The 120,555-nt window shown below is 43.1% G+C and overlaps 9 protein-coding genes, 2 non-coding genes and 5 pseudogenes across 11 annotated transcripts; 9 read left to right on the top strand and 7 right to left on the bottom strand.

Moving 5' to 3' along the window:
* Nucleotides 1–3,115: 3,115 nt before the first annotated feature.
* On the bottom strand, nucleotides 3,116–5,531 carry LOC149115198 (uncharacterized; annotated as a pseudogene).
* Trnat-ggu (transfer RNA threonine (anticodon GGU)) lies at nucleotides 4,295–4,367 on the top strand. The gene has a single exon. It is a non-coding gene; the product is annotated as a tRNA-Thr (tRNA).
* Nucleotides 5,532–7,433: 1,902 nt separating the features above from the next.
* On the bottom strand, nucleotides 7,434–8,965 carry LOC149115197 (uncharacterized; annotated as a pseudogene).
* Nucleotides 8,966–23,394: 14,429 nt separating this feature from the next.
* Nucleotides 23,395–25,196, top strand: LOC149115196 (uncharacterized). The gene has a single exon (XM_089284753.1). The coding sequence runs from the start codon at nucleotides 24,014–24,016 to the stop codon at nucleotides 24,386–24,388; it is 375 nt and encodes a 124-aa protein (XP_089140879.1). The 5' UTR covers nucleotides 23,395–24,013; the 3' UTR covers nucleotides 24,389–25,196.
* A 3,676-nt stretch (nucleotides 25,197–28,872) lies between these two features.
* Nucleotides 28,873–29,831, bottom strand: LOC149115195 (uncharacterized). The gene is made up of 2 exons (XM_089284756.1): nucleotides 29,511–29,831; nucleotides 28,873–29,254 (listed from the first exon to the last, which is right to left on the bottom strand). The coding sequence occupies exons 1-2, from the start codon at nucleotides 29,696–29,698 to the stop codon at nucleotides 28,873–28,875; spliced, it is 570 nt and encodes a 189-aa protein (XP_089140882.1). The 5' UTR covers nucleotides 29,699–29,831.
* A 4,110-nt stretch (nucleotides 29,832–33,941) lies between these two features.
* LOC149115194 (uncharacterized) lies at nucleotides 33,942–35,231 on the top strand. The gene has a single exon (XM_089284733.1). The coding sequence runs from the start codon at nucleotides 33,942–33,944 to the stop codon at nucleotides 34,767–34,769; it is 828 nt and encodes a 275-aa protein (XP_089140859.1). The 3' UTR covers nucleotides 34,770–35,231.
* Nucleotides 35,232–48,189: 12,958 nt separating this feature from the next.
* Nucleotides 48,190–48,847, bottom strand: LOC149115193 (uncharacterized). The gene has a single exon (XM_089284746.1). It carries the CDS (start codon nucleotides 48,841–48,843, stop codon nucleotides 48,190–48,192), a length of 654 nt encoding a protein of 217 aa, XP_089140872.1. The 5' UTR covers nucleotides 48,844–48,847.
* Nucleotides 48,848–49,432: 585 nt separating this feature from the next.
* LOC149115192 (uncharacterized protein F54H12.2-like) lies at nucleotides 49,433–51,403 on the bottom strand (annotated as a pseudogene).
* A 1,970-nt stretch (nucleotides 51,404–53,373) lies between these two features.
* LOC149115191 (uncharacterized) lies at nucleotides 53,374–55,718 on the bottom strand. Its single transcript, XM_089285654.1, has 2 exons — nucleotides 54,984–55,718; nucleotides 53,374–54,345 (listed from the first exon to the last, which is right to left on the bottom strand). The coding sequence occupies exons 1-2, from the start codon at nucleotides 55,563–55,565 to the stop codon at nucleotides 53,374–53,376; spliced, it is 1,554 nt and encodes a 517-aa protein (XP_089141780.1). The 5' UTR covers nucleotides 55,566–55,718.
* Nucleotides 55,719–60,184: 4,466 nt separating this feature from the next.
* Trnah-gug (transfer RNA histidin (anticodon GUG)) lies at nucleotides 60,185–60,256 on the top strand. The gene has a single exon. It is a non-coding gene; the product is annotated as a tRNA-His (tRNA).
* A 1,642-nt stretch (nucleotides 60,257–61,898) lies between these two features.
* LOC149115190 (uncharacterized) lies at nucleotides 61,899–62,868 on the top strand. Its single transcript, XM_089284743.1, has one exon. It carries the CDS (start codon nucleotides 61,911–61,913, stop codon nucleotides 62,634–62,636), a length of 726 nt encoding a protein of 241 aa, XP_089140869.1. The 5' UTR covers nucleotides 61,899–61,910; the 3' UTR covers nucleotides 62,637–62,868.
* Nucleotides 62,869–64,037: 1,169 nt separating this feature from the next.
* On the top strand, nucleotides 64,038–65,710 carry LOC149115189 (uncharacterized protein F54H12.2-like; annotated as a pseudogene).
* Nucleotides 65,711–68,490: 2,780 nt separating this feature from the next.
* On the top strand, nucleotides 68,491–69,671 carry LOC149115188 (uncharacterized). Its single transcript, XM_089284751.1, has one exon. The coding sequence runs from the start codon at nucleotides 68,880–68,882 to the stop codon at nucleotides 69,375–69,377; it is 498 nt and encodes a 165-aa protein (XP_089140877.1). The 5' UTR covers nucleotides 68,491–68,879; the 3' UTR covers nucleotides 69,378–69,671.
* Nucleotides 69,672–71,760: 2,089 nt separating this feature from the next.
* On the bottom strand, nucleotides 71,761–72,872 carry LOC149115187 (uncharacterized; annotated as a pseudogene).
* Nucleotides 72,873–86,746: 13,874 nt separating this feature from the next.
* On the top strand, nucleotides 86,747–88,200 carry LOC149115186 (protein CFDP2-like). Its single transcript, XM_089284732.1, has one exon. The coding sequence runs from the start codon at nucleotides 86,883–86,885 to the stop codon at nucleotides 87,816–87,818; it is 936 nt and encodes a 311-aa protein (XP_089140858.1). The 5' UTR covers nucleotides 86,747–86,882; the 3' UTR covers nucleotides 87,819–88,200.
* Nucleotides 88,201–112,188: 23,988 nt separating this feature from the next.
* LOC149115185 (uncharacterized) lies at nucleotides 112,189–115,542 on the top strand. Its single transcript, XM_089284741.1, has 5 exons — nucleotides 112,189–112,604; nucleotides 113,355–113,603; nucleotides 114,102–114,453; nucleotides 114,719–114,925; nucleotides 115,278–115,542. The coding sequence occupies exons 2-5, from the start codon at nucleotides 113,559–113,561 to the stop codon at nucleotides 115,430–115,432; spliced, it is 759 nt and encodes a 252-aa protein (XP_089140867.1). The 5' UTR covers nucleotides 112,189–112,604; nucleotides 113,355–113,558; the 3' UTR covers nucleotides 115,433–115,542.
* Nucleotides 115,543–120,555: the final 5,013 nt, after the last annotated feature.

Raw genomic sequence — 120,555 nt, 5'->3', positions numbered from 1 at the left:
ATTCACATGCTTTGTGGAAAGGAAATTGATAGCCCAACACACCAAACTGGAAAAGTGCTGCTCTTTACTTTTAGAATATCAAGAAACCTTTAAAGTGTATATGACACAAAATTTTTTTGGCTCTTTTCCTTCACTTACATGTGTAACAATAAAATATTGATTTAAAAATTTATTTTTTTTACTTGCATTTTAGTGACCAAAACACACTCCATTTTCCCTTCAAAATTGTCCCAGAGACTGGGGTGAGAAATTTTGCGTGTGACATCAGCTGGTTTGATCAAAGTTCCGCATCTTTTCTTACATACGTGATTTTAGTCAATTTGTTGCATGGCAGCTTCGAGTTTGTGTGCGATTTCTTCTCAGTTTTAAGCCTATTTAGTTAAATTTGTGAAATAGCTAGCGACTCAGAAACGAATGAATCCTTATGTGTTGCTGGAAGCTTGGATGAAAGCGAAGATTTGGACGAGGATTGGAGGGTTAGAGAGAGCAAAATATGACCATATTGCGAAGAGCCGCTCACCAACATTCCACATGAGGAAGATAGTGATCACGAAGAAAGAGACCTCGATGGTTTGACACCAGTTGTTTTTGAGGCAAGATACAAAGGAACCGTGCTTGTGGATACTTGGTATGTGAAATTATTTGAGCTATCGCTGGTTTCTTCACTTACTCGGAAGGTTGTTTACATAAACTCTGCCACTGTTTACTTTTATTTAGGTGTAGCTGTGGTCACTGCAACACTGTCACATTAGTTGGCTCACTCGAGTACCGTTGTTGCCGGGAATTAACTAGTTCGTCCGCAAAGATGCTTTTTGATGGTTCAATCGAGTACATAACATGTATCACCCAACATGAGGACTATGGTGCAATTACAAACCGAGCCGTTCTCACTCAAGTGGCCCCCTTGTTGAGGAAAAAGGAAGGAGGCAGCTATCGCCGCTGCAGTGGAGTGTCAGAAAACGAGTAAGACATAGGAATATTTAAATTTGACGTAACATTTCTTGAGCTATAATGCTAAACACGTTTTCCTATATCTCGATGGCTGAGGAAACCTGCATGCTGTTTTTCCCCAATTCCTATTTATTTTCTTTGTGGTCAGCACTTCCAAATCCAGCTATTTTTTTTTTGTACTTTATGCAATCTTACTGTCAAAGCTCTTTATTTTTGACACAACCTATAAAGCATCTAGGAACGTTTTGCTGAGTTTATAGGGTCGGGGAGCAGTCACTGGGTACGAACAATTTTCTGGGATTCCCAATAAATATTTCAAAATGTTTCATCTACTTTAGGTTCCTTAGATCTGTTGGATACAGATGGACCACATGATGGCTTTGTGGGTACATTGGCTGGGGCAACACCAGGCCACTTCCAGCCTGTGTTTATCACAGTATCAGAACAAAATACCACTCAAATCAGTCAAGAGGATATGCCAGTTTTACGGATAGAGAGTGACCACTACCCAAAACAATTGAATTATTCACACGTCTGAGTGTCCTTACAATTCTTGCAGCAACAGAAACATTTATATATTCACTCTCCATTTGTTTTAGATTTGAATAAAACAGTAATTTTTTCTCAAATTAAAGCTAAGCTCTAGCTGTTTTGTTCAGTGATAATAGTTTTTGAAACTGCAATACAGAGACGAAAGCTGAGGCTCTACCCTGTCTACCCTGTATTTGGTAACTTGAAAATAAAAATGAAACTCTACTATCAAATGGCTATCAAGAGTACTATCTCCCCATGGAGACCAGTACAAGTTTGCAGTGAATAGATATACTTTGACTCTGTCAGCAAACAATGAAAATTGAGGTTATTTTGCCCAGACTAGTAAATTTTTTGCATTTAGTTTTGTGCAAACGCACTGGTTTTTTACATATTGAACAATTGTAGGGCCTTCTTTTGCCTTGGCTACTGGTGCTTGGGGTACTCTCACTTGGCACGCTTGCAGGCTGTAATGTGGACTGCTCTGCTTCTGTGGAACAAACAAACTCAATTCACTTTATGGACTTAACCTCTTACCTGTACATGTACTTCACAAAATGTAAAATCTTATGATGGGAATTTTTAGTACTAAAGAAATGTGCCAGTAGATAGATACAACTATACATCAAAATGAATTTTGATACTGTAGTAGTAGATGTGCAGCTGAGAAATTCTTAAATACTGAGTAAATTACAAGTGTTTTAGTATACATGACAGCCAGAGAGAGAAAAACAATATAATGCAAAATTAGTGCAAACTATTATTCTGCTATTACAAGATTTGCAGATGTGGGCTCGCTTACATTGGGTACCTTGGGAGCGGGCTTTTCGCTGGTAAAGATTGCATCCTTCCTGGCCTGCGGGCGAGTACCACCTGGTGTATTTCCCAGAGAGGTTTTGATTACCGACAGAGGTCCTGGTGCCATATCCGGTCGATTTTTGTAGTGAATTCTCCTCCATCTGGTCTTGTGCAAGAAATGTACAGTCCTTGACCAAATGGTCAAAGGACTTACAACACGAGCATTGGCGGGGGTGAGGGCATAAGGCAGAGGCATCTAACGCGGTTGCGTATGGCGTGGTATCAATGGCATCAAGACTTGCGCTGTTTCCGAGTTGAAATTGTTTGGCGTACGCCATGCTGGAGTGAATGTCAAACATACACCAATGACCAGCAAAATTTACAATTGGCAAATTGAATCTGTTCACGATGAGGCAAGCTCAGTATAACGTGATGGTTCTGCGGCCATTACCACCTTTTCATATGCGTTCCACGCTTGTAACCAGGTGTCAAACGAGTCGATTTGGCGTTTTCGAGGCCCCTTGATTACGTAAGTTACACAGTTTATATCGCTCTGGGGAGGAGGTATGCTTCCGTTGTTGGGCAAATTTGCGAACGGGCTAAGGGTGGATAATAGATCAGAGAAATCAATGTACTCACACTTAGTGACCGCCTGCAAAAGCTTCTCGGACATGCTTCTTGTTAGTGCTGTTGCGGTATTCGCAGCTGGAGCTGGGGAGAAGGTCGTGATCAGTGTCTGTTGAGAGGGTTGTTGGTTTGTTTTGCTGGCCTGTTCAACGAGAACCGGAGGAGGCTGAGGCAGAGGTGATTGGACTTGCTTTTTTAAATTGTTGTGCTACGCTTGAAGGGTCTCCATTTGTGAAGAAAGGTTGCGAATGGCCTCCAAAAGAACCGACGTTGACACCTCATCTGACGTTGGAGATTCCTGAATCTCCGTTCCATCACTGGGGCCCGTACAGTTCTTTCCTGGTGTACTGAACTGGTGACTGGATTTTCGGGTCTTGCACCCTGGACATTTGCCTTTTCTAGAAGACATAGCGTCAAAGAAAAACTCAGAATACTCGGAGAAAACGCACAAATACAATGTCAGTAAAAACTCAAGGCATATTGATCGTCGGGATCAAAGTTCACAGTAACACGTGTCCGTAACTCGAGACAATAATCAAGTTGACATCACCTCATTTACATTAACATAATTTAACTAGTTAAATATTACATACATGACGTACTGACTGAGCTAAAAGGAAAAGAAAGCGCTGACTTTTCAACGTCTAAGTGAAAGATGGTGGAGTGTTTTGTGATGGATTTTAAAAGCAATCTGTATGTTAAAACAGCAGTGATTGCTCTCCCGGGATTTTAAAAGGCCTTTTGAGTAGCTTTCTTGACAGCTACTCAAAAGGCTGTTCACAACACTATGAAATATGCACCTTACTTAAGATGGAGTCATGGAGAGAAATCAAATTGTTTGGGTGAAACGAATATCTGTGCTTTGAGACTGATAATAGTAGAACATGATCCAGTGGATTTCATTTTCACATGGCCTTTCTTGTTATAGAAATACTAAATCAAAGACAGCTAATGAAATATGCATAAATTAGTGACAGATGGCCATGTTTGGATGGAGTCACCATAACTTGAAGGGTATGAAATATTTTGACCTAAGTTTTTGCCATAATCATTTACACACCAAACGCAATATTTGTGCAAAGTCTGAGCGAAATCGGTGATTTGGAGCTAGCCAGTTTGTTACCTGCAAAATTTTATTAGGTCTAACATTCAATGACAAGGCATAACTCTTATATTCTAATTGTCTCTTTAATTGAACTTTAATTCTTCCACTTTCTTGTGGCAGTCATGATAACATGTTGACAGTATTGTTAACATCTGCTGGGACATTTACCACAGTTCCTTTTGATGTGAAGTTTATATGAAATAATTCATATATGAACTATATATCATTTCACTCCTCACGGGAAGATATGAACTCAACTAATTGACCTCGCTCCCAATGTGTGGCTTCATAGCTCAGTTGGTAGAGCATCGCACCGGTATTGCGGAGGTCACGGGTTCGAATCCCGTTGAAGCCCTGATTTTTTTTCAGGCTTCTTTCCAATTGCTTAAATTGGAAAATTAACTGCGATGATCATTCTTCACTTTCATCTTCAACCGCAGTTCATGTATGAATTATTTCATATAAACTTCACATCATTTCACTCCTCACAGGAAGATATGAACTCAACTAATTGACCTCGCTCCCATTGAAGCCCTGATTTTTTTCAGGCTTCTTCTTTCCAATTGCTTAAATTGGAAAATTAACTGCGATGATCATTCTTCACTTTCACTTACAGTTCCTTTCATTTTGAACTGATTTCCTCTGGGAGCTTGCAGAAGCTTTTGAAAAGCCAACCGAGGTGCCAATATTCTGCACCCTAACTCATTCAAATAAAAAAGTCTGGTTTAGCTGGAAAGGACATTCCATTCTTAGCTGCGCTGAGGGTGGTATGATCCACTCAATACCATCAACACTTGTTTTAGTTAGTAAATATTTTCCTGCAGCAGGTTGGGAAAGCCTAAGTTTTTCAGTAGTGACAACACTGTGTTTATACCACAACTGGTTACAACAAGAGCAACTGTACTCTGGACCTCTAGAGACATCAGCATGAAATTTTCTGATTTCATCAGTAATGGTTGAGTTATATACATTTTTCTCTTTCTGATATTGACGCTGGTTTGCTAGTCTCTCTTTTCTATGGTCTGCAGCTTCATTTGCAATTTTTTCTTTCTGATATTAACATTGGTTTACTGATTCATTTGCAATTTTTTCATTCTGATATTGACATTGGTTTAACAGTCTCTCTTCCCTACATTCTGCTGATTCGTTTGTAATTTTCTGTCTTTGATACTGAGAATGGGTTGCCAGCCTCTTTTTTCTTGATTCAGAAGATCATTTGCATGTTTCTTTTTCCTGTTCAGACACTGCTGGGCTAGCCTCTTTTCCTTAGATTCCTCACTTTCATTTACCCTTCTTCTTTTCTCATATTCATGTCTTACAATCAATCGTTTTTTCTTTTTCTCCTTGTGTTACAGTTAAAGACTTTCACTGTCTTTTTAAACTCATGGCTATGCGAAGCATAGAAACGTGTTTGTTGCGGGGACTCCGATATGCAAATGTGTCACTTGCTCACTCACTCAGGTGTAGACACTGTTCATAATTAGTCGGTCCGAACGAGAGCTCCCGAGTCCAACGCCATGTTGGAATAGTAACCGAGTCCGACGCCATATTGGAATAGTAACCGGGCCCGCCGCCATATTGGAATAGTAACCGTGCAGTCAGTGCAAGACTACTACTCAATGCGTGCATTGTGCCAGCCCGAATATTGATGATTTTGTAGCTTTTACACGATCATTAATATTAGGTGTTTCGCTAGATTGAAGTGGAGTTGACTTCGAATGTTTGAATTAGTACTATGGCCAACTTGAAGGCTGAATTTCATGAGCATTTGAGTCGTCCAGGCGTTCAAAATGACCAGGAGATGTGCATTTGTTTGCTGGAAAGTGACCTGAGAATGATTAAATCTCATGCTGATGTGGTAAGCTTTGATGAGAATGTGTCTTATTCCTCAACCTTAATGAATTTATATGAGCGAAACGAACGTTTAATGAACTAAACAGCTGTTGAATAAAGGACAGACATCAGCACCATTGTATAATATTGTAATTTCATTTTTATAATTTAGTAACATCTAAACCTGAGACCAGCCAAAATATTGTTTTAACTCTACGACATTGTGTCAGCCTTGCAGAAGTGACGTATTATCGTTTTACTTTTCAAGTTTGGCTGATTAGATCTCCTGTGAGATCTAACGTTCAATCAAGCTGGACCTTCGTTCACAGCTTTGCAGTTTAAACACTTAAGTTTTTCATGTTGAGTTGTCCATGTTCAACCGGGATCAAGTTAAGTTTAGATTAAAGTTGTGTTCTCTATAGTTGTCTTGATTATTTTAGTACATTGATCTGAACTCTAAGTGGGATCTGAAATGCACAAAAACTTGGAAAGAAATTCCCAAATACTTGATTTTGATAAGCTTAAATGATTTTTACCCTGTCTTTTGTTTACTCTTTTGCTTCCTGATTGAAAAGATAACAAAGGGAAAGAAACGCCCTGTGAGCTTGTCCCCAGTTAGTAGTTGATACTAAATACATGGACACTTCAATAAAGCTGTTATTATTATTGTTGGAACACATTTATGGGTCGACAGATTTTTCAGATCAACACTGAAAATGCTTGCAAATGAGTCTACTTATTTTGATGTATTTTACGTGCAATATATATAGAGATAAGCGGTTCCACATTGGAAAAGAAGTGTCGTCTCATAAGAAACCTTACCTATAGCCTTGAATGAAATGCAATAAAAAACTTTTGTGAACTTGTATGACTTGAATACATGCACATTTTTCCAGCAGGCAGATCAACATCAAGATCTGGGTGTGAAGGAAAGGTAGGGGGGAAGGGAGGGGAGAGTACTCTATGATTTGTTGGGCAGGAGTGTCCTCTGTGACCCAAGAACCTTAGCCTTTACTACTCCATGTTCTGCTGCAATTTTGTCACCCTAGCTATTCTGGACGTATGTCTTTTTAACTCTCTAAACGAAAGGCGAAGAAACAAAACTACAACAATTAAGTCTGGGGTAAAAGGGAAAGGGCTCGGAAGTGATCCCTTCCATTTAATAGAAATTTTTCCAACTGGAAAAGGTAAATGTACAAGAAATATAACAGCAACAAATAATTAGGGGGGAAGGGGGGGAGCGAAGCTACGCTGTGCACAAGCACATGGCGAATGAAGTGCATAGAGCACATGTCAGAGAAAACTAGTACCAGTCCTCTCTCCCTTCCTCCAGAGTTAAATACAAATAAATGTAATTATTTTAGACTTAACTCTCTAAACAAAAGGCAAAGAAACAAAACTACAACAATAAAGTCTGGGGTAAAAGGGAAGGGCTCGGAAGTGATCCCTTCAATTTAATAGAAATTTTCCTAAGGGAGGAACGACCTAACCCCAGACGAATAACAGAGGAAGGAAGAAAATCTAAACAAACAAAGCCAGCTGACTAACTGCTTGCATTCTGTCTTAAACTGGGATGTGAATATAAGATCTATACGCATCTGACTGCCAGTCTCCTTAAACGTTTAATAAGTTCTGCTGGGATTTGAACTTGAACGGCCAGAGTGGCCCCGCCTGATCGAAAACTATGTCCGCTAAATTTAGATGGATTCAAGTTCATGGTGGTTGTCAATAATTTAAGTAGGGAGTTAAACTTTCCATATGTCAGAGGGACCAGACCTCCTTTGGTTGAAGCTGGAATGACAAAGGCTGGGCCTGATAAGGACGCTGGTACTAAGCTGAAAGCATGCTTGAGAGTTGTATAAAAGCAGAGTGGGTGCTGGGCAATGCGTGGTAAAGGAATAGTCAAAATGCGCTGGCTAAATTGGATTGTTTTTGACCATCTGTTGATAATGATGGTCCAGTCCGTAAAGAAGAGGATGTCCCCTCAATGCAGATGTTTTGATGGGTTGAAATGTGTTAATCCTCTGCATAGCAAGTTAGCTTTACGGAGGAGGCCAAAGAAAGCTACCAGACAGACTGCCCAAAATGTTGCATGCAAAGGATCATCTAAGTTTAAGTGATTCTTGAAGGCTAACAGGATCTGAGGCGTAATTGGTTTCTTTTGGGATACTGATAAACTTTTTATGCGTTTAATTCCCCGAAGTATAGTTGCCAGCTGAAAATTGTTTTTGGTTGGGTCCACAAGTCCGTGCTCAAGATGTAGGATGCGAACTGCATTCAAATAAGCTGGGATGGAGGATGCTGAAAGTGATCTTGTGAGGAAGGCTGCGTAGCGGTTAAGGGTTGATACTGATGCCGGGATAGGCTGGCAACCATAGTATACACAAAAGGAGAGGTATGAGTGCATTTGACTCAGATAGGTGGACTTGGTAGTAGGAGCATATGCTTGACGCCGGAAACTGATGACTTCGCGGTCAAGTTGCTGCTGATCCTTTGTATCTAAGGAGTGCAAGAGACAATGATGACATGTGACATTCTAAATCATATGATGCAGGGGATTCAGAGAGCCATGCCTGGAACGTTGACCAGTAGTGTACATTGTCAAGGGTGAAACACTATCTGCTAGGGTTTTGGTTGTTCCTGGAATGTGTTTGACTAACAGGCTGAAATTGTAATCCTCCTTAAGCCAAAACAGAGAACAAAGCCAGTCCATCATTACTGGGCAACAGGTTGAACCTTTGTTTAAGATAGCCACAGCCACCTGGCTGTCCGACTTGTTGACCACTTGATAACCTGACCAAAAGGGTGCCCAATGATGTGCTGCCAAAACGATTGTGAATGTTTCCTTGGAATTGATGTGCAGAGAGCTGGGTAGTCTAATGCCCAGTTAACATACATCCAGTCAATTTCCCATATGCATCCCCCACCAGACAGGGAATCATCTGTAGGCACTGCTGTAGGAAGTTCTGGGGTTGCTGAGGGGAAAAATGTTTTACTGTTGTGTGCAGGCAAGGGGGAGGTCCACCACAGGAGGTCAGCTCTAGCACATAAGTTTAAATAAACACGGAGATACGGGCATTTAACAGCATTTGCCAAGGTGATAAGACGCCTGAGAAACATGTGGCCCCCTCAAACAACATGTGCTGCCCAATTGAGCTTGCCAATGAGTCGTTGGAGGTGAAGCTTGGAGCATTTACGTTTTGAACTGGTTTCCTTGAGGATGAATAACAACTCAGATACACAATCTTCTGAGAGGCGGAGTTCACACTTAACAGTGTCAATTTCAACTCCCAGAAAAACCAGACATTGGGCTGGGAAGACAACTTTTGTCCAGTTGACAGTGAAGCCAAGAGACCCTAGTAAGTTTAGTAGAATGTCAAAAGCTGCTTTGCACTGAAGCTGAGTCGGTTCAATGATGAGGAAGTCATCCAGGTACGCCAACAAATTATACCCTCTTCAGGCCATCATTTGACAGACTGATTGTGTGAGGCGAAAAATCATTGGTGAGGCCCTGGCTCCAAAAGGGAGTCACTTATCATAGAGGTAGGTAGAATGTTTAGAGTCCTTGAAACACCAAGACATCCCTGTAAGTTGCCAGCTGTATGGGGGAGTACCAACACTTCTGTAAGCATGTTTTAAGTCAACTTTTGCCAACCAGCAACCTGGTTGACAGAGGTTTGCTGCATCATCAACAGTAACATACTTGTAATGTTCTAAATCCATGTATGAGTTAGCATTTGCCATTAAGGGTCGGCTGCAATCCATGATCATCCATAGTTCATTTGAGTCCTTTGTAGGTACGGCCCCAAGTACATTAACGATTATGGGCATGTGGGACTTGTCTGCTACAGAAAAATGGTCTTCTTGAAGACCCATAACCAGTTCCACTTCAATTTGATCTTTAGCTCCAGGTCGTAGAGCAGATTTATTGTTGGGTGTAAAGGCATGTGAGACCGTTGAATCAGGAGGGAGTAGCTGAAATCCATTTTTAACACCATCTAGAATAAATTCCATGTCGGGATAATTTGATAGTTCTGCTGCCCAGGTCCCAAAAATTAAGTCTGTGGAGACCTTGGCTGCTTGGGGCTGCTGCATAGATTCCAAAAAGGCACCTGCTTTAATAGGTAAACTTCCCCCACACTCTGTGGGATAGCATGTCATTAAGGCAGGATTGGTCCCTTCATGTAACAATGTGGTCGAGATATCTCCAGCTAGTTCTGCCGTTAGAGTACAATTAGGAGAGATCTCTGCAGTTGAGTGTGGGTTCAGTATTGGGGGTCTTGAGCAGTAGCAGACTGGTGTTGCCATTGTGGGTGGGTTCCCATACATTGTGGTTTGATGCAAACATGATCATATCTACAGGAGGAGCCAAAGAGGCAACCTTCACGCCGTTGGAATTCAAAGCAAACATGCTTCCCTGTTGCTAGGTTTATGACTGGACAGGACGCTTTGCGAAGAGGTGGACGTGTGGATGTGGGAGTCGATGGATCTGGTCTGTGAAGCGTTTGATGGGATATGAATTGGCTGTCAGACCCCCATTTAAAGCTTATGGCAAATTGCATTTTGCAGTGCAAATCATCATACTACATCACTTTTGGCAAAGGGTAACACTTCGCTAGTTCAGAAATTTTTGAACTGTACACAATATAATCGAGAATTTCCTGGCTGGACGAAAGAAGCCCATCTTTCATGAGAGTATGCATCATACGGAAGTTAGCCGCTGACCACTGTGGGAATGAAATTTTGTCAAGGGATAGCTTCTTTTCCTGAGAGGATTTTAACACAATTCTAGCATCACCAGAGGTTCCAAGCACGGTCTCCTTATCCTCCTGCAGAACTATGGGGAGGGAACTAATGAAATCAGGTATAAGTAAAGGACGTTTACCTCTTGAAGTAGTGGGCTTTAACAGCTGTTGAGCTGGATCCTGCTCCTCTTCAGTTAAACCCAGTAAAACTGGATCTCCCAAAGAGTCCATGAGAGATTTAAGCTCCGATTGAACGGTAGGATCTTGCTGAAGGCTTTTTAAGGTTGGTTTTGCGATAGGATTATCATCAGGCGTTGTTGTGATCGTTGTCGCCATCTCGGGGGCACTGGGCTGCGCTTAATCTTGCTGTAGCTTCAACAGCTCGAGTTTGGTACGAGTGAGGTCCAATTCTAGCTTAAGTTCTGGTTTCAAAGATCTTCTCTCGCTCTCTCTTGCTCTACAGTGGACTGCTCTGCTTTAAATTTTGTCGGAGAGAGGTCTTTGATCATGGACTCAACTGACTCAGTTCACTTTCAACTGCTTCGCTCATCTGTTGTGGTGTTGATTCTGCCATTAAGCCGTTGATGTCGAAATCTTTCAGTTTAAGCAGAGGTTTTGTTGTCCTGCTGCTCTTTCTAGAAGCCATAGTGTAAACATTGAGATACGTACTGTAAAGAAGAATTCTGGATAGAAACTTGCATTGAAGGAAGCTACGCTGTGCACAGGCACATGGCGAATGAAGTGCATAGAGCGCATGTCAGAGAAAACTAGTACCAGTCCTCTCTCCCTTCCTCCAGAGTTAAATACAAATAAATGTAATTATTTTAGTCGTAATATGTGTGCAAAAGAAGCCAACGAAAAACCTACACTTTGTGAGTCAAGTGCCACCTTGCATGGTACAAACCCGGCTTGTTTTGACAGCATTTAATAATACACCAGTAATTGGAAGTTCACCATTATGTTTCATGTGTGTGCCACAGTTTTTTGAAATCCAGCAGTTGTGTTGAAAAACCGTGTGATGAAGTGCTATCAAGCAAACAAGCTTCCTTTGATTAATTGAGAACTTCCATCAATGCCAACTTAACATCACGCATGTTATCAGGTGTCACTGTTCTCTTTTGAGGATGCTCAACCTCTGAACTGTCACTTACTTACACAAAGGGTGGAATTTCTGCACTGCATTTGCTGCCAGCACATTGAAAAACTGAGCTGCAGTAATTACAGCAGTCATGAGGCAGATACAGATGCAGTGGTTGGATAGAATTGTCTAGTGATTGAAAAGCAGCAACCCTGAAGCAGCCTGAAGAATGCGTAGACTCCTTCACCTCCTTTTCACAATGTGCAAGTTGTTGTCCATGATAGAAAGCCACAACATATGATTGTAATCTGTCCCTTCCAACTCTTCTTGCTTCTTGTAGCTGGTCACGAATAGTCTTTGCTAGACCCCAGTTTACAACATATCGTATATCTGGGAGGTTAGGGCACTTGTTGGAATTACAATGCACTTGATTCCATTTCCTTAATAAATGCAACCAATCTTTCTTTGCAAGCTGACCATGAATTGGAGTGGTAGACACCAATCAAACAAGTTTCTTTGCTCTTAGTGCCACAGTAAACAGCATCTCCAAGCTTCATCATCAATGACTTGAGCACTTGTGCAAGGTTTTGCAGAAAATTATAGTTTTGGACATAGTTTCCCATTTTCCAAAACCAAATTTATAAGCCACTGCAGCTGATCAAACATCTCATTCTTTTTAACATTCTTGACAAAAAAATGCAAGTTGGGCCTAAAAAAGACCCACCACGTTTCTAGGGTTACCATGGGCTATTTCTGGGAGGAATATGAAAGATTTTGATTTTTCATCATGTGCCAGATATTTGCAATATGGCTCGGTCTTAGTGCACATTCCGTCTCAAGAACTTACATGCTGAAATGTTTGTCAAATTAAATGCCACATAGATAGGATATCACTTCATCCTAACAAACAAATTGGGTTCATACAGCGTGAGCATGATTCAATGAAATTCACAAATTTCTGGGCTTTCTGACGAAAAAGGGCGAAGTTTTGTTCACCTCGAAAGTCTGAAGAAAATTCAGTGAATTTTCCCACTGCCCATTGTTTTAGTTGATGCGAATTTTTGAGCAGTACTTCATGTCTACTGATAATTTGGCCCGATTTTGCGAGCGAAAATTCGCTCTTCTCCAATTTTCCTTTGAACTTTCTAGCAAAAATTCACTCTTCATTAAGTTTCCTATCGATTCCCAGTAGTAAGATGAATTAAGCCAGAGCAAAACAAGAACATGTGCGATAAAAACCTTAATGTCATCGTAAGTGATAGCAATATCTCAAAGCCTTTTCTCACAAACTTACCTTGCTTATGTCCAGAGAAAGCTGAGATCACTTTGTTTATTAGTCTTAAAGTTTGCAAGCTCAAATGGTCTGTTTGCCAACCTGTTTTCATTGAACAAGAAATGCTACTTGTGGTAGTACAATGAACCCAGGCTCTGTGCGATTTGCGATATTACTGTCGAAGGTTCAAAGCTATTACTGAACTATCCAGGCCAGTCTTTTACAGCAGGAGTACGGTATAAGCTTAAATAACAGCATCTCATTTTGGCTCAGTTTGCGTAAGAATCCTTTGGCTCATGGCAGCCGTGTCTCTCCCTTTTGCATTTACCTTCTGAACACTTTTCCTTCCCTAATCCCATTTCTTTGCACTTCCAACATGCTCAAGTGCAGTCGCATGTCTCCATCTCTTATTCAACGAGTGTGAAATAAAGAGGGATTGTCGTGAATGATATTCTATCCATCATGGCAGGCAGACAAGAACATGGCTAACGTGATAACAGCTGAGGGGACTGGGCAGGTGGTGCGGCCATATGGAGACCTTGCACTAGATAAACAACATGTCTGCTTGTCCATCGATCACTGAATTTGATGTCACTTTGGATGAATTTTTGAGGCGAAGTAGGCCTTCAAAAAGACCTTATTAAGAATTTTACTTTCATCCGAGTTTACCCAGACTAGCAGTTTGACTTTTGTACCTGCCTTGCCGGCAAAGTGATGTGGCAAAGATTAAGTTAGCGAGTTCATGTCATTGAAAACGATCAAAAGATTCAATTTCTCTATGTTCTTTGCCATGAAAGACGGATTAACACATAAACAACAGGGAATTTTTTAGAGGAATAAAGCATCTGCGATTGTACACAAGAGAATGGTACATTGATGGCTCAGTAATGCCCAGCACACTACACTGCAATATTTCTCATACTGCAAGCAGAATTATCCCTCTGGTAAGGAATTTTCGTTCTGTTGTTGAAAATGCCACAAATTTTCATCCTTTGTTTTAAAAAAATAACGCTCAAGACATTGCAAGAAAGACGCTCGAATTGTCTTCGAAAGTTCGCAGAGACAGAACGAAATTCACGCATTTCGGTCTAATTACTTTTGCACAATACTGTACATTGAATAAGCTGCAGGCAAAACAGTCCTTATACTGGTCCATGATCACAACATGTACTTTAACTATAAACACATATGGACAACAAAGAAGCCAACACAAGTAGCAACAATTTTTAGCTGTAATTTGGCCTGAAGATTAAAGTTTTACACTTAATCAGAATTGCAGGAATTACAGTATTTCTTACTTTAAAGTAGCAAGGAATAATAATAACAATAACAATACATACATACATATATACAGTTCAGTCGTTCAAATTGCCTGATGAGTGTGGTCCTTGTACCATACGAAACAGTTCTGTAGCAATAAAACGATGATTACTCGTGAGACCTGAACCTCTGAAGTTACATACATACATACAGTTCAGTCGTTAAAATTGCCTGATGAGTGTGGTCCTTGTACCATACGAAACAGTTCTGTAGCAATAAAACGATGATCACTCGTGAGACCTGAACTTCTCTGAAGTTACATACATACATACATACATACATACATACAAACTTTATTGATGCTCCCTAAGTGGGTTTTTCAGCTCAATACAATTACAATTAAAAATTTAAATTTAAATTTAAATTAATTAAGAATATAAGTACACTAATATTATAATTTCAATAAATATATCAAGAATATTTCAAATATATATATCTAAAAAGAAAAAAATTAACCTAATAAAACATTTCCAAAATGATGCCTAAAATTCTTGGGGCATTTTAAGGACTTAATATTATTATTCAAAGAATTCCAGAGTTTGGCTCCTCTGAAAGCAAAAGAGTGCTGCCCTGTTGACAGGCAACATAAGGGTATGTCCAAGGCACCAGACAATCGAGTTTGTCTATTATGGAGTTGGGAACTTAGTTTGAACATATCAGCAAGGTAGTCTGGAACGAGTTTTTTAATACATCAATGCACCATAGTTACATCGTTTAGAGTAAGTTTCTCTCTAATAGGAAGCCATTTCAGTGATCGCAGCCCATCTGAAATATGGTCATACTTTCTTAGCCTCAGAATAATTTGTCCAGCAAAATTTTGGACTTATTGTAACTTGCCAATGTTGCTGTTGCTGGTATTACTCCAAACAGTTGAACAATAGTGAAGTTTACTAAAAACAAAGGAATTTATTACTAACAAAAGCGTTTTCCTATCCAGGAGATGCTTAATTCTGTTAATTTGTTTCAGTTTAAGAAGACAATTCAAAGCAGTCTTAGTGATATGTTTGTTGTAACTGAGGCATGTGTTGAGAAGAACACCTAAGTCTTTAACAACAGGCACACATGTTAATTATTTGTCAAACAGTGTTATACTGAATGATGACAGTTCTGCAAAAGTTGTGGTACTCTGACAGCTAGAACTTTAGTTTCGTCCGGATTGATCAAGAGGGAGTTTTTACAGCACCACTGAGATATTCTCATAAGATCTTCATTCAAGGCAGAGATATACGTGGTTAATTCAACAGGTGAGAAGGACAAATACAGTTTGCAGTCATCAATATAGGAGACAGATAGACAACGTTTAGGAACAGAAAGGAGGCCGTTAATGTAGATTGTAAACAGAACTGGACCTAAAATAGAACCTTGCGGAACTCCGAAATCGAGTGGGAGTACTTTAGAAACTGCATCACCAATTCGAACGCACTGTTGTCGGTCAGAAGGGTAACTCCGGAACCAATTTAACGCACCCTGAAAAAAGTTGAGACTTTGTAGCTTGGATAACAAGATATTGTGTTGAATACTGTCAAATGCTTTAGACATATCAAATGAGACCATGATCGAGACTTCTTGTTATCCATAGCCTGGAGTAACTGATCTGCAACGTACAACAGAGCTGTTTCTGTCGAGCGAAAATTTCTGTTTCCCCTCTGATGTACTGCCAATTTATTGTTTCTAATTAGATACTCTATAAGTTGCCCATGTACCAGCCTTTCAGTAATTTTTGAAACTATTGGCAGTAATGAAATAGGGCAGTAATTGTTAGGGACATCTGGGTTACCGCATTTAAGAAAACAATAATTATAGCAACAATGATAAAAATAAGTACTGACAAAGATAACATAATCATATTGATAAAGCTGGTTCAAATGGAGATACCATCATCCTGCATTGTTATGGTAATACAAGGCAGCATGGAAATTTGTATGTCACCTTTCTTACTAAAAGACCGTAGGATGGACAGCTTTCCAAGTGCTTCTCGCAATGCAGTAGCACCCTCCTTTCCTTGCTTTTTATTCCTGCAAACATTCATGTAGATCATGTATCAAAATATACAAGCGAAAGAAATATATTTGCTATTGATGGAAAAATAAGGCACATTGGATGTAAACGTCACATTACAAAATTGTGACCGTGTGTGAGAAAATGTACCTTAACACTTATCTGTTTAACGGGCAAAAAAGTTACGCATCCGTTAGTCATCCATTAGAAAGTTTTCTTGAAAAAGTTTGAGGCGTTAGCCCAACTGTTAGATGTTAGCACCAGGTTGTTAGAATGGAGAGTGCAACCGTTAGCAAGAGACATGTATCTGTTAGCATCAGACCATTACACGGGACAGCATAACTGTTAGCAAAAACTCTGTATCCATCAGCACAGCTAGCGAGGCCATTAGGATCCGTCAGAATAAACTAGCATTCGTTAAATGGGTAACAATTCTGTTAGAATGACATGACACGTGTTTTGAAAGAGAATGTGGTAGCCTAACACAGTGTGAAGCGAGAGCAGCTCTTGGCCTTCCATCTAGTTCAAAACAATTGTGAGAGATGGCTATCTTTTGACGAGAAGTTTGGCGATTATTGTTTTTTGATGCCCTGATGATTGATAAATACAACTCAAATGAAATTCAATAAACCCTTCATACTATAATGATTCTTACACGATCCAAAACCAAACACGTTTGCCGCTTTTGAGAACAAAAACAACATGTAAAATCATAACAACGATCATGATTATATGAACTGTTTTATTATCTCAGCAAAGTCCGGTTGTTTCCAGAGCTTGTAATTTGTTACTGTAATTCATGAACAAACGAAAGTTAAAAATACCTTACAAATGCCATAAACGGGCATAAACAGACGCGGAGAAAACTCGGCCAAAATGGCCATCCCGTTCGAAACGAGCAGATCTGTTTATAGTCTGTTACAGATCTGCTGGCACATCTGTAGCAGATCTGGAGACAATCTACAGATTATCTGCAGATCATCTGCAGAATGTCTGCAGAGTGTCTGCAGCAATGATCTGCAATAAGTCTGCAAATTTGCAGACGCTCTGCAGACGAAATCAGCATATTATGTTAAACAAAAAGCCCACAAAATGCACCAATCAAACAACGTTTATTTAAAAGATAGACAGAGGAGGTCAGTCTGTTATTCATCGAAAGTAAACAATTAATGTTGACAGATAAGCAAATAATGCTAACAGGAATTTAAAGTACTTTCTTAGCGTGACATTTTCCACGCATTCCAAATGAGTAAAAAAACCTTGGGTAGCAACCACTCCTTTCAAAAATCTAGGCTTCACGTAGCCTGCGAGCAACAAGGGAGCTTTCTCACAGGCTAGACTTCACTCGCTTTTTTTGGTTCACTTGGCAGGTCATTTACAGAAACGAGATCAAGTAAACTGGATACTGAGTGAGATTCATTTCTTTCTCATCTGCGCTTGGCACCTGCTTGACATGAAGGCAGTTTAAAGGAACGAAAGAGGTAAGTAGAGTGCCTGAATAATGCACAACAGCGATTGCTTATTGTGTTTCTGTTCGCCTTATGTATATATTTTTTCATTTGCTTCATAGCTTACTTAGATATATCAACAGATATAAAAAAATATTCGTTCATTAGATACTCGGTTCATGGTGCAGCATTCTACTGTGGCCTAAAGTCTATTCCAGCACACCAGGGCCAAGTGAAGACTGTAATTAAGAGAGGTCACCACCAAGAGTTTACGGAACACTGACGGAAACTTGACTCACACTGTTATCGCATACTGAGTAAGTACGCTTACACATTTGTAACAAGTTTAGATAATACATTGTATTCTAGCAGGTAGCAATAAAAGTAAAACCTGAAGCCAACTTGGCATAGTTTTACAGACCAGTCAAAAGATTATTCACAATATGCGAACAATGATTAAATGTTACTTTTAGGGTGACCTTTTGATAAGGTCGGTTTCTAAGTCACTGCAGTGAGTAAATCCAGGTTTTTCAAGACATACAGTATTCTCAATAAATGAGTTTACGACCAAGCATTGTAGATTTCATGTGTTCAACAGCACACATCCAAATACTTGGAATAAACATAATACACCCGCAAATGACTTGATTCACACACTGCTCTAAACATAAACTAAACATGAGATTAATCCATGCTGTGAGAAATTACTAACACATTACTCTTTGTAAATATTTTTAGTGATTGGACAAAATGTTTCATTCTCTTCACTCAACTAATACTTGTTTGTTTACATTGTTCGATTGCGTTATCAAAAAAAATGTTTTTTTTCCGTTTAACAACTTCTTCCATTTGCTTCAATAAGCCCTTTTTCTCACTATGTTTTCTTCATTTCTTAAGTCCAAAATACAATGAGTATGTCACATGGCAATTTGAGCACTGCAAGTTACTGAGTGAAGAATTATCTTGACATCTGTTTTTTTGTTAGCACCAAAATGGAAAAAAACTACTGAGGGAGTTTTATCAATGATTTAAGCATTTAGTTTCACATCAGTGTAATATCAATTTTGCCCATTTCACGCCAAAGGAAGAAATAAATAACTTGAATACATGTTGTTACTATTATACTGATACTGAGAGAAAAACTGTCAGCTGTTTTCATTTCGTAGAGATGGTCACAGTCACAAAAATACATGTACCTTAGTAGAACTTTCCATTCTTATTTAGTTACAGCTCATCTGTAGTTTTTTCTTTTGGCTGTTCCAACTTTGTTAAAATGCGGTTCATCTGGGACATGGAAAACTCCACTTCGTTGAGAATGGCAAACCTTCCAACATACACTATAAAAAATAAAAATATATTTGTAATCTACATGTATGTATTACTTTTAAAAGTAGTCAGTTTATTATTATCGCAATTATAGCAATATGATTACAAAAGTCTGACACATCATCTCTGATCATGTGTGTTTGTGTGCGTATGTTGCTACAGGTTGCTGCCTGATGCCCTTACCCTTTAAAGTCTTCAACACATCTTGATTCTGAGCCTTGCTAAGCACACCCGCTTTGCTTGTCTGTGTTTGGGAGCCATGGGCAAGACTTGTTGCCAGAGTCCCCTCACTGAAGAAGGCTTCAATTAACAGCAAGTATAATTTCTTGGGGTCTTTATCGCATTGACTGTGAATGGAGTGAAGTTTAGCTGAGGATATGTAGCTTCCAGGTCCTGGCACAAGCTCTTGTTTCCCAGGACCTGCAACGTGGTATTTTTTACTCTCATCTTGATTACCAGACGGCAAGTTCTCGACCTAAACATTAACTTAAATCAAACAGAACTGCTTAATACTAGCCTGTGCGTATATAGCGAGTTTGATTGTACTACTAATACTACTAGACAGTTTGATCGTAATACGAAATTGGTTATTAAATCGATTGTTGAACCTACTGAGTTGGAGTTAGTTTCCGCTGCCTTGTCAGGGTGAAAAGTCTACAAAAGAGTTGAATGGTTTTAGGTACAGAATAAAAGCCAAAAATTGCCAACCTTCTTGTGTAAGTTGACTACATAACTAAAGTGCCACTCAGTCCTACTCCAGTTTGTTTTCAGAAATTTTATATTTTGTACATAAATATCTATAGAAAGCAACAGATAAAAGCTCACAGGCTTCATAAGGTCTCATTTACCTCTCTTTTGCACGCCAAAAATAATTTATTCTAGTGAAGAAATTGCATGGCTGGATTGTCTGTTCGCTTCAAAAACTACCCATTTAAATGATCCAAGCCTCCTGAACTGTTCTTTAGATGTTACTATTAACTACAGCTACATATGTGCAATGTGCATGTAAATCTGCTCAAACAGTAAAAATTATCTGTAAATCACGTCACCGTTACTCCGAACTTAGTTAATTTGATTTTGGGACGAATGCTGTGAATAAAATTGTTTCTCGATTTGCTCTTCACCTCCAATAATTACCCTGTTTTTTGAACAATCATCAGAGTTTAGTTAAACTGGAATGTTACATTATAAGAGGTCTTAAAACAGTTGAAAAACCACCAACCTCCAGTCTTAATAATTTTCCCTGGGTAGGGAGTTTTTTTACCGGTTTTCCTTCCTTTCTTTCCCTCCTCCCAGTCAACCATGGCTCTAAGCCCTCAAAGATTTGTCCGGCATAATGTACTTGCGAAGCTCTTGCGACGCTTTATAAATCTTCTTCCATCCAAAGAATCATAGCGAAAGCCATCTTTTTATGTCAAAACGTAATTTCTTACAGACTGCCTTGTTTCCACGCAAAATTGGAATATGACACTTCAACTGAAAGGAATATCAGTGTTAGCAACATCTCCTACTCTTATTGGACGTTTCAAGTGTCACAGGTGTCGGGTATCAGCCAGGAGAATCTGTCATATTCGCAGCGGCCGATGAGATTTCACTTGTGGTTTTTTCTCTTTGTCAAGAAGAGCAAATACAGGTAAAGATAATTTGTACATTTATTTCATTTTCTTCATGGCTGTGATATACTTACATGTTGGTAAATGTAAAGAATCCGATCCTACCGATGTGTTGGCTGACGCATCAGTTGACTGTCAGCCGACAGTCGGCTGACACGTCGGCCACTTTTTAACCTTGTAACGTACAAACTGCATCGGTGCCGTGTCGGTGACTCATTTGAGCCTTTTTGAATTATTGCAAGGCTAAACGTACCTTTTCCAAACTGAACTGACATGCCTTCGATGGAAAACTTTCACTATGATATGAAAATAAGAAGTTTACTTTTGACTGCCATCTTGTTTTTCGTGCTCTTAGAACCCCGTTCCCATTACGACAACTGTTATTAGAACCCAGTTCTCACTTCGGCAAACACGTTAGCCGACTGTCGGGCAACGCGTCGGCTGACTGTCGAGCGACGCATCGGCGGAGACTATCTTTATTTATTAAGCTAAACTTTATTGACTTCGTCATTGACTTTTTCAAACTTGGTGGCTCCTAAAGGAGCCATTTTTTTGTTGTTGACAGAGCCCTCTAGGAATAGAAGGCATCCTCCAACGCCAGTGGTAACAGCTTCTTCGCAGCGCGAAGTCGTTTCACCAACGGCAACAGATCACCCAGCTGCCTTCGACACTCCTGCTCGATCCTTTTCACTGAAAGTTTCGGGTCTCCCAGCCTCTCCAAGGTGCTTTCGTACGTCACTTCGTTGACAATTCGCAGCTCCGCTATGCCGAGGAAGTCTCTGATCGTGCTGCGTGCTGTGCGTGCGAGTCTGTAAGCGTTGTTTAGGCTACATTTCTTCTCGTTCAGAGTCGAGAGCACCGCCGCGTATTGTCGATGGATTTCCGCAAGGTCGTTCCGGTTGACCTTCGCAGCAGCTTCACGATTAGTTCCAGTTGATGGCTCTGAGGAGTTCTGCAAAGTTCGTAGCTGCTGCTCCAGGGCCTTAATACGGTCATCTCTTTCTTTCAACTGCTCTTTGTAGGCGGCGATACGCTGTTCATTCTGCCGGACGAAGTCTGCCATCTCGTCAGCGTCCTGTTGAGCCTGAGCTACCTGCTCCTCCCTCTCTTGGCAACTGTCTTCAAGCTCGTCGAATTGGGCCTTCAGATCTTGGTAGGCCTTGCCAAGTTGTTGATTTTTCTGCTGCAGCTGTCGACAAGTGGATCTGTAGTTAGGCTCAGCTTCTGGAGATCCTGGGGCTGCGGCTACCTGCGGCTGCTCCTGGTACCCTGTATGAATACATACCCAGCTACTTGGATGAGTTCACCTGGTTCTGGAACTTCGGGAAAGACCGAGCATTTGAGCAGTTGCTAGAAGACATCGCTGAACAGTATCCACTGCAGTAAAATTGCAATTAAAAACGGCTCCTTTAGGAGCCACCACATATTAAAAAGTCAATCATCAATAAAGAGTATAAACTTCTGAATGAACAAAAAATAAACATGTCGGCCGACTTGCTAATAAACTCCCTTTGGTAACCGACCCTTGACAAAACATCGAGAAGACCTCGGTACTAGTGTTTCATTTTAAAAATGGCGGCTATTTAGCTATCACATTTTCGTCCTTTCTTATGAAGTTGTTCTTGCTTCCAACTGAAAGAGATAACAAAATAATAGTTAAAAAGGGAAAATATTTCGACCGTGTCGGTAGTGTGTCGGCCGACGCATCAACAATTTGCTGACCAACGTGTCGGTAGTGTGTCGGTGATGTGTTGGTGATGTGTCGACTAACGTGTCGATGATTTGTCGGCCGATGTATCGGTGGGATCGTATTCTTTACCTTTACCTACATGTTTGTATCCCCAAATTGAGGCATCACATTTCTTGTCACTAATAACATGCCACTTAGTCATCCGGTTATGCAAATCAGGGTTTGCATTACTGACTCATTCTTGTAAGATAATGATGGTGTGAAACGTGATGTATTTCACCACTGCCATTTCCGGGGTGTAGTAGACGTCAAGATTTTAAGAACGTCTCCTCATGTTTTGAAACTGTTGTAGGTAAGAAAAATAGTCATAGTAAAGAAATTTAACCATCTTATTCCACTTCTCATGATTCATTCACGTGTTGACTTCAACTTTCATATCGTTCTTCTATCAACAGTGATATGTCGATCTATGAAATGTTTTTCCCTGAATGTTTTCAACAGGAAATTTAACACCAATACACCCTGCACTGCTCTTAAATTTTATTGAAAGAATGTGTCAGGTATATGTGGCTAATTCCTATATAATAAGGATAAATTAAGGTCGAAAGTGTATTTATCATTTAATTTAAGTGTTCAATTGACATAACATTTGATTTACTAACACGTCGTACGTAAGTGGCGGACCATTTATGCTTCTTATTTATGCATTTTCAATTTTCAACTATCTTTTTATCTGTAGAATTGAACTATTTTATCAATCTCAAAATGAACTAGTAATAACTGATCCAACTAAGGTTTATACCAAAGTCACAATACAATGAATGGTTTATCAATCCGGTTTTTGGACTTCAACGTGTTGTAGATCATCTGCAGACGCTGCAGATAATCTGCAGATCTGTTGTTAATCTGTTTTTCGTCTGCAGTCTTAAAATCACAAAGAGTATTCAAGCTTAACGTCTGCAGCAGATCCGCTGCAGATCTGCTCGTTTCATGCAGGATGCAATGAATAATGATGTTCTGCAAAGTAAACACACATCACGTGTCAAGAACTTATGCTCGTGTGTAAAGGACTTCATTCATAGGTATAATTTTTTAATAAAGTGCTACAAACTACGAGATGGGATCCCACGTGATCAATAACCTTCTTCTGTTCCCTTTAATCGCAATTTGTTATCATCAAAAATTAAGAGGTCTTCAAACTGAAGTAGAATAATTATTTGGTTTCAATTCACAAAAGTACGGGTTCAAAAATTTGCATAAAGTTGTTTAAATCTTCCAAGATGTGAGAAATGACCATATTCTGGCAAAAAGTTTGATGAATATTTTGATAGACTGTTGTCTGACTCTATCAGAAGAAACCAATTTTAAAGTGCCCCTAATCCCAAATTTTTTCTACTGCTTTTCAAAAAGAATACATAACTTGGTGAAGATTAAAAAAAAAATTAAGGTAATCGATCAAATCCTCGCATATCTATGAAGGTTGAAACTTGCAATCTTCTGGTTCACGGCCGCGTGAAAGGAGATCTGGGCCTAATGTAGCTGTGATGTCAGCGGGGGAAGCCAAGTTCTTAGTGTTTAAGACGATCGTGCGATCAGCTGGGTTTCATCTGAAAATTCCGACCTTAAATCTCCTTATTGTGACTTGCAGTCACCGAAATCATTTATATGCATTAAGAAATGGCATCTGACAATATAGATTCCGATTATTCGGTCAAGTCCGAGGACTCTGATGTCTGTTCTCTCCCAGAGTATGAACTGGAAGAGGAAGATGGTGATTTGGAAGTTACGTCAAATAAAAGTGAAGAAAGTCTGGACAGCTGTGACCTGGCTGATACGGATGAACCGATAGCAGATGAGGAATGGTTGAAAGAGTATGAAAAGGAGCAAAAGGAGAACGAAAAACTGGAGCGAATGTCGGAGAAAAGACTCAATGGGACAACACGAGTGGATTCCTGGTATGTCGCTATAAAATCAGACGTTTGTTGCACAGTAAGCCGAATTAAATTTTTATGCCGAATCTCTCCTTTCCAAAGGTGTTCTTGTGGAAACTGATCGACAGCTACTACAGAACTTAAGCGAGTGCTATTGTTGTAAAGAACTAGAAGGGTGCAAAGAGGCCTTAAACAGCGATCTCGTTCAACGAGACATACAAGCTGATTTGACACTCCAATGCATAACTGCACATCCTGGCTTCAAACCTGTGTGTCTTGAAAAGTGGAGTCTTCACGTGGCAGCTGACCGATTTCGAACGAAATCGAGAGAAAGATACAGAGAAACCGGTTTGGAAGAACGGTAAGTTTCGCTTTAATTTATCCACTTGTTTTGAAACTCGTTCGTGAACCTTCTGAGGCAGGAGGGCCACAGTTGTGCAAGAATGTGTCTTAGTGGCTTGGGAATCGATAAAACTTTACAGAGATACAGGATATTACATAGCCGCGCAGAGATACGAAAATTCCCTTTGAGTGTTGAAGAATATTTATTAGATAACCACCAATAAAAAGTCAACCCAGTTCACTTTCGCTGCAAAAGGCACCAGTTATTATGTAACCATAGCAATGGTGATCTTGTTCACCTGTGGAGGTATGCTTTTTCCACGAAAGCTCACCCGGTATTTCATTGGTTTTTATATAATAAAACCAATAATTGCCATGAAATTGCTGAAACCACTCTAGCAGATCCCGGGCTTTTTCATAATTTACAAAGCTAAGTTCACCGATTGAGGGATGTACCGATATATATATTTTTGGCAAAATACATGCATTTTGCTTATTTCCTTTACGTCTTGTTCCCAGTTACCTCTGTAACATTGCATCCAGGGAATTCTGTCGCCTGGTCTATGGTTTTCTTGGCAAAAAAAGAATTCCTCTTCCAGCATGTGCATATACGAAGATCAGGAAAGAATTTCCAACTTCTTAGGAAGAAAAATTCACTGGCTTTGACCTTGATGAAGAGAATTAGGATGCTGTGTCTTTGATGAACCACTCCCTGTTTTGTTTTCTTTTTTTTTTGCATTCTTCCCTCCAATTATACTTTATGCTACTCTAATAGTATATTTTCTTGAATGTTGTATTTATTTAATTATTTACATTCAAAACACTAAACACTTTTTGTGGCATTTAGCCTTATTGTTGTACTTTAAATATGAAAAACTTCAAAGCAAATAACACACAAAGTTTGAAAAGTCAATAACAAATGCAACATACAAGTATTTTTTGTCTTTTTCTGCTAGCATTAGACCCTTTTTTTGTCTTTTTGTGGACGAAGCCTTGTTCCTGCAGGCCTTTCTGCAGGTATGCCTGAAGCTGCAGTCCTGTCTGCATTTGACCTTTTTTTGGGCCTTCTTGAGGGTGCAGTGCTGTCTGCATTTGACTTGGCAGGCCTTCTTGGTGCTGTCTTGTTAGTGGTGCTTGCAGTTGCTTGAGACACTGAGACAGAAATAAATAAACCAACAGAAGTATATTGCAAAATGTCATGTCATTTGGCATTCGGGTGCATGAGCTACATGTGATATAGTAGCAAAGAAAAATAATTTTACACAGTGTCTACCTTTCAAAATTGTTTGACTCTTGTCTCAGCAAAACTAATAACAGTGTAAAAATGTGTAATTCACATTGTTAAAAGGAAAGATGAGCATGCAACAAGTACCAGGAGTTGTGGGAGGGACATCAGCAACAACCAGACTTTTTCTCTTTTCCCTTTTTTAATAGCCCCTCCTCTAGGTTGTTTTTCCAACATCATGTTCATAGGAGCCAGGGTCATTCTTCTAAGCCTCCTGGCAGCATCGTCTAAATCGTCTTTACTGGTCTTCAGATAAGTCTGAAAAATTTCTTCCACATAATCTACAAAAAAGTAAGTCACCAAGCATATTACCAACATGAATCATCAAGTAGACAACAATCACTGTCAACAAATTACATGTACATGTTTACATGTAACATGTGCAATGGAAAAAGCTAGTTCATCAGGATAAAAAATATCATCTGGACAAAAATGACACACATAACTGCACTAACTAGAAGAGATGGTATATAGAAATATTGCTTACCAAAATTCTGTACAATTCTTGCATTGTGCACAGTGGCTTCCCTATTTTTGAACTTGGGGTAAGACACCTTTACCTGCTCCACACCATCTCTCTTTTTAACCTCTCTTTGGAGGTTAAAATTGAAGTGCACTATAGGCAGGATATGCCTAAGAAGGCAAAATATGGAAATGTTAGCAGAGTTTAGGACTGCAGTGGCTTTTTCTTTTTACCAACACCATATCTACATGTGTAGATATCAAGTCGTAAGCAAAATGATGATGAATACCTGCAGTACATCCCAACATAGGAATAGGCTATCATCTTCAGGGCGAACTGGTTTAAAAGTGAGTGAAATCCCTCAAGACAGCTTGTCTGTGCAAATGGAGAGGCCTGTTTAATTCCTTTCACTAGACTATTGTTGGTCAGAGCAGAGCAAAGCTTCTCATATACAATAGAACCTGAGAAAAAGATATAAATAAGGTGCGAATAAAATTATTAATAAATAAATAAGCTGTACATGTACATTTTGTGACATATCACTGGTAAGTAAAGTAAAGTACAATCCTTTATTTAAAACACAACTATCATTTAAGCACTACATGCTTGAGGGGTCGTGTATTACATTTGAGACAAATTTTGGGACCATGTGCCCCTGGTAAAAAGATGAAAACTTAAACCACTCTTACCAACACTAAGCCACTTTCTTGGACTTATTATTCCATGGGCACATTTGTTGAAGAGAGCATCAGGCAGTGAGGAATGCTTATTTACAATATGGCTCAGGAATGCCTTAAATTTTGCATAGATAACCAGTCCATTGCCACTATGTGTAGATGCCGCACTCCAGTATAGGTGATTTTCACAAGGCTTGATCCAATCACATAGTGCCTCACAGCCTTTTTCTTTCGAAATTTTGCTCAACACTTTCCTGATTTCTAACAAAAAAAGCAACAAAATATAAAGAACTGACCAAGTAACATATTTTATTACCTCAATAAGACCAAGAGCATAAAACATACTGGATGAACTGAATATACAAAAAAAGGCAAATAGTGAGCCACCTGCCAGCAAATGGGAATGCTTCTTAGCACAATTATATACATGATATGTATGTACAGGCATACTTTTGTTAAGTACATAATTATCTATCTGTATATACATATATATAACTGACAATGTGAAAGACATTCCCAATTATGTCAATTTCTAAAACCCTGTGCAAGTAATCAATAGATTAATAATTTATTTCTGACTCAACCTGAACCTAGCTCTTACTTTTCTTCAAGTGCCAAATGTTGAAGTAATGTGTTATTTCAGTTAACACCTTCTTCATGTGTGACACAATGCTAACATGGCGGTCTGAGATAAAACATTTTATAATTATGCCATAAGCAAGGAGGAAGTTGATGCATTCCTTGAACGCCATAAACTCCATTGCAGGACTACTTCCTGCCTGGTTTCTCTGCAATATTGAAAGTAGGTAAATAAATAATAACGTTTAGCACTGGCAATGACCTACATGTGCAAAAACAAGTAGTCAACTGGTTCAAATTGTCATTTTTATAGCAATCTAATATATTGCTTCTTAGTCAATTTGTAATTCTTACTATGGGTTTTAAAATAGCAACTAAATAAAGCAAAGTAAGTCCCGTTAGTATAACAAATAAGTAACCTTTTATATGAAAGTACATGTTAGCGAAATTGAGAACTGTAGGCATTAATCAGGATTCTGGATAAATTTTTAGGGCTAATAAAGAAGACTGAGGGAAGGCTGACAATGAACTGAGACAGGTCAATAGACATGGACTCTCTCTGAAGGGTTTTTGATCTAAGACACCTCTCTCATCTGAAAGAAAGCATTAAAATTGCAAAAATGTATTGTACCTGTATAAGAACAAAGTGTATGATCATGGGGATAGTGCAGCAGAACGTGGTATATGCACCAAACTTTGCATTATGCCCCATGCTATCATGTCTGCCATCACCAGCAATGGAGACTCCTTCTTGGACAGCTTTCACTTTGGCTAGCCACTTGGCTTGATAGCTTTCCCAGTACATCAATATTGTTGGAAACAATTTGCTCTATAACAAAAATACAAAAATAATCATATAAAGGAATGTGTAGTTCCAGAAAATATCTATACCTCTCCCTACCCCCCTGCAAATTCCAGTTAAAAGTCATACATTTCTTTAAATTTTTTGGTCTCATAGAACCCCCACCCCCACCCCCCAGGAAATTCCAATCCTTTCTGTGGGAGGGAGTATGGATATTTTCTAGAACCACACAATGCAATATTAGAACAACAGGCAACACTTGTAGGTGCAGCGATTAGCAGAGTACTCAGCCATTAGTAGCAATTAGCTATGGTCAGTGGTTGCTGAGAGGATAGTGGACCCAGAGTTTACCAGAGGTTGCACAGCTGCACTTTGTTACATGCCTGCTTATTTCCCCCCTTGTGTAGGTACTTGTAGTTGTTTGATTAGCTTCAACTGGTTTCAGTGTAATATCTGTCTATCTAATATGTTCAGCACTAACCCGTTGGTATTTGAAGAATGTGTTAAGTGAAACACAGCAAAGGCCCATATGCTTGAAGACTTGGAACACTTTTGTAGCAGAACTTCCAGCCAGAAGAACAGCCATACAAAGGAGGAAATTTCCAGCCAGTATCTGTGAATTTGGCATTGAAGGCTGACTATGCCAGGTGTTCACCTGTTTAGTGCATTTGGGGTTGGAACAGCTGGTGGTAATGACAGCCTCTGTTCCAACTTGCTTGGCCTCCAGCTCTGGATTTTCTGTCTTGCAGACATGACAGAATTGAAACAGAAGCAACAATTGGCTGAGAAACACAATGTGTTTAGGTTCTGTCCTCAAATTTGTACCAGCAACTGATAACCTGTAGACAAAACAGACATGATCATGCAGGTATATATCATTGATACTACAAATGTGAAAATTGCACAGTGGGTATAAAACAATGTAAAATAAATAAAAATAAATTGACCCCCAATAGTTAATGCAATGTAAGTTTTTCACGTACTATAAAGCTAAGTTAAGCTTATTTCTGAAAGAGTAGATTAGTAGGTACAGTGCTCAGTTTCAAAAATTGTTTTTTTTTGAAGACACATAGTTCTGAGTATCCTAGTGCTCACCTATTACTGTTTTCAATTTCTTCCTCTGTCTCCGTCTCTGTTTCGGTTGTAGTACCTGTTTCGTCTTCATACTCTGTGCCATTGTCACCTTCACCTGTCTCTTCACCTTCATCTAACTCAGCACACTCCTCATGGTCACTGTGTGGCCCATCTGAATCTTCACTCAAAATGGTTTCTTCGGCAACCATTTGCTGCTCAATGACTTTTTTCTGATTGAATCAAAAGTATGCACATTATTATTTCCAATTAGCTCTTATCGTTTCCAATGAAAAAATGCCGTCTAAATTTTACCTGAATACACACCTTGAGTTTCAGTCTTTCTCAGATTCTTTCTTCTCTCCTTCAATTTGCACTGCAGTGACTTAACCTGATTTCTCAGCTTCCTGTTGTCTCCTTTCAAGGCAAGACAGCTTGCACAACTGGAATCATTCAAGTCTTCTGGGTTCTCGGTCCGTACATCATTATAAACTTCTTGCATCTCCTCAGTTACATCTTCTGGCATCTCCTCCGTGCTCGCTTCCTCTCCCATATGCTCAGAAGGTTTTGCGCTACTTTCTATCGACGACGTACTAGGCGATGCTTCTGTTAGAGCATCTCGTAGAACCTTTAACCCATTGACGCCTGAATGAAATTGCCCGCGACCCACCCCTAATTCCCTGGCGTTTTTTGGAATATTTCTGAGCGAGCGAAAACACAAAAATAAACCATATGCGCAGTAACCACAGACACAGGATCAGGTTTCAAGACATCGTTTATTTAAAGTTGAATAAATGAAGGGTCAAAATATTAAAAAATATTAGCAAACAGAATTCAACCTGTGTAAAACTGATGAGAAAACAAGAAATTGTATTATTTCTTTACCGCGCGACAAAATGTCCCACAGAAGCTGAGAAAATTGACTTTGCGAAAAGGAGTCAATTATTGACTTTGGAGGACAAAAACGAAACCAAATACAACAGAATTGAATTTCTTGTACTATAACGGCTAATTGAGAAAACAGCGAAAAATAAAAGCAAAGAACTCATGTAAAAATCAATCTGAAAACAAGAAATCAAGTAATTTCTTTGCCGCACGACAAAAATATTACGGCCCTGCGAAAGAAAGATGAAAGTTGTAAATCAAAAAGACGACAAAAACAAGCGAATTATTTTGAGATCAGTTGTATTTCAACTGTGTTAAATCAGTGGCCATTTAGTTGTTTTCTCAGCGATGCTGTAGTAGCTGAATAAGACTCCAAAAAATATTTGAACGAAGTGAATAAACTAAATAAACAAAGTGCCTCGAGGTTGCCGTAAATTAAATATGCAGAAATCCAGCGTGCAAAAACCTAAAATTCCCAAATACAGGGAACCAAATGAAAGAGATGTGAAAGGAAGTTCAATAACAATAAATTTTCATTCACGCTGAGACGAAGAAACCTATTTAAAAGCAAAAAATTGTTCAAAATTTCGCAGACGTGCTTCGCTAGTAGTCTACGACGCTTATAGGGGCGGTAACCAATCAGGAGGCGATGCATATCATTAAAAAAGGCTCTCGACCAATCAGAGGGCAGTATTTTTGATTTGCATAAACAAGATGGCGTCCAGGGGGGTCAAACATGGCGCCCATGCCCAAATAAGGGCAACATGTCCAAATAAGGAGAAATATGAAATCGAGGTTGTGACGCGCATGTCCAAATAAGGCGATAGCCAATCCATGAGATCGAGGCTGTCACGTGCATGAAATAGAGGTTTGGATGGGAATAAAAGGGTTTGCGTGAGTGTCGAGTGAGTATTGTTGTTTTGAGCTAGGCGACTAGAAGATGTCTTCAGAGGAGAGCGAGACGAAGGTGAATAGTGTTTCTGAGGAGGAGAAGATAGAAGAACTTGCCGCGAGGGTGATGGATGCTGTTCATGACGGTATTCTTGGAAAGATAATGAAATGCGCCGTTTCTCACGCTATGGATGTCCTCCTGAAGAAAGAGGTGACGAAGCTGGCGGATGAGGTGATGAGGTTCCGAAGAATGCTGTCTGAGAAGATGCTTGCTGACCAGTCAGTCTCGTTTAAAGACCCTGTGTGTTTGGAGAAGTTGCCGGATGGATTTGAGGACGGATGGGAAGCGTGGAAGAGCAGTTGGGAGAACCGAGACGAGTTGGCGTACCGAGCATTTGTCAAACAAATTGTAAAAACACCAGAATCAGAGGAGTGAAAAAACATTTTTATTCATGCCTGTAACACTAATAAAGATCCTTTAACGAGAGAATGTACATGGTTTGTTGCGTGATTTTTTCATCGTCTCTATAGGGAATAAAAAAGAAAAAAATTTAATGCCCCGACCAGGAATCGAACCTGGGTCTTTGACGCCACAACTCAACGTCTTAACCATTAGACCATCGAAGCGCTTACCTCTTTAGGACTTGGTTTTGGGGTTGTCATCGGGAGGCAGTCCGAAATTCACGGCTTTGCAATGAGGGCAGAGTCTTTCGGAGGGTTTCAACCGCTCAGTGTGGAGGGCTTTACAGGTTCCGTGAAAGAATTGGTCGCAACAGGGTATCAGGAAGTAGTCTCTGATACTGTGTTTGAAAGTGTATCCTTCCTTGCACCATAGACATTGAGGGTTAGGAAATCGAGACATGGAGTCTGAAAATAGAACAAAAACAACTTTTTATTGGTCATTCCACTTATTACAGGGTGGGACGTGTGCACGGTCCTATTGACCGGCGCCCTCTTTTTCTTTGGGATATCAATCAATAAACGATTATTATAGTACTTTCAACCATTGTGACCAAGTAACGATGCGAGCCATGATCGACGCGGAGGACAAATTACCCAACGTGTAAATAGTGTGAAATAAAAATCAGAGTGTGTTTTTACAAAAAACTGTGTCTGTCTTTTTCTTAGTTTGGGGCCTGTCCATTGATCAGTATGGCTTCGGCGACTCCTCGTGGGTATTCGTCGATCCATTGAAAGAACTTGCAGGTACGCTTGGGACACTTGAGATAGAGCCTGTCTGGGTTGGACTGGGAGTGGGAGGTGGCTAAGACCAGGGACTTGCTGCATAGACATCGGAAACGAGCCGGGTCGATGTTCCTGTAGCAGGGGTGGGTCTGTTCTTCGACGCGTCTCAGGTAAGTGCCCACCTCTTTGACGCCACAGGTCACATAACACTTGGTGTAGAATCTGGAAGAGGGGCATCGGTAATATTCCCAGGTACCACCGTCTGGGGTTCGCACGCTTCCGTATGTCAGGGGTACCATGCAACGTGGGCAGATGGAATCTTGTGGTTTCAGTTGGTTCAGGAACTGATCGGGGTCGAATTCCTCCAACACTTGGACTTCGGTGAATTCTCCTCGGTCGTCCACTTCAGGTGATACTTCTACGAGGTCGTCTTTCTTGAATTTGTCGAATCCCATGGCTTCCGGGACTTGCATGGTTCGAGGAGGTGATTCACTGATCACGGTCATGCATCCGCCTTGAATGGCAGGTAGCTTTGAGTCTGTGAAGATAGAGAACGAGTTAGTATCCCAACAAGGTGTTTTCACGTCGCATGGTTTCTAGGATGTGGGTGGTTTTTCGCACGTTCTTGGGGGTCGGTCTTTGCCTTCGCTTGTCATGGTTACTTTTCATTTGGCTTTTGACTTCTTGGCGTTGGATCGAAAAGGCGCTCCAGGGTCGCGAGAAGCCTTTGAGAGGGACGGTGGTCCAACTGACCGAGTCCGGGGTGATTTCTTTGAAGAGGACGCGTTCGTTGAAACGGAGTCTGGCACGAGGTTTTTTGAATAACCATCTATCTAAAGTGGATTGTAGTTGTTTACCTCCTACTTCTCTTTCCACTCTCTTGGGTAAGAGCAGTTCCAGTTTCTTTTTGGACAATTTTTTCTTTTTCCTGATGGGTTCGACGTGTGAATCCATGACGACTTCTGCTGAAAAGTGACTCGTGATGGAATGCGTTGTTCGACTTTATGGACGTTTTTGACGACCAATCAGTGACGTGTGGTGTGATGGGATCATGTGACGGTCTTCGTTCCGATTGGCGGGATCTGAAGTGGGCACGTGATCCGGGAAAGTACGGAGTGAAAGTGGATCCACGGCGCGGGTATAAAAGGAGCCCGTTGGACGCAGCGAATCATTCTCGACTTGCTGTTGACACGGTGATGACCTGTAGGATTTTGGATGAGAGAGACGTGCAAGAGATCCTTGAAGATCTTAGACAACAGTTGAATCGAGCTTCTGACGTTTTGGATACAATCGAAAAAGAAGGCGAAAGACCGTTACACGCGAGGATAATTGAATTGGAGTTGCGTCTTGTCTCTCCTTTGTACTATAGGCTCCAGAGGCACTTGATTGACTGGGGTGTGCGTAGTTGCTATCCTCATTTGTCGGGCTTGGAGATCACGAAGCGAGCGGATCGAGAAGGAAAGAAGTTTAATGAGTTTGTCTGAGGGTGTCAAGATGACTTACTATAGCAACTTGAACCAGATTCGGGACCTCGTGGAACAGATCATGGATCTGAAGGTACACACTTTAAGAGATCTCGACGCCATTCCAGATGCCAAGGTGGACCTGTACATTTTTGACAATCTCTTCGAACCGTCAGGTCGAGTACCCGATAGTCTGTGGTCTTTTCAGCTCTTGATGAGACGTCGTCCTGACTGGGGTGGTACGATTTTGGAGATGATGAAGAATAACAAACACGTGTTTTTGTTTTTCGGTGAGTGGTGTCGCGTGATGTACCGAAGTGGTAGCGGTCAATTCAAATTCATTCATTGTAGTGATCCCACCCTGGACGCCGAGCGGGCCTGTTTGATCGCCACGGATAACCTCACGTACATGATGACCGATGCCATCCGTGATCTGTTTGAACCCTTGCGTTTCTCTCGTGACCTATCACGACGGGTGTTGGAGGCAGACGAGAGTCCCATGGTGAAGTCGTTACTGACTTTCAGCAAGGGAGATTACAAGGAAACGTGTCTGAAGTTGGAAGAGTTGATCTACGATATCATGCATCAACGTGATGTGTGGAAGGATCGGTTTTTCTTTCGTGCCATGGACACTGATCGGGAGGACCTGTGTGGTGAGTGTAAAGAGAGTATGCGACAAGCATTCTATGCGAAGGGGGACGAGCAGGAAGCCCTGAAGTGGAGACCCGGTAAAGGGGAATGTTGTTGGAGAAATTGTAAATATTATGCCATGGATACCTACGAGGAAGACTGTGATGATGAGTATGGACGAGATCTTAAGAACATGGAACATGTTGATTACTTTACAGATTCAGACTAAGTCTTTTCTTCGCCTTCTTTTTCGTGTTATCCAATCAGAGTCGATTTTTCGTAAGAACCAATCAGGCACGACGTTTTTGTACATATAAGAAAGTGTGAATAAAGAATTGGGTTCAAATCATTATGTCTCATGCTTTGAGTTGGTTGATCTCGAGAATGTGTACGACCATAGCCGATCGATGGTGTTGGACGACCTTGTGTTCCAAGTGCACTAGTGTCTACGAGCGATACGGTCAGGGTGAACCCATCCCCGACCATTTCAGCGATTCGCCCTTGGAGGTGTTTGACTATACCGACGTCGAACCCAACGTGATGCGTTTTGTCGTTTATATCTTGTGGTTGAAACGGCAACCCGATTCATTTAAGAAGTATCTCGAGGTACGGGAGCAACGTTTCGAGTTGTGGAGACAGTGCGTGTACAAACTTTATCGACTATGAAGAAAGGTCAAAAGAAGAAGCAAAAGCCGCTTTCGACCGGAAGGTTACTGGGACGGTATCGGGATCCTTCCAGACCTGGTAGTCTGGGCGGTCTGACGCGATTCGCCCAGGCCAATAAGATCTCGGTACGACGCGCTCGCGAGGTCCTGCAACGGGATTTGGGGTACACGTTGCACAAACCCAGACGTCGTCGTTTTCCCACGGTCCCGGTGGTGGTGTTCGGCATCGACGAGCAGTGGATGGCCGACCTGATCGAGGTGATCAATATTTCAAGGTACAATCGAGGGTATCGTTACCTCTTGACGGTAGTGGACGTGTTTTCCAAGCACGCCTGGGTCCAGCCCTTGAAGAGCAAGACGGGTAAAGCGGTGACGGAAGCCATGGCAAAGATCCTGAAAGGAGGTAGAAAACCCATCAATCTCCAGACGGACGACGGGAAGGAATTCTACAACAAGACGTTTCAGGATTTGATGAAGCAGAAAGGCATTCATCATTTTTCGACGCGCGGGGATACGAAATCCAGTGTAGTGGAACGGTTCAATCGGACCCTGAAAGAATGTTTGTACCAGTACTTCACCGTGAAGAATACAATGACGTATGTGCCCGTGTTACAAGATCTGGTCCGAGGGTACAATCGATCGTATCATCGCAGTATCAAGATGGCTCCCGATCAAGTGACTTTAGCCAATAGTGAGGACGTGTGGGAGACTCTTTACGAAAAAAAGAAAAAAGGGAAATTGAAGAAACCGCAACTCAAAGTCGGGGATTGTGTGAGACTGAACAAGAAGTTCCGTCAATTCAAGAAAGGGTATTTACCCGGTTGGACCGAAGAGGTGTTTGTGATACGCCGAGTGCGTCCTGGGAAGGTCACCACGTACAAGGTGGAAGAATGGGACGGCACAGCGGTCAAGGGCACGTTTTACGCGCAAGATTTGCAAAAGGTGGATGTGAAAGACGACGATCTGTTCCGCATCGACAAGATCGTCAAACGAAAAGGGGATAAAGTCTTGGTGTGTTGGAAAGGTTGGCCAGTCAAGTACGACAGTTGGGTGGATAAAAAAGGCTTGTACGTGACCCAAAAGCCCAAGACGAAAAAATGAAAGACTTTTACGTGCAGTTGATGAGCAATGCCAGCACGAGCAAGTTCACGGACAACAAGGCCCACAGTTTCAAGAACCGTCTGCCGTATCCGCTCCTGTTTGAATCCGACAAGGAATGGAAAGTGGGATTGGCGAGCGTGTCTTACCCGATTCCTCCGTCACGACCGCATCAAGTACCAGTCCCTCAAGCGCACGACTTTGACGACGACGACTACGTGTTCGGTATGGATTGGACCATTGAAACGTTCAGGTTGCTAGACGACGGGATTACGTGGCGTCCTTATCGATACCCCGTGACATTTTACGTCAGCGGAAAGGAACTGAACCGTGACCGACAAAGTGACGAGTGGCAGATCTCTCATGCAATACCTCATCAATCGTTTTCACGAACGCCTGTATCATTACATGGATCATGAGGGTGAAAGTCTACGAGCACCGAACGGGAAAAAATACTACCCCGTGTTCCGATGGGAGGGGAACGATTTGATTATCGACAACACCGACACATTCCTCGACGAGTCCGGAGACAGAAAACGTCCCAGAGTGTATTTTGGTACTAAACTGGTCAAGAAGTTGGGTTTGATTCGCGAGGAATCGTATTACTCCGTTCACTTGAACGTGAATATGATCAAGGTCTTTCCCAACGACAAAGTCCCGTCTGATTTCAAGAAAGACTGGACCAACCATGACAGCAATCGATCTCGTGAATTTTGGAATTTGGACAGCCACGGGACGTTACAGCTCAGTCCCTATTGCAACTGGCGCTTCAGTTACTTGGACGAGGAATACGAGTAGTAAAGCACGCTTATAGGGGCCGTAACCAATCAGGAGGCGATGCATATCATTAAAAAATGCTCTCGACCAATCAGCGTGCAGTATTTTAAATTTGCATAAACAAGATGGCGCCTTTGGTATGATGCCGTGACGTCACACAGTTCGCGCATGCGCATAGAATACGAGAAACAGGAAGTGAGTTTTTAACAATTGATTTTTATTGATTTTTACAGGAAGTTACATGGGTGTGTATCCGTATGGAAATGACATGAAAGTGTTCGTGTCTACGACGCGTTTGTCGAAGACGAGTCCGTAGAGTTTGGTGCGTGTGATGACTGAGATGTTTGGTGGCCGGGTTTCTGTAGAAGAAGTTGGGGTTGACGACAGGGATGTTGCGTCATTCACCGTCCTCGAGAGGTTCGAGTTCGTCGAGGAGATTTTGTTTCATGACGTCGTAATTGAGTTGTTGGGCTCCTCGTACATTGAGGGAGAAGCCTCGGACTTTGCAACATACTTTGCCTTGGTGGGTTTTGTACCCGTAATTCTTGGGTCCTGCTGAGGTGAAATCGATGATGTAATCACCGTCGTCCAATTCGTTAGTCATCTCTCCGAGGTAATCGCCTAGCGGGACATCAGCTTGACCTGGTTTGTGCGAGTAGATGACGGAATCTGTGTCAAAGTAGAGAACTTGTTGTTTTAATTGTTCCAGGTAGCTGTATAATTTGAGTCTAGCCCAGCAGGTGGTGAAAGCGGCGACGAAGATGTTGATTCGTCCGTTATCGGGTTGATTGTCTTTGAGTTCGGTGTGGACAACTTCTAGGGCTTCATCGTTGGCGATTCTGACTTGTTTTATGTCGTTGAGGGGATTGGAAACGAGTGCGAAGAGTTGGGCTGCGGTGTAGACGACTTCGGTAGTGGGTTTGTGTAGGTTTTCGCCAAACTTGCCCCAGAAGGAGTTGAGCATGAGTTTGGCGGTGGCTTTGCGTCCTGGATTTTTCTGGATCCTGACTGGATCGAGAGCGATGCCTTCTTTCTGTCGGTATTGTTGCACGTACCGTGCCTTGTCTTGGGGTGTGAGACACCAGTTAGGGTAGCCAGCGGATTCCTGTTTAATTTTTAGCCAGGTGTTCACGTAATTGGCAAAGAGTCCCTTTTGCCGTTGTTCGGGTGGGAAATGGTGGACTTCGTGTATCTTGTTGAGCGTGTATCCCATGGCAACGGCTTTCTCGATTTCGGGTGTGCACCAGGTCCCTCGTAGCGTGCGTTGCTCGGCCGTGTGAGGGCATCGATGTGATTTCTCTAAGAGGGGTTTTGACATTTCGTGTTCCACGCACGAGCGGCAGAGTGTGAAAGTGAGTTTACCTCTGTACCTAAAAGGTAGAACGGGATGGTATAGTTCGTGAGGAGTAGTGATGGATGTCTTGGTCGTCGGGGTTGACGATGACTTGAGGGTGTCCTACGGGGTATTCGCCTTCCTTGTTGACCCAGGGGTAGAGCGACGTCACGTCGATGTACTTGATTTTCTCTCCTTGAGCCCCGTCAGTCACGTGATGCAGTTTGGCTGCGTTCGTGCGCCCTCCGAAGAAAGCGTCTCTGGGCTCGAGCGGTTTGACGATTTCGAACGTGTCTAGGAACTGACGTAGATCAGGGTCGGTTTTGACCTCCATGTACCAGTCGCATTCCCACTTGATGCAGAGCTGATAGCCTTGACAACTGAGAAGGTCGTGTTTGCGTAGCGTGGACTCGTAGACTTCCTGCAGGGTGCGATCGGTGTGACAGATGGGATATCGGTCTCGATGGGTCGGGAAACAGCGAGTACATCCGTGCCATAGACATCCGTGGAATTCGTAGACGGTTCGAGTGGTCGGATCGTATCCGTCCACGAGCTGATTGGCTAGTCGTACTTCGCCGCCGTTTCATACCGTGAGGATACGATCACCTTGACCCGTGCGTTGCAACGAGTGTTCTTGCCAGGCTAGCCATTTCAGGGCTTCGAAGGACTGATTGGATCGTGCACCGTGCCATCCTCGCGGTGGTCTGGAGGCGATGGTGTTGATCGGGACGAGTTTCTTGCGCCAGAATCGGTTGCAGGCGGAGGCGATGGTGACGCATTTCTCCATGGGATCAAAGTCGGCTTTTTGTTTGAATTCTTGTCTGAACTTTTGACAGCCCACTTTGAGGAGTTTGACGTCCGACTCGCAGTAGGCTTCCATTTCTTGTCGTAGTACGAAATGGTAGTCATTGTCGACTTTCTCTTGGTACCACTGTTCGAACTCGGCTTTCTTTTTGGCGGACATGCCGTCTGGATCGTACATGTCTCTCGGTGGCATGGGTCCTTCGTACGCTTGGTTTTCTAGGGTGTTGAATTTGTGCGGGAAGAATCCTTTGCACAGTTCTTGGATTCCGAAGGTGGCGGGAAAGTTGGCTAGCGGGAACGGTAGAAAGCACAGGGAATCTTTGAAAGTCAGTCTGTCTGATTTTAGTGACAGAATCTTGGTGCCTACGGTGATTGGGTCCTTGACTTCTCGATGGTTGGCATAACAGTGTTGTAAGATGAACATCCCGTCGTAGCCTTTGAAATTGTGAAAGAGGACGATGACGTTCCTTTCGTCTCCGTCCACGTCAACGGCAAGGGATTCGAGTTGGTCGAACATGTCTGCGGTGCAGTTGGGTCCGTAGAAGGAGTAGCATATCTCATTTTCGTCGTCCTCCATGCAGAGTAGAATGGGTGTCTGATTCCCTTCGGCGTCGGTGATGGCTTCGAAGTCGCAGTACACTTGAAGGGGCGGATCTATGTCTACATAGACGTCCGTGATTGGATCGTCTGGATCGGGTTCTTCGAAGGGTCGACCGTTGACTTTGTCACGGGGGACGCGTTTCTTTTTGGGCTCATCTTCGTCTTCTGGGAGGCGTTGTATGTAACAACGGTGCGTCTCCAGATAGACTTGTTTTTCGCAGATGCGGCATTCGCCCCATCCGCATTTGTGATCGGGTGAAATACGGTCACCTCCTCGCCTGTTCCTATCTTTTAGTTCGTAGACGTGGCAACACTTCTCACACTTTTTGTAAGTGTCGCATATGGATGGGATGTTCAAGCTACGTCGTTGCAAGTGGTCGTTGTAGCATTGCTCACCGAAGAATTGTCTGTGACACAATCGACAGATCGAGGTGGGTTTGGGAAACGTGCCGCGGGCTAGGGGTCGTTTTTTCTCGATGAAATCGGGACAGTCTTTTCGTTTGCAGGCGGGGCACCATTGACCGAGGCAGGGATGATTTTTAAAGTCGTCGTGATCGTACCCTCAATTGCATTCGTCGCAGAAGTAGGATTTGCCTATGAATCCCTTAAACGAATTGCATCCGTCGTAGTGACTGTCTTCTTTGACGAGACGAATGATCTTATCCGAGGGTTCGGGTCCCGCGTAGATGATCATGTGGGGTGGGTCAATGGACATGACTTTAATCTGGTAGCCAGGTAAAGCGGCCTGAAACTTTTGCAGTTCGGGAATGCCGCAAGGTCCTTCGGGAACGTTGGCTCTACGGTGGAGGTCTTTGGCCAATCGCTCTTGGACGGGTCGTCCCTGTTTGAGATTGTGGTAATCTTGGTCACGCGAATTCTCGTTCGCGTCTACCCAGGCTTTCATGGTGACTATGGCTCGGGCGCAGCAGAGATTGTCTTTGTTTTGGATGGTCACGCGCGACCGTTTGACAATGTTCCGAACGGCGGCGCAACTCGGCCTGTATCGTTTTCCGTTCCCGCTGCCGCGACCCGGGGTACGTATGAAAGTGGTTTCCATGGTAAACGTGTCGTCGGTGGTGAATTCTTCGTTGGAGTTCAGTTTGACCGCGAGAGACTGGAGATAAGTGGCTAGTCTTTCACTCCCTTCTTCGAATTCGCGCACGGTGAAGGTGGTGGACTGAAAGGCGTGCGTGAAGGCATTGGACTGCATGGTGAAATGGACCGTGGAGTCGGGTGTTAGGGTAGGATCCTGAGCGATTTGTTGCTCGATGGATCGTTGAAGGGCACGAGTCAATTCTTGACCTAGATTGTCCCTGGTAGTCAAGTCTCTATTTTGTTTGAGCGTGGCTTCGAATCGTTGTTTGTTGAGGACGTTTCGCCAGTTACGTCGTGCACCTATGGGTCTCAATTCGAATTCTAGGGGCGGTCTTGCACCACCTCCTGTTTGGATCATCACTGGGTCGAGAGCTGGATCAAAGATCCATTCATCGTCGTCATCGAAGGGGAAGGCTTCGTCGTGGGTCCGTCTGTTCTGTGAAGACATGAATGAGACAAAATTTTTACCAACATCACTTTTTTTATTTTTACGGTAACCAATTATGATACATGAGCATATGAGTGTCTAACTTCGATTTTTTATTAGATACATGATTTAATGCGTTTCTAAGGCTAGCTCCTAAATAGACTCTCTTTTTCTCTTGATAAATGTTGACGTAATGACCATAGTAAGTCACGTGATAAGGGCTATGCCCGTACAACACTCTACAAACACTTAGATGACATTTCCTCTTGCGTATTTCTATGTGCCCGTAACCCCATTGTCGTTTCAGTTCGCCATAATCTAAGATTATTCTGAGAAGTAGACTCAGTTGTTTATTGTTCCTTCGATCGCGTATGCACTGCCAGGTTGCTAAGTCAATCACGTAACACTTTAGTTCTTCTGGTAGCTTATCCCAGTGACTCTGTAATAAAAAATTGGTTACTTATAATTCGTAATGGCCCGCGTGTTGTATTTGATAAAAGGTAGGATAGCACCAAGTCTTTCCTATGGGGACGCGTCTCTTGGCCCCCTTTATATCGTAACCTAAATACGTTTCTTTAGGTTTGTCGTAAATGTCAATGTAACAGCCTATTATTTTAGTATCTCTGAATCTGTCTTCTTTTTTCTTTTTTATGCAACATCCCGCATCACATAGAACACGGACAATCTTAATGTGTCCTAGACCCCATTGTTCTTTCAGTTTGCCGTATTGTACTATTTCCTTGAGAACACGTAACTTTTTGTTTCTTCTACGCTCGAGTAGTATTTGATTCCTGGTTAGGCGCATGATGTAATCTTGTAGTTCTGGAGGAAGCATATCCCAGCGACTCTACAATTGTAAAAGTCTTTTAACATCCACGATTCTGTAATAGGCATGATTAAGTCCGTACCCCAGAAATACTTCGTATTTGTGTTGTGTTGCGTTGTGTTCGTGTGTGTAGAATCCGTACACGACCATGTGCTTATTTTTCATTCCTGGAACTTTCCCTTTGGGACAATGCTTTAGCAGACGTCTCTAGCTTGACTTTGATTGGACCTAGCCCCCAGGCTGCGCGTACATTTGCGAAGGCATGTATCTCGTTGCGCAGGGCTTTCCACATTTCACGTTTGCGTATATCTAATAGATACTGGACATCTCTGAGGTGAACGATGTATGCCTGTATTTCAGGAGGTAGCCAATCCCAGTAACTCTATGAAAAATAAGGTGATGAACAAGGCGTGACAAGGATGAATTAGGTGATGACGAGTCTCAGTTATCTAGGGAAGCTACGATCGTACTTAGATAACAAGGCGTGTGACAGATCTGGCAGTACAACTTTTCTTTGATCACTCCCTTGTTCACCAACTGATAGTCGAGTGCTTGCACGTAGCAATCGTAATGCGTGTAGTAACGACAGCACTTGGTACGAGCGCAGGTTTCGGTTCTAAGGATAACTTTATCACATAGGGTGCACGTTATATCCATTTTTAGATACTCACTGCTTCTTCTTCTTGTTGATCCATGTGTTGGTTCATCTCTTCGTCAGTGATCTCAGCCATGATTCAGCGCTCAATACAAGTGAAGACACTCAGAGTGCCGTGAACGGGTCGGTCCGCTCGTTTTATAGTAACGGTAGGATAGTGTCCAGTCTACGACCGGGGGGCGTGGTTGGGGGGATACCCCGCTATCCCCTGGGTCTACTCAGACCACGTGACATCTACTTGATATGTGATAGGTGGATGACTTGTTTAAAAAAGCGTGGTCAACGCATTTCAGTTTTTGGTCATGTCGGTTGAACCTAGACGCAGTCGTCGACTTCGAGGTCTGGCACCCGAAGAAGCGCTTATTCAACAAGTTTGCTTCATTTGTCAGAGAGATATCGACATCGGTTCCTTGACGCAATGTCAGTGCACTCCATGCTGCCATGTCTTCATGCACCGACGTTGCTACCATGAGATGAGAAGACAAGTGCGAACCTGCGGCAACTGCAGACGCGTGATCGACGATAATCCGCCTGAGATCGTGCTGGAAACCGATGAGGAACTCGAGGATGATGATATCGATCCGTTCGTGTTACCGTCAGGTGCGAATGGTTTAGTTAGATTTAGGCAAGAGTTGACTCGATATCGTGTTCAGGATAGACCTAGACGCTGTCATCACGAGGGGTCGTATATGTGGGATGAATTGCCGTATGGCGTCGACCCAGACATTTGGCAACGTTATTATGACATGTTGGAAAATTTCGTGACTCTGTTTACGAATGAAATCATGCACGTGCACGGATGCGTGTGTATCCCTGTAGAACCGACACGAGAGATCAGGAATGTTTTGTACCGTCTATTCATATTCAACACTCCTTACTCCACGTTTAACTTGATTCGAATTCTAAGGTTCAGACTCTTCTTTAGACGCGTGGAAGGACTAAGGAATATTGTGATTCAACATCTCTGCGTATTACCCTTTCCTGGAGGACCATCGCTTTACAACGAGGACGGACTATGGAACTGACACTGTTTTTTTCTTTTTTATAGTGTATGCACAACGTCAAAGAATTCGTGAGGACCTTTTGCATTTCAGAGACACGGGAAGACCCTTTGAGACGCACAATTCATTGACGCGTTTGTGGAATCACTTGCGTTATCCCATTCCTGTCACGGTGTGGTTCCATTACTATCGCGAGTTGGAGAACTTTGTGTTGAACTCAGAGGGGCGAAGCTCCCTGTACATTCACGGCACCGTGTTCATGCCATTCAACACGATTGCGTTCGATCACATACGCATGGAAGTGTATCGCATGTTTTATTTCAACACCCCTTATAGAGTGTACAATTTCATACCCAGACTTAGGTTTAGATTGTTATTCATATCTTCGACCGCGTACGTTGACCAAATAAGTGTCGAACGACTGTTTGTGACCCCCCATGTCTCTGATAGTCTGTACCACGATGGTATGACGTGCGAGTCTTGAAAAACAACAACAACAAAGAGTGTAACTTTTCTTTAATGACAACAACAAAGAGTGTAACCTACAATTAAAGGTTACAATTTCAAACGTTTCTTGGCTTCCATGATTTTCTTAACAACGCGTTCTGTCATGGTTTTACGTCCGGGTAATTTGTCAATGGCTTTGATCATCTTGGTGTCTGCTTTCCATTTGTCCTGTAAGTTCTTGGCCCTGGAATAGTCAATGTCGTGTTGTTTGGCCAGTTTGTCAAGACGATTGATCCCGGGGTCTCCTCGTGCTAGACGTTTCTTCAGTTTGGTACCAGGTCCCATGTACTGATAACCGGGCCAATGAAACTCGATCCCAGTCTTGCCCAACCATTTTTGGATGTCGATCCCGTACCCTCGTTGACGGCGTCGTGTTCTTCTCATAGGGGGTGTTTTTTTCTTAATCCGAGTCATATCTCAGTCTTCGTCTTATCGGGGCGTCCCAATCTTCCCACCCTTCTCGTAACTTTTCGGCCTCTGTCTTCTTGGCCTTCTTGTACTTCTTTGCCTTGCCTTTTGGACTGTAACCACCGTCGTCGTCTTCAATACCGAGCGAACTCAGTAACTGCTTTCTTCCTGCAGAAAGGGCTGCTTTTTTCACACTCCCTTTTAAACTCTTGGTTGGTCTCTTGATGGGTTTGGATTGAATGGTAGGTTTGGGCGTTTTCAGCTCCTTTTTAAGACCTGACGTGTCAAGGGGTTCTTGTTTGATGATCACGGGGGGTGTTTGTTCTTTGTTGGCTCCCTTGAGGATCTGTTTCAACAGATTTTCGACGGGGGTGTCTACCATGCCTTCGGGTTGTGCCGTTCCTTGGTACGAGATGGGACCGCTTTTACCCGTCCGTATACGTTTCACCAGTTTACTTTCTTCGGAGGCGATGGGTTTGGCCATCTTGACGGCCATGCTGTCAGGAATACGCTTGTCTTTCAAGATGATATGTTGTTCGGCTGCCAAACGACCCGCTTTGTCCAACAAGGCATTCTCTGTAATCTGACCCTTGTAATAATCTTGCAATCGATTGAAATCTTGAACGGGTACCATCATGACTTCGTTCATACCTTCTGACTCAGGGACGTATCAGGAAACTCGGACAATTCTCTCAAGGCCATCTCGTAACAGTCTTGCCAGTACCGTATGGATTCGTCTTTCTTTTCCAACTCGAGTTTGAGACTTTGAACGGTTTGCTTGCCTTTACCGCACTCACTACATAACTCGATGCATCCACCGGGCAGTGTGGTATCTCGTTTCGTTTGACAGGTTTGGCAAAAGTCATCGAATTTTAAAGCCATGTACTCTTGATACAGGGCGTGGTACTTTCTCCCCCAGTACTCGGACGAGTCTTTCCATCGGGCTTCGCGTCGATTGGCATCTTGCAACAGCTGCACGAGCTTAGGAATGGTCTCGTCTTCTCTCGGTGGAAAATTGGGTACGAGGTCGATCCCTTCCAAAGGGTAACCGTCTTCACTATGTCCTTTCACCGTACACAACATGCTTTGAAACAACCGCGTAACCCGCTCCAGAACCCCGCACCGTTTTGACTCAAGAGACGCTCTCTTCGACGCTTAAGGGAGTTTTTGCGTCTACCCACTTCGCGCAAAACCTTTTTGTCTTTTCAGTTTACCATAAGTCGTGGCATCGATGGGTATCCTCTTTTTCAGCAAATTGAAAACCATCTCGCTGATGGCGTTGATCTGATCTTTGTCTGCGTATTGCAACATTCGTTGACGTTTTTTTCGATTGGCTTCTTTCAGGATGTCCGTCAAGAAACGGCGTTGTCGTCGTAACCGCTCCATCGTCGACTTATGCACAGGAGTTGATTGATGTACTCCTTTTATCGCTTTCCTCGACGCCTGAATGCCGTTTGAAAGGGTATCCTGCGTAAGACTCTTTCGATCTTTCCCCTGTTCTTACGGATATGTCTGTCCATTAAACCGAAGGGTCTAGCCAGAGTACCCACACCCGCGGCTCTCAGCATACTCGCCAAATCACCCCCTTTCTGTCTCCTTCTTCGTCTCCTCCTTCGGGCTGTCATGGTGGCGAGTGAGGTGTACGTCGGATAGTCTCGTACTTTTATCGTCTTCGCGTAGCGGCTTCGAGTGCTTTCTTGGCACCGTAACCAGCCGCTCCTGACGCGGCACCCAATGCCACCGCTTTACCTCCTGCTATCAGAGCTGGTATGAGAGCTGCTAAGGGAAAAATACCACCCTTCTGTCTCTTACGCATCATCTTCCTCTTCTTACCCATCATCATATTCTTACCCATCATCATCTTCTTACTCTTCCTTTTCAGCGTTCTTTTACGTCCTACGTACATGATGTTATGAGGTACAAGCGTCTATCACGTGTCACTTTTATAGCGGTACGTGATGAAATCGTGTGTCGTAGTCTAGAACGTATCGGTCGAACGTGGGAGGTGTAAAATCCGTCACCACGTCGTCCAACGTTTGCATCTTGGTCAAAAACCCATCCAATTCATCCACTCCGACCATCGTGTAGTTTCTCAGTTCTGTCAGCGTCTTTTCGTAGGTCGTGTAGGCGAACTTGGACATGTCCATCTTGAACGAATACTTCTTGAAATCGTTCCACCCTTTCAGTAAGGTGGCAAAAGCCGTCAATCCCATCGCTGCGTACCCGTCTTTCCACACGGATCCTAAGACGATACTCGCGGCTACACACAGTAAGGACAGTCCGTTGAGAATGGCGTTACACAATTTGTGATGATCAAACATCTGTCTTCTACACCACCAATACTTGTGATAGAACGCATACAATCCGTCCAAACGTTTCAGCGAGTCCAACTCCACCACGGTGGTGAAAGGTTCATCCAATAGACAGACCGAAGTGCGTATACTTTTTTTCATCGTCGAGGTCGTCGTTTTTTCTTACGTCTCAACAGACTTCGTACCCCTCGACTCGCAGCTGCACTGGCCGCACCAAGGGCAGCGGCCCTTCCAACTCGGATTCCTGTTCTCGCTGCGCGTTTACCCAATGCTTTAGCCAATGCCAAGGCAGCACCTTTACTGACCGGTGCTAACGTGGAAAGGGCACTTGTAATAGCACCACCCCACTGCTTTCTCCTTTTATTTCTACCTCTTCTCATGGTTGTTCTCTCAGTTACGTACACTGGTCGAATTGCGTGTCACGGTAGGACGTTGTCCGTTTTTATAGGTGGTCGTGATCGTGTTGGTGGTCGCGATACCCGCAATGCGACGACCTGCGGCCGTTTGTTGTTGTTGCTGCAAAATCTCTTCCAGTTGTTGCTGCATCTCTGCTTGGTTGAGAGTACGGTCTCCTCGCCTTCTTCTCCTACCCCCTCAAGAAGGTGTGGAGTCGTCACCGCTACTACTTGCACCACCACCTCCACCTCCGCCTCCACCTCCTCCGCCTCTGCCTCTGCCTCTACCTCTGCCTCTGCCTCTTCCACCACCGCTCCCACTTGCACTACTTCTGCGGCTCCCAGCATCACTGGAAGACGTCGGCGTGTTTTGACGCGGTACACGTCTAGGTCGTTTCCCTCCTCGGGTAGCTCTTGCCAATGGTGTGGCATCTGTTATTCGTGTTGAACCAACACCCACTGTGACGTTGGAGCACGAGTGCCCTGTGACAGCGCTACCTACACCCACGGGGACGTTGGTCTGTGACGCGCCCGCAGTGCCTACTCCAACTCGCGAGACATTGGGCAGGGGTGGTGTCGCCAGTTCCGATCGTTGTGAAGTGGGAACTGGAGTACTCGTTCGAAATTGAGACCCCAAAGGTGAATAATCGTCCAGAGCCGAGAGGTTGAACTCGTCACTGTCGATAGAGCTCATCTCTCCTTTCTCTTGCTATCTTCTTCTCAGCGTGACCACTCGACCTCGCTCCTCAACATGATGTAAACTGATGGCATCGTACGAATCCCTCGTCTTTTAACACTCGGCTAATGACGCGTTGATCGTCCTGACTGGCTGGATGAAGATCCAATAGCATGTAACCGTAAGGTCGAACCGTGACCTTTCGAAACGTGTCCAACACCTCCTGCCATTGCGTGGGAAACGATTGCAGAAGTAAATTTCGTATCCCCAACTGATCGCGAGGGTTCTTGAAGGCCGCGATGTAATGCGCGTTTCGGGAAATGGTCTTGGCGAATTTTCCGTTGGGGAATAGATCCTGACACAAGTAAATCACTGTGATGTTCCTATGATGCGAATGTTTGGTAAAGAGATCCAACACGCGCTTGTCGTTGCCACCCTCGTCCATCAGATCGTCCAGGACCAACACACCCCCTCCAGGAAACCATAGAGGTAACTGGTCGCTGTCGGGGATGCCTTCGTGAAACTTGACCCCGCCCTTCTTGAGCTTTTGGAAACCCTTTTGCCACGAGCCGTAGCAGTAATGAATACTCTTGGGTGGTTCTCGGAACAAGTCTCCGTTCTCCAAGAGCAGTTTGGTGGTGAACACCGTCTTGCCGCAGCCGGACGGACCCGCTATCAACAAACTCGATGGCGTGTGAAATTGAAACGCTTTGCGTCGTTCCATGATCTATAAAAATGGTCTAGTGTCTCGATACGCAAGGTGTTTTATCTGAACGCTTTTATTTTCAAACAGCTTACTTAAACAAATGATGCACTCCTCTAAAGGAACCACACGTGTCCTGGTGACACTGGGTTTTACAAATCTTGCGCCAGGTCAACTCGTCCACGATCAAACGTTTCAACATCTGTCCTACTTTACGATCGTTCTCTACAAACTCGTTTTTCTTAAAACGACTCAAGAAAGAGTTCATGTCACGACCTTCGGCTCGGTCGATCAGGAACATCAAGGCGTAGTCGCCGCAACTCTGACTGAACAGGGACTGTAAACTCTTGCCGTTGTAAATATGGTACTTGAAATGACGGTCCAACCACGCTTGTAGAGGTTGTACGGTTCCGTACGCATCCAACGGTAGGGCGTAACTGTCCAGTATCTCGCACTTGTCCTTGTCGGCCCACAAAGCGATCCAATGCATGCCCGGTTTGTCATGAGGGTCCGTGTTCACGATGTAAGCGGTCGGTCCTTCTTGAGGCAATGTCCTGGGAAGACGATCGCAAGGGACCGTCCCATAAAATACACAGTGTAGAGACGGATTCGTTCGTGCCAAATGATCCAATTGTAAATTATTCAAGGCTACTTTCTCCATTTTTCTTCTCTCATTGGTACACGTCGTAGGTGACCACTCAGTTCTCGTTGACTTCCAGCAAGTTCTCGAATTCGGCGTATAACAAGACGGTCAGGTTTTCTCCAGGGTTAGCTCCAAAATTGATCATCACATGCAGCTCGCCTGACTGCTTGGGGTTCAACACCGGACTGTCCAAACATCCGTTGGCTGTGTTGTCAAATACAAACAGGTTGCTTCTCTTGCCGTGACCCCAGTCCACTTTTCGGACCATGTTTCCTTTTCCACGACACAACGCTCCCGAGGCTTGGAGGAATCTGTAGTAGCCTCTCTGATCTTTTTCGTCCCCATCGTGATCGAGCTCCAAGGTCTCGTAGGGGTATTCACCTCTCACCAATTGTTTGATGGAGGAGATATTGAATCTTCCAAAATTGAACGGACTCTCTGTGATGGTTCCATTGAAGGCAGCTTGTTTCAACATCACTACTACTAACCGATTAGGTAACTGATTGTGGAAAGGATTGTTGCACTCGAAATGACGATCGTCGCTGGGATGAGAGTAGGTACGAATTTCTCCTCTCACCGTGGGGTAAGTGACCACTCTTCCACTTTTCATGCTAGACATGACTTCTCGGTACACCGAGGGAGTCACTCTCACTTGAGACAAGAATAATCTCACATTCACGTCGGGTTCTGTCAGTCTCAGAGAAGTGGCACCGCCCCATCGGATGGTCCACAGAGCAGGGTCATTGAAGTACATGTCTATCTGGATCTGCACGCCAGGTACCATTAACTTGCTGAGATGAAACACTTCCAGGTAAGGTTTGAACCTCAGAGTCACTCTCTTTCCACCTATGAACTGGACTCGCGCATCGACCAAGTTCTTGAGATCTTGTGGCAGCGCTTTGTAATCATTGTGAGCTGGATTTAGCTTATTGGCAGTCAATTGATCTGCATCTCCGTCGTCGGGTACGCCAAGACAATTGTACCACCCATTGGGTGCCAGGATCGTTTCACCGTCGTCTCGGTCGTAGTTCAACAGCGCTTCTAGGTAGGCTTTGTAGTGGTAAGTATCAGTCTGAGGGCTTATGAGAGTCCCATTCAATCTCACGTTGATCTGTTTGAAGAGGGTGTTGGCAATATTGTTGGCGAGTCCCACGACATCCGCAGCCAGAAGATTCAAAGCGTCACTTTTCTTGACGCCCCATTCCACTTCAAAGAAACTCTCGTTCAAGTCGATAAAGTCTTCCTGAGGGTCGACTTGAAACGTCACAGGGTTGATGCCCGTATTGAACGGATTGATTCTCACCACACGGCGAGACGCCATGCTCAGATCCGTGGGAGGGACACTGAACATGTTCAGGCGAGGGTTACGAACCCCCGCCGACCTGGCATGAGCCACCATGTCCGTCATCGTCGTCGTCTACGTCGTTTCCTTCTCAGTGCGGACTGTACCCAACGATAGTTTGGAAGTTTTGAGCGTGCGCGGAGGATCGAACCACCTTTATACGTACGTACCCCTCCAGGGATACGTCTCACGCGCCTCGAGTAGATGGGAATCATATTCCAAAGAGGTCTTTTCTCACTCTTTTGGACAACGCACGTTGGATCTCTTGCGTCGCTTTACGTTTCACGGCTCTGGTCGCTCCTCTCTTGACCCCTGCGAGTCCTCCTCTCCAATTGGGCTTTCTTCCTTTGCCACCCGCATTTAAACCTTTCACACCCTCCATGGCAGCCTCGCTCAAAACGTCTCTTAGAATGGTAGGACCTCGTTTCTTGACGTCTTTCCAGATGGGTCCGAATCCGTCTCCAGATTGCTTGATTTTATCGGGCTGAAATCGTACTAGTGCTCCACCGATCATGATTTCTTGAAGTGTAACGTCACGATCGTATTGCCGCTACCAAACTTCACAAGATTACCAGTTGTCTCAGCCACTTGCACCTCTATAATGTCGAGTACGTCTTTGCGCACAGGAATATATTGAATGTGGTAAGGTTCGAAATACTGAGTACCTGCACCTTTTCGAATCAAGTTGACCTCTCTCAGTAAATCCGTGACTTGATTCCCCACCACGCTACTGCCTCCCACGTCGGAGTACACAAACAGGGAACGCGAAGTGCTCCCCACCACGGCTTCGAAAGCCTTGTTCAGGTTCAGAAAACGCCAATTGCAATAGATGCTGAGTTTCAAAAATTTGTCTCCCGATGATTCTGTTTCGACCACCCAAAAAGCAGGTAATCCGTCCGAGTTGTGTAAGTCCCCGACGACACCAATGTCAGGAATTTCATCTTTGAAGAATTCGATCTGCAAGTTAGGTCCCAGTTTGTACGTACTTCCATTAACGAGCCATCCCATTTTAATAGCCAGGACGACATTGAATTGTAATGCAGGCATGTCTGTGATGGGTCGTAAGGTATCCGAATTGTGTGTGACCAATTCATCGCCTTCCCACTTGAAGTCTACGTAGGTTCTTTTACCATCAGACGTGACATATTTGGCACCTAATTTGGGTCCAGCGTCCGCGAAGATGCGTTGTCTCTGGAAATAGGCAATCATGGATTTCATGAATCCAACTCCATCCACGTTTTGGAACACCGCTTTGAGATCCTCCGTATCGAATTGGGTGGCTCCCAGATTATGTCCGCTACCGAAGAGGCGTTGCCACACGTAAGAGGCCAAGGTGACTTTTTTATCGTCAGGATCGGTCGGAGACAAGGAAAAAAGCGTCACTTGAGCATCCGGCAAGGTGATGCTACTCATCCCCACTTTCCATCCTAGTCCCTCCATGCGTATGGGATTAGGTAACCTGATCTTGAAATTGTTCGACGTGTTTTTAGGAAACTCTCCCTTACTGCTGTGACTGGGTAAGCTGACGTAAAAGCTCATCCTTTCTTGAAATGCAACGTGATCGTGGTCACGCCCGACGCAAAGTCAACCAGTTGTCCGTCGTCCTCAGATACTTGCACCTCAACAATGTCAAAGATGGACGATCGCACCGGTAGATATAGGATGTGTCTCGGTTGAAAGTCGACGACGTTCTGATCGTAATGAACTTGTTTCAACAGATCAGTGACTTGATTTCCTGTCACCATGCTCTGTCCCACATTCGAATACACGAATAAAGAACGACGGTTCCGACAGAACGCCTCTTCGTAACTACGATCCAGGTTCGTGAACACCCAATTGATGAAACAACTCAAATGTAACGCTCTCGAGTCGATCTTGTAAAAAATCTCGTCCCCATTATTCTGGGCCACGATCAAGTCGGTGGCATTGGGTACGACCTCAGTGGGAAATTCTTTTCTCAAGTTGGGTCCCATTACGTAACCCGGTTGTCCGTTTTGCAACGTTCCCAGCTTGATCCATTTCATCTTCTTGGCCAATTCCATGCCGATGGACATCTGTGGATACCTAGCATTACCATTGATCTTGAGAGTGGTGCACGTTCTCGAGTTGTCGATGACGCATTCTCCATTCTCGGCACGCCGCATGACCGTGTACAGCATTTCGGTAGGATCATTGGCATTGTTCTTTTTCTTGAACATTTGCAGACCGTGCACCGTTTGATCCCTCAAACCCATCATGTATCGATCTCGTATAATGTTCATGAACTCTGTACCGGTACTAGGTGTGAAGTCCAAATCATCTTCTTTAATCTGGATCGTTTCTTCTGTGTAGAGGTTGTGTCGAGGATTTAACAGCACCAACCACCAGAATTGAAACAATATTATCTTTATAGTCCATCTTACGCACCGCAGGCGGAAACGAGAGGTCGCTGACACCCACTTTCCATCCCGGTTCTCTCAACTGCAACGGGTTCGGCAGACGGTTCTTGAAACTGTTGGCCTTGTTGTCCTGAAACTCATCCGTGCTTGCATTGCTCATCAACTGCACGTAAATTTCCGTGGGAGACTCAACCATCCTTAAAGTGTAATGTCACCGAGGTCACACCCGATGCAAAATCCACCAGTTTTCCATCGTTCTCGGCCAATTGCACCTCCAAGATATCCATCACGTTGCTTCGCACGGGTTTATATTGTATGTGAGTGGGTTCGAAGTTGACCTTTTCAGGGTCGTGAGGGACTTCTCTCAAGAGATCCGTCACACGATTCCCCGTGATGGTGCCGCGTCCTACATTCGAATACAAGTACATGGGCGAACGAATACTATGACTGACTTGGACGTCACCCCCATAGTGCTCATCGTAGAGCTCGTCCAGATAGTCAATGCGCCAATTGCAATAGGGACTGAGCTGTAAGGACCCGTCGTTCGTGATGTTCCAAAAATTCGTGGATTGCACGTTGAGTTGATCCTTCCAATCGAGTTTGAAAGGGGGCACCACATCGTCCTTGAAGAGTTTAATCACGTGATGACCCAATCTGTAATCGGCTAGTCCAGGCTTTTCCACCCACTTGAGTTTCTTGACCAATTCAGGACCAAACCATATTTTCGGACGCAATAGTGCCGTGTTACCAGGAGTTTCTTCGAGGAAGGTATCCGTATTGTCGATGATCAAAGAGCTCCCTTCCCAACGAAACACTGCGTAGTACTTCTTCCCGTCGTGAGTGCGTAGAGTTTCTTTTTCATTTTCCATGAAGTGCGTCAGACGGTCTTGGTAACGACTCACCAAGTATTGCATGAGCGATTTACCACTCGTGACTTTGACTCGGTCATTGTGCAGATCTTCACCCCAGACGGTAAAGGTGTTACAGTATTGATTAGGATACCATTTACCATCGGAACTCAGTGTTTGTGATTCCATACTCCATTTAAATTCCAAAAGTTTGTCGTCGTCTTCGAAGAGGTGGGGTCGGTGAGGCAGCTGTGGGAAACGTCGAGTGGGTGGAGGCGGATAAGAAACACTACTCATACCCACTTTCCACTCCTTGTCGGACTCAAACAGGAGCGGGTTCGGCAGACGGTTCTTGAAACTGTTGGCCTTGTTGTCCGGAAAGTCGCTCGTGCTAGCATTGCTCATCAACTGCACGTAAAAGTCTCTCATTGTTTCTTAGTCTTGTGCTTTTGGGTCACGTACAAGCCTTTTTTATCCACCCAACTGTCGTACTTGACTGGCCAACCTTTCCAGCGCACCAAGACTTTATCCCCTTTTCGTTTGACGATCTTCTCGATGCGGAACAGATCGTCGTCTTTCACGTTCACCTTTTGCAAATCCTGCGCGTAAAACGTGCCCTCGACCGTCGTGCCGTCCCATTCTTCCACTTTGTACGTGGTGACCTTCCCAGGACGCACCCTACGTATCACAAACACCTCCTCGGTCCAACCGGGTAAATACCCTTTCTTGAACTGACGGAACTTCTTGTTCAATCTCACACGATCCCCGACGTTGAGTGGGGGTCGCCTCGATGTTTTACCTTTTTTCTTTCCGTAAAGAGTCTCCCAGACGTCATCGCTATTGGCTAAATTCACTTGATCGGGAGACATCTTGATACTGCGATGATACGATCGATTGTACCCTCGGACTAGATCTTGTAACACGGGTACAAACTTCAACGTATTCTTCACAGTGAAGTAACGGTACAAACGTTCTTTCAGGGTCCGATTGAACCGTTCCACCACGCTGGCTTTCGTATCACCCCGAGTCGAAAAATGATGAATGCCTTTCTGCTTCATCAAATCCTGAAACGTCTTGTTGTAGAATTCCTTCCCGTCGTCCGTCTGAAGATTGAGGGGTTTTCTATCTCCTTTCATGATCTTAGCCATACCCTCCGTCACCGCTTTACCCGTCTTGCTCTTCAAGGGCTGGACCCAGGCGTGCTTTGAAAACACGTCCACGACCGTCAAGAGATAACGGTACCCTCGATTGTACCTGGCAATGTTGCTCACCTCGATCAGGTCTGCCGTCCACTGCTCGTCGATGCCGAACACCACTACAGGGGCCGTGGGAAACCGACGCCGTCGTGGTTTGTGCAACGTGTACCCCAAATCACGTTGCAGGACCTCTCTTGCACGGGGTACAGAGATCTTATTGGCCTTAGCGAATCGCGTCAGACCGCCCAGACTACCGGGTCTGGAAGGATCCCGATACCGTCCCAGTAACGTTCCGGTCGAAAGCGGCTTTTGCTTCTTCTTTTGACCTTTCTTCATAGTCGATAAAGTTTGTACACGCACCGTCTCCACAACTCGAAACGTTGCTCACGTACCTCGAGATACTTCTTAAATGAATCGGGTTGCCGTTTCAACCACAAGATATAAACGACAAAACGCATCACGTTGGGTTCGACGTCAGTATAGTCAAACACCTCCAAGGGCGAATCGCTTAAATCGTAAGGGATAGGTTCACTCTGCCCGTATCTTGCATAGACACTAGTGCACTTGTAACACAAGGTCGTCCAACACCATCGATCGGCTAGGGTCGTGCACATTCTCGAGATGAACCAACTCAAAGCATGAGACATGATGATTTTAAATCCAATTTTTATTCAAACTTTCTTATATAGGTACAAAAATGTCGTGCCTGATTGGTTCTTACGAAAAAATCGACTCTGATTGGATAACACGAAAAAGAAGGCAAAAATATCTAGTCTGAATCTGTAAAGTAATCAACGTGTTCCTTGATCTTAAGATCTCGTCCGTACTCATTATCACAGTCTTCCTTGTAGGTATCCATGGCATAATATCTACAATTTTTCCAACAACATTCCCCTTTACCGGGTCTCCACTTCAGGGCTTCAACCTCGTTCCCCTTCACATAGAATGCTTGTCGCATACTCTCCTTACACTCACCACACAGGTCATCCTCATCCGCTTCAATGGCACTAAAGAAAAACCGATCCTTCCACAGATTACGCTGATGCATGAGATCGTAGATCAACTCTTCCAACTTCAGACACGTTTCCCTGTAATCTCCCTTTCTGAAAGTCAGTAACTCTGTCACCCTTGGGCTCTCGTCGGACTCCAACACCCGTCGTGATAGGTCACGCGCGAACCGCAAGGGTTCGAACAGATCGCGGATGGCCTCACTCATCCTGAACGTAAGGTGATTCGTGGCGATCAAACAGGCACGCTCTGCGTCCAGGACGGGATCGCGACAAGGAACGAATTTGAATTGACCGCTACCACTTCTGTACATCACGCGACACCACTCACCACAGAACAAAAACACGTGTTCGTTCTTCTTCATCATCTCCAAAATCGTACCACCCCAGTCAGGACGACGTCTCATCAAGAGCTCAAAAGACCACAGACTATCGGGTATTTGACCTAACGGTTCGAAGAGATTGTCAAAAATGTACAGGTCCACTCTTACATCCTGAATGGCATCGAGATCTCTTAACGTGTGTACCTTCTGATCCACGACCTGCTCCACGAGATCACAAATTTGGTTCGAGTTGCTATAGTAATTCATCTTGACACCCTCAGACAAACTCGTTAAACTTCTTTCCTTCTCGATCCGCTCGCTTCGTGATCTCCAAGCCCGACAAATGAGGATAGCAATCACGCACACCCCAGTCAATCAAGTGCCTCTGGAGCCTATAGTACAAAGGAGAGACAAGACGTATCTCCAAATCAATTATCCTAGCGTGTAAAGGATATTTTTTGCCTTCTGTTTCGACTGAATCCACCACGCCGTAAGCTCGATTCAGCTGTTCTCTCAGATCTTCAAGTATCTCTTGCAAGTCTCTCTCATCCAAAATCCTAGGAGTCATCACCGCGAATGATTTCACTGCGTTGTGCGTGCTCCTTTTATACCCCTGCGCGTCACATCCACATTCACTCAGTACGCGTACTTTCACGGATCACGCGCTCATTTTTTAAACCAATCTAAATGAAGATAATCACATGATACGACTCTGATTGGATAACCAAAATTGCCTATAAAGTCGAACCGCGTATTCCGTCACGAGTCACTCTTCAGCAGAAGTCGTCATGGATTCACACGCAGAACCCGTCAAGAAAAAGAAAAAAATGTCCAAAAAGAAACTGGAACTTCACTTACCCAAGAGAGTGGAAAGAGAAGGTAAACTACAATCCACTTTAGATAGATGGTTATTTAAAAAACATCGTGCCAGACTCCGTTTCAAAGAACGCGTCCTACTCAAAGAGATCACCCCTGACTCGGTCAGTTGGACCACCGTCCCTCTCAAAGGCTTCTCGGAACCCATGAGTGCCTTTTCCATCCAACGCCAAGAAGTCAAACGCGAAATGAAAAGTAACCACGCCCTGCGAAGGCAAAGACTGACTCCAAAAAACGTGCGAAAAACCAGACACGTCCTAGAAACCATGCGACGTGAAAACACCTTGATGGGATACTAACTCTATATTTCATCATATAGACCATGAAAAGCTACCCGCAATTCAAGGCGGATGCCTGACCGTGATCAGTGAATCACCTCCTCGAACCGTGCAAGTCCTGGAACCCCTTGGACTCGATAGGTTCAAGAAAGACAACCTCATAGAACTACCGTCTGAAGTGGATCACCGAGGAGAATCAACCGAAGTCCAAGTGTTGGAGGAATTCAACCCCGATCAGTTCCTGAACCAAATGAATCCCCAAGTTCCCATCTGCCCACGTTGTATGGTACCCATGAAATACGGGTGTGTGAAAACCAAAGAAGGGGGTACCTGGTTTGAGTATTACCGATGTCCCTCTGAACGATTCTACACCAAGTGTTATGTGACCTGTGGTGTTAATGAAGGTGTGAGCGCGTACCTGAAACGCGTCGACGAACAGACCCACCCATGCTACAGGAACATCGACCCAGCCCGTTTCCGATGTCTATGCAACAAGTCACTGGTCTTAGCCACCTCCCACTCCCAGTCCAACCCAGACAGGCTCTATCTCAAGTGTCCCAAGCGTAACTGCAAGTTCTTTCAATGGATCAACGAATACCCACGCGGGATAGCCCAAGAGATACTGATTCATGGACAGAACCCAAACTAAGAATGGCAGGGTAGCGCAGTGGAAGCGCGTTGGGCTCATAACCCAGAGGTCCGAGGATCGAAACCTCGCCCCGCCCATTTTTCACACAGACACAGTTTTTTAAAAAACACTCCGTTTTTTATTTTTTCTACACATTAGGTAACCTATCATTTGCATCTATCATAGATCTCATTGTCACTTGATTACATTGGTTAAACGTGCTGTAATAAAAGTTAATGACATTGACATAGCGTTTCGCAGTCTTCTTTTGTCTTTGAGTCCACTTGGACTGAAACGGTTCAAAACCGTAGCACAACATCATTCGGTGAAACGTGATCCTGTCTACAGGCGGCTTCACTGTCTGGTTCCAAACAAGGTTCTTACGAATAGCCCTGATGGCATTAAACAAAGTTCTGCCAAACACTTTCTCCGCAACGCGATATTGACGTCTGCTACGTGTCCAATTCTCACGCTGTTCGTCCGCGAAGAACAGGATCTGGTGCAACATCACCTCGAGCTGGCTCGAGTTATTAAAACGGATAAACCACCGACAGCCCGACAACAAATCTCGGATCGGGAAATCCATCGCTTCGTAAAAGCGGGTCCATGCCTCGTCCATCATATAGATAGCCTCATCGTAGGTCACGTCAGGTTTTCTCGGCACGTGGTTTTGCAGACCAATCTCTCTAAGGGCCATAGCGACGCTCAAAACTCAGAGTGAAGAGCGGACGAGGTCGATCCGCTTTATGAAGTCACATACCAACCAATCACATCTCAAGTAGATGTCACGTGGTCTGAGTAGACCCAGGGGATAGGGGGTATCCCCCCAACCACGCCCCCCGGTCGTAGACTGGACACTATCCTACCGTTACTATAAAACGATCGGACCATTCACTCAAAGTCATTCAACTTGTATGGGAGCCCATTATAGAAGACTCTGGACCGTCACGTTGCTGTGGCTTCTCAACATCCCAAGTGAGTAATGGAAGCGTTAGAGCGTTGTAATTACGAGTTAAACACCTTGAGAAATTGAGTGAGTGAGTGGATGAAGGATGAAGAAGAGACCCCTTTGTACAGGGACCTAGAAAACCTTTTAGGTTTCATCGGGGTGGCTCTGGACGCGGTCGATCTTTTATTCCTCGAAGAGAGGATGGCGGTCGCCGACGAGGACGACATAAATGATCTAGTGATTCATGTAGACTGGGTACGAAACGTCTACCAACAATTATTATGAAAATATTTTTTCAGACATGGAACACGACCATTGCTACGTATGCAAACAAAAAAGGCCATGCTGCCGCAAACCAATCCTCGAATTGGGTAGAAATGGGACCCACGACAAATCAATACACCCCGTCAAGGGACAGTTGAGAGAAGCCTGGGGACTAGGGTGCGTATGGAAAACCTGTTGCGGTGCCATCAATGGCATGTACATCAACATGGAAACTAACCGTTACGAACCCGTCTTCCTGGGAAACCACTATGCTGAGGCCCTGTCACGTGTCAATCATGTTAAATCGTTCTTGTAAATAAAGGGCACAGGTCACTAGGATCTTGTACACGTCCCACTATGTAAAATCAAGTCGTGTCCAATAAAAAAAAAATGTTGTTGTTCCATTTTTCAGACTCATGTCATTCGCTAACCCAAAGTGTCTATGGTGTAAGGAAGGATTCACACCTAATCACAGTATCAACGACTACTTTGTGAGCATTTGTTGTGACCAATTCTATCACGGAACCTGTAGATCACGCCACTCGCCAACACACTGCCCTCATTGCAAAACCTTGAATTTCGGCGAACCTCACGATGACACTCCCAAAACCAAATCCTAAAGAGGTAAGCGCTTCGATGGTCTAATGGTTAAGACGTTGAGTTGTGGCCTCAAAGACCCAGGTTCGATTCCTGGTCGGGGCATTAAAAAATTTTTTATTTTTTCCATAGAGACCCCTGGCCTGTAAAATCAAATTAGATGAACCACACCCAGGCGAAGATGTCATGCTCCTCTTCCTAGCCCAACATTTTCCCCACCCGTGGTACCTGAGAAAAGACCTCTCCGACATATGGTCCTTCGGTCGCGTGTTCGAATCCTCCACAGGCCTTCACGGAGAATTTATCACCCCCCAGACCATGATGTTATCCCTTGTGCACCTGGGAACCCATGACGTGCAAGCCCTAGACATGATGAAAAATATCACGCAACAAACCATGTATATTCTCTCGTTAAATGATCTTTATTAAAAAATGTTTTTTCACTCTGTGGGTTGTCGTGGTGAAATTTCATTCACGAATGCTTTGTACGCCAACTCTTCTCTATCGACACCATCGCCCTTCCACTCCTTCCATCCTGCCAAAAATCCATCCGGCAACTTCTCCAAACACACAGGGTCTTTAAACGATCTTGACGTGTCCGCAAGCATCTTATCAGACAGGGTTCTTCGGAACCTCATCACCTCATCCGCCAGCTTCGTCACTTCTTTCTTCAGGATGACATCCATGGCGTCAGAAACGGCGTTACTCATTATCCTTCCAAGAATACCCTCATGAACGGTATTCAACACTCTCTCTGCAAAGTCTTTGTCGAGCGGCAACACCTCTTCAGCAACACTCTCCACCTTCGCTTTGATATCCTTTGATGGCAGGCTCATTTTTCTTGTCGATCCACAAAAACAATACTCACTCGATACTCAATGCAAACCCCCTTTTTATAACCCCTATGCGAACCTCGATTTCAGGCATTGGCTAGCGCCCTATTTGGACATACACGTGACAAACCTCGATTTCATGTTAAAAAACCTTCTACGCGCATGCGCGAACTGTGTGACGTCACGGCATCATACCAAAGGCGCCATCTTGTTTATGCAAATTTAAAATACTGCACGCTGATTGGTCGAGAGCATTTTTTAATGATATGCATCGCCTCCTGATTGGTTACGGCCCCTATAAGCGTGCTTTACTACTAATACGCCAAGACCTACAATCGTGGAGTTGTCGTTCATCCGGACCTCCCTCCGCCTCGGAGTCCCATGTACCTGTATTCGAATGTGGGTCGTAGCACCATCACGGGGAATCGAGTCACGGATCTCTTGAGAGAAGTCCCCCACGACTCGCTCAAGACGACGTACGAACCGACTCAGATTCAATATAAACCCGTGCGCAGCAACGTTTTGGATATAGTGGAGGTGCAATTGGCCGAGAACGACGGACGATTGGTGGACTTTACCTCGGGCGTGACGTCGGTGACATTACACTTCAAGTATGAATGAGTCTGTTGACGACTTTTACGTGCAACTGATGAGCAATGCCAGCACGAGCGAGTTCCCGGACAACAAGGCCCACAGTTTCAAGAACCGTCTGCCGAACCCGTTGCAGTTGAGAGTCGGGATGGAAAGTGGGTATCAGTGACCTCTCGTTTCCGTCCGCGACGCGTAAGATGGACTTGAAAGATTCTCTTCTGTTTGAAATCTGGTGGATCGACATGGTGAACGCCTCCATAAACCTATACAGCCGGGTCTCTTCAGCGACGCGAGAAAGCGATTTGGAATTCACGCCGAGGACCGGTACCAAGTTGATGAACGCGATACGAGATCGATACCTGCATAGGTTGAGATCTAGAACGGATGCCGACGTGACGATGTACAAGAAAAAGAGCAAACCCGACGATCCCACCGAATTGCTGTACACGGTCATGCATCGGGCCGAGCATGGAGAATGCGTCCTGGACAATTCGAGAACGTGCCTCAGCCTCCTGATCAACGGTAAACGCGTCTACCTGCAAATGAACATCGGCATCGAATTGGCCAAGAAGATGAAATGGGTGAAGATGGGAAGATTACAGAACGGACAACCGGGTTACGTCTTGGGACCCCACCTGAGGAAAGAATTTCCCAAGGAAGTCGTACTCACGGCCACGGACTTGGTCATAGGACAGAATGACGGGGACGAACTCTTTTACAAGATCGACCCGGACACCTTACATTTGAGTTGTTTCATCAATTGGGTGTTCATGGACCTGGATCGCAGTTACGAGGAAGCGTTCGGTCACGAGCGTCGTTCCTTGTTCGTGTATTCGAATGTGGGACAGAGTATGGTGACGGGGAATCAAGTCACGGACATGTTGAAACAAGTGCGTTACGATCCGGACGTGATCGACCTTCAACCGAGACACATCCTATATCTACCGGTGCGCACGACCTTTTTGGACATTGTCGAGACGCAGGTATCTGAGAACGACGGACGACTGGTGGACTTTGCGTCGGGCGTGACCACGATCACGTTGCATTTCAAGAAAGGATGAGTAATTTTTACGTCAGCTTACCCAGTCACAGTGGTAAGAGCGAGTTCCCGGACAACAAGGCGAACCATTTCAAGATCAGGTTACCACGTCCCCTACGCCTGAATGGAGAAGGAGGTTGGAAAGTGGGAATGAGTAGCATCGCCATGCCGGATGCGCACGTGACGTTGCCTTCTTTCACCGCTTCTGAGGATAAAACCGTCTTGTCCTCCTTCGCATGGAGACGCGTAGAATCGAGTAGTTATTACAAGTTTGGAGAAGCTTACTTCGACACGGATGACCTCAAAGAGGTATTTTACAACGTGGACGGTGTCGGATTCATGAAATCCATGATCTCCTTTTTCACGCGACAACGCGTCTTCAAGTACTACGGACCCAAATTGGGATCCAAATATGTCACGAATGATGGGAAGAGAACCTACGTCAAGTTCAAGTGGGAAGGTGATGAACTGGTCACGGACAATGAAAACACCTATCGTCCGGTCATACATTTCCCCACGTTCCACGTCAATGTTGAACTGGCTTTAAAAATGGGATGGCTCAAAAAGAACAGCAGTGGTTACGAACTGGGACCTAATTTGCAGTTGGAACTTTTTGACGATGTCGTTCCGGACATTAGCGTCGTCGGGGACGTCCATGACAAGGATGGATCACCTGTCTTTTGGGGTGTCATCACAGATACAGGAGGAAATGGAGATTTTTTAAAACTCAGCATCTATTGCAATTGGCATTTTCTGAACCTGAACAAAGCGTTCGAGGTGGTGGTGGGAAGCAGTTCGCGTTCCTTGTTCGTCTACTCTGACGTGTGTAGAAGTGGCGTGGTGGGAAATCAAGTCACGGATGTACTGAGAGAGGTCAACTTGATTAGAACAGGTGCGGGTGTTCAGTATTTCGAGCCTTACCACATTCAATATATTCCCGTGCGCAAAGACGTCATTGACATAATAGAGGTGCAAGTGGCTGAGACAACTGGAGAACTGGTGAGATTTGGACCTGGCAATACGATCGTGACGTTACACTTTAAGAAAGAATGATCGGTGGAACGTTGGTACGATTTCATCCCGATAAAATGAGGCAATCCGGAGACGGATTCGGCATGGCTTGGAGAGGTGTCAAGAAACAAGGTCCCGGCATTCTCCGAGACTTTATCACCGAGGCGGCCACGGAAGGTCTGAAAGGTTTAAATTCGGGCGGCAAGGGAGGAAAGCCCAATTGGAGAGGAGGTCTCGCCGGGGTCAAGAGAGGAGCGACACGAGCCGTGAAACGTAAAGCGACGCAAGAGATCAAACGGGCGTTGGCGAAAAAAGTGAGAAAAGATCTCTTTGGAGTATGAATCCCATTTACTCGAGGCACGTGAGACTTGTCCCGATACGACGAACGTATAAAGGCGGATCGATCTTCTCGTCCCGATCAAAACGCCCGAACTATCGTTGGGTGCAGTCGGCCCTGAGAAGGAGACGAAGATGACGACGTAGACGATGACGGACCTCGTGGCTCATGCCCGTTCGGCGGGGGTTCGTAACCCTCATCTGAATATGTTCAGTACCCCTCCCACGGATGTCAGCATGTCGTCTCGACGGTTGGTGAGCATCAACCCGTTCAATACAGGGATCAACCCCGTGACCTTCCAAGTCGATCCGCAAGAAGACTTTATCGACTTGAACGAGAGTTTCTTCGAAGTGGAATTGACCGTCAAGAAAAGTGACGCGACGAATCTGTTGACAGCGGATGTCATGGGACTCGCCAACAATCTGGCCCACACCCTCTTCAAACAGATCAATGTGAGATTGAATGGGACTCTCATCAGCCCCCAGACGGATACTTACCACCTCAAAGCTTACATCGAGACCCTGTTGAACCACGACTGAGACGACGGTGAATCGATCCTAACACCCAGCGGATGGTACAACTGTCTCGGTGTACCCGACGACGGAGATGCCGATGAATTGACAGCCAACGCGATGGATTTTACTACTCCTCACGCTGAATATACTGCTTTAACCCAAGATCTCAAGAATTTGGTCCAGGGACGATCCCAGTTTCTGGACGGAGAAGCCGTGACTTTGAGGTTCAAACCTTTCCTGGAAGTGTTTCATCTCAGCAAATTACTCTTACCTGGCGTGCAGATCCAGATCGACATGTACTTTAATGCCCCAGCCCTGTGGACCATCCGATGGCATGGTACTGATACTCTGAGACTGACTGAAGCCGACGTGAAAGTGAGATTGTTCCTGTCTCAAGTGAGAGTGACTCCCTCGGTGTACCGAGAGATCATGACCAGCCTGAAAGGAGGAAGAGTGGCCACTTACCCCACGGTGAGAGGTGAAATTCGCACTTACTCGCATCCCAACGACAATCGTCATTTCGAGTGCAGCAATCCTTTCCACAGTAAGCTACCTAATCGGTTAGTGGTGTTGTTGATGAAACAAACTGCCTTCAACGGAACTGTGACGATCAATCCGTTCAATTTCGGAAAATTCAATCTGGCTTCCGTCAAACAATTGGTGAGAGGTGAAGAATACCCCTACGAGACCTTGGAGCTCGATCACGATGGGGACAGTAAAGATCAGAGAGGTTACTACAGATTCCTCCAAGCCTCAGGAGCGTTGTGCAGGGGAAAAGGAAACATGGTCCGGAAAGTGGATTGGGGGGACGGCAAGAGATGCAACATGTTTGTATTTGACAACACGGCCAATGGATGTTTGGACAGTCCAGTGTTGAACCCCGAACAAGAAGGTGAACTGCGTCTGGTGATCGATTTCGGAGCCAATCCTGGACAAAACCTGACTATCTTGTTGTACGGCGAATTCGAGAATTTGCTGGAGATCAACGAGAACCGAGTCGTCATCTACGACGTGTACCAATGAGAAGAAAAAAAATGGAGAAAGTAGCCTTGAATAATATACAATTGGATCATTTGGCCCGGACGAATCCGTCCCTACGCTGTGTCTTTTACGGCACGGTCCCTTGCGATCGGCTTCCCAGGACAGTCCCTCAAGAAGGACCGACCGCTTACATCGTGAACACGGACCCTCACGACAAACCGGGCGTGCATTGGATCGCTTTGTGGGCCGACAAGAACAAATGCGAGATCCTGGACAGTTACGGTCTACCGTTGGACGCATACGGAACCGCTGAACCGATCCAAGAATGGTTGGATCGTCATTTCAAGTACCAGATTCACAACGGCAAGAGTCTGCAGTCCCTGTTCAGCCAGAGTTGCGGCGGTTACGCCCTGATGTTCCTGATTGACCGAGCCGAAGGTCGGGACATGAACGAGTTCTTGAATCGTTTTAAGAAAAACGAGTTTGTGGAGAACGATCGTAAAGTAGGGCACATGGTAGAACGTCTGATCGTGGACGAGTTGGCCTGGCGCAAGATTTGTAAAACCCCGTGTCACCAGGACACGAGCGGTTCCTCCCGAGGAGTGCGTCATTTGTTATAAAGTAAGCTGTTCGAAATAAAAGAGGTTCATTTTTGAAAAAGAGGTTGTGTGGTAGTCATGGCTCTTCAGTTTCAAGGACATAGACATTTGGACGACGTGATACCCAGGTTAGAAAAACGCTATGGAAAAGCGGGTGGAAAGACGCCTCAACCCAGTGAGGCTCATTTCAAGAAAAACCAACCGCCAAAACGACAACTCAATCTGAAAATACTTCAACCCGCCAGAAGACAAGTGTCTTTTCAACCGCCGTCCGTCCTGGACACCGGTGCATTACCGGCGACGGTGACCACGCGTAGGAAACGCAAGAGAGCCGCCCCTGCCATGCCGAAGCTTTCCGAGAAGGAAGATAGGAAAAGAAGAATGAAAAAGAGGCATTGGTACGAAGACAAGTTCGGAGATTTGAGAAAATTCGCCAAGAAAAAACCTCGAAAAAAGAGATCGGCGCCTGCCAAGAAAAAAGGACGTCCCAAGAGAGCCGCTGCCAAGAGGGCCATGGCCAAGATCAGGAGTCGGGCCAAGAAAAAACCCATCTGTTTCAATCGTAAGGTCACCCTATTGGGTCTGTTGAAACGCATCCCTGCCGTCAAGACCCCATTGGCCAAGTTGTTCGGATAAAAACGGAACGTCTCGAGACCCTGGACCATTTCATGATCATGGAACGACGCAAAGCGTTTCAATTTCACACGCCGTCGAGTTTGTTGATAGCGGGTCCGTCAGGGTGCGGCAAGACGGTGTTCACGACCAAACTGCTCTTGGAGAACGGCGACTTGTTCCAACAGACACCGAAGAGTATTCATTACTGCTACGGATCGTGGCAAGACGGTTTCCAAAAGCTCAAGAAGGGTGGAGTCAAGTTTTACGAAGGCATCCCCGACAGCGAACAGTTACCCCGATGGTTTCCTGGAGGGGGCGTGTTGGTCTTGGACGATCTGATGGACGAGGGTGGTAACGACAAGCGCGTGTTGGATCTCTTCACCAAACATTCGCATCATCGGAACATCACGGTGATCTACCTGTGTCAGGATCTATTCCCCAACGGAAAATTCGCCAAGACCATTTCCCGCAACGCGCATTACATCGCGGCCTTCAAGAACCCTCGGGATCAGTTGGGGATACGAAATTTACTTCTGCAATCGTTTCCCACGCAATGGCAGGAGGTGTTGGACACGTTTCGCAAGGTCACCGATCGACCTTACGGTTACATGCTATTGGATCTTCATCCAGCCAGTCAGGACGATCAACGTGTCCTCAGCCATGTGTTAAAAGACGAAGGATTCGTCCGATGCCATCAGTTTGCAACCCCATCATGTTGAGGAGCGAGGTCGAGTGGTTTCCGCTATTCATTCACCTGTGTAAAAACAGGCTCAAATACATCATGAATCCCCACAAGCTGGACTACGAACCGATGTGACAGGTCACGGAATGCGAGAGTTACCGTCAAGTACGGTCCATCATCAACGCATATAACGGTGAAGGTTTCGATTATTTGGTTCATAAACAACGAGAACTCGCCAAGAAGAAGATAGAAAGAGAAAGGTACATGGATAAAAATGAGCTCTTATGGTAGTGACGATTTCAACTTCTCGGCTCTGGAAGATTACTCGCCTTGGGGGACACCGGCTCGGACGAGTACTCCGATTCCGCCTGCCGCGGGTGTGGGTACGAGTCTGAACACGCCTCCTTCACCGCGATCGTCACTGGCGACACCGCCTCTGCCCAATGTCTCGCCCGTCGGAGTGGGCACCGTTGGCTCGGGTGCACCGCAGACCAACGTCACGGTGGGTGTCGGCAGTGCTGGATCGGTGTCGCGCGCCAATGTCACGGCAGGTGTCGGGGCACCCAGGATAACAATGTCCACACCTTTGGCACGAGCCGTTCGAGGAGGGAAACGACCGAGACGCGTCCCACGTCAAAATACACCGACGTCCTCCAGTGATTCCGGAAGCCGCAGACGAAGTAGCGCTAGTGGTAGCGGCGGTGGAAGAGGCAGAGGCGGAGGCGGAGGAGGCGGAAGTGACTCCACTCCGCCTTCATCGATTCGATCGGGTCGAGGAGGAGGAAGAAGGAGGCAAGGAGACCGTGTTCTCGACCAAGCCCAGATGCAACAACAATTGGAAGAGATTTTACGCCAACAACAACAGACGGCCGCGGGTCGTCGCATTGCGGGCATCACGACCACCAACACGATTACGACCACCTATAAAAACGGACAACGTCCTACCGTCACACGCAACTCAACCAGTGTACGTAACTGAGAACAACAACCATGAGAAGACGCCGTCGTCGACCGAAAAGGAGAAAGCAATGGGGCGGTGCTCTTGCGAATGCCCTGTCTGCGATGTTACCTATTGGTAAAGGGGCTGCCTTGGGATTGGCCAAAGCGTTGGGTGGCCGCGCCGTGAAAAGAGGCATCCGAGCTGGAACGACCGCTGCCATTGGCGGTGTGGGAGTGGGCGTGGGTCGAGGGATCCGAAGACTCGTGAGACTTAAGAAAAGACGACCCCCTCGTCGATGAAAAACCATTCGAATCAAGATGTTGAGGAGTGAAGTCGAGTGGTTCCCCTACTTTTTGCATCTATGTCGATGCTCTCGCTCTTACTGGGATGCAACCAGCATGGATCACGAAGACATGAAACGTATCGCGGACGAGTGCGATAGTTACCGACAAGTCCAGGACATCCTGAACCAATCCGTGGAAACCGCCTTCAAGGACGAGATCTGGGAATACAAGCAACAAGCTAAAAGGATCGAACGTCCCGACAGAAAGTCAGACTACGTTTGGCACTGGTTGGAAAAGAGTCATGAGTACTTCTGTCTGTTTATTGGATGAACCTTTCAACACCGTGGTGGATTTGGATTCCCTGAAACGTTTGGACGTCTTGTACGCTTTCTACCACAAGTATTGGTGGTGTCGAAGGCAGATGTTCGGTTACTACAAGTTGTGTAACGCCATTCTCAACGGACTGGCCTTACTGACGGTGGCCGTGAGTATCGTCTTGGGATCCGTGTGGAAAGACGGGTACACGGTGGTAGGATTGACGGCTTTCGCCACCTTACTGAAAGGATGGAACGATTTCAAGAAGTATTCGTTCAAGATGGACATGGCCCAATTCGCTTACACGACGTACGAACAGACGCTGACAGAACTCCGGAACTACGCTTTGGGTGGCGTGGAGGAATTGGATGGGTTTTTGACCAAGATGCAAACGTTGGACGACGTGGTGACGGATTTCACATCTCCCACGTACGACCGATACGTTCGAGACTACGCCCTACGATTTAGGCACGTGCCGCTATAAAATGACATCTCGGGCATCCTCTTCATTCAGAACCAACATGCCCAAGAGGTCGAGGAGAAAGAAAGCGTCTTCGAGAAGGCGTAAAACCGCTAAAACCACTAAAAGAAGACGGTACCAAAGGGGAGAAGGGATCGGCACTGTGCTGGCGGGTTTACCCAAGGCGGCTTGGGGTATCACCAAAGGCATAGAAAGCCTGAGAGCCAAACAAGAACGGGCGCATACCAAAAGGATGCAGGAACGAATGAGACGAGGTGAAAAAATTCCACACAAGGGCGAAGAGTTCCGATGCTCCATCATGTGAAAATAAAAGGACGAGACTAGCCGTCGTACACCTCACTCGACACCATGCGAGCACGGAGGAAGAGGAGACGAAGGAGACAGAAAGGGGGTGATTTGGCGAGTATGATGAGAGCAGCGGGTTTGGGTTCTTTGGCTGGACCCTTCGGTTTAATGGACAAACATCCATAAGAACAGGGGAAAGATCGAAGGAGTCTTACGCAGGATACCATTTCAAACGGCCTTCAGGCGTCGAGGAAAGCGATAAAAAGAGTGCACCAATCCGCTCGTACGCATAAGTCCACGATGAAGCGGTTACGACGACAACGTCCTTTCCTGACGCGCGTCCTGAAAGAAGCCAATCGGAACAAACGTCAACGGATGTTACAAATCGCCGACAAAGATCAGATCAACGCCATCAGCGAGATGGTTCTCAATTTGCTGAAAAAGAGGATCCCCATCAACGCAACGACTTATGGGAAACTGAAAAGACATAAAAGGGTTGTGCGCGAAGTGGGTAGACGCAAAAACTCTCTCAAGCGTCGAAGAGAACATCTCCTCACCCAAAACGGAGCGGGGTTCTGGAGCGGTTTGCACGGTTGTTTCAAAGCATGTTGTGTACGGTGAAAGGACGCAGTGAGGACGGTTACCCGCTGGAGGGGATCAACGTCATACCCAATTTCCCACCGAGAGAAGACGAGTCCCACAATACCATTCCTAAACTCGTGCAGTTGTTGCAAGACGCCAATCGTCGCGAATCCCGATGGAAAGACTCGTACGAGTACTTGAACAAGAGGTACCACGACCTGTATCAAGAATACATGGCTTTAAAGTTCAGTGACTTCTGCCAAACCTGTCAAACGAAACGAGATACCACGCCGCCCGGTGGGTGCATCGAGTTGTGCAGGGAGTGCGGTAAAGGCAAGCGAACCGTTCGAAGTCTCGAACTCGAGCTGGAAAAGAAAGACGAATCCATACGGTACTGGCAAGACTGTTACGAGACGGCGTTGAGAGAATTGTCCGAGTTTCCTGACACGACCTTGAGTCAGAAGGTATGAACGAAGTCATGATGGTGCCCGTTCAAGAATTCAATCGTCTGCAAGATTATTACAAGGGGAAGATCAGCCAGAATGCCTTGTTGAACAAAGCCGGACGTCTGGCTGCCGAAGAACATCTCATCCTGAACGACAAACGCATCCCCGACAGCATGGCCGTTAAGATGACCAAACCCATCGCCTCCGAGGAAGGGAAACTGGTGAAACGTATACGGACGGGTAAAAGCGGTCCCATCTCGTACCAGGGAACGACAGAACCCGAAGGCATGGTCGACGCACCCGTCGAAACTCTGTTGAAACAGATCCTCAAGGGAGTCAACCAACCAGCCGCAGCCCCCGTGATCATCCCGCCACAACCCCTTTCTACGACAGGACTGAAAAAGGAGCTGAAAACCCCCATACCCTCCACGTCAGGTTTTAAAAAGGAGAAGAAAACCCCCAAACCTACCATTCCACCCAAACCAGTCACGCTAGGTAAAACTCCCCTATCGTCCAAGAAAAAAGCACCCATCTCCAATAGAGCCAGACGTGTACTGAAATCACTCGGTATCGACTACGACGACGGTGGTTACAGTCCCAAAGGCAAGGCAAAGAAGTACAAGAAGGTCAAACCGTCAGCCGCAGAAAAGTTACAAGCAGGGTGGGAAGATTTCGAAGACCCCTGGAGAAGGGGACTGGACTATGACTCGGATTAAGAAGAGGAAAAAGGCACCTCCACCCCCGAGGAGAAGTACCCGACGTCGCCGTCGCCAACGAGGGTATGGGATCGACATCCAAAAATGGTTGGCCAAGACTGGGATCGAGTTTCATTGGCCCGGTTATCAGTACATGGGACCTGGTACCAAACTGAAGAAACGTCTGGCGCGTGGAGACCCCGGGATCAACCGTCTGGACCGACTGGCCAAACAACACGACATTGACTATTCCAGGGCCAAGAACTTACAGGACAAATGGGATGCCGACACCAAGATGATCCAGGCCATCGACAAATTACCCGGACGTAAAACCATGACAGAACGCATTGTTAAGAAAATCATGCAAACCAAGAAACGTTGGAAATTGTAAAACCTTTTATTGTTGTTGTAATTAAAAGTTACACACGCTTTGTTGTTTTTCAAAAAAGAGTCTCTTTTTTTCTTTAAGACGAAAATAAATAACGTTCCAATTGATCCATAAAGTCGTTGGAGACTGGGAGATGACACAAGTTCTGCTCTACTGTGTCTTCGCGCTCGAACTGCGCGAACCATCTACCCATGTCGTGAAGCATGGATGTCATCTGATCCAGCTCCCTAGCCACTTCTACGATCCTCTCTTCCATTTCCTGTTCTTTTCGTATTCGTTTCCGTCTTTCCTGCATTTGAGTCACTCTATTTTCTTCTGCCTTTTTTCTATTTTTTCTGATTTCGGAAAGTCTCCGTTTTACAGGGTCTTCTGACTCTGACTCTGACTCTGAGCCTGATGAAGGGTTGGAGGCAGAGGAGGAGGAGGAATAAGACAATCGTCTCCCACGACGTTGCGGTGGGGGTGATGCTGGTAGTGTTGCAGTAGTGGTGTTTGTGCTCTTATCGGCGGCGGTCGTGGTGGAGGCGTAGGTGATGGCGCTTTCATTAGAAGTGGCCGTGGTGATGGATGATGATGATGATGATGTTATCGAGCAACCCGGAAACAAACCTCTAAGAATTTCATCCGGATCATACATATCCTCATTCCTCACCTCACGCCTCTTGTCCTTGCGTCGGTCCCAACGTCTTCTTTCTTGTTATCGAGCTTTTTCTGGGTTTTTCCTCCTCCACTCTCGTTTGTACTCTCGAACTTTGTCGGGGTTTTTCCTCCTCCACTCTCTTTTGTACTCTCTAGCTCTTTCTGGGTTCCTCTTACTCCGCCCTGGGGTTTTCGCGGTGGGCCTGAAATCGATCAACACAATACGGGCTCTAAACAGCTTCCGAAGAATTTTCTCTTGATTGTACTTAGCCCCATTCTTCCTTTCTAATGATTTTATAGCATCGCACGCAATGTCATTGAACCGTACCTCGTCCTTGCGTCGAGCACGATATCGTCTCTTCTGTTCTCGCACTTTCTCAGGATTCTTCTTTTTCCACTCTCTTAGAATCTCTCTTGTTTTCACTCTCTTTCGTTTTAACGCTTCGGTGGAGCTGGCAGGCATGGTCTTTCGTAATGGACGGTCAATACAAGTTCTAAAATGGGTGTGGAAAAGGTCATAAGATTATTCATTAATATCTCAGCAAATATTTACAGGAGAATAATCTACTATATCTCATTTAAAAGAGCATAAAAAATACTCTCTAGAAAAAAAGTTTTCCTTCATGGAAGCTAGTAGTAATTTTTAAACAATTTAAATAAATTAAACTTCACAAAAAAAAAAAAAATCTCGCATTTCCGTCACCATGGCAACAGCCAGTTGAATATTAACTCGAATCGAGTTTACTTCAAATTTCTTGCTAACCGTAAAATTACATTCGTATTTACTTCAAATACCTTTAGGACATTGAAATGATGCACATCGCTCGCTCAACAAAACGCCATTTTGACTTGAGTGATTTCGCAATGTCGTCGTCATGGAAGCCACATTGAAGCATTCCACGTGAAACTAGTCATGTGAAGATCGGGGACGGTGCGGATTCGCCTTATAAAGATCTGCCCAACCAAGTCACGTGTTAACCAGACCCAGGGGATAGGGGGGTATACCCCCCACTCGGTCGGAGACTGGGGGCGGGTTGAGTGGGGATTACCCCCTATACCTCTCTCAGTCGGAGACTGGGGGCGGGTTGAGTGGAGATTACCCCCTATACCTCTCTCAGTCGGAGACTGGGGCGGGTTGAGTGGGGGTTACCCCTATACCTCTCTCAGTTGGAGACTGGGGCGGGTTGAGTGGGAGTTACCCCTATACCTCTCTCAGTCGGAGACTGGGGGCGGGTCGAGTGGGGGTTACCCCCTATACCTCTCTCAGTCGGAGACTGGGGGCGGGTCGAGTGGGGGTTACCCCCTATACCTCTCTCAGTCGGAGACTGGGGGCGGGTCGAGTGGGGGTTACCCCCTGTACCTCTCTCAGTCGGAGACTGGGGCGGGTTGAGTGGGAGTTACCCCTATACCTCTCTCAGTCGGAGACTGGGGGTGGGTCGAGTGGGGGTTACCCCCTATACCTCTCTCAGTCGGAGACTGGGGGCGGGTCGAGTGGGGGTTACCCCCTATACCTCTCTCAGTCGGAGACTGGGGGCGGGTCGAGTGGGGGTTACCCCCTATACCCCCACTCGGTCGGAGACTGGACCCCGTTTCACCGTAGGTATAAAAAAGATCGGTTCGAACCGTTCAAGTCACTCTGAGTTTTTGACTTGTATCGAGCGCTGGAAAAAATCATGGCACAAGAGCTGACAGACGAGGAGATGAACCAACAGATGGATCAACATGAATCAGTGACCGATGAAGAGATGAACCAACTTATGGATCAATATGAAGCAGTGAGTATGACGTGTACCCTATGTAAGAAAGTCATCTTTAGAACTCTAACCCTAATCTTTTTCATAGAATTACTGGGATTGGTTACCTCCCGAGGTGCAGACTTACATTCTCCATTTACGAGAGGCCCAGGCTCTCGTCAAGGCGCACGAACGTCAAATCAGGCGAGAGCTTTGTAAAGAGATACGCACCTTCGCCAAGGTCAAAGCAGCATGGGACCTAGGCCCAATCAAAGTGGTTCAACGGATATGCCCACAAAATGGAAATAGGAAAATGCGCGTGTACGGAACCTACGTAGACCAATACAGCAGTATAAGAACCGTATTGTTAGGGTTAGGGTTAGATCGAGCCTATTACCGTGTATGGGGTGTTAAGTATACGTTATTCACCTTACCCATAGAATGTTACTAGACTACATTAATTAAAAGCAATGTTCGTAACATTTTGTCTCGTTCATGTCCTTTTACAGAACAGACGGACCTACGACGAAGCCTTCCCCTTCCCCTTCGACGACCGAGTGATGATCCAAACCGGAGGTGGTAGCAATACAAGACCCCTCCTAGACTTCGACTTAAGACCCGTAGGCGCTCGACGTCACTGGAGAAACATCCTCCACAAACAACGGTACGAAGCCACGCTCAGACAACACAGAGACGTGACTCGCGAGGACAATCTAGGCCAAGAATTGACTCGGGCCCTTCAACGATCCATCGAGCAACAAATCGCTCAGGATCCTACCCTGACACCCGACTCCACGGTCCATTTAACCATGCAGTCCAGTGCCTTCACGCACGCCTTTCAGTCCACCACCTTCACCGTGCGCGAATTTGAAGAAGGGAGTGAAAGACTAAACACTTATCTCCAGTCTCTCGCGGCCAAACTCAACTCCAACGAAGAATTCACCCCCGACGACACGTTTACCATGGAAACCACTTTCATACGTACCCCAGGTCGTGGCAGCGGGAACGGAAAACGATACAAGCCGAGTTGCGCCGCCGTGCGGGGAATCGTCAAACGGTCGCGCGTGACCATCCGAAACAAAGACACTCTCTGCTGCGCCCGAGCCATCGTCACCATGAAAGCCTGGGTAGACGCGAACGAGAATTCACGTGACCAAGATTACCACAATCTCAAACAGCGTTATCCTGTCCAAGAGCGATTGGCCAAAGACCTCCACCGTCGAGCCAACGTTCCCGAAGGACCCTGTGGCATTCCCGAACTGCAAAAGTTTCAGGCCGCCTTACCTGGCTACCAGCTCAAAGTCATGTCCATCGACCCACCCCACATGATCATCTACGCGGGACCCAAACCCTCGACCAAGATCATTCGTCTCGTCAAAGAAGGCGATCACTACGACGGATGCAATTCATTTAAGGGATTCCTCGGCAAATCCTACTTCTGCGACGAATGCAATCGAGGCTACGATCACGACTTCGAACATCGGTCAATGGTGCACCGCCTGCAAACGAAAGGACTGTCCCGATTTCATCGAGAAAAAACGACCCCTAGCGCCAGGCAAGTTTCCCGAACCCACCGAGATCTGCCGATTGTGTCACAGACAATTCTTCGGTGACCGATGCTACAACGACCACTTGCAACGGCGGAGTCTCAGCATCCCCTCCATCTGCGACACTCACAAAAAGTGTGAGAAGTGTTGCCACGTCTACGAATGTAAACGCAGGACAGGACGAGGAGGTAGTCGTCGTTCCCCCAATCACAAGTGCGAATGGGGCGAATGCAGCATCTGCGAAAAACAAGTCCATCTGCCGACGCACCGTTGTTACATCCAACGCCTCCCCGAAGACGAAGACGAGCCCAAAAAGAAACTCGTCCCCCGCGACAAAGTCAACGGTCGACCCTTCGAAGAATCCGGTCCCGACGATCCAGACACGAGCGTCTTGGTAGACAGAGATCCGCCCCTTCAAGTGTACTGCGACTTCGAAGCCATCACCGACGCCGAAGGGAATCAGACCCCCATTCTACTCTGCCTGGAGGACGACGAAAATGAGATATGCTACTCCTTCTACGGGCCCAACTGCACTGCCGACATGTTCAACCAACTCGAATCCCTCGCCGTCGACCAGGACAATGACGAACGGAACGTCATCGTCCTCTTTCACAATCTCAAAGGCTACGACGGGATGTTCATCCTGCAACACTGTTACGCCACCCATCGAGAAGTCACCGGCCAAATCACCGTCGGCACCAAGATACTGTCCCTAAAATCCAACAGACTGACTTTCAAAGATTCCCTCTGCTTTCTCCCGTTCCCGCTGGCCAACTTTCCCGCCACCTTCGGAATCCAGGAACTGCGCAAAGGATTCTTCCTGCACAAATTCAACACCCTAGAAAACCAAGCGTACGAAGGTCCCATGCCACCGCGAGACATGTACGATCCCGACGGCATGTCCGCCAAAAAGAAAGCCGAGTTCGAACAGTGGTACCAAGAGAAAGTCGACAACGACTACCATTTCGTACTAAGGGAAGAAATGGAAGCCTACTGCGAGTCGGACGTCAAACTCCTCAAAGCAGGCTGTCAAAAGTTCCGGCAAGAATTCAAACAAAAAGCCGACTTTGATCCCATGGAGAAATGCGTCACCATCGCCTCCGCTTGCAACCGATTCTGGCGCAAGAAACTCGTCCCGATCAACACCATCGCCTCCAGACCCCCGCGAGGATGGCACGGGGCCCGATCCAATCAGTCCGTCGAAGCCCTGAAATGGCTAGCCTGGCAAGAACACTCGTTGCAACGCACGGGTCAAGGCGATCGTATCCTTACGGTGCGAAACGGGGGTGAAGTCCGACTAGCCGGTCATCTCGTGGACGGATACAATCCGACCACTCGAACCGTCTACGAATTCCACGGATGTCTATGGCACGGATGTCCTCGCTGTTTCCCGACCCATCGAGACCGATATCCCATCTGTCACGCCGATCGCACCATGCAGGAAGTCTACGAGGCCACACTCCGCAAACACGACCTTCTCAGTCGCCAAGGTTACCAGCTCTGCGTCAAGTGGGAATGCGACTGGAACCTAGAAGTCAAAACCGACCCTGATCTCAGCCAGTTTCTAGACACGTTCGAAATCGTCAAACCGCTCGAACCCCGAGAAGCTTTCTTCGGAGGGCGCACGAACACCGTCAAACTGCATCACGTGGCTGACGGGGCTCGAGGAGAACAAATCAAGTACGTCGACGTGACGTTGCTCTACCCCTGGGTCAACAAGGGAAGCGACTACCCCGTAGGACACCCACAAATCATCGTCAACCCCAACGATCAAGACATCCATTACTACTTCGGCATGGCCAAAGTCGACATACTACCACCTCACGAACTTTACCATCCCGTTCTACCTTTTCGGCACAGGGGTAAACTCACCTTCCCACTCTGCCGATCGTGCGTGGAAGACGAAATGACCAAACCCCTCCTTGAGAAATCGCCTCGTTGCCCTCACACGGCCGAGCAACGCACGCTACGAGGGACCTGGTGCACCCCCGAAATCGAGAAAGCCGTTGCCATGGGATACACGCTCATCAAGATCCACGAAGTCTACCATTTCCCGCCAGAACAACGCCGTAGAGGACTCTTTGCCGATTACGTGAACACCTGGCTAAAAATCAAACAGGAATCCTCCGGCTACCCGAGCTGGTGTCACACCCCCCAAGACAAGACACGGTACGTGCAACAATACCGCCAGAAAGAAGGCATCGCTCTCGATCCGGCCAGGATCCAGAAAAATCCCGGACGCAAAGCCACCGCCAAACTCATGCTCAACTCCTTCTGGGGCAAGTTCGGCGAAAACCTACACAAACCCACTACCGAAGTCGTCTACACCGCAGCGCAACTCTTCGCCCTCGTTTCCAATCACTTCAACGACATAAAACAAGTCAGAATCGCCAACGACGAAGCCCTAGAGGTCGTCCACACCGAACTCGAAGACAAGCAACCCGATAACGGACGAATCAACATCTTCGTCGCCGCTTTCACCACCTGCTGGGCTCGGCTCAAATTATACAGCTACCTGGAACTGTTAAAGCAACAAGTTCTCTACTTTGACACCGATTCCGTCATCTACTCGCACAAACCAGGTCAAGCCGACGTTCCGCTAGGCGATTACCTCGGAGAGATGACTAACGAATTGGACGATGGTGATTACATCATCGATTTCACCTCAGCAGGACCCAAGAATTACGGGTACAAGACAAAAAATGGAAAAGTGTGCTGTAAGGTGCGTGGCTTCTCCCTCAATGTACGAGGATCCAGGCAACTCAACTATGACGTCATGAAACAAAATCTCCTCGACGAACTCGAACAACCTCTCGAGGACGGTGGACGACGCAACATCCCCGTCGTCAACCCCAACTTCTACAGAAACCCAGCCACCAAACATCTCAAGGTCATCACACGCACCAAACTCTTCGACAAACGTGTCGTAGACACGAACACTTTCAAATCGTTTCCATACGGATACACACCCATGTAACTTCCTGTAAAAATCAATAAAAATCAATTGTTAAAACTCACTTCCTGTCTATCGCCTTATTTGGACATGTTGCCCTTATTTGGGCATGGGCACCATGTTTGACCCCCCTGGACGCCATCTTGTTTATGCAAATCGAAAATACTGCCCTCTGATTGGTCGAGAGCCTTTTTTAATGATATGCATCACCTCCTGATTGGTTACCGCCCCTATAAGCGTCGTATACTACTTTCGCTGCATGACTGCATGTTCAAATTATTCTTCACGCTAACGCGAAAGCTTGAGTTTTTGCCGACCGCTTTTGCAGTCATTTTAACGCCCGTGGCTTTACCAATCTTCCAAAAGTTGAATTCAACTTCGAAGTAATAATGTACATTACCATTTTTATTCCTGAAATCTGAAAAGCCGCTTTAAACCTGCGATCTGTCGTCGAAACTTACTTGAAAGCGCTCCGATCTTCATGTTTTCTCGGCAGTTGTAGGAAGAAAAACTTCTTCACCAGAAAGTTTTGAGGACTCTGTATTCCTTGATCCTCCATTCTGAGGCCACCTGAACATTGATTTGTATTTTTCCTTTCTATTTTAAAGCCCAAAGCAGTAATTTATCCGTGTTAGGAATGAAAACATGACCTTGGAAGTGTTTTAGATTTGGACCGCAACGCGCCATGTTACCTGCACTTTTCGAGCGCGCGATTTTAAGAAGAAAAACCGTCTTTCTAGGACCCCTAAAGTCCTCTGAAAATATGCTCAGAAAGTCCATTCTGATTGGTTTATTTGTCCTCAAGAACAATAGAACAATAGGGGAACCAAAGAATCTTCAGTGAGGGTAGGAAAGGCAATTGTCCCCGTGTGCTTTTTCTCGGGCGGTTACGGGCGGCACAGGGAAATGGAGGAGTTTTTCGCATGGGCGGTTACGGGCGGCACAGGCGTCAATGGGTTAAGAAATAACTGACAAACAGCGTAAAGCATAGAAACATGGCAAAAACAAAACAAGTTTCGTTCTGGTGGCACAAAGAGAAATATTCACACCTTTCTTTTGGCCCTTCCGCTTTGGGGTAAAGATGTATCCACATTGATTGCGGGAATCGTCGGAAAGACAACAACTCCGATCTCGTCTCTTTTTAGCCTGGGCACGGAGGGCTTGGCTAGCTCTGGCACCAAGGTGTACTGAAAGATGTAGTCATCCGGCTTAAAGTGCACTGAACACACTGCAGAGTGCTTTGTTGGTTCCCATTTGGCTTGTTTGGGTTTGACAAAGTCGACCCATTTCTTTCGTTGTTTGATTGCCTCGGGTCGAGAATCACCAAAGAAAGGTATGTTGTGCACAAAGATTCATTTCGCAGGATCTGCGACATTACTGCAATTCACAGCAACACATCTATCGGGCATTGTAGAAAAATATTCCCTCTGCTGCTCACTCAGCGTCTCTAGAACACGCGAAATGGCTTCCCCAGTTCACGTCCTAGACCAAACTCAACCCAATCTCCTTAAAACTTGGCGGTGAACCAAAATGGCGCGTATTTTGCGAACTTTAAAAATTCACAGAAAATCGAGCAAAAATCGTACGACTATAATTTTTTCATCAATGTGATCAGCAACAAAAGAATTTTTCCGACGGCTAAAAAAAAATTGGGGTCAGGGGCACTTTAAACTATATGTATGTGACAAAAACAGCTTTATCTGATGAAACCAGTGCCAGCAAAACGTACGTGGCTTCGAGACTAGCTTCATGACTTCAAAAGGTACCGCTTTTCGCATGTTCTGTCAAGAAAGTGTAATCATTGCGAATCCACAGCTGGATAAAACAGTTACTTTTAAAAAAATTTATACAAAGTCATTGGGTAAAAATAAGTACAAGCGACAAATCCATTTGGGTCAAACAATAAAAAACGTTCACCCCAACTGGCGAGTTAAATTGTCTACATGTGGGTTTAGCGACGTTAGGTTCACGTCCCACATGATAATGAAGGACTCTGAGTTCATCTGTCTCGATGAGGAAGTGATAGTTCATATCACTGAGTTTTGCTTTCAATGCTCACCGTGGAATAATTTCTTAAATGTTTGAATCATCGATGACTGATGAAATCGGCACTTTCTGATTTGTTTTTTTGGGGGGGCTTCAGCCTCCACTATGTTACCGTCAGAGGAATTTATTTGTCTACATGTCGCGTATCGCTAGTTCTTCTGGGAGGAATTGAGTAAGCTCATACGATGTGAGCGTTCGATATGGCAGCCATTGTTGTTTCGAGTACATGTAATAACGCAGTTCTGGTGGCCCAAAGGGGCCGCCAAGTAGAGCCCCATACTCATATGGGAAAGAAAAGGAAACCCATGAATGGTTTTTCTCATGGTTTACATGTCTAGCGGTATTGCTCGTGGGTGCGTACACACGACAACAACTGCAACGACGGCGGAGTTGCCCAACATGGCTGCTATACTCCAGTTAATAGGTTGACAGAGACATGCACCCTCAGTTTGTACCGGAAGAATGCTATTTTTCTTGGCGGAATTTTTAAAGAAAAGAAAATTCATTTCTGTTTGTTGTGTCGACAAACGATAGCGGAGGTTGATCTAATGTTCTTAAGATAGGGTTGCACTGAAGCAAAAAAACAGAAATCAAGAATTAACAGGCAAAGAAGTAGCAAAGAAGATCGCAAAAAAGAGCGGGCCAGCACTGGGGAAAGAGGCAAAACAGTACTGAACAATGCCGTGAATTATAGCAAGTCAAGGGATAGAGAAGGGAGGTAAAACAATATCAAGCAATGCCGTTAACCTAAAGCTAACGAGGGCCATGGAAAGGAGGCGAAAGTACCCGACAAATTGACTCGGAAGACTGCAGTGCCAAGTTTTTAAAATTCGCACAGCGTGACGCTGTGCAGCCTTGCAAGAAAAGTCACATGATTTGGTCAGGTGATGAACAAGAGAAATCAAACGTGTCCGAGTGTTTAGAGAAATTACGAAACTGTAAACACAGCGGAAAAAAGTGGTTGATTCGTTGATCTATCGAAAAGATTACTTCATTTCAGTCTTCACAAATTTTGCTACAAGTTTCTGCCAGCTGGAAGATTTACACTGGCCGAACTGAATCGCTAACTTGCGGTAAGTGACTTTAGTTGTTGCGTTTGCTATGAAAATTAACAAGCTGCCTCGGCAATGTAAGCTTTTTTTCAATTGGAATCCTATTTAAAGTCTTCCTTATTTGAAGCCATGCTGTGAGACATATTTTATAGATTACATCGTTTCAATTTCGCTCATCTCTAAACAATAACACATGAATCGCTTTGTGGAGGTTGTTGTAAGTTGTAAACAAATTAAGTTTTCTGTCAATTTTTGTTGTCAACTTAAGCTTATAACCTCACATCTAAAAATAAGCTTAACCAAAACTGTATTTGTAAACACAGCCGGGCGAGTTTTGAAGTTTTCTCTGAGTTGGTCGGCACAGCTGCGTCATAGACTGCTAAAATTTCTTCTTCTGTTGTTGAAAACCAAGCAAGGTGTACAAACCATTTTAAGCTGAAGCAAACAGGATTTGCTAAATTTACTTTTGACATTCCTATGTGGAGATTTGCATATTGTGATTACAAAGTATGGAGATTTCCTTGTTTTGTTAGTTCAATTTATTTGGTTTGGCAAAGTGCTTGGGTGAATTCCCAGGTTAATTTGGTTGAAGACTGGCAAAGCTGCCACCAATAAAATGACTGCAAAGCTAAATTAAGCCATCGGCAAAAATACACACTGCAATATTCAAATTTAAGCGTGAATAATTATTAAACTTTAACACTGCAAGCTTAAATGAATTTTCTTTATCCTTTCTTTCATTCGGTTACCTTTGATTGTGAAGGGATTTCCTGTTGATACTCGGATGAAGTGATGTGCATATTGTGTTTATAATGGAGATTTCCTTGTTTTATTTTGTTGTCTGTCCAATTAGTTCAGTTTAGTGAAATGCTTATATAGTCCAAATGTCGAGTAGACGATTGTGCATGTAAATCCTGCTCTACTTTGATTTTGATTTACTATTTCATTTTATTAGTGCCACTGCTTTTGGTTGGGGGTACATGAGCTCTATTTTCTTAATGAGAGGTTACTCCCCAATGCAGTATTTACACTTAATATGGAAATGTTCCTCAAAAGTGAGATAGAACTAATGAAAAAAGAATGTGAAGAGCTTTACTTGGTAAATTGAACAGTGTAAATGACATTTACATACTTAGAAAAAAATTAGGGCGTAGAAGTTCTTGCCCTGACCATTTCTCGGTAATAAAAATAACTTTTACATACATATATACACAATTTAGTTGGTGAGAGTGCTCTCCTCTCTCCACTCTCTCTCTCTCTGCTATTTTCTTCACACTAATTTTGTTATTAACTAACTCATTAACCGAATGTCACTGACTGTTTTTTTTTGTTGTGCATGCATACTTTTTTACTTGTCGAAGTTTCAGTTTCTTCCAGGCTGTTTCCTTTGGCCTGTCCAGTACCAATTCATTTGTGATATAACTTTGTGATTTCTCTATTCTCCTTAAATTTTGTCTCGTCAGGGTGATAGAATGCACTCTCAGAGTGTTCAATCATTGTTTTCAGTCGCTACAATTTTCAGGAAAAAAAGCAATAGTTTTCTTTATTTCCTTTTACTTTGTGTTAGGACCTTTTAGCATGCTCGTAATTGGCCCATGGGCATTATGGGAGAATAATTTTCAAGTAAAGAATTAGATCCGTTTTAGTGTTAAGTATTTTTAAATTGTTATGAATTGGGCATTTCTTTTCATTTTTTATTTTAGTGGCACGTGATGTTTTATGATTGTACCGACGTATACCATGTAAATGTAAATAATGCACTAAAATTAGCCAATCAGAGTGTGCATTGTATCAGCTTTAAACACAAACCATATTTAATAAATGTATGTAAATGATATTTTTATGACAGAGAACTGGACAGGAGAAGAACTTCTCTTTCTTTTGTAAATTTATATATTCATTCCTCTCAGTGCTGTCAAAATGTCTCAGGAACCTTCATTTTTGACAGTCCATTATTTTCCACCATACCTACATGTAGCACAGAAGCTCACAAAATCCTAACTAATGAACAACATGTGTGTATCTCTGGCCTTTGCTGTGTACTACGTGTATATTCTGTTATCCTGCCTTAACTGCTAGACACAATTTTGACAGAGCTGTTTCGACAAATTTACTTAAATTAATTTCCAGTAACACGCTACATGTAGCAGTGTTATTAAGTATGAACTTTGGGGAATTCAGAGGCAAATTATTACCTAATGGGGAAGTCCTGTCTTTGAGTTAGGGAAAATGACACAAAAAAGTTACAATGAAAGTAAAAAGAATTGTGAATGTTGATGTGATGTACATTGTACATCATGTAAAGGTATTTGGTGAGTGCCAAAGGCATAACATTTCATGTATTGCGAAATCCCCTTTATGTCTTTAAGGGATTTCCCCCTTTTAAAAGATGTGAGTGGTGGCTCTTTGAAAATTTGCCGTAGTGAAGGCTGGTTTTGTATCAAGTGCCATTTTTGCATTAAAACATGTTTGAGATTAGGCACTGACGGTTGATATTGTGTTACAAATGGCAAGATATCTTTTGGGCTTTTGTATTTTTGTTGTAGCACTGATACCCTTTCTGTGAATCTCATATCTGATAGGAGTGTCTCAATCAGATTTTTTGGATAACCTCTAGCAAGGAGACGTGATTTGAATTTAATAATGTTCTCTTCAAATCTTGTTCTTAAAGAGTTAGTGTGTAAAAGTCTAAGAGCTTCTCCCTTCTATTTTAGTGGAGACAAGACCCACAGGCAAACATTTGTTGGAGATAGTGATCACAGCGTGAAAGGTCAAAATGTAAGGTGATTAGCTCAAGTGCCTAGTCTTCGAGACGTTCTCAATTTTTTGGGTTTTATTTACCCAAGCTAGATTTGTGATACAAACTTAGCTTAAGGGATACTTTTAACCAGAAAAATAGTTTGGGCAGGTAAATCCATGTACCAGATGGACTTTCTGGTCCACGAAATTGACCTAAATTTTGACGTGACGCAACATCAAAGCGTATAATTTTAAAAATTTGATAAAAATTCAAGTTTAAATTTCATGCTAATCTGACAATGTTAAATAACTGCTTAAAGATGATATTTTAGTACTATGGGTAAGCTTTTCCAGTCACGCTTATTAATTTGGCTTGCTAGCGCTCACGAAAAGTGTAATTTTGGGGTCAAGTTTTTCTTTTTTGGGGGCAAAATCCGTAAGGCCGTCTCCACAAGAAAATAAAAATGCAAACAACCTCAAAGGTACAGTTTTGAAATAAGTTAGTGAAAACCTTCTTCCTGACAAAGTTTCAGAAAATCGAATTTTTCTATCCTTCATAGGTATAGGTGATCGTTAGAGCAAGCTGCTCTTAAGCAAAGTTGCAGGATTAGTATTTTTGTAGAAAGAAAGGGTTGAGAGATTTGTGACATTCTACAGACAACTTTGCCATTCGCATCATCCAATAAGGTTAATTTGTTCCCTACTGTTGTACAAATAGTGTTCTCTAATTTATAAATTATTTCAATCTGTTGTTTAAATGATTGCCGTATAACCCCTGTCCGGTTTGGTGCATGTAGGATATTGATATATTGTTTATCCATTTTGCTGTAAATTATCTTAATTGATGTGTCAATCAAAACATATCTTGGATATGCTGGACTCTTCTGACAAATATACCTATGCCTCATAACCTTTGAGTGCATTTTTTTTGGTTGTGTAGTGCAGACAAAATACATGTACATAATATAACTTACTCTTAGCTTACTTATAATTCTTGGTATAATTTAAATAGTGACTGCCGCCAGTTGATATTATAAAGCTAATCTGCATCAGAAACACTTGAGTATGAACAAAATCTGTCAAAATTGACTAACCAAAGGGTATACCAGATCCTGTTATACTGAAATGACCTTTTGTTAAGATAGCTTACGGGTGTTCTTTGGTTTTCTCTCATGGTCTTCTCCCCCCTTTTTACCCTCTGTTTTTCGCACTGTACCCCAATTAACTGAATGCCTGAAAGAGGCTAAAATTACGATGTCATTAGATATGTAAGTCTAAATATGAGCCAGGTGGCTTATCAGGCTGGAGCTTATCCCAGTTTGTGTAGCATGAAGTGACTAGGAGTATTTCTACTCCCCCCTAGATGGGATGCTAGTCCATTGCAGGATTACCCCCAGCATTAAATTTGCCGGTACCCATTTATACACCTGGGTGGAGAGAGGTACCGTGAAAGTAAAGTGTCTTGCTCAAGAACACAACACAATGTCCCCAGCCAGAGTTCAAACCCGGAACACCCATGCAGGAGTCGAGTGCACCAATCATGAGGCCACCGCACCTCCCACCATTAGATATGTGATCACCATAACAAAATATTTTAAGGGACTTAAGGACACTAAATTTGTATTGATGTTAACTTTTGATCTTCCCAGGGCTTCTCAGGCCATAAATATTGCTTCTATAGAAAAAAAGTTTAAACTTCACAGCTGGTCTTACAAACCAATAAGCAAGATGATTCTGAAATTTTCTCTTTTACATGTGATCATGTGTTGGATATTAGCAGGTACACAAAACTAAAAGAACCAGGCAGACTTGCACTGAATAAAACTTTCCGAGTTTCCCTTGAAAGGAGTATCCCAAGAGAGTATTTGATATGCAGCCAAAGTCACCATAGAAACAAAAACCAAAATACACACATGGTGACAAGTGATTTTTATTCATAAATCATGTATTAAAATAGACATAGGTACCATCTAAAGAAACAAAAATTCTCCCCCCCTCCCGCCTCGAACATTAATCTAGTTATTGTTGGCAATCCACTAAGGTTTCGTGAAAGAGGACTTGGGCAAGACATGTTTATTTCAAGGCAAGTGAATAACTAAAATGAATACTCTATTTCTTATTGAAGAATGCAGTAAAACTATGAAATAAAAAGAACTGAACATATATTATCACAGAAATAAATTTCAATGGTAAACTGGTTGGCTTGTAGAAAATATGTGACCGTGAACAGGAAAACATACCTTAACGCTTATCCATTAAACGGTTGCTAACGAACAGATAGCTAACAGATAGTTAACAGCCTTCACAACAGGTCACCACCTTACCGTGGTGGGATGGTTTGTGTGTCTCAGTGACCCCTAGAGCTATGTCGGCTGGAGTCTTGTACTCCTGGTAGGGTCACCCATGCCGAACAGGTCGAAGGGTAGAGGCCAGACGAAGTGTGACCTCCCTGGTCCCCTAGGTTGGGGGTTGGGCTGGGGGTTGATAACCCACTCCTGTAAAAACAAGTTTATTACAGAAACGGAAGACATTCAAATTGCTACCAACATCGGTGAAACGACGAGGGCTCACATTAGCAGAATGACGCATTTGGGTCAAAGCCGAAAGGAAACCCAAAAGCCAACAGCTTCGATCGTGAATCTGAAGCTCGAAACCAGGATTGGAAATTGGAATGTTAGAACAATGTTTGAGACTGGAAAAGCTGGCCAAGTAGCACGAGAGATGGAAAGATATAGGTTGGACATTCTGGGTATCAGCAAATGCAGGTGGAGAGGAAGCGGAAAATTAAAACTAAACACAGGGCAGGTACTAATTTACCGCGGTGACGAAGAGATTCATCAAGGAGGTGTGGCAATTATGATGTCCCAGCAAGCGGCTAAATGCCTTATGGAGTGGACACCTGAAAGTAGTAGGATCATCAGGGCAAGGTTCTATTCAAAGTATAGGAAACTGACACTGATACATGTATACTCCCCAACCAATGACGCCTGTGTGGAGAGCAAAGATGAATTCTACGAGCAGCTAGAAAGTACAATGCAAAAATGCAGCAGAAATGACATCCTGATTATCACTGGAGACCTTAATGCTAAAGTAGGGAAAGGAACAAATGAGGAAAGAGAAGTACTGGGACACCACGGAAGCGGAGTCAGGAATGAAAATGGTGAAAGGCTGTGTGAGTTCTGTGAGATGAACGGGTTAGTTATTACAGGAATGATTTTCCCTCATAAGGAGATTCATAAAGCAACATGGACATCACCAAACAGCAGAACTAAAAACCAGATAGACCACACAATGATAGCTAAGGAATACAGATCATCAGTTATGGACACTGTAGTTTGACGAGGCGCAGATGTGGGAAGTGACCATTACCTAGTGGAGACTAGGCTTAAGCTGAAGTTAAAGAGAAGTCCAAGGGGAAAGGAAGGTTGAACAAGATTTGACATGCAAAAGCTGACAGACGAAGAAATACGCAACAAATACAACATTGAGGTCAGAAACAGATTCCAGGCCCTAGAGGGATTGGAAGAAGAAGAAAATGCGGATCAAACGAACAACAGAATGGAGAATATCTATGTTGCAACTGCCAAAATGGTACTAGGGACAGCCAAGAGGGCAAGCAAACCCTGGTTATGCGGAGGAACGTGGAAGAAAGTAGAAGAAAGGAGACAACTTAAACTGAAGCTCAAAAGTACACGTTCAGAAGGAGTCAAACAAAGAATAAGGGATTAGTATAAAGGAAAGGACCGGGAAGTGAAAAGGAGTGCACATGAAGACAAGAGGCGCTGGTTGAATGAGATGGCAGGAAACGCTGAGAGAGTGGCAGAAAATGGAAGAACTGAGGAATTACATCGAATATTGAAGACCTTGACGGGTGAGACGAGAAGAGCGAGTACAGCAGTAAACGATAAAAACGGAAGACTGACAAATGAGGGGAGCAGAAGACTGAAGATCTGGAAAGAACACTTTGACGCAGTACTCAACAAAGACCCACCTGAAAGGCCCATTCAGCCCCGTGAAATGGAATGAAGGCAAAATGACAGAGAATTTGATATTGGGCCATTTTGACCAACCGAAGTGAAAAGTGCTATAAGAGCAACGAAAAATGGAAAGGCAGCTGGACTCGATAACGTAGTAGCTGAACTTCTAAAAACAGATTTAGATGAGAGAACGCAGGAACTAACAAAACTGTTTAACAAGGTGAAAGAAGAGGGCGTAGCACCAAAAAGTTGGAATAGAGGATTGATAGTAAAGTTAGCCAAGAAGGGTGACCTACGCGAATGTACGAATTGGAGAGGTATTACACTGTTACCAGTCATCAGTAAGATCTTTGGAAGAGTGTTGATAAGTAGAATCAAAAAAGGTGTCAACAACATCCTGAGGAAGGAACAAGCGGGTTTTCGAGAGAACAGAAGTACCATTGATCAGATCTTTGCTCTCAGGAATATACTTGAACAAGTCAACGAATGGAACGCAATTCTGTACACCCATTTCATAGACTTTGAGAAAGCGTTCGATTCTGTACATAGAGAAAGTCTGTGGAACATCATGTCAATGTACGGAATCCCAGAAGAGCTTATCGAATTGGTGAAGGCAATGTACAACAACTTTGAGTGTGCAGTTCTAGATGAGGGTGAAACAACAGAATGGTTTCAAGTCCAGTCAGGAGTAAAGCAAGGTTGTGTCATGTCTGGTTTCCTATTTCTACTTGCAATTGACTGGGTCATGAGCAGAACTATGGAAGGTAGAAGAACTGGTATACGGTGGAAGTTCACCTCGATCTTAGAAGACTTAGACTTTGCAGACGACATAGCTTTGTTGTCGTCTAGGTACGTCGACATAAGAGATAAGACCAACAGACTAGCCGATGAAGCTGCAAGAGTCGGTCTTAAGATCAATGCAAAGAAGTCAAAAGTCATGCGGGTGAATGCCAAAAATGACCAACAAATAGAGATTAATGGTGAACAGGTAGAAGAGGTGGAAGAGTTTGTGTACTTAGGTGCACTGCTGGACAAAGAAGGTGGAACAACCAAGGACATACAGCATAGGCTGAGTAAAGCTAGACAGGCTTTTTATAGGATGCGAAGAATATGGGGCACCAGTGAGATTGGCAGAAAGACGAAGGTACAATTGTTTAAAACAATTGTTAGGTCAGTTTTGATGTATGGCTGTGAGGCTTGGAAACTTACGAAAACAGAAGCAAAGAAGCTGGATGGTTTCCAATACAAGTGCATGAAGAGGATTTTAAGAATAAGGTGGCCTCAGACCATCTCCCACCAACAAATTCAGGAGAACACAGGAGTGAACAGAATGAGTGATGAAATCAGACGTAGAAGATGGAATTGGATTGGACATATAATGAGAAAAGACAAAGAGGAACATTGCATCACAGCTCTGGAATGGAGGCCAGAAGGGAAAAGAAGGCCTGGTCGACCCAAAACAACATGGAGGAGAATGGTTGAAGATGAAAGGAAAACAGCTGGGTGGCAGTCATGGGCAAATGTCAGAAACCTCGCAGCAAACCGTAGTGGTTGGAAAGAGAATGTCAAAGCCTTATGTGCCTTATGGCATAAAGAGAGATAGGATAGGATAGGATAGGACAACATTCTAACGTTTTGTCCTAATGTTCTAACGGTTATCTAATTGTGCCTAATGGATGATCAAAGTGTTCTAACGCTCTCACCTAACGTTCTAATGGCTAACTAAGTATGCCTAACGGATGAAGAACACGTTCTAACAGTTGCACAATTTGTTCTAACGGATGACTGAAGCCGTTTAACGGTTGTCTAACGGCCTACATCTAGGGACATTTAACGGTTGTCTAACGGTTTACATCTAAGGACTTTTAACGAACAAACAACATAGCTTTCAGTCCAATGTTATAAACACATAACCGTGCCAATCCATTATGTCTTACACCTGCGATTTGTTAAAAAAACGAATCACAAAGTCCCTATTTCATCAGTCGTTGATGGGACAAACATTTAAAAAATTATTTCCACGGTGAGCATTGAAAGCAAAACTCAGTGATATAAACTATCACTTCCTCATTGAGACAGACAAACTCAGAATTCAAGTCCTTTATTATCGTGTGGGACGCGAAACGTCGCTAAACCCACGTGTAAACAATTTAACTCGCCAGTTGAGCAGGGTGAAGATTTTTTATTGTTTTACTCAAATGGATTTGTCGCTTGTACTTGTTTTTACACAATGACTTTGTCTAGAGTTTTTTTAAAAGTAACTGTTTTCTCCAGCTGTGGATTCGCAAAAGATTACACTTTCTTGACAGAGCATGCGAAAAGCGATACCTTGTGAAATCACAAAGCTAGTCTCGAAGTGACGGGCATTTTGTTGGCACTGGTTTCATCAGATAAAGTTGTTTTTGTCACATAGATGTAGTTAAATTGGTTTTCTTCTGATTCAGAGTCAGACAACGGTCTATCATAATATTTATCAAACTTTCCGCTGGAATATGACCGTTTCTCACATCTTGGAAGATGTAAACAACTTTATGCAAATTTTTGAACCCACAATTTGTGACATTGACACACGAGCACAAGTTCTTGACACGTGATCAGTGTTTACTTTGCAGAAAATCTTTACTCATCGCATGGCCGTTTTGGTTGAGTTTTCTCCGTGTTTGGTTTGTTCGTTTATGGCATTTGTAAGGTATTTTTAACTTTCGTTTGTTCACGACTTACAGTAACAAATTACAAGTTCTCGAAAAACTGGACTTTGCTGAATAAATAAAACAATTGATATAACGACGATCGTTGTTATGATTTTACTTGTTGTTTCTGTTTTTGAAAGCGGCAAACGTGTTTTGTTTTGGATCGTGTATAATAATTATAGTGTGAAGGCTTTATTGAACTTCATTTGAGTTGTATTTATCAATCATCAGGGCATCAAAAAATAATAATCGCCAAACTTCTCTTCGAAAGATAGCTATCTCTCATGATTGTTTTGAACTAAATGGAAGCCAAGAGCTGCTCTCGTTTCACACTGTGTTAGGCTATGTACCACGTGCTACTTCAATGCGTGTCATGCCATTCTAACGGAATCGTTACCCGTTTAACGTATGCTAGTTTATTCTAACGGATCCTAACAGCTTCTCTAGCCGTGCTAACCGATACAGAGTTTTTGCTAACGCTTATGCTGTCCCATCTAACGGTCTGATGCTAACAGCGAATGGATACATGTCTCTTTCTAACGGTTGCACTCTCCGTTCTAACGGCCTGATGCTAATGTCTAACAGTTGGGCTAACGCCCCTAATGTTTTTAAGAAAACTTTCTAACGCATGACTAATGGATGCTTAACGCTTTTGCCTGTCTAACGGATAAGCGTTAAGGTACGTTTTCCTGTTCACGGTCACATATACGGAAAACAATTCTTTATCAGCAGTGGCTTGTGTTGTTTTCCAATGACAGTAAGTCTAATTTAACTCCCATCTAACTCCCATTTAACCCCATTTTACTCTCAGAAAAAAAAAAGGATGCAAAGAATTTTAAACTTGTTTCGCATAACTAACGCAATTCGGTTTAATAAAGAGTTTGAAATAAATTCTAGCAGTTGAAAAACAAATACTTACAATATAACCTTTCAGTTTGGTCCTCTAGATCTGGTTCATTTTTAATTGAAACATATAGTCGGGGATCTGAAAGAGTGATAACAAGATATCGACTCTTCAACTTCTTGTTTGACTGGAGAATAATGAATATGCAATTTCTTAAATATAAAACGCAAAATAAAGATATTCAAAAAATCACAATAATTTCTGTAAAAGTAGAAGTAATAATAATAGTTACCTTAAAAAAGACTCATGTAAGTTGCTTATTTTTATAGAAAAGAAACATCGAATTCACAAACTATTTAAATAAGTTACTGCTTGGAGATTTTTTTGACGTTTTTGCTAATTTGACACAAAAGATCATAATTCAGTCGCAAAAGTCTGCTAATATGTACAAATCCTTGATTTAACTGATTTTGTACTACATAATTTCTGCAACTTAACATTTGAGCACTGTATGGTACGAAATTTAATAGGAAGCACTTACCCATTTTGATCTTCCAAACGTAGCTAGAACAAAGTGAGACCACAGCTTAGCCCTTTTGGGAGGAGTTTTGTATGAATTTTGATTGGCTGTTCATAGTAGATCCAATCTGATTGGTGTGACATACATACATCTCTCACTCACTCACTCACTCACCCATTGACCCGCCCATAACATACCTGACGTGCCAACTAAGAGGTATTTTTTTACAAAAAATAACTCAAAAGCAACGAACCTGGAGGTGGAGGGATCTGAACATTGTTGGGAGAATTCAATAATTTAATAATAAAGTTTTTTGGGCACATTAGATTCAAATTGTCAAAACCTTTATCATTCCTATTTTCCCATATTGTGCTAGGTTGATATCAGTAAATAAGGAATTTGTGAAAGACATGAATAAAATTATCTTTGATTTTATATGGAAGGGGAAGGATAAAGTCAAACGTTCTGCTCTTATCAGTGACATTGAAGACGGGGGACTTAAAGCTCCACATTTAGATTCTATAATAGAAACTCAGTGAGTTCTTTGTTGCAAGAAATTGACAAGCGATCAACCGAGCAACTGGAAAAAATCCTTCTGCAATATCTTGAACCTGTTGGGGGTAAATTTATCTTACGTTGTGATTTTGATTTGAAGAAATTGCCTGTAAAGCATCCAGCATTTTACGAAAAATGCTTAAAAAGTTTTGCAAAAAGCTCCACAGCAAAACACAGCAGTTTACAGGATGAAAATAGACAAGATCTTTCAAAAGCTATTTTGTGGAACAATAAATTTATTTATATTGGAGGCAAATCTGTGCATTTTAGAAATGTCACAGAAAAAGGAATTCTTAGAATGGGGGATCTAATCTCCACTAACAATGAGTTTATTTTCAAAAGTAATTACAAGTTGAGAGAACTAAACATCTCACCGTGAAATACTGTTATCAATGCCCTACCAGCTGAGTGGTGCGAATCATTAACCACGTCTGTTTCTATAGTCAGCGACGAGCCTTTCAATTTGCATAGTGAAATTAAGTTTTAATGGAAAAATGTTTTAACTGAAGCAGTGGTTTCAAGGACTGTCTATAATGAACTTCGGGCTGAAAGCAAAGTTTTCCAAATTTTCATTCAGACATGAAATTGCTAACACTAGCATTATGCATTTTTCCTTTTTCAGGTGTTGAAAGTTTTTTTCTTTTTCATCGTTCGTTTTTTCTGTAGTTCAGGTAGTTGCAAGCTTGTAATTTTTATTTTTAAATTTTAAAATGAATTTGCTTTTAAATTAATTCATTTCATTTTATTTTTAGTGTCTCTCCGGGCTGTCATTGTACACTGTGAGAAAGACCACAACACAATGGATTAGAGGATATTTTCAAGTGAAGAGAAAACACATCTCTAAATATAATACACCTGAAATTATAACGTCAATAAAAAGTGGTAAAAATAATGTTGTCTCACCCATTTTGAGCTTGTCAGCTTGATGCATGGCTTTGCAACCTGTACATTGCCAAGCATGAATAGATACCATCCTAAATGGATTAATTTTTGTGAAAAGATAAGCCTTTCCTTTGACTTCTCCGTTTGATCTGGGGTAGGTAGGTAGGTAGGTAAGACTTTATTTTAGGAGGGTAACATTTGACAGTATTAAAACTGATAACCTAATGGCCCTCAAAAATTAAAATTTTAGAAAAAGAAAGAAATAGTACAATCGTAACAATATTAAAAATAATTAAAATAAAATAATTAAGCCTACATACATCGTAAAATATTTATAAAATGTGATTATTTACAAATTTTAAAAAAAAATTTACAGGAATAGTTTGCTAAGAATTTGGTTATCTAAAATTATTTTAAAAAGGGAGCGCTTAAAATTTTTTACACTGGTACTCTGATGTCCACACTTAATTTGTTCCATTCTTTTGTGGCTCGCACAGCAAACACTCTACCCCCTTCAGTAATTCTCTTAAATCGCGGGCACATTAAGTTTATATTACAAAAACGGGTTGATCTATTATGAGTGTCAGTTTCTGATAAGTAAATCATTTATATATTCTGGGGTATTGCCATTCAGCCTTTTGTAGGTTAGAGCGCATCGATTTATGTATGATTCAGCATAAAAGGTGGTAGCGCAAGGTTCCCAGCAGCGAGCCACAGTCCCACTTCCCTTCTTTGGGGGCAAATTCTAGCAGCCAACCCTCTTGATGTGGCACTCCAAGAAGAGTTATGGCATTGAGGCGATCTATAAGAGATATGGTTTCCTTTGGTATTTCGTACAGCAAAGCTTTATTGGAAATAAGCTTTATGGTTGCTTTTCTCGATGCACTGGAATAATCTGTTGCAGGGCAAGGTGCCGAAGGATCAGACTGACTGCTGGGCCCTGCCACTGCACTAGAGTCAGATGGTTCCTGTACAGACTGATTGTGAGGTAGCTCCAAGAACACCTTTTGTGTTACCTTGTTGTACAACAACTGGAAATGAAGATGAAGACAAACACCTTTTTGTTTCCCTTTTTGCATCTTGCAACGCATGCCTTGCAGTCTTTACTTGCACACAAAAGGTTGTGTCCTCTTTCTGTGCATGGCAGTAACCAATAGTGTTAGTTGCTGTTGGAAAACCATATACTACAAATCTGTCCTCGCAAATGGTGATAACGGCAGGAGAAGCTGTGTTTAGACTTTCAACAACCTTTTTTATTTCTGTTTGTACAATTTCGCCGGCCTTGTAGTTGCCAATGTCAAAGTCTGTCGGTGTCCAAATGTCCAAGGGTTTTGAAATGGAGCCACTTTTCACAAGGTCAACATGCTAACAAGGAAAAATTTCTGCCCTTTCAACTGACACAAAGGCTGCCCTATTCTTTAAACAGTCAGGATGCAAACAGATCCAATTTAATCCCTCTCTAACAGTCAGGCAGTGATCATTTCTAGAGCTTGTTTTTGTTGAAAATACATTTGTTATAACTTTCACAGCATCTGGAATTGGTATTGTCTTTGCCTTGTTGGCCGTGGAAGGAACGTACTTCCCACCAAAGTAAAATCCACATTGGGAAAACTCTGGTTTGTACTTGTTTGCATACTCATGCTGGCAGGATGAACAAATTACCTTCCCTCCTTTGGACATTATTTAAATACAGCAAGAATAGCCAAGTGCAGAGAAATGCCCTATTTGGAAAAGCGATAATCATTGCAAAGGTTAATTTAGCACTGCTGGCTTGCCTAAGCCAGCTTTCATGACCCAAAAGCAATGGTTATGGTACTGTCAAAGAGAGACAAATTGGAAAAGTAACCCTTTATGTACCAAACGATCGCACCACGATCGCAATGCCAAAAAGGTACTAACCTATATTGCCTTCACACGGTTTTCTGACATATCCGTGCAAGTTAGAAAATTGAAGTATTTTTTGTGCAAAATGGCAAATGCAGTGTTTACTGAAGTAAAAGTTTTGTCTCAATGTTTGTGCCTTGCATTTCTTTCAACTGATAATAGGCCTTTACATGGTTTCTGGTGCCATCTTACTTGAGGAGCAAACTGGGCAATAATTTTTGTGCATGTATTGAAAGTCTTTTTGTGCAGCGAGTATATTTAAATTTTATTTCTAGTGTCACTTATTGCTCCCGCAAGGTTTCGGCCAAGAGGCCAAAACCTGAGGAGGCACTCTAGGATTCCCTACACACAAGGAATTTCAAACAAGTAAGAAATGCGTTGATAGTATGCAAAGTGTTCCCAATTTGATGAAACTAGGCACGCACAGTGGTCTTGGGTAATATTTTATTTGGATTGCTTATTTGTATTGAGCAATCTTACATGGCATAGAGCTCATGTGGTGGCTGGGTGACTTTGCAGGGATGTAAATGTAAATGTTTTGGAGCATTTTTGTTGAGAACAAAAAGCTTGACTAATTTGCATATGTGGTGACTGTAAGGTGATACTTCTCCTTGCGTCTTGGTAAAAAATCTCCACTTCTCTTCTGCTTTCGAGATGCGTTTGCTTGTATATCAAGACAAATGGTTTGTTTCAGCATCAAATTGGAACAGCAGAGTAGTTTTATGGTGGGCCATCACGCTCAAAAGTAGATATCATGATATCTGCTTGATATCATGATGTTTTGATCATGATATCCCAATATCTTGACACCTGATAAGAGATATCTTGACGTCATGATATCTCTTTGGTGATATCACGACATCATGATATCATACATGATAAGATCTCGTTTCTATTCATTTTTCAAGTTCTTTTGTAACCCATTCCCTAACCTGTCTCCTTATCCTTGTTATTTTAAATGTCTGAACCATAAAATAGTTTGTCTTTGAATTTATCCAGGAGCCTGTTCAATGATTTTTTCTGCCATATTTTTGGAACAATTAACCTTATTTTTTTTCTGTTTGCTACTCTATGCTCACAAGAAATGCCTTGCCCTAAACTTTTTCACTGGTTAATTTTGGTAATTACTGTACTATTAAGTGGGCATACCTACAGAGCTCCCGCTACTCGTTTCCATGAAAGAGCACAACCTAGTAGTTCGGATAGCTTTTTTGGAAGAGCTCCTAGCTTGGTGTACAATGTACAGCAACTGCTAGACATGGCTGAAAACCAAGATGTTGTGGAGTATTGTGCCACCCAACTGGAAAATCTTTTGTTGAAGTGTGTAAACCTCTTTGAGGTCATTGACAGAGGATTATACAACCATCTCATCAATGTAGTACATATGTTTTTTTTATTGCATTCATATGCAGTGAGCCAAGTGGAAGAGAGCCGTGCAAACTCAGCATACAACGCTTCCATTCATTGCTCTAATATTGGTAGACCACGATATGCCATCATGTTCGCCCAGTTGTCATATCTTGTTGGGGAGAATTTCAACACTCGTAGGATTGCAAACTGCCTGGGCGCGAGTGTCTCTACTGTCCGTTGAAGGTTGTGTGACAATGGAATTGACTTAGACCAGACTTATTATGTTAGAAGGTGGTGGTGCAGAAGCATTATGGCACATCGATACACGCCATGCCCTAGTACGTTGGCACTTAGCTATAGCTGGAGGGATTGCCGGTTTCTCGAGATTAATAACGTATATACAGTGCTTTGACAATAACTGCACCAGCACAGTTGTGCGGTGCTTTTACCAAAGTACAGGACAGTATGGCTTTCCATCTCTAGTCAGATCTGATAGAGGTGGGAAGAATTATCTTGTCTCCGTTTTAATGAGTTAAGTCCGTGGTCGTAACAGAGGAAGTCTGATAGCTGGTTGATTGGTACACAATCGCAGAATTAGAAGACTGGAGGGACGTGTTTTGGTTTTTATCTCAATCTTTTATTTCTTGTTTTATTTCACAGAAGAACTAGGTGTTCTGGATCAAGCTGATGAACTTCATCTTTTTTGTTTACATTTTGTTTTTATACCCAGGTTAAACAGTCTTCTCAGGCGTTGGGCTGAAGCTTATAACAGACACCCGCTGGCAAGGGAGCACAATAGTACCCTGCAGAACTCCCTTTATGCCGCACTGGGAGGGGTATTTGATAGGGACCTTGTAGAAGGTTTATGAGATCAGTATGGTATTGACTGGGAAGGACCTTGTCCTGATCACAAGGCAGACGAGCACGGGGTGAACATGCCACAAATTGACCTTGATTTATCTCCGAACATTTTGCAGGAACTTCAAGAATTAATAGACCTAGCTCATTCAGAGCTATCCGGCTTGGACATTGTTCTACCTACTTTGTTTATGCTGGTTACAAGACGCAAGAAACAGACTATATTAATCGTCACTGTACTTGTTACTATAATTTTTGCCCAAAACAAACTGGAAAGGTGATCTTATCTTTAATTATTTAGTTATTCGTGAGCCATTAATGCATGTTTTCATTAGAAAGGCTCCCACAGACAAATGTCGATGCATATCTAGTTTTTGATTAAACTCTCGTTTATTTCATTAATTATGCATAATTAATGAAATATTTCATAACATAAACAGAACACATTCGGGTTGCATGATTGGTGAAACAATAAGAACGACCGAAAGAGAACAATTTAATGAAACAAAACTAACTCTAAATCTCATTCAATAATCTCCGGGCCACCAGTTCTCTTCTTCTTCTTCTTCTGCTGCTGCTCCCCTCCTTCTCCCTCTTCTCCACTTTGTATTCTCCTTGAAGCCATCTTAAGGTAGCTGGGATGTTTCTGAATGTTTTTGTTTTCATATATTTGACGAAAATGGAGTCAGTCATTTTACCTAATGTTAAAAGAGTAACAAATAAAAATCTTCAAAAAACTAATTACAGCACTGATGTCAGACATTACATGAAGACTATTGAAAATCATTTCTGCCCCAGAGTTCAGTAAGAGGTATTCTGTAATCACAGTGGGTTAGATGTTGCTGAAGCCAAAGTGTTCATAATGGCTAGCTGCAGTAAAGAAGATGGTAATGCTGATGATGTTAAGCTATTGGCAGGGCCGTAGACTGCTGGATGGAACTTTGATCATGCGGGGAGAATGGAGCTGGCTGTACCTGGATTTGGCCATTGGATAGCGAGACATTTTCATCTGGTAGTAGCACCAACGCTCCACGGCCGATAGCATCTTTTAATTCTCAATAATTGGAGAACGTAGTCTGCCTCATTTGGTGACCCTTTGTTCTTTTAAAGAATAAATATTGAGAAGGATTTTCACACAAACAGGGTAAATGGCATGCCATATGCCTTAGAAATTCTCTGATGGAATGAAAATTTGTTGGACACTGGATTGTTCCTGCTGCATCAGCACCTCTCGCATAGCCATATCCAGAGCCAGAGTTTGTCATCACAATTAACTGTGCCTGATGTGGCACAGATCGCATACTGGGTGGCAAATAGATGACAGCAATGCGCTGAGCTTGTTCAGCTTGCATAGCAGTTCTCTGGTTTCTGTTCAACGGTCTCCTGGATCCAAGTGGTTTAGGTTTATCTAAGCGCATTGACCACTATAAAAACAAACATTTAACATTTAACCCTTTTATAACAAGGTCAGTTGCTGTCTGTGCTGGCAGTAGTTGTTAATTTTTAAAATTTATTTTTACAAAAACACTATTCCAGTGATATACCCCCCCCCCCAGACTTAAACCCCCCGGATTTAAACACTCCTTCTTTTGTTTGTTATTATTATTCACTTTGTGTACCTCACTGGCTGGTTCTTCCCATTATGAGTAAGCTAAATACAATGGCCTCAATGCTTTGTAATGCATTGCGTACTTGCGTCCTGTGTTTGCTGTTCTCAAGAACAGAGGGCATATTCTTTATACTGCTGTATACTGGTTTCATAAGCTTACTTTGAGCATTTTTTCAGCATATTTTTTGTACCACTTATACCCACGTAGGCCCCTGATTTAAGGCCCCCGATATAAGCAATACTTATCCTTTTCATGTTGTAATTTTGATGGTGTGAGGCGCAGTGGTCTCATGGTTAGTGCGCTCGTCTCCAATCGAGCAGTCCGGGTTCGAGCCCTGGCTGGGGACATTGTGTTGTGTTCTTGGGTAAGACACTTTACTCTAACAGTGCCTCTCTCCACCCAGGTGTATAAATGGGTACCAGCGAACTTAATGCTGGGGGTAACCCTGCGATGGACTAGCATCCCATCCAGTGGGGAGTAGAAATACTCCTAGTCGCTTCATGCTACAGAAACCGGGATAAGCTCCGGCCTGATGGGCCACTTGGCTCGCATGCAGACTTTACTTTACCTTACCTATGTTGTTATGTAGCACATTTGACCAGGCTAATACAATTTAGCTCCTGAAATGTGTTGGAGTAGGGAGTGGGTACATAACTTTATGCTGAGGCCTGTGTATGCAGAATTTCTCCAGTCACGCAAGTTTGACTGGTAAGTAATGCTATACCATTGCAAACATACTTTTGGTCATTTAAAGATAGATTGCTCCTAGCAAACAGACAACACTCGGTCAATTAAATAGTAAAAACTGACTGAAAAATATACTCCATAGTTGTGCAGTAAAATAATGTCAGTTTAAATTAGCTACCTCCAAGGCATGTGCAGTCCGTGCACAGGGTACACGGGACAGCTGTTGACCTTGGCTTTATATAAATATAGTATACCAAAAAATATAAATATAGTATACGAAATAAAGGTTGTGTAATTGTCCAAAATATTCGCTAGTGATATACCCCCACTGCATACTTATTACCACATCGCAGTAGACTAAGTTATGGGAGGAGTTTTAATAGTCTGTTAGCAAATAGTTTGTAGGTTATTAATTATACTAAATGTGCCCAATTAGTAGAATTTTTTCCCCATCAGCTAGATATAAAGACATGTTAATAAAGTTTATGCATGTATGTATGTATGAGTCTGTGACTACTGAGGCAGCTAAAGTATGCAGTGAGCAACAAGGCTGACAGTGTCAACCAGCTCCAGGGGAGGAGGGTGGGGCAACAAAACCTTCCTCCAGCAGTACGCCAGCAAAATTACAATAATCACTGAAGGCAAAACCCGGTAATTTAAACAAAGAGACCGCAAAGCATCATCCCACCCTGAGGCATAAAAGCATGGTGCAATTTGAGGGATCAAATCAACTTCTGTGATGTGCTAATTATGTATGCAGTGAGAATAGTGATATATCCTCACTGCATACTTATTACCACATCGCGGTAGACTAAGTTATGGGAGGAGTCCGCTGCTATCCTTGAAACCACACTACAGCTCCACCACTACCCCTGAAAAACGCCCAGAAATATACAAAATCAGACAAGAACATACGAAATATGACTTTAATTCAACCTCCTCCCATTACTGAGAAATCTCCACATTCTTAGACGCATAATATTATAAATGGACAACCCTAACAGAGAGGCGAGAGCTGATAAGAGAGCTAATTGTAACAATAACAAACTGAAATAAATGTCATTCATTCATACAAGCAAACAGGAGATTTTCAGGGTGGGAGATTGGAGTTCCTGATCAAGTTGACTGCCCTTCAAAATTGAGAGATGCAGTCATGTCTGACATACAGGAGTAATGTTCAGCCATTTCCCCACTCTACCATCCTATGTACTGTGCAATATCCTGTTGAGAAAAACCCAACAATCTCAAAACATTAAACAAAAACACCCGGATATCCACTGTGCAAGATATTCCCGAAGTCGGTTAATTACGGTTGAGCTGAAAAATTAAAAGGTTATGGAACTAACATCCGTAGTGCAGTCAGGCACACTAGAGAAACACGTGGAGCTAAGCAGACCGTAAGTGAATCACACACAGAAAAGGTAACAAGTTATCCAGTTAACTGGAAATTGAAGGGAACGAAAGGGGGGGCACTTGCAGAAGGTTTTGGTGAGGGTAAATTGTAGCAGGTAGCCCTAATGATCCTCTAATGTCAAAACCTGGCTAGCCAATAGCCGACCCAATTCTGACCCCCTATTATAGCCCGTTAATAAATGAATGAAGAAAAGCAGTCTCTCGAACTAAAACATGCTTACTTCCCGTAAAAGAGCAAAATACTTTCTGAAACTTAACAAAGGACGATGGCACTGCTTGCAATGGAGAAACAGCCAGGCCTGCATGCTTGGTTAGCGTGATCAAGGAGCCCGAGCTCATAAAGATGGACCTGAGCTAGCTGAGCACTTTCATCTATATTACAAACGGCCAAATAGCAGGGACACTTGTAAATCACTCTGGAGAATGCTGGGCCATGAACCGTTGTTTGCCCTGATTTATTTTTATGAATGATGAATTTGATAACGTCATCTGCTGTACGAGACGATATATTCTAGCTCTCAGATGGGGTAACCGATGTAAGAAACGTGGAAAATGGCTGCTCTAGAGCCAACTTCTGAAGCTGATGAAGCGTGCAGCCAAAAGAAAACTCTAGTTTTGGAAGCATATCTCGCCTTTAATAGTAAACAGGATCTCGTCCTTGGGGCAGAGCGGGTATTACAGGCACAATGGCCACTAGACATATCTGCAAAAATTTGCTGTGCATCATTGGGATAGAGACTCGAACTGCAGTGACAGGGGGTTTCCAAGGTTGCGCAACCAAACAAACGCAGAGTGAGAAGGGAAAGTCAAGACGGTTTCGTCGCCTTTCCTGCCGAGCAAAGGACAATCAACTGCTACAGATCCAAGGGGAGCCCACCAAAAATTCTTTAGACGCAAGCCCGGAACTACCTAAGTAAGGGCCTCACGGGAATTCTGATCCCCACAATATCTCAAGAGTGCCTCGACTAAAACAAAGGACGCTTAACCATAAATGTTATTCCCTGACGGAATGAGTTGTTCAAAGGCATTAACCCCTTGGGAGGCCAAAGTGGGCCAAGGAGAAAAATGAGGGAGCATCTGGGCAGAACGGTCTTACGACTTGAGATCAAATGAATGTGGACCAAAACTGTACCCCACCAAGTTCAAGCCCCCCTCGGACAGCACGCAATCGAGGACCAAACATGCCCGTGATGGTTCGACAGCTGGATTGCCGTGAGAAGGGACATAACGACATCAATGGCAAAAAATCAATTAATTGACGGCTTCACAGTAAAACCTTGACGGATTTGTTAAGAAAGGATCTCTTGAATTCCAAATACTCCAAGGAAACTTTGAACATCAACCCTAGAATCAAGGATGTGATCCCTGAGGGTAAGCAGGGAAAGCCTCAAATGCTTAGCTTCGAGAGAGTTGTTGTCATCCGAAGTGTCTAATTAATAACCTCGATTCCCGGCAGGTGTATTTTGCAGGTTGAAATTTAATTATAACTGGAAAACCACTGGTACAGAAATGTACAAATGGTAGACTTACCGTGACTGTTACATGACACTGTTTACAATCGCTCCGTAAGGTGGCTTCCACCTAAGTGCCAAACTGGCTGAAGTGATGGGCGGAGAGTATATTTCTATTATTTTAAGCCTGCAATGAATTATCGTTTTTGCAGAAACACCTGAAATATCATCTGAAATATCTGCTGAATTTGGTTTCTTCCCTGTGAGTACCAAAATGAAACCGCACTGAGCTTGTGCCAGTATATTCCATCGGTTAAAATCTTAAGATATATTATTTCATTTCTTTATTTATTTCCTTCATTTGTGATGGCAATCTTCTGTTGTTGAGGGAAGACCTGAGCCAAATCTGGAATCGATGGAAACATCTGTGGGGTGGCCATCCAGATGGCTTTGAAGAAATTTCACTGGGCGCATGCGATCAGCATGTCGATCGATAAGTACTTTTAGCAGATCGATCGTGTTTTCACTATGTGAAAGACACAAACTACTTTATGTAAGAACCTCTGACGAGTATATGGGTTATTAATTATTTATAGTGCCAGCGGTTTTTCAGTTATAATTAAATTGCAATCTGCAAAACATACCTGCCACTGGACTGCATCCTTTTCCCTCTTTTGAGGACAACACTGCCCAACAAGCATTTAGACGCATCGCAAAACTGGGCAACTGTACAGTGTTGCCCTGACCTCCAAGGAAATGCCATCTGGCCAATCACCGAGGAAATGCGAATGGGAGAAACTTTGTTTACATTGTTTGCCTCATTAGCAAAAGCAATACAGTTTCTGATGGAGCTACTACAAAAATATAAGTTCTGAATATTGAAAGGGCACAGCATGATTAACTGTCCCAAAAGAATTTGAGCCCCATGTACTGAATACTTTCTGTGTGATACAGGTTTGACAACTCAAACTTTACAAAAAATGTATAACTTATTAGTGCTATGACACCCAGAGAAATTACAGTTTTGAAAGCAAGTTTCTCTTCGAATATAACATTGAAAGAGCAAAACACTGCACCGACCACTAAGTTTCACAAGCTCTTTAAATGTTTGTAGTCAAATCGTGTCTAGCCTGATGCCTTCTCTGTGCAAACTCTTTTGTTAATGAGAAAACAAAGATCACTATATCTGAGCAGAGTTTAACCTGAACTTTAGCAGCCACCTTGGAAAAATGTGGAAGCTTGGATACAGCGTTAAAGACCTAACAGGCATAAAGCATGCAACCAGGGACGTCTAAACGAAAGGAATTGACCTTTCATATGAAATGCTGCAGAGTCTAAAGATTGACCTGAAAAGGTGATAAAATCCTTTTCCTCAAAAGACCAAACTTGGTGGAATAAGGGGGAATAAGACAAAATTGCACCAGAAGCACCCCAAAAAGTGACTGTGAAAAGGACACACTGTCACTTGCCAGTGGTGATGAAATAGCAAGCTGCTATCAAAAGAAACACGCAATGCAAGACACAGCCTTGGCTCTCTGTGTACTTGGAGGAGAAACAGAATGCGCCGGAGGAGGCAGCTGGCACAAATATAAAGCGATAAGGTGGCGTGCGAAACAACAAGACTGAGATTGTGGTAGATGGAGGCCCTTGTTCCCCAACCAAGAGACAGCCTACAAAACACAAAGAAAATTCCCACTTGAGCCCCCCTCAAAAAATTATATGACAATAGATGGAGTCAGACATGCTTATATCCACTTTGATCGTAAAATCTTGTTTGAAGATGCCCAGGCAAGATATACCTGCTTGTAGGCAAATCTGAAAGGTGATGTAATTTAGCCGGAAGATCCCTGATCCACAAATTCAATTTTTTTTTAACATGGCAGAGAGAAGGCTTCAGCAGTTCAACTGTAATAGGAAGAACTACTTGGGGCGGAGACACAACGCCGACTTTGCCTCAAACTGCTAAAACTACAGAGTACCACACTAAACAATGGTATCAGTTATGAAATCAGAGAACTGTGTACCAGCAGCAGTGTTCTTGACCCGAATGGCAGAAAGCGATTGCATATGATAGAACTTCTCTTAGAATTTCCCCCTGAATGGGGTGTGCACTAGCTTCACCCTAACACCAACCAGAACTATCTCCAGAAGATCCATAGCACAAAAACTATAACCAACCAGGAAATACACAATGGTAAACTGCTATGATTCATACCAGCCCTAGAATGGTTTGGGTCACGGAAACAAAGATGATTAAAAACACTTAACCCTGGGCCTGAGGAAAAGCGAGTGGGTGAACAAAGGGTTGGCTTCCTGTGGTAAAGAACAGATAGGAATAAGTTGAGTTGACCGCATGTGCAAGTCCTGAGCCTCCCTCTTCCAAGAGGCAAAATTCAACAGGGAAACCAACCCCTTGTTGACCCCAGAATCTGAACCAGTTCCAGAATAGAGATGCATAGAAGGTCCCCCAGGGTCAACGATGGGAAAGATTAAAAAGCAAAAAATTAGAGAGATAAAACAGACAATATTTGCAAAAATTGGTCAATTTTACAGCAAAGAAAATACACGCTAAACAAAAGACTTGCAACTGAGTCCCAAACAATTACATGTAAGTCAAAACGCACAATTGAGACGGTTAGGATATCATCTAAGACTTGTCAAAATACTCTCAGTGGTTTCGGAGGTCCTCTTCTGCTCAAGTGTTCTTATCTTTCACTTCAGCTAAACCAACTGACAGCTGGACTCAGGGACAGATAAAATAAAGAACAAAACATAAACGAAACGAAAAGACAAGCACAGTGGTAAACTGGCATATGAACTAGTGGACAAAATAACACAAAAATTCAAGCCCGATATGTAGAATAACCTGTAATATCCACGAAATAAAGAGCAAGCATTCACCGCCAAACCAAACAGCACTGCTGACATAATCAAAATGTACAACCAAAGATAAGAAAATAAGCGGCATAATAAAAATAATGCAACTTAAACACAGGTGCAAAAACACGAAGAAAAAATTCGCATGCGAGATAATATACAATACTGACGAATGCAAAAGATAGCAACAAAATTCCCTTTGCTTAATAAAGCACCATAAGTGAACTCTAACCAAGGCAATGTGACTCGCGAGAGTGTGCATATAAAACCAAATAAACTTCACAAAGTGCAAGCTATGTGAAAAAGTGGAGTCAGGTGTATATCTAAACTTACAAAGCGAATTCCTCCACCACACATGAAACAATACATGAACAAAAAATAATCTAACAACAAATATTCCTCACCATCAAGTGGTAACTCCTCGCTTACAAAGCAAAAACCCCCAACAAACACAAAACAATATAGCAACAAATTTTCCTTGCTACATAGCAGTAACTCATCGCATATTAAAATGCCCAAACTTCCAGCAATAATGAAACAAAATAACAAATATTCCATCTCATCGTTAAAAAAGTGGAAACTTCTCGCAATAACAAATATTTCTTGCTACATAGCGGTAACTTATAGCTTAAAAAGGGGAAACTTTCAGCAATAACAAATACTCCTCGCTACGTAGCGGTAACTCGTCGCTTAAAAAGCAGAAACTTTCAGCAATAACAAATATTCCTCGCTACATAGTGGTAACTCATTGCTTAAAAAGCGGAAACCTTCATCAATAACAAATTTTCCTCGCTACATAGCGGTAACTCATCGTTTATTAAAAAATGCAAACTTCCAGCAATAATGAAACAAAATAATAAATATTCCTTGCTACATAGCGGTATCTTATCGCTTAAAAAGTGGAAACTTTCAGCAATAACAAATATTCCTCGCTACATAGCAGTATCTTATCGCTTAAAAAGCAGAAACTGATGGGGCCTGGAGTAGGTGGAATAGTGTGCTCAAATGCATGAATGGGCTTGGTGAGGCACGCCTTCAAACCAGTTGTCACAAGATGTCGTGATGAGGCTAACAACACCAAGGTCTGGCGTGGTAAAGCCAGCAGTTAGCTAAACTCCATGGATGCTGGATTGACTACTTTGGGAAGCTAACGATTTCTAGCTGGACAAGGCATAATTGAATCTAAAGGAAACACTGTGCACTAGCAAAGGAAAAATATGTGATGTGCCTAGCGTACTACTAGTACGAAGACTGTTGTAGCATAACATGTTTGTGAGTACTGTTTGTTGAGACCAGATATGCAACAGATGGTAAAACTGATAGCATAGGATAGGAATACAGTAGTAATGGATAGGAATAATAATATAGATTTAGGCCAGCTTAAAAGCTAACCCAGGAAAAGGTGGAATTTTGATTTGAGTTTTGTAACTTTGCAGCGAGGTTTTCTGTATATTGTTTGGCCTTCTGTTTTGAGTTTTAATAATCACCATATACATGAAACAAACCAGCAAGAAACATTTGTATAGAGGAAAAAGTTATAATTCAGTTAACTTTTAATCCTGGGTTAGTGTTAACCAGCTTCCGAAAAATCCTGCCCTCTGTTCAACAAGTTTACCTGACATGAGCCTGCAATCCAATCGAAAACCAGCACTTTGTCAGTGGTCAACTTCAAGAAACACGTGACCTCAATGAACTGTAAACTTGAGCCCATGATATGGTCTTGTGATACTGGTCAGCGGATAACTTGTTTTGACAGGTGTCAATTCATCTATAACATGGATATCTAATATCAGAGAAATACATGGTAAACCAAGGTTGCATTCTCTGTCAACCTATTTGGAGTATGGCGCCATGTTGTGCGACCCTGTCGTGGCTGTCGCTGTCTTGCGTACGCGCCCACAAGCAATACCGCTAGCCATGATGAACATGAGAAAATCAACTCATGGGTTTCATTTTCTTTCCTATATGAGTATGGGGCTCCGCTTGGTGGCCCTTGGGCCACCGGAGCTCTGCTAATATTGACATGAGCCTAAGTATTGATAAAGATACCAAGTCAACGTAGCTAATAGTGTCCATTCTTTATGATATCAAGTTCTTTGGCATGTTTGTAATGCACTTACGCAATGAAGAAATAACATCTCTTTGGCTGAGACATATTGATGGACAGTAATACAAAGCTTTTGTGGTTAACCATACCTTACAAGTAAAGGTTACATTTACCTTTCAGAGCAACTTTGCTGATAAAATCCTCATCAGAGGAGCTAACATCCTCTTGGCTCACGGAGCCTTCACAGCCTAGTTTTGAATAAAAATGTATACAATTGTTGTGACTGGTTAAATTGATGTATGTAATACTTTGAATAGGAAAAAGTACCCTTCAGCCTTCTTAAGAAATGCAGGAGCCTAATTAATTGCAGTATTGTGAAAAAGTAATGCAAGCAAAATGCGCAAATTTCGTTCTTTGTTTTCCCGATTTTTCGCGTGAAACTTCATGCAAAAGTTCGAGCTGAAATTTGCAACATTTTACTTGAACAAAGAGTGATTTTTCCTTGAACTTTCATTGCCTCACTGACAAATCACGTTATTTTGCTAGCCAGGACACGAAATTTCGCTAGACATTCAACAATAGTTCAGTAGCCTTCTTGTGAAGCCCTCTATGTGACCGATACCTTCAAATGGTCATGTAACTTACATGAAATATATCATTGTTTATTGTGCGAAACTGCGCCATGAATCAAAGCTTATACCTTACAAATAGTACGTATCAATCACTAACCAGATAAAACATGCAGCTACACTATGAAGGTTACACATGATATTTGCAAAATCTTTTAAAACAAGTGCGCTGACTTTGAGTTGCGATACGGTGCTGCCAACACACAAGACCAACACTTACCATTTTCTTAAAGTCGGCGAGCTCTGTTTGTTCCACATAAAAATGAAAACATCAGCAGTTTGTTGTGTTAAATCCGCTAAAGCAAATTGACATCAATGATCCAATAAAGCCCGAATTCTAAAGCAGGAAGGTTTGCTATGAATGCTTTCACAACGACGAACATTTTGAGAAGATGCCGATCGCTCGGAACAACGTCCTTGTGTTTATTCAACCCAGTTTCCTTACAGCTGTACGCGGACGTATATCCGGCTGTTGTTTTGTCTCTGCCAATGAAGTAGCAGAGACATACAGTGCTGTGCAAAAAGAATGGAAACGAAATTCGCTACTTTTCGCGACTTTTCAGTGCTTTTCGATGAAATTTAAAGAAATTTCAAGTGAAACGATTTTTCGTACAAAGTTCGACGAATTTTCGAAAGGTCTATTGTTTTAATCAAAACGATAATTCGGGCTCTTCTTCGCAAGACCGCGCGAATATTCACGTGAAATATCGTTGAGAGTAACAAACTTTCGAGAGAAAGAGTTAGCAGCGCGGCGAAAAGTCGCACGAAAATTCGCTCTATGAACAATGTTTGAAAACAGATGTAAACATCCCTCTGTATTTAAAAATTCAAACTTACCCAGTTTATTAACTCTCCTGAGACTTCATCTCCATGCTCACAGTGTGATGCAAATGGTCGCATAAACATGGCAACCATTGTTTATATCCATACATTCAAAGATCGATCGTCAGTTACTCCTGAGCAATCATGCCCACCGTATCAAACTACACGCGTACTCGAATTGAGTCTCTTTATCGACAAAGTCTTCATCCAGTGGAGATGTTTAAGGTGTTAAAAGGAGAAGATTTGAAAGTCAGTTTCGCAACGGTCACACGTATAATCAAGAAACTGAAACTCATGGGATCCACGAAGAAAGGAACGAGTACTGGAAGACCCAGAAAGTTAAATGCTGAAGCCAGAGCATTTATAGAAGATCAGATGCGGAAGGATGATGAAACAACCAGCCGCGCGATCCAAAAGAAGTTAGCCAGACGTGGAGTTGTGGTCCATCCATCAACAGTGCAGAGATCCCGAAAACAGCAGGGCTGGACTCTTCAACGAATGAGATACTGTCAGCTGATTAGAGACGCGAACAAAGTCAAACGCTTAGAGTTCGCCCAGATAGAGACCGGCGATACTTTTGACAACGTCATTTTTACTGATGAATGCTCAGTCTCCCTTGAACAATTTCGCCGTACATGTTACAGGAAAGTCGGCGAACCTGCAAGAAGAAAGCCTAAACCGAAGCACCCGCTGAAATTACACATTTGGGCTGGAATAAGTAGACAAGGTGGGACGAAAATTTGCATCTTCGAAGGAATCATGGCCGCTGACCTTTACTGCGATATCCTTAAAAGCCATCTGGTGCCTTTCATCAACACGCAGCTCCCGGATCACCGCTTCATGCAGGACGATGACCCTAAGCACACTTCACGAGCAGCCAAAACGTTCTTGGAGGAGAATGGGATCAACTGGTGGCCAACCCCCCCCCCCCCGGAGAGCCCAGACCTAAACCCAATTGAGAACCTCTGACACGAGCTGAAATACTACCTGGAAACAAAGGTCAAGCCCCGCTCAAAACAGGAACTGATTGACGGCATTAAGAAGTTTTGGAGGAAGAAGGTGGATGCCACGAAATGTGCGAGATATATTGACCATGTCTTGTACAAAGCCATTCCAGCTGTCGTTGAATTACATGGAGCAGCAACCAAGTACTAAAAGTTCTTGATGAACTTTAAAAAAACGGCTCCTTTAGGAGCCACCAATCTGAGGAAAGTCAATGACCAATAAAACAGAAACAGTTATCTTTTATCCTCTTTTACCTACCGTTGTAGCATAAGAGTTCTTTCTGGGACTAGCTCTGAGTATTTTGGCTTTCTTTAATTTTTTTTTATAAGCGAGTACTGATGGTGCTTGCTGTTACGTGGTAAATTGCTAAATTATTCGCTAAGAGTTCGGATCAAATTTGGCTTCATCCCGCTTCACATTAGTATTTGAAAGCAATGTTTCCTTGCAATATAAATGTGCAAAACAGATCTAGAGTTGGCAAATGGATCATCGTGACGTCAACAAGCAAGTTTAACATCCCAAGCGCCCAAATATTACCGAAGGAAAACAGCGCATTATAAACGATAACGAAATCGACAAAAGAAAAGAAAACACAAAACAAAACAACACATTGACATATTAAAATTATCTTTAAATCTGTTTCACTAAACTAAAGATACTGTTTAGTTCAATGGAACAGACTAAAGATAATTTATTTTATAAAGACACTGAGTCCGCGGGATGCTTTCAATAAGAGTTTAATTCACTGAAGCTAAGCAAAACAGCACTGGTTGACACTGATTAACGTGCCGCAGTGCCTTTCCTTCAATGAAACCGACTCAGTAAACAATGAACTTAAAATGTGGACCGATTGAAAACACACCTCCCCGCATCTACTCCAGATTAAAATAAAAAACACAACGCAACAAAAAAAAATTAAAGCAACTTGTTTGCACATTTAATAAGAGCTTCTCTCTCATTCAATAGAACTGACTCAACAATAAAGTGTGACTTTATTTTTAAGAAGTCGCAAAACATTATGAAAAACAATCTATTATGAAAAACAACCCATTGGCGCGCTTTTCAAAGGACATCTTAATTCAATTCAAATTCAATAGAACCGATTCAACAATAGGGTGTGCCTTTTTCGGCAAGCTTTCTCTCCTCGCCTCTCAGAGACGTACTTCAATTTTTTTTTAGCAGTTAGTGCTACATCTGTTAAACAGATTCGCTTTACTTTATATGTTCCTCGCAAACATCTGAAACCACTTTTTCAGAAGCTGTGCGTATACACTATAATCTTGCTGACACGCGAAGGGAAGGTCAAACGTATTGTTTCTGATTATCTTCGTAATTAGTAAATCTGTTTGTAAACTCCATTGTTGCTTATAAATCTAAATGACAACAAGACGGTAAACATGATAATAACAACTACAGAAGCCAATCACAATACAGGGTTTGTGATCCAAATGGCCTTTCAAAACGCTATAAAAAGGTCAACCTAAAAAAATTCAGTTATCACTTGCTACGCTATCAGAACGAACTCAACTGTAACTTCAAAAACCATGAACAAGCAAATCGCTCGAGTAACCTGGAGTCGAGGTTATTATTCTGACATTTTTCGGACTGCAATAGTAGAACCGTCACCGATTAAGGAGGGTCAGCGGGTCCGTGTTATCTGGGGGAAGTCGAAAAAGGAATATTCAGCAGTCTTGACTTGCTACCCATTAGTTGAGGAGCCAGCCCCTACTCCTGTCCAGCAAGCTCTTCCCCAGCGTCGAGCTAAAGCCAAAAGAAAACTGGTAAGTTGTATTTTTCTCATTTTCACTGTTCCTTTTTTCCTTTCATTGTTAATAATTTTATTTACTCTTACTACAAACTGATGACTGATGATGCCTGTGACTGTATTTAACGCTGCTTATTTGCCCTTTTCTCAGCTGTCTGACACAACGGAACCCCCCGAGAAAGCAAAAAGAGTTAAAAAGGGAAAGGAGCCAGGAAAGGAGAAACCAAAGGAGAAACCAAAAGAGAAACCAAAAGGAAAAGTATGTATTTAACAACTGCCATGTTTTTATCGCTAAATTTCTTTAATTCCATTCATGCTGAGCGAGTTTTCTTCATTCGTGAAATTGTCTAAGGTAAGATCCACTGCTAGCTGTGTCGTTGCATAGCGTTAACTATACCGTGTGGCACGAAACTTTGGCGGGAGTTTAAATTTACGGATCGGTGATTTTTGTATTTTGTGGGATCTAATTTTTGGCCTTTGTAAAAGACTGGTTTTCCCTGGAGGGTTTTAGTTTGTCACAATTACTGTAACTGATATACCTTCAGACGATCATTTTCTGCACGCTTTTTGGCGGCTGCATCGGTGTGTACCAAAGGCAATTTCATCGTTTTATTTCTGAATGTTTTGTTTCTAATTTCATCATTTTGTCATTGAACGGAAGAGACATTTTTTTGTATGTATAATTCCGCCAGCGAAGTAAATTTTTGCGGGGACTTTTTAATGCGGGAACTTTTTTGCCGGTGGGGGAAAAAACCGCTAAAATCACGAACATTAAAACCCCATAAAATTTTGTGCCACATGCTATTTATTGATAGCACATCAAGTCATTGCAAGCTACTTTGTTTATTGTGTTAAATATATGACCGATCGCTTTCTGCACTATAACTAACGAATTATTCTGAGATCTGCATGTGAACCGTTGCCGTTTGGGAAGCTATAATAAGTTACTACTGAAATAGAGTTGCGAATATCATGAGTCATACACTGATTGTTTTACTTGATGTTTCAGATCCTTGCTGCTGAGTCACCCAACAGGGTTTCCCTCATTGAAGATTCCATGGGTGAGAGTTCTGACTCCGACAACGATCTTCCACTGTCATCAGCTTTAGTTGCAGTTCACCCGCCTGAGCCGACACGACAGCCAAACAGTTACCCGCGAATTCCAGAAGACAGTAATTCTGAGACCGAGGCAAAACAATCTGGTGTCAGATAAATGACAACAAAGGCCGTCGACACATTAAACAGCGCGATCAGCAGTGTAAGTAATCATTGTTTATACTTCTTGTGTGCAGACACTGTTTTACTGGGAGACCTGTGCTTTGTTCTGATGAAGGGCTAATGCGTGTAACATCAGTTTCACAAACTCGATGCCGCGGTTAATTTACCTAGATCAACTCTAATTTTTGAAACAACTAAATGTTTCTGCATAACTAAGTGTTTCGCCCACCGATGAGACACAACAGTTTCTTCAGAAACTAAAAACTTGCAATTGAATTGCTGTATATGTGATTGTAATCTGGATTTAAGACATTTTCGTATCAAAAAGCAGTTTTTCTTTCGGCTAAACGACAGGTTTGAGTCAGTTTAACTTTTGTGTACGAATATCTTCACCTAATTAATAACTGACTGAATTGAAAAAAAATGAATCTAGACTAAATTATTTTCCAATATCAATGTCAGTAACTGCAAACAATATCATAATTAGGGGAAATGTTCACACGTGTGGTCACTAACATAAGTTTTATTATTGTTTTAGGAACGCCAACGAAATCTTGAGTCAGCATCAGAAATGCGGCTGATTAGAACCATTCGGGAACGGCTGGAGTGTTCTTTCGCCAGGCAAGAGGCAAAGTTGGACCAACTGCTACAGTCCTTGAGTTCACAGAGCCTTCCGCAGCAGCCACAGCAGCCCTTCAAGCCACAGCAGGTGTCCACCCCAGATGTTAGTAACAGGCAGTCTTCAGTGGAATACCCTTTTATGGCATCAGCTTATTCCAGACCTCCTCTATCAGACCATGACGTTGCATCAGTCCTTCCAGCGACTCCATTATTTCCGGAAGTGGACAGATTTCTGGAAGATGTTTACCCGATGGACAGAGAAATGCCAGGTATGACAAAACACACGCTTTTAGATTAGCATGCACAGTTTTCGATCTGATTTTTTTTCTAAAAGAGACAGACGTCATTTTTACTTATCGTCTGTGGCATGAATTCTTCGTATTTTTTTCAACAATGGAATCTGCAGAATATGTAGGAGTATAGCTTTTCCACTGAAAAATTAAACAAATCGAATGTGGCTTAGCGCTGTCTGTACTCTTATCGACAACGTGTACGTGTCATTACAGTGGTCACTGTCAGTGTCTTTCCTTTTAGAAATGGGCACAGTTCCTGTCGGTGGGTGTCGTGATGTCCGACTAGAAAGAGCGGAATATGATTTTGCCAAAGCTGCAGTAAAGCCGTCACAACTGGTTTTGCGCTTGGTGGATAAGCTGTTTTCAAAGGACGTCTTAATGCGCTCTACCATCCACGGCACAAAAGACTTTGATGCTCTTGACCAGAAGATTATAGCTGCGATAAAGGGTAAGCTTAGTTGACATATTGAAAACGCCGGTCTCTGACAACAAAACAAAGTATGTTTAGGCTGCTAAAACATACTGTTATGAACTTGAATATACTGTATTTTAAAAGAAAAAAAAACATAGCATTACGTTTGTCTTATCATGACCTAAATATACTTAAAGGAGCTCAGTCGCGGTGTTTTGAGTTATTTTGGCCGGGTACAAAATTTCCATTTCACTGAAAGAAACCTGAAAATTAAGTAAATTGAAGACAAAAAGACACCAAAGAGATAATAATAAACCATAAAGGAACAAGGATGGTTAAGGATGGAGAATTTTCACAAAACTTATTCATAGTTTCTCTTTTTTTCCAGCGGAAGTTGTGCAGACATTCGGATACCAGTGCCAAAATTCTGAGGAGCTGAACAGGATGTGGGAAACTTGCAAAGTTAGCATCGGCAAGAGATGCCAAAACACCAGAAATAAAAATAGCAAGCTTAGGCATTTTTTTTTTACCTCTCAACAATAGGCACAATGTTTCTATAGATCTAGGTTTGGGAATCTTTTTTTTTCACTTTTGCTGTTCTATTCTTGTATTTGTATTTGTATTTGGCAATAAATAGACAAGATTAAAATCCATGTTTCGTCATTATAATGTAATTACCGCATTACATTGATGGCTAGTTGGTAGAAAATATATTCTCCTGTTGGGCCCCGCCAGGATATATTTTCTCCCAACTAGCCGTCAATACAATGCGGTAATGCCGTCTCAACCCTGTGTTTAGTTTGTATCACAATTTAACCATTTTTTGATAAAACTTTACTCGGCAAAGAAAAAGCCGAAGAATGTAGACAATTTATCTTCATGCAAACAGAAACTTCAAAAAGCGGTTTCTTTTGTGCACTTTCACTCACGCAGTGACTCACAAAGCGACTACTTTGAATGATTATAACCAATAACTTGCCTTTCATCACCTACATAAAACCCCCTTTTAAATTAAATAGCTCGTAGACATGAACTAGTGTACACTTAAAGACGTCTGAACTGGAAAAGTTAAGTTTTTGTTTCATACCAATACATGTACGTCTCGTTCGCCTGTTACAAACACACACACAACTCACTCAAGACTGGGACCTACCTTCCTTATATGGAGGGCAAACAATGGAATGAAATCCAAAATGGCGTCAGTCCATGAGGGAATTCGAGGGCACATTTCTTGACGTTACCGGTGCACGCTAAGCATTCATTTTACGGCAGTGGAGGTTAACACCACGCCTCGACAGGAGACTCGACATGTTGAGTTGTTTGTGAATGATAAACGGCCATTACAACACAGGCACGCTTTATTTGTGTTATTCAGAAATGGGCTATACCGCTGGCTAATTGACATGGAAGGCTCGTTAATTTACCTGTTGGCAAGCTTCGAGTTATTGTCGAGTTTGCTCCGATGACAGGGCTGAGTATCTTCGGAATTATTGAGCTCAGATGAATGAATAGGACTTGTGACTTTTGGGCGGCAATTCAGTGGATGTATTTCAAAAGAATTCAACAATGCGGCTTAATTATTGTCCCTTAAGTGCGTATCCTTTTGTTCTTTGAAGCGTGGTGATTGCGAAAAAAATGTCACCTCGTGTTTTCATCTCTTTCCACCGAAAAACGTTTCGCTCATAAGCGGCAAAGGTAATATCGGTTTATTATTGATATGCATTTTACAAGCTTGAAAATGAGCATTTAAACGAAATTTTTAGTTCCGTATTACCGGAGAACCGCTTTGTTTTTCATTGAACTAGGATTATTAAATAAAGAACAACAATCAATTTTTTTCAAGCATTCAGATTTATTGTGTTGTATCATTAATCACAAAAAACACTGGCTTTAAAATACCATATTCTGATTTGTAAGCCTTACCGTGCTTTTGAAGAACTGCGTCCAGATGTTTGTATCCCTTCTTCTTTACGTGAGTTTTCAATCCAAGTGTAAGAAGAAATGAATTGTCAATCTTGAAGAACTTTTTGTTCCCAACGAACGTCGCTTTCAAGTTTTCTGGCCACATTTGCGGGACAATTGTCGGTCAAGAGTGTCATCCTAAAGGTAAACAATGGATTTATTTATACGTTTCAGTCGTGAGCTTACCGATCAAGGGAATCGCTGACTTCACGGTGGAAAACATGTAAATAAGTGACCCTGTGTTTTGTACATTAGCTCAATGAATTTCACATATGTTTCAATGGACTTACCGTCAAAAGTGCTTTGATTTCTGGAAGGATGAACTGCCATTTAGACTTCTGAGATTTTTAAACACGCTGTCACCTTGAATTCGTTCGATTAACAACTCGCGTTGTTGTGATCCGCGATGCTGACCCGAAACACACAATTTGTTGATACTGCCGTGACACTAAACTTCTGAAAAGATGAAATGTCGTTGATAATTTTGAGATTTGGCTTAAAAAAAGCTTGTAAATAAACTTAAATTCGCCCGATTCAACTCCGCTTAACTCGCGTTGATTTGTTGGTCGTCACAGCAACCACATGGATCTGACCAATAGAAATCGCGTTTGATTCATTGCCGTGACGTTTATACTCGACTCGATCGTTTCGTACCAGAAAAGCTAAAAGACAAAAGAAAACATCTAAAGGAACAGTAAATGACAAACGAAAGGGTACACAGAATTCAAAATCCAACACACTCGTTTTATTTTCTTCTTGCTTATGAATGTCTACGTTTAATTTGGTGAAAATGGGCCGACTTCCAATAGCTAGCTATCGATCGACAGAGTTTTTTTTATAAATAATTGAGCGGGCTTCCGTTCCATGGGTTTATGTTCACTTGGACTCATCAAAGCGGTATGATTTTAACAAAGCGAGATGTCAAAAATCGTAGCTTAGATTCAAATGAACACTGGAATGAATAAAAGGAGCGAATTTATTGATGAAAAACATTCCAGACACTAGAATGTTTGAGAGTGTTTTTGCGGTCAGACGCCGAGCAATGCGTTCATGTCAATTTCTCAGCCTTTCCCGGGGCCTTTCCACGTGCATGCTTTGAGCTTTTCCAGACCTTTCTTACGAATAAATTAAAATATGTCGCAACAATAGGGTTTAAAAAATCAATCAAGCAGAAATCCTGACACAAAGCAAAAATATCGCACCTAACATCAAAGCGTTTGCGCTCGTGCAGTAGCCAGCCACATGTTCGGAAAGTAATCGGTCCGTGAATTATGAATATTCAATGAGAAAGAACAATAGCGTGAATATATGAATAATAATCGACCCACAAAATGTGGGTACACACTTAAAGCGTGCCTGTGTTGTAATGGCAAAGGAAAGTCGAAGGACTTCACGACAGAGGAGAATGTGAGCTTAGATAGAACATTATTGACAGTCGAACTGGTAAGGGCATCACACTGTATCTCTTCATACACAAACTATTGATCGAATAAACGTTAAGCTTGTAGGTTTTTGAAATATCTTGTGAATTCTTTTGAATAGTTTCATTCGGGTTGTGTTGACACTCAGCTTAATTGCTTAAGCTTAATTGTTTTGAAGGTCATCGAAGAGCTGTGTGTACAGTTGTCAGTTCCATTCATTCATAAATACCATACGCTTACCGACACTCAACGAAATATCGTTTCGGGATTGTGATTTTTCATTTAGCTACGTGAATTTTCGTTTCATTTCTGGTGAAATCTCATCGAAATACCGTTCTTAGATTAGCGAATTTTCGTGTTGCTCAACGAATTTTCTTCAAAATATCGCCCGATAAATCACAATTCTTCGCTCGAAATTTCTACGATATTTCGCGGGAACAATAGCCGAATTTCGAGGAAATTCGTTTGCATTCTTCTTGCACAGTACTGTAGCAACCGCCAGAATTACTTCTGCATTCACATACTTGTGTTGTTTGTGAATGCGTGGCTTTGCATTTTTTTTCTAAGTCTAGCAAACGAACAATAAATTTAAGTCAAGATTCAAAAATAAGGTCGCATTTTTCGACTGTGGACAGTCTTATTATGTGTGCATTGTAGCCTAAAGTCTGTTTCAAATCTAAACAAAAGAAAACTGTCCGTATTCTGAAGAGAGAAGCCTGATTCTTTTGTATGTTCCAATCATTAATAATGAAAGCAGTTCTGGTAAGCTGTAATAATATTTGCATGTAAGCATGTCAATAGCACATGTTCTTAAACAGTAATGTCTCCCTGTATGCATTGCAGTACATGTAGTCACAAAGATTTTTTTCAATTTATTAACAGGCATTACATCGGGTAAATTACAAATTGAGCTAACAATATAACTACTGAACAATTAACTTTCATTTCTGATCATACTAGTTCTATCGCGATATTGCACTTTTACACTTTTATGACTTAATATCAGAAAAGCACAGAACTTATCTTATCCTAGTGTAACATTAACAATATAAATACAATTATCGTTATTACTAATATGGAAAACATTGCAAAACTTTTTGTGTCCTATGACTAAATTACAATTAACTTTTTTCTTATCTGAAAAGTTCTAGAAAAAAACTATTTTTTCAATACTACAAATATAAGTTACTCTATTGTTGAAAAAGAAAACTCCACAGTTCAATAAAAAAGAAACAAAAACTGGTAATAATTTTCTTAAAGAGTTCTAATTTGGTCGGTTATTGTCTTTCCGGCACTGTTTGCCAATGCTGACTTTAAACTGCTCCCACATGAGAAATTTATCTTCCACGCCACGGTACTGGTAGGCAAAGGCGTTTACAACTTCCTCTGAAAAACACAAGGTAAGGCAAAGTTAAATTTAAATCATTATAAAATCTGTTCTAAACTTAATTTTGATAAAAAAGACAGCAGTCATATAGCCAATCCTAAAATTACAGCTCCACATTTCTTGCTGGTTCATAGTTTTTTCTGAATCTACTCTTTTTTCAAAAAAAGATACAGAAAAAAGGTAAACATGTTTTCAATTTAACTTTGAGAAAAAAATCTAGTCATATAGCACAATGTTATAACACAAATATTAAACTAACCTCTTATTGCAGCAATGATGCCTCGGTCCTCGGTTACTGTAATTCATCAAATTCTGTATTGTATGAAATGCAAAGATCTGCTGTTGGTCATTGACTTTTATCAGATGTGGTGGCTCCGAAAAGAGCCGTTTTTAAAACTTGGTGGCAGTGCCTTCAACCTCCACTACAGCTGGGATGGCCTTGTACAAAACATGATCAATATATTTTGCACATTTCTCCAGCGTGACTTTCTTCGCCCAGAATTTCTTGATGCCGTCCACCAACTCTTGTTTGTTGCTTGGCTTCACTTTGGTCTCCAAAAAGAACTTAAGTTCGTGCCACAAGTTCTTGATCGGGTTGAGGTCAGGACTTTCCGTGGGTGTTTTCCACCAGTTGATGTCGTTCTCCTCAAAGAACGCCCTTGCTCGCTTAGAGGTATGCTTTGGGTCATTATCTTGCGTAAGACGATGATTGGGCAGCTTCTCTCTAACGAACAGGACCAGAGTGGTTTCAAGGATGTTGCAGAAGAGAACAGCATCCATGATGCCATCAAAGATGCATATCTTTGTGGCACCATGTCTACTAATCCCACCTCAAACATGAACTTTAACTGGATGCTTTGGTTTTGGCTTGCACTTCATCAGCTCATCGATCTTCC

Source organism: Orbicella faveolata, unplaced genomic scaffold (assembly GCF_042242905.1).
Source record: "Orbicella faveolata isolate gen_17 unplaced genomic scaffold, um_ofav_v1 contig_13, whole genome shotgun sequence".
NCBI lineage: Eukaryota > Metazoa > Cnidaria > Anthozoa > Scleractinia > Merulinidae > Orbicella > Orbicella faveolata.
The sequence above is the reverse complement of the archived record's forward strand: the minus strand, read 5'-3'. Positions and strand labels throughout refer to the sequence as shown.

Excerpts from the sequence above, each read along its gene's own strand:
- LOC149115196 (XM_089284753.1), top strand. The coding sequence starts at position 24,014 with ATGGCATCTGACAATATAGATTCCGATTATTCGGTCAAGTCCGAGGAC.
- LOC149115195 (XM_089284756.1), bottom strand. The coding sequence starts at position 29,698 with ATGGTTGCCGAAGAAACCATTTTGAGTGAAGATTCAGATGGGCCACAC. Across the intron at positions 29,255-29,510 it reads GAAATTGAAAACAGTAATAG|GTTATCAGTTGCTGGTACAA; the intron begins GTGAGCACTAGG and ends TTTTGTCTACAG.
- LOC149115194 (XM_089284733.1), top strand. The coding sequence starts at position 33,942 with ATGACTTACTATAGCAACTTGAACCAGATTCGGGACCTCGTGGAACAG.
- LOC149115193 (XM_089284746.1), bottom strand. The coding sequence starts at position 48,843 with ATGGAACGACGCAAAGCGTTTCAATTTCACACGCCATCGAGTTTGTTG.
- LOC149115191 (XM_089285654.1), bottom strand. The coding sequence starts at position 55,565 with ATGAAGAAAGGTCAAAAGAAGAAGCAAAAGCCGCTTTCGACCGGAACG. Across the intron at positions 54,346-54,983 it reads GTTTGTACCGTTACTTCACT|GAGTGGAAAGTGGGTATGAG; the intron begins GTGAAGAATACG and ends GAGTCCGACAAG.
- LOC149115190 (XM_089284743.1), top strand. The coding sequence starts at position 61,911 with ATGAACGCGATACGAGATCGATACCTGCATAGGTTGAGATCTAGAACG.
- LOC149115188 (XM_089284751.1), top strand. The coding sequence starts at position 68,880 with ATGAGTACTTCTGTCTGTTTATTGGATGAACCTTTCAACACCGTGGTG.
- LOC149115186 (XM_089284732.1), top strand. The coding sequence starts at position 86,883 with ATGCCGAACAGGTCGAAGGGTAGAGGCCAGACGAAGTGTGACCTCCCT.
- LOC149115185 (XM_089284741.1), top strand. The coding sequence starts at position 113,559 with ATGACAACAAAGGCCGTCGACACATTAAACAGCGCGATCAGCAGT. Across the intron at positions 113,604-114,101 it reads TAAACAGCGCGATCAGCAGT|GAACGCCAACGAAATCTTGA; the intron begins GTAAGTAATCAT and ends TTATTGTTTTAG. Across the intron at positions 114,926-115,277 it reads GATTATAGCTGCGATAAAGG|CGGAAGTTGTGCAGACATTC; the intron begins GTAAGCTTAGTT and ends CTTTTTTTCCAG.